General features: G+C 39.9%; 1 protein-coding gene and 1 long non-coding RNA gene across 2 annotated transcripts; both read left to right on the top strand.

Annotated features, from left to right (window-relative positions):
- The first annotated feature begins 30,664 nt into the window (after window positions 1-30,664).
- Window positions 30,665-132,286, top strand: LOC115502133. The gene is made up of 22 exons (XM_032591455.2): window positions 30,665-30,949; window positions 31,770-31,837; window positions 44,681-44,741; window positions 46,881-47,007; window positions 47,316-47,411; window positions 52,648-53,840; window positions 64,871-65,047; window positions 65,707-65,956; window positions 68,407-68,487; window positions 72,135-72,358; window positions 72,437-72,552; window positions 82,661-82,772; window positions 84,060-84,307; window positions 84,905-85,079; window positions 85,293-85,489; window positions 94,949-94,985; window positions 104,712-105,027; window positions 105,348-105,494; window positions 105,889-105,977; window positions 118,404-118,530; window positions 119,211-119,306; window positions 128,246-132,286. Exons 3-22 carry the CDS (start codon window positions 44,733-44,735, stop codon window positions 130,006-130,008), a joined length of 5,580 nt encoding a protein of 1,859 aa, XP_032447346.2. The 5' UTR covers window positions 30,665-30,949; window positions 31,770-31,837; window positions 44,681-44,732; the 3' UTR covers window positions 130,009-132,286.
- On the top strand, window positions 61,013-77,559 carry LOC115502528. Its single transcript, XR_003965116.1, has 3 exons — window positions 61,013-61,127; window positions 65,043-65,047; window positions 77,549-77,559. It is a non-coding gene; the product is annotated as an uncharacterized LOC115502528 (long non-coding RNA).
- Window positions 132,287-144,179: the final 11,893 nt, after the last annotated feature.

Here is a 144,179-nt window from a genome sequence, read left to right as displayed (position 1 = left end):
TTCAACTTATAAGAGAAAAACAACCAATAGATGGGAATGTTAAAATGAAACAGATGGTTAAAATTATCAATTACTTTAAAGAAGCTTTTATGACTCTGCTGTACCAAGCAAGAGTGAACATTATTGAAATGAAGAAATAGAGAAGACCTCAGATTATGGGAAGATGGTGGTGTTGGAAGGACCAGAATCTGTCTCCCCACCTAGACGACAATTTTGCTTGGCAGAATCTGCCTGATGTAACTGTTTTTAGAATCCCGGAGTCTGTTGAAGGCTTGCAAGGAAAGAATTGGATAGTAAATTCAGTCAATTTTAGCCAATTTCAGCTCTTGGAAAAGTAGCAGATATCCATCCCCAGACAAGTGGCAGTCACCTGTGCACTTCCTTGGAGCTGCTTGCACATAGCTTACAAGAGCTAGGGTGAAAGAAAAGGATGCTGTCCTCCAGATGTCAGGAATTTGTGCTCTGATTGCTGATTGTTGCTTCTGATCCAAAAGATGCAAAGAAGCAGGTTATTGTGGCTGCAATTCCTCTTTTGTTGCAAGCCCCTCCCTCTCCAGCTGAAAGGACTTCCAAGAGATTTAAAAGGCCAGTGTCCCTCTATTCGCCTCACATGTTTCACTTTTCTCCTTTGGAGAGTCAGACATTAAAGTCTGGTACATTAAAAAACAAATGTATCTCATGGGTTGGAAGAACAAATATCGTTAAAATGTCTACACTACCCAAAGCAATCTACAGATTTAATGTAATCCCTATCAAAATACCAATAGCATTTTTCAGAGAAGTAGAACAAGCATTCCTAAAATTTGTAGGGAACCACAAAAGATCCCAAATCTCCAAAGCAATCTTGAAAAGTAAAAACAAAACTGGAGGTATCATAATTCCAGACTTCAAGTAATATCACAAGTAACCAAAACAGTATAGTACTGGCATAAAAACAGACACATAGATTAATGGAACAGAATAGAAAACCCAGAAATAGACCCACAATTATATGATCAATTAACCTTAGACAAAGAAAGAACATGCAATGGAGAAAAGACAGTCTCTTCATCAAATGGTGTTGTGAAAACTGGACAGCAACATGCAAAAGAATGAAACCGGATCACTTTCTTACACCATGCACAAAAATAAACGCAAAATGAGTCAAAGCCCTAAATGTGAGACCTGAAGCCATAAAAATCCTAGGAGAGAGCACAAGCAATAACTTCTCTGATATCAGCTGTAGCAACGTTTTTCTAGATATGTGTCCTGAGATGAGGGTAATAAAAGCAAAAATAAACTGTTGGGACCACATCAAAATACAAACTTCTGCACAGCAAAGGAAAAAATCAACAAAGCTAGAAGACCTACTGAATGGGAGAAGATATTTGCAAATGACATATCCAATAAAGCGTTAATATTCAAACTACATAAAGACCTTATATAACTCAACAGCCAAAAAACAATCCAATTTTAAAATGGCAGAAGACATGAACAGAAATTTCTCCAAAGAAAACGTACAGATGGCCTACAGACAGATGAACAGGTTCTCAACATCACTTATCATCGGGGAAATGCAAATCACAACCAAAATTGAAAAATCACCTCACACCTGACAGAATGGCTTAAAATAGAAAACACAAGAAACAAGTGTTGGCAAGGATATGAGGAAAGGGGAACCTAACATACTGTTGGTGGGAATATAAACACTGTGGAAGACAGTATGCTGCAACGTTGCTAAATTCATGTATCAGTTCTAGCAGACTTTTGGTGGAGTCTATCGGATTTTCCATGTATAATGTCATGTCATCTGCAAAAAGTGAAAGCTTAACTTCATCTTTGCCAATTTTGATGCCTTTAATTTCCTTGTATTGTCTGATTGCTGATGCTAGAACTTCCAACACTATGTTAAACAACAGCAGTGAGAGTGGACATCCCTGTCGTGTTCCTGATCTCAGAGAAAAAGCTCTCAGTTTTCCCCATTGAGGATGATGTTAGCTGTGGGCTTTTCATAAATGGCTTTTATGATGTTTAGGTATGTTCCTTCTATCCCGACTTTCTCAAGGATTTTTATTAAGAAAGGTTGCTGAGTTTTGTCAATGCCTTTTCTGCATTGATTGACAGGATCATATGGTTCTTATCTTTTCTTTTACTAATGTGATGTATCACATTGATTGATTTGTGAATGTTGAACCAGCCCTGCATCCCAGGAATGAATCCCACTTGATCATGGTGAATAATTCTTTTTATATGCTGTTGAATTCGATTTGCTAGTATCTTATTGAGAATTTTTGCATCCATATTCAACAGGGATATTGGCCTGTAGTTCTCTTTTTTTACTGGGTCTCTGTCTGGTTTAGGAATCAAAGTAATACTGGCTTCATAGAATGAGTCTGGAAGTTTTCCTTCCCTTTCCATTTTTTGGAATAGCTTGAGAAGGATAGGTATTATCTCTGCTTTAAACGTCTGGTAGAACTCCCCTGGGAAGCCATCTGGTCCTGGACTCTTATTTGTTGGGAGATTTTTGATAACTGGTTCAATTTCTTCGCTGGTTATGGGTCTGTTCAAGCTTTCTATTTCCTCCTGATTGAGTTTCGGAAGTGTGTGGGTGTTTAGGAATTTGACCATTTCTTCCAGGTTGTCCAGTTTGTTGGCATATAATTTTTCATAGTATTCCCTGATAATTGCTTGTATCTCTGAGGGATTGGTTGTAATAATTCCATTTTCATTCATGGTTTTATCTATTTGGGTCATCTCCCTTTTCTTTTTGAGAAGTCTGGCTAGAGGTTTATCAATTTTGTTTATTTTTTCAAAAAACCAACTCTTGGTTTCATTGATCTGCTCTACAGTTTTTTTAGATTCTATATTGTTTATTTCTACTTTGATCTTTATTATTTCTCTTCTTCTGCTGGGTTTAGGCTGTCTTTGCTGTTCTGCTTCTATTTCCTTTTGTGGAAGACAGTATGGAGGTTCTTTCAAAACTTAAAAATAGAACTACACTATTATCGAGCAATCACACAACTGGGTATTTACCCCAAGAATACAAAACACTAATTCAAAGGGATATATGCACCCGTATGTTTATTGCAGCATTATTTACAATAGCCAAATTATGGAAGTAACCTAACTGTCCATCAATAGATGAATGGATAAAGAAGATGCAGGGTGTGTGTGTGTGTGTGTGTGTGTGTGTGTGTGTGTATGTATCTACACATACATATATACAATGGAACATTATTCAGCCTTAAAAAGAATGAAATCTTGCCATTTGCAATGACATGGATAGGGCTGCAGAGTATAACGCTAAGCAAAATAAGTCAGCCAGAGAAAGACAAATATACCATAAGCTTTCACTTATATGTGAAATTTAAGAAACAAAACAAATGAGCAAAGGGGGGAAAAAAGACAAACCAAGGAACCGTGTCTTAACTATAGAGAACACACGGATGCTTACCAGAAGGGAGATGAGTGGGCAGATGGGTGAAATAGGTGATGGGGATTAAACAATATCCTTATCATCATGAGCACTGAGTAATGTACGGAATTGCTGAATCACTACATTGTACACCTGAAACTAATACTACACTGTATGTTAACTATGCTGGAATTAAAATTAAAAATTTAATTTAAAAAACAAAAGAAAATAGCTGCATATACAGGAAAAATTAGAAAGTTACTGTGCATGCCTAAAGAAAGGCTCAGAAAAAACATAAGAAGGCTTTAAGTTTACACACCCAGCTTATCTTTGGCACAGAAATGGCCTACAATCAACCAACCAATCAATCAATCAATACAACAACAACAACAAAGTCCAGCAAACCCTGGAGGAGAGAAGAAAATCTGATTTCCAGAGTTACCACATTATTAGATTCAAACGTCCAGTGTTCACCAAAAAAATCACAAGGCATACAAAAACAAAGGAAAGTATATCCCATTCAAAGGAAAAAAATAATTCATCAGAATCTGTCCCTAAAAAAGATCTCATGGCAGATATATTAGACAGCATTTGAAATAATGGCCTTAGACTGTTCAAAGAACTAAAGATTTGAAGAAAGTCAATTAAACAATATGTAAACAAAATGAAAATATCAAGAAAAAGATAGAAAACCTAAAAAGAAAACAAAAAGAAATTCTGGAGCCAAAAAGCATAACAGAAAAGAAAATTTCAATAGAGAGATTCAAAGGCAGATTAAGCAAGCAGGATAATCAATGAACTTGAAGATAAGACAATGGAAATTATCAACTCTGAGGAACAGAAAGAAAAAAAGATTTAAGTAAAGCAAATGGAGTCTCAGGGACCTATGGGACACCATCAAAAAGACCAACATACAAGTCATGTGAGTCCCAGAAGGAGAACAGAGACAGGGGCAGAGAGAACATATTAGAAATGATGGCTGAAAACTTCCCAAATATGATGAAAAAAATGAATATAAATATGCAGGTACCTCAATGAACTACAAACAAGATGAACTCAAGACCTACAATGAGACACACTGTAATCAAACTTTCAAAAGATTAAGACAAAGAATGAATCTTCAGAGTAGAGAGAGAGAAGTGAATCATCACATACAAGGGATCCTCAATAGGATTATTCAACAGAAGGCCAGAAGACAATGGGAAGATATATTCAAAGTGTTCAATGGAAAAACAACAACAACAACAATCCTGTCAACCAAGAATCCTATACCCAGCAAAACTGTCCTTCAAAAGTGAAGGAGAAATCAAATCATTCCCAGATAAATAAAAGCTGATGGAACTTGTGACCACTAGACAAGCCATCCAAGAACTGTTCAAGGGAGTTCTTCAAGGTGAAAAGAAAAGAGAGAGAGAGAGAGAGGCAAACCATAAAACAGACTCTTAAGTATAGAGAACAAACTGAAGATTGCTGGAGGGGAAGTGGGCAGGGGGATGGGTTAAATGGGTGATGGATATTAAGAAGGGCACTTGTGGTGAGCACTGAGTGTTGTATGTAAGTGATGAATCACTAAATTCTACGTCTGAAACTAACATTACACTGTATGCTAACTCAAATTTAAACAAATATTTGCATAAAGAAAAAAAAAAGGACACTAGGCAGTACCCCTTGAATGTCTATGGAGAAATAAAGATCTTAAAGGTTCTTGTTTTGTTTTAAGTAGGCTCCACACCCAATGCGGGGCTTGAACTCATGACCCTGAGATCAAGACCTGAGTTGAGATGAAGAGTCAGATGCCTGACTGAGCCACCCAGGTGTCCCCAAATAAGGATCTTAATAAAGGTAAATAAATGAGAAATTATAAAAGCTAGTATTATTGTAACAATGGCTTGTAACTTTTTTGTTTTTTGTTTTTTGTTTTTTTCTTTTTTTTTAATTAAAAAATTTTTAATGTTTATTTATTTATATATATATATATATATATATATATATATATATTAAATTTATTGACAAATTGGTTTCCATACAACACCCAGTGCTCATCCCAAAAGGTGCCCTCCTCAATACCCATCACCCACCCTCCCCTCCCTCCCACCCCCCATCAACCCTCAGTTTGTTCTCAGATTTTAACAGTCTCTTATGCTTTGGCTCTCTCCCACTCTAACGTCTTTTTTTTTTTGTTCCTTCCCCTCCCCCATGGGTTCCTGTTGAGTTTCTCAGGATTCACATAAGAGTGAAACCATATGGTATCTGTCTTTCTCTGTATGGCTTATTTCACTTAGCATTACACTCTCCAGTTCCATCCACGTTGCTACAAAAGGCCATATTTCATTTTTTCTCATTGCTACGTAGTATTCCATTGTGTATATAAACCACAATTTCTTTATCAATTCATCAGTTGATGGACATTTAGGCTCTTTCCATAATTTGGCTATTGTTGAGAGTGCTGCTATGAACATTGGGGTACAAGTGCCCCTATGCATCAGTACTCCTGTATCCCTTGGGTAAATTCCTAGCAGTGCTATTGCTGGGTCATAGGGTAGGTCTATTTTTAATTTTCTGAGGAACCTCCACACTGTTTTCCAGAGCGGCTGCACCAATTTGCATTCCCACCAACAGTGCAAGAGGGTTCCCGTTTCTCCACATCCTCTCCAGCATCTATAGTCTCCTGATTTGTTCATTTTGGCCACTCTGACTGGTGTGAGGTGATACCTGAGTGTGGTTTTGATTTGTATTTCCCTGATAAGGAGCGACGCTGAACATCTTTTCATGTGCCTGTTGGCCATCCGGATGTCTTCTTTAGAGAAGTGTCTATTCATGTCTTCTGCCCATTTCTTCAATGGGTTATTTGTTTTTTGGGTGTGGAGTTTGGTGAGCTCTTTATAGATTTTGGATACTAGCCCTTTGTCCGATATGTCATTTGCAAATATCTTTTCCCATTCCGTTGGTTGCCTTTTAGTTTTGTTGGTTGTTTCCTTTGCTGTGCAGAAGCTTTTTATCTTCATAAGGTCCCAGTAATTCACTTTTTCTTTTAATTCCCTTGCCTTTGGGGATGTGTCGAGTAAGAGATTGCTACGGCTAAGGTCAGAGAGGTCTTTTCCTGCTTTCTCCTCTAAGGTTTTGATGGTTTCCTGTCTCACATACAGGTCCTTTATCCATTTTGAGTTTATTTTTGTGAATGGTGTGAGAAAGTGGTCTAGTTTCAACCTTCTGCATGTTGCTGTCCAGTTCTCCCAGCACCATTTGTTAAAGAGGCTGTCTTTTTTCCATTGGATGTTCTTTCCTGCTTTGTCAAAGATGAGTTGGCCATACGTTTGTGGGTCTAGTTCTGGGGTTTCTATTCTATTCCATTGGTCTGTGTGTCTGTTTTTGTGCCAACTTTTTTGTTTTCTACACAATTTAAGAGACTAATACATTTATAGAAAAAAGCAATTATTACTGTAATAGCTAGTATTACTGTGACCTTAGTGTGTATCTCTACACTAGGTTAATTAGGAGATTAATGCATTTAAAGGAATTAGCAGTTTATGGTTGGGGGCACACAATGTATAAAGATGTAATTCTGTGACATCAACAACCAAAAGGGGTGGGGATAGAGATATAAAGGAGAAAAGCTTTTGTATGTCATTGAAGTTAAGCTGCTATAAATTCAAATTAGAATATTGTAACTGTGGGATGTTAAATATAACAAAGAAAATAGCTGGAGAATATACACAAAAGAAAATTAAGAAGGAATTTAAACTTTTCACTACCAAAAAAATCAACTAAACACAAAAGGAGACAGGAATTCAGGGAATGAGGGACAAAAAAAGCTACAGAGCTTATAAAAACAATTAGCACAATGATAGAAGTAAGTCCCTCCTTTTCAGTGATTACAGGTAAATGGATTAAAATCTCCAATCAAATGACAGAGATCAACATGATGGAGAAAAACATGATCCAAATATAAGCTGTCTACAAGAGACTCATTTGAGATCCAAAGTCACAAACCAGTTGAAAGTGAGTGGAAGGTAACAGATATTCCATGCAAATAGTAACCAAAAGAAATCAGAACTGGGTATACTAGTATCAGACAAAATAGACTTTAATTCAAAAAAGGTACAAGAGACAAAGGACATTGTATATTAATAAAAGGCTCAATACACCAAGAAGATATAACAATTATAAACATTTATAAACCTAATGACAGACCATCAAAATATATGAAACTAAAGCTGACAGAACTAAAGGGCAAAATAGTTCTACAATAATAATTGGAGACTCATTACTTCACTCACAATAATGGATAGAACACGACAAAACATAAGTAAGGAAATAGAGACCATTAACAAGGTAAACCAATTAGAACTAACAGACATATACAGAACATTCCACCCAATAACAACAGCATATACATTCTTCTTCTCAATGCACGTGAAATATTCTCCAGGATAAACCACACGTTAGGACACAGATTAGATCTCAATAGATTTATTTATTTTTTTTTATTTTATATATGAAATTTATTGTCAAATTGGTTTCCATACAACACCCAGTGCTCATCCCAAAAGGTGCCCTCTTCAATACCCATCACCCACCCTCCCCTCCCTCCCACCCCCCATCAACCCTCAGTTTGTTCTCAGTTTTTAACAGTCTCTTATGCTTTGGCTCTCTCCCACTCTAACGTCTTTTTTTTTTGTTCCTTCCCCTCCCCCATGGGTTCCTGTTAAGTTTCTCAGGATCCACATAAGAGTGAAACCATATGGTATCTGTCTTTCTCTGTATGGCTTATTTCACTTAGCATTACACTCTCCAGTTCCATCCACGTTGCTACAAAAGGCCATATTTCATTTTTTCTCATTGCCACGTAGTATTCCATTGTGTATATAAACCACAATTTCTTTATCCATTCATCAGTTGATGGACATTTAGGCTCTTTCCATAATTTAGCTATTGTTGAGAGTGCTGCTATGAACATTGGGGTACAAGTGCCCCTATGCATCAGTACTCCTGTATCCCTTGGATAAATTCCTAGCAGTGCTATTGCTGGGTCATAGGGTAGGTCTATTCTTAATTTTCTGAGGAACCTCCACACTGCTTTCCAGAGCGGCTGCACCAATTTGCATTCCCACCAACAGTGCAAGAGGGTTCCCGTTTCTCCACATCCTCTCCAGCATCTATAGTCTCCTGATTTGTTCATTTTGGCCACTCTGACTGGCGTGAGGTGATATCTGAGTGTGGTTTTGATTTGTATTTCCCTGATAAGGAGCGACGCTGAACATCTTTTCATGTGCCTGTTGGCCATCCGGATGTCTTCTTTAGAGAAGTGTCTATTCATGTCTTCTGCCCATTTCTTCAATGGGTTATTTGTTTTTTGGGTGTGGAGTTTGGTGAGCTCTTTATAGATTTTGGATACTAGCCCTTTGTCCGATATGTCATTTGCAAATATCTTTTCCCATTCCGTTGGTTGCCTTTTAGTTTTGTTGGTTGTTTCCTTTGCTGTGCAGAAGCTTTTTATCTTCATAAGGTCCCAGTAGTTCACTTTTTCTTTTAATTCCCTTGCCTTTGGGGATGTGTCGAGTAAGAGATTGCTACGGCTGAGGTCAGAGAGGTCTTTTCCTGCTTTCTCCTCTAAGGTTTTGATGGTTTCCTGTCTCACATACAGGTCCTTTATCCATTTTGAGTTTATTTTTGTGAATGGTGTGAGAAAGTGGTCTAGTTTCAACCTTCTGCATGTTGCTGTCCAGTTCTCCCAGCACCATTTGTTAAAGAGACTGTCTTTTTTCCATTGGATGTTCTTTCCTGCTTTGTCAAAGATGAGTTGGCCATACGTTTGTGGGTCTAGTTCTGGGGTTTCTATTCTATTCCATTGGTCTATGTGTCTGTTTTTGTGCCATCAATAGATTTAAAAGATAGACCATATAAAGTATCTTCTCTGACCACACTGTGATGATGTCAGAAATCTATAACATGAAAACTAGAAAATTCGCAAAATTGTGAAAACTAACAACACAATTTTAAACAATCAATGTATGAAAGAAGAAATCACAAGGGAAATTAGAAAATACTCAGAGGTGGAAAAAAGAAAATACTGAGAGATGCATGAAAACAAAAATATAGTTTACCAAAACTTACAGGACACAGCAAAACAGTGCTAAGGGAGAAACTTGTAGCTATAAATACTTATATTAAAAAGCAAGAAAGAACAGGGTGCCTGGGTGGCTCAGTTGGTCGAGCGTCCGACTTCAGCTTATGTCATGATCTAGTTTGTGAGTTCGAGCCCTGCATTGGGCTCTGTCCTGACAGCTCAGAGCCTGGAGCCTGCTTCAGATTCTGTGTCTCCCTCTCTCTGCCCCTCCCCTGCTCATGCTCTGTCTCTGTCTCTCTCAAAAATAAACATTTAAAAAAAAGAGAGAGAGAAATATTTGAGATCAACAACCTACCTTTATAACTTAAGGAACTAGAAAAAGAACAAACTAAACCCAAAGCTAGCAGAAAGAAGGAAATAGTAAAAATCAGAGCAAATATAAATGAAATAGAGAATAGAGAAAAACAGTGAAACCAAAAGTTGGTTCTTCAAAATGACCAACAAAATTGACAAACTTTTAGTTACATAGACTACGAAAAAAAGAAGACTCAAATTGCTAAAATCATAAATGAAAGTGGGGACATTTACCACCAATTCTACAGGGGGGAAAAGAGATTATAAGTATACTAAGAACAATTACATGCCAACAAAATGGATAACCTAGATGAAATGGGCAAATTCCTAAAACCACAAAACTTACCAAGACTAAATCACAAGAAATAGACATAATTAGTAAGGCTATGGAATAATTAATCAAAAATCTTCCAACAAATAAAAGACCTGGAACAGATGGCTTCACTAGTAAATTCTACCAAACATTTAAGAAATAATGCCAATCATTTTCAAACTTTTCCAAAAAATTAAGAGGAGGGACTACTTCCTAACTTATTCTATGAAGCCAGCATAATTCTAATATAAAAGCGAGAAAAAGACACTACAAGAAAGAAAAGTACAGACCAATATCCATTATGAACATTTAGGAAAAAGCCTCAACAAAATACCAGTAAACATAATTCAGCAGCATATTAAAAGGATTACACACCATGACCAAGTGGGATTTATTTCTCAAGAAATAACACAAAATTCAAATGCAAGGATGGTGTGACATAAGAAAATGAATCAATGTAATATACTACATCAACAATATAAAGGGGAAAAAACACAGGATCATCTTAATTGATGCAGAAAAAGCAATTGACAAAATTTAATACCCTGTCATGACAAAACACTTAATGTAATAGGAATAAAAAGAAACTGTCTCAACATTAACAAAAGCTATACATGAAAAGCTCATAATGAATACCATACAAAATAGTGAAAAGCTGAAAGCTTGTCCTCTAAGATCAGGATCAAGGCAAGCATGCCCTCTTTTCTTTTATCTTTTTTTCTTTTCTTTTCTTTTCTTTTCTTTTCTTTTCTTTTCTTTCTTTCTTTTTTTTTTTAGAGAGAGAAAGAGAGAGAGCAAGAGAGCATGCAAGCTGGGGAGAGGGACAGGAGGAGAAAGAGAGAATATCTTAAGTAGTCTCCGTGCTCAGTGTGGAGCCCAATGTGGGGCTCCATCCCACGACCCTGGGATCATGACCTGAGCAGAAATCAAGAGTCAAATGCTCAACTGACTGAGCCACCCAGGCACCCCAAGGACGTCCACTCTTACCACTGCTATTTAACATAGTACTGAACGTTCTAACCAGAGGACTAGGCAAGAAAAAGAAATAAAAAGTACATCCAAATTGTAAAGGAACAAGTAAAATTATCTCTGTTTGCAGACCATATGATCTTATATGTAGAAAATCTAAAGACTCCATAAAAAAAAAACCCTATTAGCATAAATGAATTTAGCAAAATTGCAGGACATAAAGTCAACACACAAAAATCAGTTGCATTTCTATACACAAAACAATGAAGAATCTGAGAAGAAAATTACAAAAACAATTCCATTTACAATAGCATCAAAAAGAATAAAATACTTAGGAATTAACCAAGAAGGAAAAGACTTGTAGAAAGCAACTAAAAAATATTGCTGAAAGAAATTAAAGAAGGCATAAATAATTGAAACAGCCTATGTCCATGGATTGGGAGGCTTAACTTTTTTTTTTTCTTTTTGGGGGGGGGGTCTTTTTTTTAACTTATTTTTTTAAATTTACATCCAAGTTAGTTAGCATATAGTGCAATAATGATTTCAGGGATAGATTCTTTAATGCCCCTTACCCATTTAGCCCTTCCCCCCTCCCACAACCCCTCCAATAACCCTCTGTTTGTTCTTCATATTTAAGACTCTCTTATGTTTGTCCCCTTCCCTGTTTTTATCTTATTTTTGCTTCCCTTCCCTTGTGTTCATCTGTTCTGTGTCTTAAAGTCCTCATATGAGTGAAGTCATTTGATATTTGTCTTTCTCTGACTAATTTCGCTTAGCATAATACCCTCTAGTTCCATCCACGTAAGAGACTTAACATTTTTTAAATGTTTATTTATTTATTTTTGAGAAAGAGAGAAGTGGGTAAAGGGACAGAGAAAGGGAGAGAGAATCCCAAGCAGTCTCCATGCTGTCAGTGTAGAGCCTGATGAGGCCTCCAACTCATAAACCGTGAGATCATGACCTGAGCCAATACCAAGAGTCAGCCACTTAACTGACAGAGCCACCCAGGCACCCTGGGAGACTTAACATATTAAGAATGTTAAGGGGCGACTGGGTGGCGCAGTCAGTTAAGCGTCTGACTTCAGCCAGGTCACGATCTCGCGGTCCGTGAGTTTGAGCCCCGCGTCAGGCTCTGGGCTGATGGCTCAGAGCCTGGAGCCTGTTTCCGATTCTGTGTCTCCCTCTCTCTCTGCCCCTCCCCCGTTCATGCTCTGTCTCTCTCTGTCCCAAAAATAAATAAACGTTGAAAAAAAAAATTCTTAAAAAAAAATGTTAATAGTACCCAAATAAACCTTTTCCACAACGATACTGGGAAAACTGTATATCCATATACAGAAGAACAAAGTTGTGCCCTCACCCAACACCATTAAAATATTAACATCAAAAATTAATCCAAAATAGATCAAAGAACTAAACATAAGACCTAACAATTAATCTTCAACAAAGCAGGAAGAATACCCAATAGGAAAAAGGATATCTCTTCAACAAATAGTGTTGGGAAAACCGGACAGCTACACGTAACAGAATGAAACTAGACCACTTTCTTACACCATACAGAAAAATAAATTCAAAATGGATTAAAGATCTAAATGTGAGACCTGAAATCATAAAAAAATCCTAGGAAAAAGGGGCACCTGGGAGGCTCAGCAGATTAAGTGTCTGACTCTTGGTTTTAGCTCAGGTCATTATCTCACGGTTCATGAGTTCGAGCCCCACGTCCGGCTCTGCACTGACAGCGTGGAATTCCTGCTTGGAATTCTCTTTCCTCCTTTCTCTCTGCCCCTCCCCTGCTCTCTCTCTCTCTCAAAATAAATAAATAAACATTAAAAATTTTTTCAAAAATCCTAGAAAAGAACACAGGCAGTAATTTCTTTGACATCGGCCACAGTACATCTCCTGAGGCAAGGGAAACAAAAGCAAAAATAAACTGTTAGGACTACATCAAAATAAAAAGATGCTGCACAGCAGATTGTTAAGGAAACAATCAACAAATTGAAAGGCAGCCTACAGAATGGGAGAAGATATTTGCAAATTACATATATGATAAAGGGTTAGTATCCAAAATATATAAAGAACTTATAAAACTCAGCTAATCTAATCTCCACTAATCTAATTAAATCTAATTAAAAATGGGTAGAAGACATGAGTAGACATTTTCCCAAAGAAGATGTACAGATGGCCAACAGACACATGAAAATATGCTCATCATCACTTATCATCAGGGAGATGCAATCCAAACTACAATGAAGTATCACCTCACACTTGTCAGAATGGCTAAAATCAACAACACAAGAAACAACAGGTGTTGGCAAGGATATGGAGAAAAAGGAACACTCCTGCACTGTTGGGAATGAAAACTGGTGCAGCCACTCTGGAAAATAGTATGGAGGTTCCTCAAAAAGTTAAAAATAAAACAACCCTATGATCCAGCAATCGCACAACTAGGTATATACCCAAAGACTACAAAAACACTAATTTGAAAGGATACATGCACCCTGATGTCTATAGCAGCATTATCTACAATAGCCAAATTATGGAAAGAGCTCAAGTGTCCATCAACTAATGAATGGATAAAGATGTGATGTATATATACAACGGAATATTACTCAGCCATAAAAAGAATGAAATCTTGCCATGTGCAACAACATGGATAGAGCTAGAGAGTATAATGCTAAGCGAAATAAGTCAGTCAGAGAAAGACAAGTATCATATGGTTTACTCATATGTGGAATTTAAGAATCAAAACAAACAAGCAAAGGGGAAAAAGATAGAGAGAGAAACAAATCCAGAAACAGACTCTCAACCATAGAGAACAAACTGATGGTTAACAGAGAGGAGGTGCGTGGGGGATGGGTTCTATAGGTGATGAGGATTAAGAAGTGTACTTGTGATGACTACCAGGTAATGTATGGAAGTGCTGAATCACTGTATTGTATACCTGAAATTAGTATTACACTGTATGTTAACTAACTGGGATTTAAATAAAAACTGTAAGATAAATCCATCCATCCACCCATACATACATAAAAGACCTAAATCAGTGAAAGTCTTGGAAGAAAACACGGTACAAAAGCTTCACAATATCAGAGATGGCAATGATTTCTTGGATATGACATGAAAGACAGAGGCAACAAAAGGAAAATGTTGACAAATTGTATTTCATAAAACTTGAAAATTTCTGTGCATCAAAAGATACTCTCAACAGAATAAAAAGGCAACCCACAAAATGGAAGCATATACTTTCAAATCACATATAAGAGATTAAGATCCAGGATATATAGAGAACTCCTAAAACTCAACAACAAAAATACAAACAACCTGATTCAAAACTGAGCAAAAAAATTGAATAAACATTTCTCCAAAGATGTACAAATAGCCAATAAGCACATGAAAAGATGTTCAATCATTAGGGAAATGCAAGGCAAAACTACAATGTGATACCTCTTCACACTCATTTAGGATAAAAAACAAAAAACAAACAAAACAGAGAACAACAAATGTTGTTGAGAATATGGATAGAATGGTTGGATTTATGCCTGCCATCAATATCAATAATTACATTAAGTGTGAATTGATTCAACAATGCAATTGAAAGGCTGAGACTGTCAGACTTGATTAAAAAAAAAAAAACACAAACAGATCCAACTCCAAGGTGTCTGCAGGAGACAGTTCAGATTCAAAGCTACAAACAGACTGCAAGCGTAAGGATGTAAAAAGATATACCAAACAAAGAGAAACTATAAGAAAACTGGTGTTCTTATACAAATATCAGACAAAATAAGCTTTAAAACAAAGTAACTAGAGGAAAGGAAATTTTAAAGTGACAAAGTCAGTCCCTCAGGAGGATATAAAAATTATACATGAACCTAGCAACAGACCCAAACATACATGAGGCAAACATTGACGTATTTGAAGGGAGAAATGGATAGTTCAACAAAAATCATTGGAGGATTTAATACCCCACATTTAATAGTGGATAGAACAACAATGCAGTGAAACAAGGAAAGGGAAGACTAGAACAACATATAAACTAATTAGACCTAAATACATCTACACCACCATGTTCATACAACAACAGCGGAATATACATTCTCTGCAAGTACACATAGGACAGTCTCTAGCACATGCTAGGTCATAAAAGAAATCTCAATAAATTAAAAAGAAATGAAATCATATATGTTCTCCAGCCACAATGGAATGAAACTATAAATCAATGACTCTAATACACCTGCAAATTAATAATATGTAGAAATTAAACAATTCATTCTTTTTTTAAATGTTTTTAATGTTTATTTATATCTGAAGGAGAGAGATACAGAGCCTGAGTGGGGAGGGGCAAAGAGAGAGAGGGAGACACAGAATCCAAAGTAGGCTCTGTCAGCACAGAGCCCAACACAGGGCTTGAATCCATAAACTATGAGATCATGACCTGAGCCGAAGTCAGATGCCCAATCGACTGAGCCACCCAGGCGCCCAAACAACTCATTTTCAATCAATGGGTCAAAGATGAAATTATATGTAAAGTTAGAAAATATTTTGAGATGAATGAAAACAAAAATTCAACATGCCAAAGCCTATAGGAAAAAGCAAAAACAGTGCCCAGGAAAAAAGTTATAGCTATAAATGCCTATCCTAAACAAAAAGAAAGGTCCGCAAACAATAACTTAACTTACAGTGTATTATGAAAACCATGCCCCTCCCCAAGTACTAGAACAGGGTTTTACCTGTTGCAAAATTCCAAATTCTAAGTAACAATCCTAAAGAAATAATTATGAATGAACACAAAATTATATTTATAAGAATGTTTGACAGGGAAAAATTTACTGGAAATACAGACTTCAATTAGGCAACTAGTCAAATAAATTATGGTACATTAAGATAACAATTCAACACAATTATTAATTATGATAGTGCTTATTCACAAAGAGGATAAGGTCTCTCTTCTGTATTATTGAGAGGGGAAAGCAAGTAACAGAAGATAAGTGTATTGTAATCTCACCCTATTAAATTATAAGGCCATGCAAGTAAAAATTTGGAAATACATTCTTGAAAATAATGATTACTTCTGGATGATGTGTAATTATAGGTAATTTAACTCTGATTCTTTATAATCTCAAGTTTCTTATTTTTTTCATTAATTCTGTAATACTTTCATCAGAAAACAGACTACAAAGTCATTTTTATGTTGTGGGGGAAAAAACCACCAGAGACAGGGTAGATGCATCCTAAATGGTAAGAAAATTATGAATAGGCTATAAACACGTGCCAGGGACAGGAATATGGGCCATTAAGAAAATCAATTTGACTGAAGCAAATAACATGGCATGTTTTAGAACATTAAAAAAATTACACAAACTCTGAAAACTATGTATTAGTTGTAAAAAATTATATTACATGGATATAGCCTGGATTAATGTAACCACATCTCCACTGTTGGGATATTATCATCTTAAAAGTTATTCCAACACTTTGATTTTAGGTCTGGTCTTTTACTTTAAAATTTTTATTATTATACAGGGGCGCCTGGGTGGCTAGGTAGGTTGAGTACGGACTTCGGGTCAGGTCATGGTCTCACCGTTGGTGGGGTCTGGCAGATCTGATGGTTCATGGGTTCTAGCCCGGCATGAGGCTCTGTGCTGACAGCTCAGAGCCTGGAGCCTGCTTGGGATTCTGTCTCCATCTTTCTCTGCCGCTCCCCCACTCACGCTGTCTCTGTCTCTCTCTCAAAAATAAATACATATTTTAAAAATTATTATTATTATTATTATTATTATTATTATTATTATTATTTTGGCATGGGGGTCCAGTCTTGGGATTCTGTGTTTCCATCTCTCTCTGCCCCTCCCCCACTCATATTCTGTCTCTGTCTCTCTCTCAAAAATAAACATTAAAAATTTTTTTTTATTATTATTTTGGTATGGGGGTCACCTCCCTCCTTGTGATTCTCAGGAAAGTAGAGGGGTGGGGGGGAAGCACAGAATCAAGTAGCTGCAAAATTTGTGGTTATAGTTTGAATTGAAGGGAATTTTCATCCCCTGTAAACTACTCTAAGCTTAATAATTACTGCTCTAGTTCACTTCAATACACTGATCATCCTCTTATTTGCAAGCGCCATCACAATCTACTTCGTATTTTTACTCCTCCTGATCTACAGAATCAAGTAGATGTAGCCCGAGACAAGGCTGCCCGATCTCAAGCCAGAACTGGCTGCCGCTAAGAGGGTCTGTTAAAAAATTTCCAACAAAAACCGTGCCCAAGCTCTGTCTCAGCCCCATTCCTCCCATCAAGAGAGGTGGGAGGTCCCATGAAGCTGTCTCAGGGAAGGAGTGGCTAGAATCCGGGGACAGAGCACTGGAGTCACAAGGGCAGCCAAAGGTAATCCATAACCATACACGCAATGCCACAGTCACACGGTAACAATCGCACACTCACCTCACACACACGACACCTGCACGGTCATAGGCACCACACGCTCGTACATGCGGTTTCTCGGACACGAACCAAACCAGGGATACACGGTTACACCTGCTGAGTCACGGGCTCCCCGCACCTACGCGCGCGCGCGCGCACACACACACACACACACACACACACACACACAGCCACACAACGCGTCACAATCTTACACCCATCACGGGGACATCGTGATTGTCAAACCCAGCGTCACAGGCACCGCACACCGTCACACAGTCACTGACACCACCCCCATCCGCAACTGCTATCCCTCAGCCCGCTGTGTTCTTAGCCGCCGGAAGCTGTGGATCAGCTTTGCTTCCACCCAGGCACAGGCTGCCTGCCTCACCTCAAGCCACTCCAGGGTTAGCTCCAAACAAGCCAAGCTGAGCCAAGACTACCGCAGTTTCCTGCGGCTCTCGGCGAGGGGTTAAAGTCCGGCCACCGTGGGAAGAGACCCAGAGATGTCACGGAAAGTGCAGTAGGGCCAGCAGGACCTCTGGAAAATGTAGACTGGAGCCAGACTGCGCGAAGAAAATGGCGCCGGGCTGGGATCCCCGCTGAATCCCCGTCCCCAAGCTTCGGGAATCCCGGTCTAGAATCCCAGCGACGGCCCCCCAGGCGTGGCCCACCGGCCTGAGTGTGGGCTGCACCAGGAAGCAGGAAAGAACTCCAAGTTTCTGAAAGAACTTTATGTGGGAAGTTGCAGAGCTATCTGAAAACTGTAGCCTGGAGATGAAAACACCTGGAATCTGGTGGAAGGGACTTTGTAGTCCACGAATCCGGGCTTGGGACTTGTCCTTACTAGGGGTATTCATAGGCTGACTTTGGTAGGCATTTTTTTTGGTGCCTTGAGATGTGTGCTTAGCCAAGTGGGTGATAAACACTGGGCTTCTCAGACCCTGTTAAAAAAACAAAATTCAACTGAGTAAATGTTAAGATTTGATTGGCTTTATTGAACAGTTATTTTACCACCAAAGATGGGCTTATTTAGGAATAAAAGATAATCACAAGCTGAGACAAAACCCTTAAGCAAGTCCAGGGAACAGAGGATATAGGTGGTGAGCTTTTTTTAAGGAGAAAGGGTAAATTGGGAAGACTGTGACAAAGGAAAAGTCCCTTGGATTAAAGAGGGAGTTCAAAGTATGGTGGCTTTTCAGTGGCTAAGCTGTTGCCATGGACATAAGGAAAAGTGTGTTCCTTACCTGGAATAGTAGTTTCCACTTGCAAGGTCAAGTTTGTCTCTTCTTGTTGGGTCTGCAGTTGACTAGCAATGGTAGGGCAATAGCACTCCTGCCCAAAACTCCTGAACTCCTTTTGGTTAGGTTTCCCATTACTAATTTTCACAGAATCATTCATGAGTTGGGCAGCATCCCATCTAACAAATAGGAGCTCAAAGGAGCTATGCAAAACAGAAAGTATTTCTGTGAAAGGGGAAAGGATAAAGAAAGGATTATCTCATCTTCCTTTGGTTTATGTGGCAGATGACCTCATTGGTGCTGACCAGAAAACCAGTTAAGACTACATTCCTGGGGGAGACTGTAACTGCAATTAGGTTAGGAATTAAGTCTCAGTGGACTTAGCACAAGTGATTCCATTTTGAACCAGTTGTTTCTTTTTTAGCAACCCAAAGGGCAGGGACTAGTGGGGAGTGTTAACAAAAAAGAAGAACCACAGATTAACCAAATCTAGAAAAAGGGGAGAAAGACAAGTACACAAACTGAGAAATAACAAGGAAGGAATAATCATTGGAAGAGAGAAATTGTTTTAGTCCTAAGAGACTACTTCATACAATTTTGTGTAAATAAATGTGAAAAATTTAGTTGAAATGGATAATTTTGTAGGAATATGTAATTTACCAAAGTTGATCCCAGCCAAGATAGAAAGTCCAAATAGACCACTATACGTAGAATAGAGAAAATTGTCAGATTTATCTTTGATAAATACACATACACACACAAGGTTTTGCACAGATTCTATTAAAAGATTAAAAGCCAAATGTCCCACTCAAAAAGTAAGGAGAAAGAAATAGAACTCTCACATGTGTTTCCTGTTTCAAAGTACTTTCAAATCTTGTTTATAATTGCATAAAAATTTATATAGGCTAATCATAGTAATGAATATTAACGAAAAATCTTTAAATCAAATAGTGGCAAGGAGAGTTAAATGGAATTTTGTTTAAATGCAATGAATGCCCAAGTGAGTTTTATTTTAAAAATGAAAGAATGACAACATCTGGAAAGAAACTTTCATATAATTTATCGTATTAATAGACCTAAGGAGAAAATTGTCCATATATCTTAAAAAGGCATTTGAAAAACTTCAAAACCTATTTCCTTTTTTAAAAATTTTTTTTTATTTATTTTTGAGAGAGAGAGCACACAGGCAGGGGAGGGGCAGAGAGAGAGAGAGAGGGAATCCCAAGCAGATTCTGCACTGTCAGCACACAGCCCAATGTGGGGTCTCAATGCACAAACCCTGATATGATGACCTGACCCGAAATCAAGAGTTGGACACTTAACTGACTGAGCCACCCAGGTGCCCCTTCAAAATCTAGTTTAAAAAAAAAGAAAAGGAAAAGAAGGGTAGGATTTTATGCTTTATTAATACTTACCAAATGTATATTCTCAATCTCAGCCCAAAAGTCAACGTCTTACCTTACTTAATAATTAATTTAAGGAAGCATTTCTGCTAAGTCAGAAACAAGGCAAGGATGCCTATTATTACCACACTACTTTAGCACTGTTTTATTAAAAACAATTTTTTTGGGGGGGCGCCTGGGTGGCGCAGTCGGTTAAGCGTCCGACTTCAGCCAGGTCACGATCTCGCGGTCCGTGAGTTCGAGCCCCGCGTCGGGCTCTGGGCTGATGGCTCAGAGCCTGGAGTCTGTTTCCGATTCTGTGTCTCCCTCTCTCTCTGCCCCTCCCCCGTTCATGCTCTGTCTCTCTCTGTCCCAAAAAAATAAATAAACGTTGAAAAAAAAAATTAAAAAAAAAACAATTTTTTTTAAATGTTTATTTTTGAGAGAGCGTGAGCAGGGGAGGGGGAGAGGGATGGAAACACAGAATCTGAGGCAGGCTTCAGACTCTGAGCTGTCAGCAGAGCCCAACGCGGGGCTTGAACTCACAAACTGTGAGATCATGACCCGAGCTGAAGTTGGACGCTTAACGGACTGAACCACCCAGGTGCCCCTAACATTGTTTTAAAGGGATTAGCCAATGCAATTGAAACAGAAAACAATCTGAGTTATAAAATTCCCCAGCAAAAATGGAGGGGTGCCTGGCTGGCTCAGTCAGAAGATCATGCAGTTCTTGATCTCAGGGTTGTGAGTTGGAGCCCCACATTGAGTGTAGAGATTACTTTAAATAAATAAATAAATTAATTAATTAATAAACAAACTAACTTTTTAAAAAAGTTAAAACTCTCTCTACTGGCAGACAGTAAGAAATTTAAGAATATCAATGGGAAAATCCTAAAATAAGAAAATGTAGTAACATAGCAAGATACAGTACACAGAACCCAATAGTCTTCTTATATATAAAAAACAACCAGTTAAGAAATATGATAGAAAAGAAACCACTTACAAAAGCACAAAATATGCTAGGAATTTACCCAAGGGATACAGGAGTACTAATGAATAGGGGCACTTGTACCCCAATGTTTATAGCAACACTCTCAACAATAGCCAAATTATGGAAAGAGCCTAAATGTCCATCAACTGATGAATGGATAAAGAAATTGTGGTTTATATACACAATGGAGTACTACGTGACAATGAGAAAGGATGAAATATGGCTCTCTGTAGCAACGTGGATGGAACTGGAGAGTGTGATGCTAAGTGAAATAAGCCATACAGAAAAAGACAGATACCATATGTTTTCACTCTTATGTGGATCCTGAGAAACTTAACAGAAACCCATGGGGGAGGGGAAGAAAAAAAAAAGAGGTTAGAGTGGGAGAGAGCCAAAGCATAAGAGACTGTTAAAAACTGAGAACAAACTGAGGGTTGATGGGGGGTGGGAGGGAGGGGAGGGTGGGTGATGGGTATTGAGGAGGGCACCTTTTGGGATGAGCACTGGGTGTTGTATGGAAACTAATTTGACAATAAATTTCATATATTGGAAAAAAATAAAAAATAAAATAAGCCATTAAAAAAAAGCACAAAATATAAAATATCTAGATACAAACTTAAGAAATGTACCTTCTGTAGGAGATAGGCCTTAAAACACTCTTGTAAGAAAAAAAGTTGACTTGAACAAATGGAAAGACTTTAATTTCTTTTTTTTAAAAATTCTCCCCAACTTATTTAGTTCAGCTTTGTGTTTTGAGATAATTAGAGATTCACACACAGTTGTAAGAGTAATACAGAGATCTTGTGTATGTTTAATGCAGTTTCTCTCAATAGTAACATCTTGCAAAACCATGGTATAATATCACAAGTTTTAAGTATACAGTCATGATACAGGATATGCCCATTACCATAAGGATCCTTTATGTTTTCCTAGTCACACTTATTTTCCTACCAACTTCACCCCCTTCTTAATCCCTGGTAACCACTACTCTGTTCTCTATTTCTACATTTTGTCATTTGAAGAATGTTATATAAAATGGAATTAATAGTAGATAATCTTTTACTGTTTTTTTTTTTTCACTCAGTACAATTCTCTATGTATTCAGATGGGTTATTGTGTGAATCAAAAGTTCATTTCTTTTTATTGGTGAGTAGTATTCCATGGTATGGATATACCACATTGTAACCATTTATCACTGGAGGATATCTGGATTGTTTCCAGATTTTGGTTATTATGAATAAAACTGCTATAAAATGCTATATTCATGTTCAGGGTTTTTAAAATTGTTATGAAGTATACATAATATTTATCATCTTAACTATCTTTAAGTGTACAGTTCAGTAGTGTTAAATACATCCACATTGTTGTACAACTAAGAGTTCTCCAGAACTCTTTTTGTCTTGCATGTTTAATGTCTACGCTCATTAAACAACAACTCTTTATTCCTCCTGCTACCCATCCGTCTCCTGGCATCCACTATCTACTTTCTGTCTCTATGGATTTGACTACTTTTAGTGCCTCATGTAAGTGAGATCATATATATTTGTCTTTTTGTGACCAGCTCATTCACTGATCATAATGTCCTTGAGGTACATCCATGTTGAGGGATATTACAGAATTTTCTTCCTTTTTAAGGCTGAATAATATTCCATTCTATGTAAACTTTGTGTAACCACATTCATCCATTAATGGACACTTGGGTTGCTTCTACCTTTTGGCTACTATGAATAATGCTGCTATGAACATGGGTGTACAAATATCTCTTAGGTATATACATAAAAGAATAGGCTTTCTAAGATTAGAATTGCTAGATCATATGGTAGGTAATTTTTGATGTTGGCAAATTGGACAGCCACATGCAAAAGAATTAAACTGGACCACTCTCTTACTACATACCTAAAAATTAACTCAAAATGGATTAACAACTTGAATGTAAAATGTGAAACTAAGTGCTGTCAAAACTCTGACTTTTAAATAAATGGAACATTAATGTATGAGAATATTTTCAACTTGCTTTGAAAACTATAAAATACTATAGATATAAGGAATAATGATGACGATGATGATGATGTTACTATGACTATATCAAATATTCTGATTTGGAAAGGTTAAAAAAAAAAACCTAAAACTATAAAACTCCTAGAAATAAACAGAGCTGTTAGCTCCTTGACATTGGTCTTGATGATGATTGTTTGTATTTGACACCAAAGGCAGAAACAAGTAGGACTACATCAAATGAAAAAAGCTTCTGCACAGCAAAGGAGACCATCAACAAAATGAAAAGGCAACTGAATGAATGAAAGAAAATTTTTACAAACCTTATATTTGATAAGGGATTAATATCTAAAATATATAAAGAAGCCATGCAACTCTATACCTAAGCAAACAAAAAAATTCAGTTAAAAAATAGGCAGAGGACCCAAGTAGATATTTTTCCAAAGAAGACATACATATGATCAATAATTACATAAAGATGTACTCACCATATCAAGGAAATGCAAATGAAAACCACAATGAGATATCACCTCATGCCTGTTAGAATGGCATTATCAAAAAGACAAGAAATATGTGTTTGGCAAGGAAGTGAAGAAAGGAGAAATTTTATGCACTGTTGGTGGGAATGTAAACTGGTGCAACCACTATGGAAAAAAGTATGGAATTTTTCTCAAATAATTAAAAGTAGAACTACCATATGATATATCAATTCTACTTCTGGGTATTTACCCAAAGGAAAAGAAAACACTAAGTCAAAAAGATGTATGAAAATGTGGTATATTTGGGAAGTGGAATACTATTCAGCCACAAAAGGAAGGAAATCTTGCCATTTGTAACTGCATGGATAGACCCTGAGGGCATTATGTAAGTGAGACAAGTCAGACAGAGAAAGAAAAATACTGTATGATCTCACTTACATGTAGAATCTAAAACAAAACAGGGGCGCCTGGGTGGCGCAGTCGGTTAAGCGTCCGACTTCAGCCAGGTCACGATCTCGCGGTCCGTGAGTTCGAGCCCCGCGTCGGGCTCTGGGCTGATGGCTCAGAGCCTGGAGCCTGTTTCTGATTCTGTGTCTCCCTCTCTCTCTGCCCCTCGCCCGTTCATGCTCTGTCTCTCTCTGTCCCAAAAATAAATAAACGTTGAAAAAAAAATTAAAAAAAAAAAAAGAATCTAAAACAAAACAAAATAAAACCCAAATTCACAGAGAACCGATTGGTGGTTTTCAGAAGTGAGGAGTGTGTGGGGTGGGTAAAATGGATGAAGTTGGTCAAAAGTCTAGTTATAAATAAGTTCTAAGGATATGATATACAGCATGATGGCAATAGTTAATACTACTGTATTGTATATTTGAAAGTTGCTAAGACGATATATCTAAAAATTCTTATCACAAGAAAAAAGTTGTAACTATGTTTAGTGATAGATGTTAACTGGACTTATTGTGTTCATTTCACAATATATACAAATATTGACTTGTTCTATTGTAGAAAAAAATCCGTTGTATTCATATACATTTGCAATGTACATCTGAAAATGAAATTAAAAACTAAAAAATTCCATTTACAATAGCATCAAAATAATATACTTAGGAATAAATTTAACAAAAGAAGTGTAAAACTTAGAAAACTATAGAACATTTGGTGAAATAAATTTTAAAAGACTTTAATAAATGGAAAGACATCCCAAGATTATAGATAGGAAGACTTAATATATTTTTTTCTTTTAAGTAGGCTTCATGCCCAGAGTGGAGCCCAATGCAGGGCTTGAACTCATGACCCTGAGATCAAGACCTGTACTGAGATCAAGAATCAGACGCTTGACTGACTGAGCCATCCAGGTGCCCCTCCTTTATTTTTTTTTAAGTAATCTCCACACCTGGTGTAGAGCTCAAATTTACAACCCCGAGATCAAGAGTCACATGCTCTACCAACTAAGCCAACCAGGTGCCCCTAGGAAAATTTAATATTGTTAAGATGGTAGTACTTCCCAAGTTGATCCACAGATTTGAAACAATTCTATAGAATCTCAGTTGACTTATTTGTAAAAACCGACAAGCTGATTCTAAAATTCATATGCAAATGCAAGACACCCAGAAGAACCAAAACATTCTTGAAAAAGAAAAACAAAGTAAGAGAACTCCTACGTCTCTATTTTATTTAAGTTTTGTTTAGGGCAAGAGAGAGTGTGAGCAGGGAAGAGGGGCAGAGGGAGGAAAAGAGAGACTCTTAAGCAGGCTCCAAGCTCAGCACAGAGCCTGACACAGAGCTTGATCCCACAACCCTGAGATCATGACCTGAGCTGAAATCAAGAGTCAGATGCTCAACTGACTGAGCCACCCAGGCGCCCCTTTACTTCTCTATTTAAAGTTACTGTAAGGACAATTACACACTATTATATTGGTACAAGGATGGGAATGTAGGTCAATGGAATAAAATTGAGAGTCCAGAAATAAACCCATGCATCTATAAGGTCAATCAATTTTGATGATTCAACTGAGAAAATCTGAGCAGGCTTTTAAAATAAATGTGATGTAACAACAGCATAGTTGCCTGCAAAGAATAAAGTGGGACCCTTATCTCTCATCATATACAAAAATTAACCCCAAATGGATCAAACTGATAAATTCAAGAGCTAAAACTTATATAAAACTCTCTGAAGGAAACACAGGGGCAAATCATCATGGTCTCAGATTGCCAAAGGATTCTTAGATATAACATCAAAAGCATGACCAACAAAAAAATTAGATAATTTTCATTTCAAGATAATTAAATATTTTGTGCTTCAAAGGACACCATGTAGGGGTGCCTGGGTGGTTCAGTTAGTTGAATGTCCGACTTTGACTCAGGTCATGATCTTACGGTTTGTGGTTTTGAGCCCCACATCAGGCTCTGTGCTGACAGCTCAGAGCCTGGAGTCTGCTTTGGATTCTGTGTCTTCCTCTCTCTCTGCCCCTCCCCCCACTCATGCTCTGTCTCTCTCTCAAAAATAAACATTAAAAAATAAAAAAAAAAAAAGGACACCATCTAAGAAGTGAAAAGACATCCCATCAAATGAAAGAAAATATTTGCAAATCATATATCTATTAAGGAACTTCTATCCAAAATATACTCTTACAACTCCATAATAGACAACTCAATTTTTAAATGGAAAAGGATCTGAATAGACATTTCTATGAAACTGACATTCAACATCATTAGTGATCAGGGAAATACATATTAAAACCACAATGATATGTCACTTCACACTCACTTAGAATGGCTATAATTTTAACAAATGGAAAAATGCAAGTGTTTTTAACATGTGGAAAAATGTAACCCTCAAACAATTGCCTGTGGGATTGTGAAACAGTGTAGCCAGTGTGCACTGTTTAGCCATTCTTCAAAAAGTTAAACATAGGGGCACCTGGGTGGCTCGGTTAAGCCTCAGACTTGGGCTCAGGTCCTGATCTTTTAGTCTATGAGCTCGAGCCGAACCCCATGTGGGGCTCTGTGCTGACAGCTTGGAGCCTGGAGCCTGCTTCAGATTATGTGTCTCCCTCTCTTTGTGCCCCTCCCCCGTTCATGCTCTGTCTCTCTCTGTCTCTCAAAAATAAATAAACATTAAAAAAGTGTGATAAAAAAAGTTAAACATAGAATTACCGTATGACTTAGCAATTCCACTCCTAGGTATATACACGAGAGAACTGAAAACATATATTCACACAAAAACTTGTACATGAATATTCATTGCAGCATTACTTATAATTTCCCAAAACTAGAAACAACTCAGAAGTTTATCAACTGATGAATGGATAAACAAAATGTATATGTTTGTGCAATAGAATATGATTCAGTAATAAAAAGGAATGAATACATCCTAGATTAATCTTGAAAACAGTATGCATCAGTAAATAAGCCAGACACAAATGGCTTCAAAATGTATAATTGTATTTATATGAAATGTCCAGAATAGGTAACACCATTCAAACAGAAAGTATATTTTTGGAAACTAGTGATGGAGGAAGGTGGGAATGGAGAGTGAGTGCTACAAGTACATGGTCTCTTTTTTCGATGATGAGAATATTCTGGAGTTAGATAACAGTGATGATGGCCCAACCTTGTGCATATAATAAAATCTGCTGAACTGTTAAATTTAAAATGAATTTCATGTTGTCTGTTATATCTCAATAAAAATTATTTACATTAATATTTGCTAAGAATAAACATAGAGATGATTCCAGAATTAGACCTACACATACATAATTATTTTTTTTTTTACAAAGTTGATGTATTAGTTTCCTATTGTTGTAACAATTTACCATAAACCTAGTGGCTCAAGACAACACATAGTTATCTCATACTTCTTTAGGTCAAAAGTCTGAAATGAGTTTCACTGCTTAAAGTCAACGGTTGACATGGCTGCATTCTTTTCTGGATGCTCTAGAAGAGAATCAGTTTCCTTCCTTTTCCAGCTTTGAGAAACTCTGCATTCCTCAGCTCATGGCCTCCTTTCATCTTCAAATCCAGTAATGACTGAGTCTTCCCTCACACCACTCTGACACTGACACTTATGCCTTCCTCTTCCCCCATTTAAGGACCCTGTGATTACACTCGGCCCAACCATATAATTCAGGACAACTCCCTATTTTAAAGTCAGCTAAATATCAACTTTTCATCCCCACTGCCATGTAACAACGGGTTCCAGGAATTCAAATGTGGACATTTTGGGGAGCCTAATATCTTGCTTACCATAGACATTAAGGTAATTCAACAAACTGTCAGCAAATAGCTTAGAACAACTGGATTTCCATATGGAAAAGTATTTTTTATTATCACCTCACGCCATACACAATAATGAACTTCAAGTGGACCATAGATCTAAAGATAAAAAATAAAACTATAAAACCTTTCGAACAAACGCAGGAGAATAACACTGGGATAGGCAACGTTTTCTTAGAAAGAACACAAAGAGCATAAAGCATTAAAGAAAAGAGGTGATAAGTTAGATTCTATCAAAAGTAAAATTACTTTTTGAAAGACACTATTAAGAAATTGAGAAAGGCAAGCCTTAGGCAGGGAGAAATATTTACAATATGTATGTCTGACAAAAGACTTTTATCAAAGTATGTAAAAACTACTACAACTCAATAATAAAAACACAACCAATTTTTAAATGGAAAAAAATTTAAGATGTCACAAAAGAAATAAAAGAACCGTTAATAAGTGTATGAATATGCTGAAATCCATAGTCATCAGAAAATGCAAATCAGGGGCGCCTGGGTGGCGCAGTCGGTTAAGCGTCCGACTTTAGCCAGGTCACGATCTCGCGGTCCGTGAGTTCGAGCCCCGCGTCGGGCTCTGGGCTGATGGCTCGGAGCCTGGAGCCTGTTTCCGATTCTGTGTCTCCCTCTCTCTCTGCCCCTCCTCCGTTCATGCTCTGTCTCTCTCTGTCCCAGAAATAAATAAACGTTGAAAATAAAAAAATTAAAAAAAAAAAAAAAAGAAAATGCAAATCAAACCACAATTTGATGCCACAATTTGAAACCCTCTCAAATGGTTACAATTAAAAAGACTGACAATAGCAAATATAAAAGGGATGTGAGATGTGAAACAACTGGAACTTTTCATATACTTCTGGTGAGAATGTAAAATGGTACAACTTTGTAAAACAACCTGGCAGTTTCTTTTAAAATTAAACATACACTAATCATATAATCCACCAATTCCACTCCTACATATTTCCCAATATAAATGAAAACATATGTTTACAAAAAGATTTGTACACAAATACTTCATAACAGATTTATTTATATTAGCCAATATGGAAACAACTCAAAAGTGCATAAACCCGTCAATGGTTACACAAATTCAGATATACGATGTCTACATTTGTTCAAACTCATCAAATTGTTCACTTACAATGAGTGCATGTTATTGCACCTAAATTGTAACTCAGTAAAGTTGATTTAAAAAAAAAATGCACATAGGGGAGCCTCGCTGGCTCAGTCAAAAGAGCATACAACTCTTGATCTCAGGGTCATGAGTTTGAGCCCCACATTGGATATAGAGATTACTAAAAACAAACTTTTTAAAAGTATGCACATAAATAAATATAATTAACAAACCATAAAATTAACTCTTAAGTTGTACAAGTTAGTCACTTTTAGCACATCCATAGAGTTTGTATGACTATCTTCATCATCTAATCCAAGAACATTTTATCACCCCAAAAAGAAACCCTACACCTATCAGCAATCACTCCCAATTCCTCTTAACCCTGCCAACCCTAAGTAACTTGAATTTACTCTTTGTATCTACAGATTTGCATATTCTAGGCATTTTTTATAAATGAAATGTGGTCTTCTGTGACTGGCTTCTTCACCTAGAATAATTTTTTCAAGGGCCATCTGTGTTGTGGCATGTTTTTTTATTGCCAAATAATACTGTGTTGTAAGGATATAACACACTTTCTTTATCCATTCATCTGTTTACAGGCATTTGGGTTGTTTCCACTTTTGGGTATTGTGAATAATGCTGCAATGAACAATTGTGTATAGGTTTTTGCATGAATGTACATTTCCAATTTTCTTGGATCTATGTATAGGACTGGAATTACTGGGTCATACAGTAACTCTATGTTTAATACTGGCCTCAAATAATGAGTTGGGGAGTGTTTAATGTAATAGCCTTTAAGAACTTATTTTGTGTAAGCTTTACACATGTTTTCTTAATCCATATGACACTCCTGAAAAAAAAAAATACTGTGTTCAAGATTTTTGATGATGTAGAATATGTTGTGCACACAGCACAAATCATTAGTTCAAGGTCATAGATGGTAATTTTCAGGACTAGGATTTGAATCTCAGGCTTGTCATGATCTGAAGCATACAATTTTCATAACAAGCCATTTTATTTCACTTTACTTTCTTCCTCATAGTTCTTTTCTACCCTCATCTCTGTAATAGCTGCACCCATACTCTCCGGTCCTACAGAATTCTCATGAAAACTCTGTTCCACCAAGTCCTACTTATTTTACTTTATTTCCTTCATCCTCTTCCACTCGTATCAGGCTCAGCCAAAACTTTAGTGTCTTTTTTTGATTTGGTTTGTTTTTAGCTATTTTTACATTTTAATAGCCATCCTCTTTTTTTTCTTTTTTCTATTAGGAATAAGTAGGTGGAAGAGGGACAGAGAGAGAGGGAAAGAGAGAATCCCAAGCTGGCTCCCTGCTATCAGCCTGGACCCCCACTTGGGCTCTACCTCACCAACAAGAGATCATGACCTGAGCTGAAATCCAGAGTTGGAGGCTTAACCCACTGAGCCACGCAGGCACCCCTGACAGTTTTGTTTTTAAGGTTAACATATACAAGTCCCAAAAAAGTCTTGGGTGAGGCTCCTCTCTTCACTGTGGTGAAGTTCAGTCATGTAAGACACTCTACATGGGAGGCAGTCTCACCCTTTCCACCTCTAGACTACATTTCCCAGAAGTTCTTTCGGCTCTAATCAACTTCCGTGGGAACCCAGCAACCTTTTTCTATTTTTAGGAAATATGTGGCTCCCAGGGACTGGCAAACTCCATGGAGGAAGCTTATCTCCAGGATATGTGGGCTGTGTCCTGTGGGAGCCTAACCTGGAGACTGAGCGTGGATCTGGACGGCCCCTTGATGCGATATGGAGAGGGGAGCAAGGATATTGGCTTCACCCAGGTTTTTGCGCCTGCAGGAAATCGAAACACCAGGCGCCATCTTGTCTGAGCCGACTCCTTCCGGACTACATTTCCCAGAGGCCTCGCAGGAGCAGGGCCGCTCCTTCACTCGCTTGCCCGACCGTCGGCCTCCCGGGAAGGGTAACTGCAAGGTGAGCGGCCTAAGTTTTGGGGGGCTCCACCAGGCTGCGCAGGTGCGTCCGTAGGTTGACCGGGGCAACCTGAAGGTGCGGTCTGGGCGGGTCCGTAGTCTCGGCAGGTGTGACTTGGTGGGACTGGGGGAAGGGGCAAGAGGAACAGGATTCCATGTGTACGACTGTGACCTTATGTGACTGTGCGGCGTTCTGTGTAGGGGTGTGATTGTCTCTGTGGTGGGTGTGTCATTGCGACTGACCATGCGCGGACCTCTGTTTGCAGGTGTAACTGGAGATGTCAGTTGTAAATGTGTGGTTCTGACTGTGCTGCTCTGTGTGTCGGTGTGGCTGTCCCCATGGTAGGTCTGTGATAGTGTGCGTTCGTTTTGTGTGACATTGTGTGTAGGAGGTGGGGAGTGTACAGAACTTGTGATCATGCGACTATGACTGTTGCCTGAGGGGTGTATGTGTATGTGTGGTTGTGGTTTATGAGCGTTAACAAAACTAAACCTACTGCATATCTGTGACTATGTGAGGATGTGTAAGTATGAGCATGTAATTTTTTGTGGCACTGTGTGTGCAGTTGGAGGGTGCCTGTCATTGTTGCCAGGGTGGCAGTGTGCGTTGTCCCAGTGGTTGTGTGAGGTCAAGACAAGATTTTGGTCTTGGACAGCAGAGGCTTCTCCCCTTCTGACATGCTCAGACTGGAATGCTCCCAACAGCATAGACTCTGATCTCTCTCCATGAGTGGTAGGTGTGAGTCCAGAGCTACTACTGCTCTGGTCGTTTGGGCCACAAGGAAGGCCTGGCATCTCATGATTCCTTTCTACTTCCTCAGCTCTGCTCTTCTCAGATAGGTCCCCAGAGGAAGAAGGAGGAATGGCTGTTGACCAAGCCAAATAAAAGGTGCGATGAGGTTTACTTTTTGCTTTTCTTCTGGTTGGCCTTGTTTAACATAGACTCATCAAGTGACCTGGTTCCTACAAATTCTCATTAAAGAAAATGATGAGATGCTGTAGGGTGGGCACACAATCCCAGTATTCTCTATCATTTCCGTCTACATAGTGTTCACATATTAATTTAGAAAATAGCTCCATTTCTCCTATGTATTAAGCTTTTGCTTCTTTTAAACACACACACACACACACACACACACACACACACACACCCCATGATTAAAGAATTTGGAAAATGGAAAGTTACAGAGAGCAAAAGTAAGCTCCTACTACCCAGATATAACCGCTGTCAATATTTTTGTCAATTTCCTCCTAATACATTTCCTTATGTACATACAGTATACATTATTTTCAAGATTGGAATCTCATAGCATTCATCATTTCATATCTTATGTTTTCAGGAAAAATTTATAGCTGTTATATAGTTAATTTTTCCTTTGTTAAAAATTCCTAAATATTAGATACACAAAAGTGCTTAAAATATAGACATTTTAAGAAGTAATTATAGGGGCGCCTGGGTGGCTCAGTCGGTTAAGCGTCTGACTTCGGCTCAGGTCATGATCTCGCGGTCTATGAGTTCGAGCCCCGCGTCGGGCTCTGTGCTGACAGCTCAGAGCCTGGAGCCTGTTTCAGAGTCTGTGTCTCCCACTCTCTGACCCTCCCCCGTTCATGCTCTGTCTCTCTCTGTCTCAAAAATAAATAAACATTAAAAAAAATTAAAAAAAAAAGAAGTAATTATAAAGGGCACCTCTAATATAACAGGAACCTGTGTCAGCCCTCCAGTAGCCTCTATTAGTCCTGCCCCAAGAATAAACTTCTTTTCACCTCTTTAAGTAAGTCTGACTTTGGTGATAATGTATTTTCTTGTTGATGTTTAAAAACAAAAAAAAAGTTTACCTCATATCTACACATCCTTAAGCAATATAGTCTAGGTTTTCCTTTTTAACTTTATAGAAATTAATTCTGCTGGGTAGTGTTGTTTTGAGTCTTGTTTTTCCTCACAATATTGTATTTCTTAGATTTACCCTTATTGTTATACCACAGCTATATGTTTAGATATTGGTTGTTTCCTGTTTGGGGTTGATTTGAAAGGGCTGCTCTACACATATTTTTATAAGTACTCTGGCGCACATATGCGTGCTTTCCTAGGGTATAAACATACAAATGGAATTGCTAAGCCAAAGGATATGTGTATATCTTCAAATTTACTGGATAATACTGAGCTGGTTTTCAATATGGTTGTACCAGTTAAATTCCTACCAGCAGTTTATAAACATAGTCATCTGTCTTCTCTCTAATACCTTGGCATTTTAATTTTTTTCTCTGCAGATACGAAGGTATATCATATTGTTTTTAAGGTATAAAATACATTACAAAAGTAGAGAAATCAAAGAATATTGACTTGATGAATTTTTTTAAGTAAGCATATTCATTTAACCAGATCCCAAATCAGATTAGGAAATAGAACGTTACCAGCATTCTAGAAGCCTGATTCTTGTCCCACCCATTCACTACTCACCTCTCTCAAATATAACCATTATTCTATCTTCTACAGCCATAGATTAATTTTCCCTGTTCTGGAATTTTATATAAATAGTACCACACAATTTGTGCTTGGCTTTTTTTGTTTAACATTTTATTTCACATGTAATATGAATGTAATATGTAATAATATTATGTAGTATGAATATGCAAGATTCATCCATGTTGCTTCATGTAGTTGTAGGTCATTCATTATTACTGCTGTTTAAAATTACATTGTATGAATAGAACACAATTTATCCATTCCATTATTGATTGGCATTTGAGTTATTTTCAAGATTTCAGATTGGGCCTATTATGAACAAGGCTACTCTGAATATTCTTGTACATGTCTTTTGGTACACATATGAATGCACTCTGTTGGGTATATCCATAAGAGTGCAATATTTGTGTTGTAGGTTATGCATATATTCAGCTTTAAAATACACTGATAGTTTTCCTAAAAGGTTTTTATCAATTTACACTCTCACTTCATTGTATGAGAACCGACTTTAGAACAGAAGCTTTGTTAGAAAGAAAAATAGTTTATAATAAAAAGGTCAGTCAACCAGTAAGATATTACACTCCTAAATGTACATACCATTGTAAAATGTTTCAAATATATTTGACAGAACTAAAAGATGTAGTTGGACAAATCACAATCATAGTAGGGGATATTTAGCACTTTTCTCACTTTTCACAGCACTTCTCACTGACAGAACAATCAATATAAAACCAGTAAAGTTGTATAATACTGGAACAGCGTAATTGACAAATGACCTACTTGACATATGTGGAACAGTGTACCTTACAACTGCAGTATACATTATTTTCAGATGCATGAGACATTTATCTAAACCGATCATATGCTGGACCATAAAGGGAATCTCAATAAATTTTAAAGGACTGAAATAATACTGTATGTTTTCTTTTTAAAATTTTTTAAAAAGTGTATTTACTTTTTTTTTTTTTTGAGACTGAGAGAGTGAGTGGGGGAAGGGCAGAGACAGAGAGGGAAACAGAAAATCTCAAGCAGGCTCTGTTCTGTCAGCCTATAGCCCAACATGGGGCTCAGTCCCACAAACCATGAAATCATGACCTGAGCTGAAACCAAGAGTCAGACGCTTAACCAACTGAGCCACTGAGGTGCCCCCATACTGTATGTTTTCTGATCACAGTGGAATTCGGCTAGATGTCAATAACAAAAAGATGCCTAGAAATATCCGCAATATTTGGGATTTAAGCAATGTATTTATAAATAACAAGTGACCCAAAGAAGAAATTGCAATGGAAATTAAAAAATATTGTTAACTGTACGACAATGAAAATATATCACAATGTGTGGTGTTGCTAAAGCTGAACCTGAGGAAAATATATAGATCTGCTAGTAAAGAACATTGAAAAATTAGTGATCTAACTCAAGATGTTAAGAAAAAGTATACTAAAACCCAAAGAAAGCAAAAAATGGGAAATAATAAGAATTAGAGCTCAAGTAAAAATTTATGTATATTGAAATACAAAATGAATGTACAATAGAGAAAATTAATAAAGCCAAAAATTTTGTTTTTGGAATTAATAAAACTGATAAACCTCTAGAAAAATGTAAAGAAAAAAAAAAAGAAATAAGACACAGATTACCAAGTCAGATGGGAGAAAGGCTGAGTTCTCACTTAATTCTTGGTTCATACCTGGGACTTAGTTGCACAATATAAGATGATTAGAACCTGAGCCTGGTGATCATCGTGCTGAGTCCCTTTTTATACTTCATCAGACATGTAAATTTCTGCTTTTAATACAGATTTCTATTGGATGTGGTGTGTGTTTAAAGTTTTGCATGGTCTGCAATGTCATCACAGCTCATTGTCCTGTCATGAAGATGTACTGGGCTAGGCTAGGTGTTCTTAAAAAGAACTAAATCTTCCTAATTAATATCACTATTTAATTATTCGGGGTTTAATTTTGTTAATAAAATGTTTATTTCATAGGTGATAATAAGAATTGAGTTTGCAGTGAGCTCACATTTGGGACATTCAGCTTATTATTTTATCATACCTTATTTCTACTTGGATTTGTGCGTGCCCACTTGTGCCGACTAACTGTGAAGTACCCTCTATCCAGGGTTATTGTGTGAGGCCACAGGTGTGATGGGTCCTTCCTGGTTTCAGTACAGTTTTTCCTATTTCGTTTTTTGGAAGGTGGGAGGGGCAGAGGGAGAAAGAGAGAGAATCTTAAGCAGGCTCCATGCCCAGCGTGGAGTGCGATATGGGGCTCCATCTCACAACTATGAAATCATGACCTGAGCCAGAATTATGAGTCAGTCACTCAACTGACTGAATCACCTAGGCACCCCAGTTTTTCCTATTTCTAAGGCTGTTTTTTTTTTCAAAGTTCCTTGAGTCTATACTTTTCAGATTATATAGGTGGAAACAAGCACTTATACCAGAAATATAAATAATAAGATGAGAAAGAATACACATACCTATAATCACTCACTAATTATGGCTAGTTAAAAATTTTTTTATTCACTCTCTTTTGTGCACTTTATATTTTTCTCTCACATGTTATTATGGACTTAAAGCATTTTTCAATGTTTTAATCAACTGTTGGTTGTAGTAGACTCCATCATAATACAAGGAGGAGTGGCAGGAGAGGTATTCATAGTATATTGTATAAATTTTCACTATGTGGCCAAAGAGGGCCCCCTTTAGGAGTCTTTTTTATTTAACTTTTATTTATTAAGTAATCTCTACCTGCAATGTAGGGTTTGAACCCCCAACCCTGAGATCAAGAGTTGCATGCTCTACTGATGGAGCCAGCCAGGCTCCCCTTAGGAGACTCTTAAAGGGAATCCTTTCAGCAGAGCACCTGATACTTTGAGAGTATCATCTTTTGGCAACAGCAGCAGCAGCAGCAGCAGCAGAACCTGCCAATTTTTTTCTGTTCTAAGACATGGAGTCAGCTACTATTCAGGAACCCTCTTTTCTTTTTTCTTCACTTCTCTCCTTTCCTACTTGGAATTGAATAAAAGACCAATGCAAAAGACTCTCTTATACCTGAGAGTTTATGTTGAGCAAAAGTGCTGCTATTGTTGGGCTACTTTAAGTGGCGCCAGAGCTCAAAAGTTTTTTTAAGGTTTAGTTAGTGTTCACATTGATTTTTTTTTTTTTTTTTGGCTTTCTTGTGGTAAGTCATTTTTTCAACCTTCAAAACTTTCTCATACTTTGATAGATTATTGGGGGCAAGGGGTTAGCAGTTAATTGAAGAAGTAATTAAATTTGAGATATTTCCCCAAGAAATGTCTATTATGGAATAGAATTTTTATTAAAAAATTTTTTTAAATGTTTATTTATTTTTGAAGGAGAGAGAGAGAGAGAGAGAGACACACAGTGTGATGGGGGAGGGGCAGAGAGAGAGGGACACACAGAATCTGAAGCAGGCTCCAGGCTCTGAGCTGTCAGCACAGAGCCTGACACGGGGCTTGAACTCACAAACTGCAAGATCATGACCTGAGCTGAAGTCGGATGCTTAACCGACTGAGCCACCCAGGTGCCCCAAAATTTGCTTTTTTAAAATGATCAAACAAGACTTAAATTTTATATTCGGGTGGGCACCTTCTTCCTCAGGAAAGGAGCTATGGGCACAACAGGTATGTGCCCCTGTTAAATATTAGCTTCATTACACAGTGATTGAAAACTCCAATGGTGACTCTGTGATTTCATAAGACTATTAACTTTCCTTATGACTCTATTTACCTAAAAATTAGCAGTCACAAGAGTAGGAGAGTTAGAATACAGATAGTATTTTTTCAAGATTAGCACTCAGTGTTTTGAGCAGGTTTACTCTGGATTAAAGTAATATGGGTTGTACAGGTGAAAAAATGAACTGAATGCCTGGAGTTTACTAAAGAGAATCGAGATTAGTGTCAGTCTCCCCAGTTTTATTGGGCCTATGCCCTTTCTGTCTCGATTACTTCCATCATCCCTTCTCCCAGCCAAAACCATGCAAAGATGTGCTGGTTCCCCTGTCCCATCAGCCATTCAGAATATTCATACCACCCTCAATTTCCTTGTCCTTAATAGGAAATAGAGTTATTGCCTCTTCCAACATGAATGGGAATGCCTTGGGGAAAGTAATGGACTGTTGTGGAAATTACATTAGGAAAGCATTCTAAAGAACTGGGTTCTTTTTTTTTTTTTTTTTCAATATATGAAATTTATTGTCAAATTGGTTTCCATACAACACCCAGTGCTCATCCCAAAAGGTGCCCTCCTCAATACCCATCACCCACCCTTCCCTCCCTCCCACCCCCCATCAACCCTCAGTTTGTTCTCAGTTTCAAGAACTGGGTTCTTAAAAGCTAACTTCACTCAGCATCTTTAGTCATAAGGAAAATGTAAATTAAAACCACAGTGAGATGCCACTTCATAGCTACAAGGATGCCTATGATGAAAAAGAGATAATAACAAGATGAAGATTTTGAGAAATTGCTGGTGGAATGCAACATGGTTCAACTTCTTTAGAAAACAGTTTGGCAGTTCTTCAAAAAGTTAAACAGTTGCCATATGATTTAGCAGTCCCATTTCTAGGTATATACTCAAGAGAACTGAAAACATTTATTCACACAAAAACTTGTCCATGAATGTTCATAGCAGCATTACTCACTATAGCCAAAAAGTGGAAATAATCCAAATGCCCATCAATTGATGAATTCATAAACAAAATGTGATATAGCCATACAATGGAATATTATTCAGCAATAAAAAGGCATGAAGTTCTGATAACATTCTATAACATGGATATAAAAACATGCTAAATGAAAGAATCGAGTCACAAGAGGCCACATATCATATGGTTCCATTTATATGAAATGTCTAGAATAGGCAAGTCCATTGAGGCAGAAAGTAGATTGGTGTTTGCTTAGGGCTGATGAAGGAGGGGAAAATGGAGACTGTAAATGGGGTTTCTTTTAGGGGAAATGAAGATGTTCTAAAATTAGATTGTGGTGATATACTAAAAGACATAGAATTTAAGTTTTTTAAATGATTGACTTAATACAGTATGTTGAAGATTATCTCAATAAAACTATTAAAACAAAAATCACAGCTAACCTGAAATTAGTGGAGGAGAGTCTGGATTGGCTATGACTTGATAATTATTGAAGCTAATGGGTATATGGAGGGTTTTCATACTATTTAAACTCTACTTTTGTGTATGTTTGGAAACTTCTGTATTAAAAAGTTAAAAAAAAAAAACCCTCCAGAAATCATTATTGTGCTATATGCTAACTTGGATTAAATTAAAAATTAAAGTTAAAAGAAAAAAAAAAAAGCAAAACTAACTTAAGGCCTAATGGTGAAATACCAGAAATATTCACAATAAAATCAGGGAGAAAGCAATTTCAGCAGTTATTATTTAACCTTTTTTGTTTTTTTCCTAAATCCATTAGAAAACTAGTACTCCATAGGAAATAACTAAAACACAATTGCTTTATTTTTTTCCTATAACTTCTAGTATCACGCTTCTCTAGGCCAGTTCATTTTCTGCCTATGGATAAGTGTTTCATTTATGGTTGGATAATAAACAGTCCTCTGGTTTCTTTCAGTCCAAAAATGGGTCTCATTTTAGTAATTAGAATGTTTATTTCACTCTACTAATCAATGCTGTGAACTTTTAAAAAAATTTAACCTCTTGGGGTGCCTGAGTAGCTTGGTTAAGCGTCTGACTCTTGATTTTGGCTCAAATCAAGATCTCATGGTTCATGAGATTGAGCCCTACCTCTTGGGGCTCCTCATGAGGCTCTGCGTGGAGTCTGCTTAAGATTCTCTCTCTCTCCCTTTCTTTCTTCCCCTCCCCTGCTAGCACATGTGCTCTCACTCTCTCTCTCAAAAAAAATAAAGATAAAACTTTAACCTCATGGCTCCTTGAACTGGAAGCTTCCAGTGAAAAAGCTTGATGATTGCTTCTCTTTTTCCTCTGTCACACTAGACAACTCCTTGAAGTAGGAAGCAGCAAAAAGAGAGGAAAAGAAAAATCTTAATTGTATGGATGCTTATTCTCTGTTGCTTTGGGCCATGATCAGATCTGCCTACTCCTTTTTTTTGTTTGTTTGTTTTATTTATTTGAGAGAGAGAACACAAGCAGGGGAGGGGCAGAGAGAGAGGGGGACAGAGGATCCAAAGTGGGCTCTGCCCTGACAGGGTGATAGCAGTGAGCCTGATGCAGGGCTTGAAGATCTCTCAAACCACGAGATTTTGACTTGAGCCGAAGTCAGACGCTCAAACAACTGAGCCACCCAGGCACCCCACATCTGTCTACTTCTAAGGAGAGGGCAATGGCTCTACTCCAGGTAGCTGCTTACAGTTCCTACATTCAGGCTTTGGGCATCAGTCCTCCATGGAGCTCTTCTCTAGAGCTGGAAATCCTTTTGGTAGGTTTAGAATAAACCTAGACCTTTGCCCACTCCTACTGTGGGGCCCATATCTAGTCCCAAGAGGGTATCAGGCCCCACAGTCTTTGTGCTTTCTAAACTCTGGAACATAAGGAAAGTTTTCCCAAGAACTCCTGTCACATTCTTCTTGGAACCCTGGTGGCACTTGGGTCCTACTTTTCTGTCCTTGTGAGGTAGGAGAAATAACAGAGCACAGCAGTGCTTTCCAGAAATAGATCTTTCTCTCAAAGACAGCCTTCTCTCATACATGCTCCAATCTCCAAAATACCTTTAGAATAGATGTTGAATGGAACCAAAGGCACACAATCAGTTTGCAGCCAGCTTCTTTTGCAGGACACATAAGATGGCCAGGGTTCTCACTGTGGAATGGAGAGTTTCATGGTCCCTGTTGTCTTGTTCTTCTCCAGGGCTTCTCCTAAACTGGGAATGAGAGAGGCATAGTTTAACGTCCTATTACAGACTGAAAACTAGTACAAACAATAAGAGAATTCAAAAAGGTACACAGTCAATATCCAGAAATGAATAGAACTCTGTATACTTAAAAATAGATGGAAGATACATTGGAAAAAGTATAACAATAAGTAAATAATAATGTATATGTACAACATATTTATATATAACAATAAATATAGGGGTGCCTATAACATAATAAATATAGGGGCTCAGTTGGTTAAGCATCTGACTTCAGCTGAGGTCATGATCTCGCAGTCCGTGAGTTCGAGCCCTGCGTCAGGCTTTGTGCTGACAGCTCAGAGCCTGGAGCCTGCTTCAGATTCCGTGTCTCCCTCTCTCTCTGACCCTCCCCCATTCATGCTGTGTCTCTCTCTGTCTCAAAAATAAATGAACGTTAAAAAAATCCATAAAAGACAGATTCTATGTGACCCCTGGGTGTCTCAACCGGTTAAGCATCCAACTTTGGCTCAGGTCATAATCTCACGGTTGATGGGTTTGAGTCCCACGCTGGGCTCTGTGCTGACAGCTCAGAGCCTGGAGCCTACTTCAAATACTGTGTCTCCCTCTCTCCTGCCCCTTCCCTGCTTGTGCTCTCTCTTTCTCAAAAATAAATAAACTTATAAAAAAAAAAGATTCTCTCTCTGCCCCTCTTCCCCACCTGCACACGTTCTCTAAAAAAATTAAAAAATAAATATAAATAGGGGCGCCTGGGTGGCTCAGTTGGTTGAGCGTCCGACTTTGGCTCAGGTCATGATCTTATGGTTCGTGAGTTCAAGCCCCACATCGGGCTCTGTGCTGATGGCTCAGAGCCTGGAGCCTGTTTGGGATTCTGTGTCTCCCTCTCTCTGCCCCTCCCCTGCTCCTGCTCTCTCTCTGTCTCTCAAAAATAAATAAATGTTAAAACATTAAAAAATAATAATAATAAATAAATATAAATAAAAATTTAAAAATAACCCCTCATTACTCATCTCTTACAAAAGTTTCGTGATATTCTGACTTACTTTCCCATATGAGCATAAATCATTTTAAAAAAAAGGTACTGGTATTTTTCTTGGGGCTGCATAAAATGAATACGTTAACTTTAAGGAGTTTTGACACCTTTATGATTTTGAGTCTTGCTATCCTAGAACACGGAATACTTTTCAGTTTATTCAAGTCAATGTTTGTGTCCTTCAGGAACAATGAAGTTTTCTCCATATGTATCATGCTCACTTCTTTTTCAGATATTCCTGGGTATTTTATACTATTTTTGTGCCTGCTATTAATTATATGTATACATTGTAAGTATAGTAATTAATGCACATGTAATATAATAATTATAAGTATATAAATTAACGAACACAATATTTATCTAAAATTACATATTTATAATGTTTATTTATTTTTGAGAGAGAGAGAGAGCGAGCGGCAGAGGGGCAGAGAGAGAGGGAGACATAGAATCTGAAGCAGGCTCCAGACTCCAAACCATCAGCACAGAGCCCGACATGGGGCTCAAACTCACAAACTGAGATCATGACCTGAGCCAAAGTTGGATGCTCAACTGACTGAGCCACCCAGGCGCCCTTTTTATGGATTTTTTTAAAAAAAGTTTATGTATTTTGAGAGAGAGAGCATGAGCTGAGGGCAGGCAGAGATAGAGGGAGAGAGAAAATCACAAACAGGCTCCATGCTATCAGTGCAGAGCTCGACATGGGGCTCAGTCTCACCAATTGTGAGATCATGACCTGAGCTGAAATCAAGAGTAGGATGCTTAACTTACTGAGGCACCCATATGCCCCCATTTATTTTTAATCTAGACAGTCTGGCTTCAGGGTGGCCAAGGTTTTTTGTTTTTTAAAGACTTTATTTTTTTAGAGCAGTTTTAGGCTTATAATAAAATCAAGAGGAAGGTACAGAGTTTTCCCACATATGCCCAAAGCCTCCTCGTTCATTATCAACATCCCCCACCAAGTACATTTAGTACAACTGACGAACCTACACTGACACCCCATGATCATCCAAAGTTCATAGTTCAGATTATGGTTCATTCTTATACTTCTGTGGGTTAGGACAAATGCATAATGACATGTATCCATCATTATAGTATCATACAGAGTGTTTCAGTGCCCTCCAAGTCTTCTGTGCTCTACTTATTCATCCCTCCCCCAGTCCCTGGAAACCACTGTTCTTTTTGCTATCTCCATAGTTTTGCTTTTTCCAGATTGTTATATAGTGTGAGTCATACTGTAGCAGGATTCTTGCACAGAGTCGTGACACTGAGGCTTTTCTTTCCAGGAAGCAACTTTACTACTGCAGGCACTGCTCAGTTGGGTTCATATCCAAAGAACTGAGCCCCAAATGCCACGTGCTGCAGTTGTTTAATATATTTTTACTTCTTTGTCTCCCATATATGGTAACACACAAACATGTAGTCTGATTAAGTGGTCTCATGTTACAAGGTCATTAGGGATGTTGTGAAGTACAGGAATAGCAAGATTGCCCTGAGGGTTTTTTTTTTCTTTCCTTAGGAAGGGGACCTACCACAATACAGTCTGAGCCATTTTTCATATTGGCTTCTTTTACTTAGTAATATGCATCTAAGCTGCCTTTATATCTTTTCATGGCTCTATAGCTCACTTCCTTTTATAACTGAATGATACTCTGTTGTCTGGATATGCCACAGTTTATTTAACCATTCACCTACTAAAGGTTCCAAGTTTTGGGAATTAGTAATCAAGCTGCTATAAATATCTGTGTGCAAGTCTTTGTGTGGACATAAGTTTTCAGCTCCTTTGGGTAAATATTATGAAGTGTGATTGCTGGATCATATGATAAGAGGATGTTTAGTTTTGTTAGAAACTGTCAAACTGTCTTACAAAGTGGCTGTACCATTTTACGTTCCCACCAGCAATGAATGAGAGTTCCTGTTGCTCCTCACCAGCATTTGGTGTTATCAGGGTTCTGGATTTGGCCATTCTAATAGGTATGTAATGGAAGCAGCCTTTTATTGAGACATATTTTTAAATTACACGACATAGTTTTTAAATTATAGTAAATAGAGAGTGTGATGCTGGCCAAAGAATAAGGATGGATCACTGAATCAAAATAGAACCACAAATAAATCCAAACGTGTCATCTATAATAATGGCATAGCATTTAAATCAATGCTGTAGTCACCTGCTGTAAGGCTCACTTTTCCCCCTCCTTGTTTCAACATATCTGAAGTCAGGATATATCTTATACAGTTTTTTTTTTTCTTTCTTAGTGGCATAGAAAATAATAGTGAATTTTAAGTCAGATATATTATTCACATGTGACTTTGATACACTTGGGTAGCCAGCCTCTTCTGTGAGAGAAATTAAGTAGGATTCTTAACTGATATATCATAAATTTATAATCTTATACTGTAGTCTTTTATTAAATAATATTATACCAAAATAAAATAATAGTTGATTAAAGACCTAAGTGTTGAAAAAGCGTTAAAAAAGAGGAGTTAAAAAAATTTTTTTTTATGTTTTCTTTTTGAGAGACAGAGAGACAGAGCACAAGTGGGGGCAGAGAGAGAGAAGGAGACACAGAATCTGAAGCAGGCTCTAGGCTCTGAGCTGTCAGCACAGAGCCCAATGAGGGGCTTGAACTCACGAACTGTGAGATCATGACCTGGGCCCAAGTCGGATGCTTAACTGGCTGAGCCACCCAGGTGCTCCTAAAAAAGAGAAGTTTATATAAATATGCATAAGTCAGAAAAATTTTCTTACCCAAAAGCTATGAAAGTTGACACTTTGACTGTTTTGCATGATAAAAACACATAAGCAAAATTAATTGTTTTTTTAAGAGCTATAGGGGAAGAATGAGGAGTGCCTTTGTGTATGGTGGGGGTGGGGGGTTGTCTTGGGGAGGTGGAAGTTGACAGACTATCTTGGGCTTGGGAAGTAAGAAGACTTGATTAGGTAAGTCTTAGTCCTTCTGATTGAAGCATGCTGTGTTCTTGGCCAAACAGTATCATTTGGGTAAATGTGCCTGGGGACCTGTGCTGCAGAGGAGGGATCTGCTCAGGCAGGTCACAGCAGCTGTGTCTTGGGTTCAGAGCAACATCACTGAGGTGGGACAAAGTCTGGCCTGAATCATGTGGCTGAGGCAAGAACCTGGGTTAATTGGATGAAGGAGAGGAAATCTCAGTCTATATTCCTTTGAACCCACTAGCCAGGATCTATCATACTGTAGCTAAAGCCTGGGGCTTCTGGGATTGAAGGAGTCGGATTTATCCCATACTCCCACTAACCACAGTTATAAGACCCAGAGTAGTCAACTGAAAGCTGGAAAGCCAGTGTGATTTCTACAGCATTCTTTGCTTCCCCAGCTCTGCTTTCTCAAAACACTATCCTTTCTCAGGAAAACAGCCCCAAGGAGAACTGATCCTCTCCTGCAATACTGAAAGAAAGCCATGGCCCAGGTAAGTTGATGCTTTTTCTTTCCTGACATTTAGTTTCAAATAAAAAAAGAATGTTTTAATGGTCATGTATTTGTTTTCCTACTCCTGACATTTCTAGCTATCAGGTTTGCCCTTCAGGATCCTTGGTCCCCTTTTCTCCTCAGTCTAACCAGATAATCCTTTACCATTCTTTATTTTTTTTTAATAATTTTTTTAACATTTATTTTTTGAGAGACAGACAGAGACAGCACGTAAGTAGGGGAGGGCAGAGAGAGAGGGAGACACAGAATCTGAAGCAGGCTTCAGGCTCTGAACTGTCAGCACAGAGACTGATGCAGGGCTCAAACCCACAAACCATGAGATCATGACCTAGGCTGAAGTCAGACGCTTAACCAACTGAGCCACCCAGGTGTCCCAGTCCTTTACCATTATTTTTTTTTTTAATTTTTTAAAATGTTTATTTATTTTTGAGAGAGAGAGAGACAGAGTGTGAACAGGGGAGGAGCAGAGAGAGAGGGAGACACAGAATCTGAAGCAGGCTCCAGGCTCTGAGCTGTCAGCACAGAGCCTAACGTGTGGCTCCAACTCAAAAACCGCGAGATCATGACCCCAGTCAAAGTCAGATGCTTAACCGACTGAGCCACCCAGGTGCCCCACCAATCCTTTACCATTCTTAAGTGCCCCCTATTTTTAATTTTTTGAGGAACTTCCATACTGTTTTCCACAGTGACTACACCAGTTTGCATTTCTACCAACAGTGCAAGAGAGTTCCTTGTTCTCCATATCCTTGTCAACACTTGTGATTTTTTTGTTTTTGATTATAGCCATTCTGACAGGTGTGAGGTGATATCTTATTGTAGTATTGATTTGCATTTCCTTGATGATGAGTGATGTTGAGCATCTCTTCAATGTGTCTGTTGGTCATTTGTATGTCATCTTTGGAGAAATGTCTGTTCATATCTTCTGCCCACTTTTTAACTGGATTATTTGTTTTTTGGGGTATTGAGTCAGATCAGTTCTTTATATATTTTGGATACTAACCCTTTATCAGATAGGTCATTTGCAAATATCTTTTCCCATTACATAGGTTGCCTTTTAGTTTTGCTGATTGTTTCCTTTGCCGTGCAGAAGATTTTTATCTTGATAAGGTCCCAATAGTTCATTTTTGCTTTTGTTTCCCTTGCCTCAGGAGACATATCTAAAAAGATGTTGTTTCAGCTGATGTTAGAGAAATTACTACTGTATTTTTTTCTAGGAATTTTATGGTTTCAGATCTCACATTTAAGTCTTTAATCCATTTTGAGTTTATTTTTGTGCATGGCGTAAGAAAGTGATCTAGTTTCATTCTTTTGCATGTTGCTGTCTAGTTTTCCCAGCACCATTTGTTGAAGAGACTGTCTTTTTCCCATTGGATATTCTTGCCTCCTTTGTCATAGATTAATTGACTATACAATTATTGGTTTATTTCTTGGCTTTCTGTTCTGTTCCATTAATCTATGTGTCTATTTTTGTGCCAGTACTATACTGTTTTGATTACTACAGTTCTGCAATATAACTTGAAGTCTGGAATTGTGATACCTGCATTTTTTTTCCTTTTCAAGATTGTTTTGGCTAGCTATTCAGGGTCTTTGGTGGTTCCATACACATTTTAGGAGTGTTCTAGTTCTGTGAAAAATGCTGTTGGTATTTTGATAGGGTTTGCATAAATCTGTAGATTGCTTTGGATATTATAGACATTTTAACAATATTTGTTCTTCCAGCCCATGAGCATGGAATGTCTTTTCCATTTGTTTTTATTTTCTTCGATTTCTTTCATTACTGTTTTATAGTTTTAGAGTATGGGTCTTTCACCTCTTGTTTATGCCTAGATTTTTTTTTTTTAAAGATTGTGTTTTTTTTTAAGTAATCTCTATGTGGAGCTCAAACTTACAACCCCGACATCAAGAGTCCCATGCTCTACTGACTGAGCCAGCCAGGCACCCCCAAATATTTTATTATAAAATAAACTGATTATTCTTGCATCTATTTTTAAGATCCTAAAAGATAATGATTGAGTGATACCAATGTAATTGCTCATTTTCTTTACCCCACAATACAAATGCAGTAGCCTCTGAATTGTCTCCCTTATTACACAAGTAATACATATGTTTATTGTTTCAGGGCTCAGTGGTGTTCAGTGATGTGTCTGTAGACTTCTCGCAGGAGGAGTGGGAGTGCCTGGACTCTGGTCAGAGGGACTTGTACAGAGATGTGATGTTGGAGAACTATAGCAATCTGCTGTCAATGGGTAAGGGCTCCTATACCAGTAATTTAGAGTTCTCCTCTGGAATGTTTCTTTTCCACAGTGAATTTCCCAGCTGCTTTTCAAGTTACCAGCTGAATTTCTGCTCCCTATCCCAAAAAAATGGTTTGAGCTGCAATGAAAAGGAAGAGTTGGAAGTGGGCAACTGCAGTGACTGTGGCTGAAGCGTCATCCTTTTTCTCTGGCTGTTCCTGTAGTGGCATCTCTTCTTTGGTCATCAAGGGACTGGATCTGATTTCTGGATCTGGTTTACCCACCGCATAACCATGTTCCATATCTTTTCTTGTGAGCAGGATTTTACATTCCTAAGCCTCAAGTCATCTCCTTATTGGAACAAGGGAAAGAGCCCTGGATGGTTGGCAGAGAGCTGACAAAAGGCCTATGTTCAGGTGAGTGAGAAATGATTGGGCAGGAGCAAGGCACTACAGCTGATCCGTAAAGGAATAGCACCCTTGGGTGTTATCTAGACTTGTGGGGAAAAAGTAAGTCCTTTTATCATGAGTTTACAAATGACCTGTTTCATTCCTTCTCTCACTTACTACTCTTTCTACTACTTTTTGCCGACACCCCTCGTAACTTCAGGTAGAAGGTGCCTTTTACTTCCCCTCCAGTAAAACTCTTACCTGTATTTTAGAATCAGTTTCTTGCTAGCTTTTCTTCCTCTTGGACTCCTCTAAATGTTTTCTGTTACCACCCCCCCAAAAAACATGTGTGTGTATGTGCACTGCCCCTCCTCCAAGTACTCGTCTTCATTAATATTACTTGTTAGTGACTTGTTTTATCAGTTTGTTGTGCGTTTTTCCTTTACCCAATGTTTTTCATTTATTAATTTGTGCAAGGGAGTCTGCCAGGTGCTGCAGTTTGCTAATCATGTATGTTACTAAGAAGTGGAGTCAAAAAAGTAGGGCTAGGGGCGCCTGGGTGGCGCAGTCGGTTAAGCGTCCGACTTCAGCCAGGTCACGATCTTGCGGTCCATGAGTTCGAGCCCCGCGTCAGGCTCTGGGCTGATGGCTCAGAGCCTGGAGCCTGTTTCCGATTCTGTGTCTCCCTCTCTCTCTGCCCCTCCCCCGTTCATGCTCTGTCTCTCTCTGTCCCAAAAATAAATAAACGTTGAAAAAAAAAATTTAAAAAAAAAAAAAAGTAGGGCTAAAATATATCCATATAAATCAGAATATCCATAAAAAAGTAGAATCTAGTAAAGAGAATCAGGAAGCTTAGCAGAAAGTCAGAGGCTAAATATGCAGAAGTAGAAAACCCATACTGAGGGGCACCTGCATGGCTCAGTCGGTTAAGCATCCAACTTCAGCTCAGGTCATGATCTCATGGTTGGTGGGTTCGAGCCCCACGTCAGGCTCTGTGCTGACAGCTTGGAGCCTGCAGCTTGCTTAGCTTGCTTCAGATTCTGTGTCTCCCTCTATATCTATCCCTCCCCAACTCCTGTTCTCTCTCTCTCGAAAATAAATAAACATTAGAAAAAATTAAAGAAAAAAAAAGAAAATCCATACTGAAGTAGTAGTTGAGAGTCTCGTATGTGATTGTAGTCACCATCTATGATGGACAGTATTGGGAAAAACAGAAAGGTCTGTGCCTATAATGGAAAGGGAGAGGTGGCAGAGGAAGAGAGATTTAGGATAAAGTGTTACCTTACCTTAAAGGCTCCAGGAGAGCATTACTGTCTCGTAAGCATTGGTCCTTGTGCTGGGATTACAGCACTGAACAAAAAATTCAGAGTTTTGCTCTTCCGAAGCCTATGTCCTATAAGGTGAGAGAGAAAAAAATAGATATATTCATAATGTCAGATGGTGGTAAGTGATATGAAGGGAGGGTAGAGAAGGCCTCTTTGATGAGGTAATATTTTAACCAGGGCCTGAAGAAAGTGAGCGAACAAGTAGTGTAAATATCTGGTAGAAGAGATTTAGGCAGAAGGAAAAGGAAGAACAAAGTCCCTGGGAGCTTTTTTGGCTCCTCCCGTTATGGTTGGAGCAGAATAAATAAGCAAAGAGGGACTTGTGTGAAAGGAGATCAGCAAAGTAGCAGGATGTACATGTGTTTGTGTTTGTGTATTAGGTGCAGGTGGGAAGTGGGTATACCTGCAGATGATTTGGGGTGTGGTGGGCCTTGGTACGGGCTTTGAATTCTATTCTGAATGAGATGATTTGAGCAGAGGAGTGACATCATGTTTTTAAAGGATCACTCTAACTCAGAGGTTGCTGATTTTGGATTCTTTTGGATAAAATTTAGGGAGTCCATGAACCTGGATGAAAAGAAAAAATGCATCTTTATATTTAGTATCCTCTAATTGAAATTTAGCATATCTTCCTATTATGGTGTATGAAACAAACCATAGCAGTATTAGGAGTTCCTATGATTTTGACATGAATGGAAATCACAGATATTTTCATATCATTTTACTGTTGTGGGTTTTTAAAAAATGTTTTTATTTATTTTTGAGACAGAGATAAAGCACAAGCTGGGGAGGGGCAGAGAGAGAGGGAGACAGGAAGCAAAGTATGCTCTGCACTGACAGCAGAGAGCCTGATGCAGGGCTTGAACCCATGAGCTGTGAGATCATGACCTGAGCTGAAGTCGGACACTTAGCTAACTAAGCCACCCAGGCGGCCCTGATTTTACTGTTAATGTAGACACAGTGAAAAATCATTTGTGCTTATCAATATTTCAGAATTACTGTAGTACTAGGCTCAGTGCTAGGTCTTACTATTTAAGATATAAAGAAAACTCCAGGCAGAGGGAAGAACCCCTGTGTGGCCCTGCTAGGAGGGGAAAGCTTGGTGTGTTTGAAGAACTGAAAGAAAGCCAGTGTTACTGGGCCCATGAGCAAGCGAGAGAGGAGTGTGAGTCAAGACTGGAGATCATTTAGCCTTTGCCAGTGAGTATGGGGAATTTGGTTTTGAGCAGTGGAAGGCCAGGCCACATTAATTTTGGTTGCTGAATAGATTAAAGAGTCTGAGAACTTGGTGAGGTGATGGGCTGGGAGGCTACTGCAGTGGTCTAAGTAGGAGGTGATTCTGGTTTGGAAGAGGCCATTCATTGGCAGTGGACATAGAAGAGGACAGTTTTAAAAATTACTTAGGAGTTTAACTAGGTGAAAGTCGCTGAAAGATCATATGGGGATAGAAGAAAAAGATTATGCTGGAATGGATTCCTTGTTTCTGGCTTGAGATGGTCCGTTAGGCTCCATTTTATTTGCCTAAAATCCCCATTTTGGGTAAAAAATTCTTTCATAATAATAGCTATCAAATACTGAGCACTTTACTCAAAGACATTTACACGCATTATTCCTTACCCTCCCAGTAATCATTAGGTAAGGATTATCTCCCATTTGTAGAAGAGGAGATGGGGACTTAGAAAGATGAAATAATTGCCCAGGAACATACAGTGAGTGGCTGTCAGAGTTGGAATTCCACTCCAGTCAGTTTGCTTCTGGTTCCTGTCATCTTTCCATGACAGTATTTTTTTTTTTAATTTTTAACCTTTATTTATTGTTGAGAAAGAGAGAGAGACAGAGTGTGAGTGGGGGAGGAACAGAGAGAGGGAGACACAGAATCCGAAGTAGGCTTTAGGCTCCAAGCTGTCAGCACAGAGCCCAATGCAGGGCTCAAACCCACGAATCGTGAGATCATGACCTGAGCTAAAGTCGGACGCTTAACCTACTGAGCCACCCAGGTGCCCCACCATGACAGTATTTTGCACTGTCTTCTTTTCTTTCTGTCTGCCTCAAACTTTAGCTGCCTCCTCTGTCAGTCACTGCAGTGGTACATGAGCAAGTCTCTCTCTTCTCACGAGATCAGCACCACAAAACTCCAAGGCAAGCAGTATTTTTACTGAATCACTAGAACATAACATATTCTGAGTCTTCCCTATAGGCTACTCACATCAGTTTAGTTCCAAACCTTAGACTTACTTTAGGTTCTTCTCCCTTGTGGCTAGCCCTCTCTCTTTCAAATTGCGGCCAATATATCCTTACTTTGGAACCTATTCTGTTTCCACCCCAACTGGGAGTGCTGCAGTTCTGATACTAAGTACCCAGAGTTAGCATAGACCCCACAACACAGTAGGGTTGTACTCAAGACTGCCCTCCCTCCCTTTCTTTTTTTTAAGTTTTTTTTTAAATGTTTATTTATTTATCTTAGAGAGAGAAAGAGCTAGAGCAGGGGAGGGACAGAGAAAGAAAGGGAGAGAGAAAGAATCCCAAGTAGGCTCCATGCTGTCAGTGCAGAGTGTGATGCAGGGCTCGAACTCATTCACTGTGAGATCATGACTTGAGCCAAAACCAAGAGTTGGACGCTTAACCAGCTGAGTCACCCAGGTGCCCCATATCTTTGTTAATTTATTAAAAAAAATTTTTTTATTATAGAGAGAGAGTGAAAGTATGAGCAGGGGAGGGAGAGAGAGAAAGAATCCCAAGCAGACTTCATGCTGAGAGTGGAGCCTGACACAGGGTTCGATCCCATGACCCTGGAATCATGACCTGAGCTGAAGTCAAGAGTTGGATGCTCAACCGGCTGAGCCACCCAGGCACCCAAAGACTGCCCTCACTTTAGATGCCAGCTGCAAGTCTTGGGGTTCTTAGAGGCCTACACTTGTGAGCAACTGGCTATAAATTTGGGGATTTCCACGAGTATAATAATTTCCTGCAAGTATAATAATTTGCTATAATGATTCACAGAACTCAGGAAAGCTCTATACTTATAACTGCAGTTTTACTCTGAAGGATATATATTAGGGCAAGGTCTAGTGGGCTTCCAGATGCAGAGGTTCTATGCCCTCTCCCCGTGCAATCAAAGTGTGTCACCTTCCCAGCACATCGAGTGTGTTCACCAACCAGAAAACTCCACTGAGCTTTGGTGTCCAGAGTGTTTTTTAGAGTTTAATTACTTCGGCATGATCGATTGAGTCACTGGCCACTCAGTCTCTGGCTCCTCTCTTATCCCCAGAGGTCAAGTAGCTGAAAGTCCCTACCCTCTAACAACATGCTCGATCCTTCTGGTGACCAGTCCCCATTCTGTAGCTATCTAGGGATCTGCCATGAATCACTTCATTAGCATAGCAAAAAAACCACTCCTATCAGGAAATTCCAAGAGTTTTTTAAGTTCTGGGACAAAGACCAAATTTATTCTTTATGATACCACAGAGCCCAAGAATCTTCCCCTATACGTATTTATTCCTCTTAGGAAATCTTTAATGGAGGTTAGAAAATTATTCACTTTTTGTAATACAGATAGTATGATGGTACACTGTGGTTTCTTATACACACATACATCCATGCTTATATAGATGTATATATAATTTGTAATCTCTTAATATGCCCAAGTATTGTATATTTATCATCCTTTCCTTATGATTCTGATCCATATCAATATTTGAGAATCATTGTGGTTTCCTGTTTCTGTAGTCTCTTCCCTCCACATTCTGCATTATATCTCATTAATTTCAATGCATTCTTTTGGTCCATTTTCAGATTAAACAGATATATTTGATAACTGTATGTCATTTACTACCAGATCTTATTTTCACGTTAACTTTTCCATTTCTATTATAAAATTTTAACTTTTCACAAATGGGGGGCAGGGGGAGGAGAATATTTATCATTTCATTTTCTTTCAGATCTGGAATCAATGTGTGAAAACAAGTTATTATCTCTGAAGAAGGAAGTTTATGAAATAGAATCATGCCAGAGGGAGATAATGGGACTTACAAAGCATGGCCTTGAGTACTCCAGTTTTAGAGACATTTTGGAATATAGAAGCCACTTTGAAAAACAACTGGGATATCAAAGTGGGCATTTAAGCCAAGAAATATTCACTCATGAATACATGCCCACATTTATTCAACAGACATTCTTTACTCTACATCAAATAATTAATAATGAAGAAAAGCCCTATGAATGTAAAAAATGTGGAAAGGTTTTTAGTCAGAATTCACAATTTATTCAACATCAGAGAATTCATATTGGTGAAAAATCTTATGAATGTAAGGAGTGTGGGAAATTCTTTAGTTGTGGCTCACATGTTACTCGACACCTGAAAATTCATACTGGTGAAAAACCCTTTGAATGTAAGGAATGTGGAAAGGCCTTCAGTTGTAGCTCATACCTTTCTCAACATCAGAGAATTCATACTGGTAAGAAACCCTATGAATGCAAGGAATGTGGGAAGGCCTTTAGCTATTGCTCAAATCTTATTGACCATCAGAGAATTCACACTGGTGAAAAACCCTATGAATGTAAAGTATGTGGGAAGGCCTTTACTAAGAGCTCACAACTTTTCCAACATGTGAGAATTCATACAGGTGAGAAACCCTATGAATGTAAGGAATGTGGCAAAGCTTTTACTCAGAGCTCAAAGCTTGTTCAGCATCAGAGAATTCACACTGGTGAAAAACCCTATGAATGCAAGGAATGTGGCAAAGCCTTTAGTAGTGGCTCAGCACTTACTAATCATCAGAGAATTCACACTGGGGAGAAACCCTATGATTGTAAGGAATGTGGGAAAGCTTTTACTCAGAGCTCACAACTTCGTCAACATCAGAGAATCCATGCTGGTGAGAAACCCTTTGAATGTCTTGAATGTGGGAAGGCCTTTACTCAGAACTCACAACTTTTTCAACATCAGAGAATTCATACAGATGAAAAACCATATGAATGTAATGAATGTGGAAAGGCCTTTAATAAATGCTCAAACCTTACACGACATCTGAGAATTCATAGTGGTGAAAAGCCCTATAACTGTAAGGAATGTGGGAAGGCATTTAGTAGTGGCTCAGATCTCATTCGTCATCAGGGAATTCACACTGATGAATAATAAAAGTTAAAGCTCTTGTCACTTTCCTCATATTTTAAACGAAAAGAAATTCATATTTGATAATTACCCTTTCACTATTTTTTATTTTTAAATTTTATTTTATATTTCTTTTTAATCCAGATATATTTCACTCTAAATTATGAATTAAGATTCTAAATTGACATTTGCATATTCTCTGTCCCCCAATCTGTACTAAGGGCAGTTTTTCAATAATTCTTTCCTTCCCCATTATTTTGTTCTGCCTTCTTGGTGACACATTATATTCTTGTTTATATTTGCTTGTAGTTTTTCTTCTCCGATCTATATATTTGTGCTTATACCAATATCACAGTGTTTAAAATTGTGTGACCTTGTTATTTTTTAATTGTGGAATTATATCCTTGGTTTTGAAGTCAGTATTAATCATTTGTTCATGTTACAAATTTATACTTTCTTACATAAAACAGAAAGACAGAAAAACAGAAACTAAAAAGCCAAGATTAATTGTAATCATACCAGTTATAGATGACTACTCTTAAGTTGGTAGAGCAAATCCTACCAGATTTTATTTTTAAAGAAGTCATGGTATACATGTTATCCCTTCACCTGTTTTGATCATGCCAAAAAAATATGGTTGCCATTTCAGTAAATATAGGTTTTTAAAATGATATATTTATACTTTATGACTTTTTAAAATGACTTTATTACTCATGTTTTGTTTGCATCTGAACATTTGCAGTTATGAAATCTGCCCTGATTCGTATGGCCAAAAATTTAACTTTGGATATTTCTTTCTTTTAAAATATGTTTTAATTTTATTTTTTTAAATGTTTATTTATTTTTGAGAAAGAGAGAGTTGGGGAGGGACAGAGAGAGGAGACACAGGATCTGAAGCAGTCTCCAGGCTCTGAGCTGTCAGCATAGAGCCTGATGTGGGGCTCAAACTCACGAACTGTGAGATTATCAACTGGGCTGAAGTTGGCCGTTTAACTGACTGAGCCACCCAGGTGCCCCAAAACATCTGTTTTAATTGTTGAAATTATCCACATTTTCTCTCCATAAACTGTTTTGCTCCTTTTCATCAACTCTAATCCCAATCTCATACTAGAAAGGTAATTAAACCACTGTTATCAAAGTGTTTATCCTTCTAGTTTTGTTTTGTTTTGGTTTTACTTTTTACTTATATATGTTAGTGAGTTTTTTTCTCATGTATTAGTAAAAATAATCATGCTATATGTATTGGTTTGTTGTGAAGATTCAATGAATTAATAAATGTAAAGTGCTTAGAACTATTCCTATCACATAGTAAATATTTAGTGAAAGTCCACTATCATCAATGATACACTCATTTTCATAGTTTTCTTCATTATTATTTGTGGAAAGGATTTTAACCATGTTCTTTACCTTTGTCTAAATCAAAGAATTCATAATGAAAAAAGAGAAATGAATGAAATAAGTATTGGAAAGCTTTTCTCATCACTCATTATCCCGCATGGAAATTTAAAAGGAAAAGAAAAAGAATGTATGAATAGTCTTCCTTCAGACTTCATCTTCTATGCTGCACAAAAATTAATGTCAGTCTGAAACCCTGTGGATATAATGATGAGTAGTTAAAAAGACAGCTGTCAAAAAACAAGAAGAGATAAGTATATTTTTCCTAGTAATTAGTTACCCCCAAAGCAGAAAACATACAAGCCACATTTTTTTTTTTTTTTACCAGAATCAGGGGAAGAAACAGTAACAATAGGATACCCATCAAATATCTGAATTTTAACTTAGTGCCCCCTATTGATTAACATGGGTTAAGGAACTAAGTCCTTAATATATGTATTATTTAAATGTGAATGAAAATGAGAACACGAATGAAAAACCTGTGAATGGCAGGTTGTATTGGAAGTTTTATAAACCAATATGCACGTATATCTCTTATAGAGACATCATTAATAAATTCAATATAGAACCCAAGGAGCTTAAACAAGCAAAAATAAGTCTAAAACGTGGGTAGAGAAAGGCATTGTTAGTTATGCAAAAATAAATGGAAGAAAGAAGTAAAAGATCTGAAACCAAAGCTCTGATTATTTGACAGAAAAAAGGTAGACATACTTTAGTCATTTGTGTGGGGAAGTAAGGATGATAAATGAACAGCAGTGTGAACTAGAGACTGAAATGACTACATATTTAATTTTGAAAGGACTATATATTTTCGGATAATGACAACGTTCTGAGATTACAGTGGGTTGCACAGCTTTGTGTATACACTAAAACCACTGAACAATATACTTTAAAAGGGTGAATATAATAGCATATGAGTTTTAATATCAATTAAAAAACTTAAAAGTACTATAGATATTTTTATACCATATCTGAAAATCTAGACGAAGTATGTGACTTTTATAAAGAAATTGAATTGACATCAGAATTGACTACAGAAAACGTATAAAATCTTAATAGATTCTCCTCCAAAAGGAACTTAAAAAAAAATTTTTTTTTAACGTTTATTTATTTTTGAGCGACAGAGACAGACCATGAGCAGGGGAGGGGCAGAGAGAGAGGGAGACACAGAATCCCAAGCAGGTTCCAGGTGCCGAGCCGTCAGTACAGAGCCTGATGTGGGGCTCGAACCCATGAACTGCGAGATCATGACCTGAACCGAAGTCTGATGCTTAACCAACTGAGCCACCCAGGCAGCCCAAAAGGAACATTTTAAAATTAGACCAAAATTAAATGTCACATAGCTATTACTAAGGAAGACACCAAATTAGATGTATTTAATAGATGAAATCTATGAAATGTTTTAGGAACTCTTTTAGGACACAGACTGAGATAGCAAGTTATCTGTTTTTCTGAACTTATAATCCTAGTGTTAAAACTTGCCACAAGAACATAAATAGACAATATGCCCAGAATTGGTAATTAAAATGTGCAGTGTTATACATTAGTAAATAAAATCTAGTAATCTATTGAAAGAAAACCAATATCTGTCATAATCTGGATTTAGGAACAAAATGTTTCTGATAAACCGTTATCCAAACTTCCTACTTGCTTTCTGAAACTTGAAAATCAAATTGATTTAGATAACATGGTATCCCTTAGTATCAGAAACTCAGGAACCAAATGGATTGGGAGAGCAAGGAATTCTTGGAATGCAATACAAGATAACTGACATGGAATTTCTAGAGTTCAAATAACTAAAGCACTTCAAGTGAAAATACACTATCAAGCCCCAATGCCTTCTAGATGCACTCTTCTTGTTTTTTCTTAGCAGTATTTGACAGAATGGGATTATTTTATAAATAAAGAGTTATCCTACTTGCTACAAAACCACAGCATTCATCCATTTATACCCTACTTCTCACTTGAAGTCTTTAAAACAGCCAATGAACGCAATCATTGCCATGTATGTTAGTACGAGGGTGAAGTGGGAGGTGGGAAAGAGATTATTAAACACAGAATGTCAACTTTCATTGCAATTAGAATGTAGAGGGGTACGAAAGGCCTTTACTTCCACAACAGCAAGAAAAACCTTGACAAGATAAAAGTAATAGTTTCCTATGGGACTAAGAGTGGCGGAGGCAAGGAAGTACTGAACTGAATTTCTGATAGAATAAGCCCTTTTTAGATGACCAGATTGCTATGTGACTTTCCATACCTGGGTGCGGTGCATGGGATGGGGATAGGAATGGATATGGGTAGATGGAGTACAGATAAAGAGATTGCAGGGATAAAGAGAAATTAGAGCCTACAATGATACTGAGGACTTTCTGGATGGATTAAAATCCAGATTAAACAACACTATTAACCAACTTTCCCTAACTGACTTAATGATACTCTGCACTCTGTACCACAGAATATACTTGCTTTTCAATTGTACAGGAAACACTCAGACCACATGTTGGGCCATAAAACATTCTGTAACTGTCAACAGACTAACATCATACAGATTATGTTCTTTAGTGCAGAACTAAACAGAGCTCAGTGATTAAAGATTATATAGAAAACCCTGTTTTCTTCCAGATGCTTGATAGTCTTAACTTTTAACTTTAGGTATATGATTCATTTAGAATTGATATTTGTGTATGGGATAAAGTACAGGTTGAGGTTCATTTTCCCCCCTCACATAGATACTCAGTTGTTCCAGTACTTTTTGTTAAAAGACTTTCATCTCCACTGAGGTGGTTTGGCACTGTTATCAAAAATCAATCGACCATAAATGTATACCTTTACATGAGCAATATACAAGTGTAAATGAAACAAAAAGCAAAATATAGTTTATTGAAGAAATAAGATACTTAGTTGAATAAGTGTAATAAAAGATATGAGAGACCTTTATATAGAAAAGTACAAAACATTGCTGAAAGAAGTAAGACAAGATCTAAATAAATGGAGATGCTATGGCTATGGCCGGAAAACTCAGTATCTTTCATCAAACTTCCCCAAATTTATCTGTAGATTTGATGCCATTCCAGTCAAAATACCAGCATGCTTTTTAAATTTTCATTGGTAAATCTATTCTAAGATGTGTACATTAGTTCCCCTTCCCTTATCTGTAAGGGATATGTTCCAAGACCCACAGTGAATGCCTGAAGCTGCAGCTAGTGCAGAATCTGATTTTTTTTCTTTCCTTATGAAGTCAAGAACTCGCACCTTTTCCCTTAAAGGAAGTAGTTTACAGCTTCTCTTTGACATTGTCAAATTGCCAGCATCACTACTCTTGTGCTTTGGGGCCATTAATTCAAATAAGGGTTACTTGAGTACAAGCACTGTGATACCACAAAAATTGATCTGATAACCTAGACAGCTAAGTGACTAACAGGCAGGTAGTATAGAAAGTGTGGATACACTGGACAAAGGGATACATCCTGGGTGGGGTGGAGCGGAATAACAGGAGATTTCATCACAGGACCCAGAATGGTGCACAAGTTAAAACATGAATTGTTTACTTCTGGAATTTTACATTTAACATTTTTGGACTGTGGTTGACTGTAACAGAGTAACTGAAACCTGGGAAACCGCGGATAAGTGGGGAGCTACGGTATAGAAACCCAAAGACCTAGAACAGTTAAAAATAAGCATTGAGAAAAAGCAAATTGGATGACTTATGGCATCTGATTTCAAGACTAGCTAGAAGACTATGATAAGGCAAGAAAGACTGTAGTGGCTGTCTAAGGATAGACAAACAGGTCAATGCAGTAGAATAGAGTCCAGAAATAGCAGTAAGCCCCAGAGTTCAACTTGTATATTCCAGCATGTCACAAATTAATTTGATGAAGGGGCGCCTGGGTGGCTCAGTGGGCTAAGTGTCTGACTTTGGCTCAGGTCATGATCTCACGGTTCATGAGTTCAAGCCCTGCATCAGGCTCTGTGCTGATAGCTCAGAGCCTGGAGCTGCTTCGGATTCTGTGTCTTCCTCTCTCTCTTCCCCTCCCCTGCTCACACACATACTCTCTCTCTCTCTCTCTCTCTCTCTCTCTCTCTCTCTCTCAAAAATAAATAAACATTAAAAAAATTAATTTGAGGGGCGCCTGGGTGGCTCAGTTGGTTAAGCGGCTGACTTCGGCTCAGGTCATGATCTCGCGGTCTGTGAGTTCGAGCCCCGCATCGGGCTCTGTGCTGACAGCTCAGAGCCTGGAGCCTGTTTCAATTCTGTGTCTCCCTCTCTCTGACCCTCCCCCGTTCATGCTCTGTCTCTCTCTGTGTCAAAAATAAACGTTAAAAAAAAAGTTTAAAAAAATAAAAAAAAATTAATTTGATGAAGAAAACCATTTTCCTCCTAATGGCCACTAACATTTGTGAGAAATAAACACAACTGGGAAGGATTTACTTGACTAAAATGCATAAATAGCAGGATAAAGTTTAGGAGACTGCTGTAGGTAGCTAGCTAAGTATCTGGCATTAGAGGTTTTTCCAGGGCTCTAATACCAGGCCCTGGTTTGTCCGAGAGACTGGTCCTGCTCTGCAAAAGGAAATGTCCCTCACCAAAGGTGTCATAAGTCTTTCCTTCCTCTATAACTTTCTGTCCAGCCAGATCCTGTGAGAGAGATATTCTTGAACATGATATTTGGGAATTATGGTAATTTCTACAGGAAAAATGATAATACATTAAATTGCATCGTTACAAATGTTTGAAAAAATCAGCAGTTATATTCTAAGGAAGAAAAACACCTGAAGACTTTAAAAAGACAGAAGTATCTGGAATTTCAGCTCTGGCTTTGTTTCTACTTCTACTTGAAAATTTGAATAGGAGCTATCCAAAATTGAACTTTTCTTTTCCTCGAATGTACATATTTTTAATATGTTTTTTATTATGTTCCTCTACCAAAATTACAGCAGTAACATATTTTCACAACTAGTAAACAACAATGAAAAGACATATAAATAAATATCATGCCCCGCTTCAATTCTTTCAGACCTATCTATAACTTCAACAAAGCTTATTTATCTTTTCATAACTTTTTCCTTGCTCATATCAACATTACATGTTAGATTTGATTTGTCCTTGTTCAAGTTTTTAAATGGCACCAAGCTAGGGGCACCTGGCTGGCTTAGTCAGTTAGAGCACTGGACTCTTGATCTCGGGGGTCATGAGTTTGAGCCCCACATTGGGTGTAGGGATTACTTAAATAAATAAATGGCACCAAGCTCTGCATTGGTTCTCTAACTTTCTTTGCTCAAGCAATAGCCTATCTTGTACATCCCTTAGATCAATAGGTATAGTCTTACTCTTTCTGAAATCTGTATTATATTGTGCATTCTACTCCTGCTCTTGGTTATTTGTGACTTGTCTTTTCCACTTGATTAGTTTTTGCAGTGGTTAATAAACCACTTTTGAAGTCTTTTGAAGGAATGACTTGTTTTTTTTTTTTTTTTTTTACAAGAGAACAAATCTACACCTTTATTTATTTACTTTTCAGTTAGTTTAAATCCTTGAGGGGTACAGCATCACAAGGATTCCGTGGCCAATGGCTTTAGCAGGAAGGTTGCTTCGGAATTTGGTGCAAACCATGCCACTGTTTCCATGAGCACAAGTTACTTTTCCCCAGATTACTCTGGTTTTATTCGGTTTGCCACCAGGAGTCACTGTGTTGTTCTTTGCTTTGTACACATAAGCACATCTCTTGCCTAGAAAGAATTCAGTTTCATCTCGAGCATAATAAACACCTTCAATTTTAAGAAGAGCTGTGTGCTCTCTCTGGTTCTGGAGACCCCGCTTATAGCCAGCAAAAATGGCTTTGGACCACAGCCTTCCAGACGTATTTGTCGTTTCAGGAGTCCTGTTCCCAGCAGGCTTCCACAAGTTCCAAGATAGTGGAAAGAGCTTGCTCTCTTGATAGGCTCTATTATGTGACTGTATTCTATTTTATTTAATCATTTATAATTTTCTTATTCATCTTTGGGTTTAATTTAATGTAATTTAAGGACTTGAGGTGAATGTCATTGATTTTCCCCATTTCTTCTTTTCTAATGTGTTTATTTGTGACTATAAATTTCCTATAAGTTTTACCTCATCTTGTTTCTTATGTTTTATTTTGATTATCATTTAATTCAAATAATTTTATAAGTTCAATGGTAATAATTTTCTTTATAATCGTAGAAGGAGGTCCCATGTACTTGGCACTCAGTTACCCTCAATGGTATATATTTTGCGTAACTATAGTACAATATCAAAAAAAGATTTCACCAGTTTTATACACAGTTATTTCTGTATGTAACTGTTCTATATGGTTTTGTCATGTGTAAGTTTCATGTAGCCACCACCACAATACACAAAACTGTTTCATCACCACAAGGCTACCTCATGTTACCACTTTATAGCCATGCCACCCCTTCCCACATTCTTAAGCTGTGGCAACTTATATTAATGTTTACCATTTTAATAATTTTTAAAATTTCAAGAATGCTATATAAATGGAGGCAAACATATGTAACCTCTCATGAGTGGATTTTCCCCCCTTTTTTCTCAGCCTAATTGCCTTGAAATCATCCAAGTTGTTGCATGTACCAGTGGTTTGTTCCTTTTTATTGTTGAGTAGTATTCCATGGTGTGAATGTGCCACAATTTTTTATTTGTTTTTATTTTAATGTGCCACAATTTTAAAAACTGAAAGGAATCTATTCAAAGCACCCCTCCCCCTGCAGCCATGCTTATAGGCAAAACTCACAGGTGTCTACACTTGGTCCTAACTCTGTTTTTCTATGTCACAGTCCGCTACACTCTTGGAAAGTTGACCCCAACTACTAAACATATTCTTCTCTAGGGACACCTTGGTGGCTCAGTCAGTTAAGCGTCTGACTTTGGCTCAGGTACGATCTCGCGATTCATGGGTTCAAGCCCCATGTCGAGCTCTGGGCTGACAGCTCGGAGACTGGAGCTTGCTTCAGATTCTGTGTCTCTCTCTGCCCTTCCCCCGCTCACTCTCTCTCTCTCTCTCTCTCTCTATAATAATAATAATTTATAATAAATAAATATTAAAAAAATAATAAACATACTCTTCTCTAGCCTGACCACAACCCACATCCCTAGCAGGCCTCAAACAGAGTCCCTCAAAAACCTGCCACCTTCTGCTCTACCAGTCGACCCACCTGCTCCCCACATCCTTCCATGGGCACAGCTTTAACCCTCTCACATCCTTCAAAACCCCTTCAAAGGCCCAGACTGACAGAAACTCAGGGCTGACATTTCTCTTGATGTCTGACCCCTCTCCTCCCTTGGACAGTGAATAAACTCCGTCCTGCTTTTTGCTCCACTCTTTGTGCAATTCTTTGCCACATGCATCACCAGCCAGCCTAACAAAACTATTCTTCCACTTAAGGATATTTGAATGATTTCCAAGTTGTGGATATAATGAATAAAGCTAATACGAACATTTGCGTACAGATTTTGTGTGAACACAGTTTTCATTTCTCTGGGATAAATGCACAAGAGTTCAACTGCTGAATCACATGGTAAGTGCATTTTGAGTTTTATAAGAAACTGCCAAACTATTTTCAACGGTGGATGTGCTTGCTGTATTACTATATTATATATACCACAATATATGGGTGATCCAGTTCTTCACATCCTCACCCCCATTTGCTGTTGTCACAATATTTTAGCCATCCTGGTAGGTGTGTGGCTCTCCCAGAAATGGAATCTTAAACCAGTTATTCAGGAATTGCCTGATCAGCACTAATTAGGTAATCTGCTCGATGGACTCCCGCTATGCCTTAAAGGAAAGTAACTTTGCAATAACTACTCTAATTTTTTTGCCAAGTACAACTTACCTGTTCCTGCTCCCTTCTGTCTATAAAATCTCTTGCTATGTATGGCTCGTTGGAGCCCCTTTTTACCTGCCAGGTTGAATGCTGCCCGATTAATGAATATTGAATAAAGCCAGTAAGGTCTTTTTTTTTTTTAAGTTTTTTTTTTTTAATTTTTTTTTCAACGTTTATTTATTTTTGGGACAGAGAGAGACAGAGCATGAACGGGGGAGGGACAGAGAGAGAGGGAGACACAGAATCGGAAACAGGCTCCGGGCTCTGAGCCATCAGCCCAGAGCCCGACGCGGGGCTTGAACCCATGGACCGCGAGATAGTGACCTGGCTGAAGTCGGACGCTTAACCGACTACGCCACCCAGGCGCCCCTTTTTTAAGTTTATTTATTTATTTTGAGAGAGAGAGAGAGAGAGAGAGCATGAGCAGGAGAGGGGCAGAGAGAGGGAGAGAGAATTCCAAGCAGGCTCCATACTGTCATTGGAGATCCTGACATGGGGCTCAAGCTCATGAACCGTGAGATCATGACCTGAGCTGAAACCAAGAGTCAGACACTTAACCGACTAAGCCACCTAGGTGCCCCAAGCCAGTAAGATCTTTAAATTTTACCCAGTTCAATTTTAACACAGCAGCAGTCTTTAGTTGCCTGGTACCTGGTCCTGGGATGATTTAGGTTAGAGGAAATATTGACTTCGTGTAGTTAGATAAGGAGATGGTTGGGATCTATAGACTCTGGTTTGGTTGGTTTGTATATACAAGACATGCTTCTGACTAAGCCCCTTGCTTTCTCTAAGAATTGGTTAGCCCTAGGAGGGAATCTCTCTCTAGGTCTATAAGGCTCCCAAATGCCAGACCATCAATAATATAGAAAATAAGAAAATATAGTTAATGCAATTAATCCTGTGAAGAATAGATGCCAAATAGACAAATACAGACTCTAAGAAAACACAGATCACATATATACAATAGAATAATACCCATTAATAAAAAGGAGTTAGCTATGGATATGTGCAACAACTTGGATGGGACTTAAGGACATCACGCTTAATGGAGGAAAAAAAAGCCAACACCAAAAGGTAAATTTTGTGTGCTTCCATTTGTCATCTTCAAAATGACAAAACTCTAGTGACAGAGAACAGATAAGCAGTTCTCAGGGGACAGGAACCTGGATGGGGTTGAATGGGTCTGGCTATTAAGGCTATTAAGGAGGGAGTCCCTTTGTGGCTATGGAACAGTTCTATCTCCTGATTGTGGTGGTGGTTACAGGAATCTGCAAACGCACACATACACACATGAGCAAATGTACAAATTGATGACAATGGGGAGTAGGGTGTGTGGCCTGGTTAACAGAATTGTACAAGATCAATTTCCTAGTTTTGATATCGTACCACAGTATCACTTCTGGGGAAGTTGGGTGAAAGGTTCAGGACTGAATGTACTATTTTTGCAACTTCCTGTGAGTCTATAATCATTATGAAATAAAAAGCTTAAAAATTATTTAAAAAGTAAAAAAAAAATTAAAAAAAGAAGAGTCAGTGCCAATCCCAGACCAATCTAAAAGTCTTATTTTTTAATTTTTTGTCCCCATTTATTACACTGATCACAACATGTGGTCATAAACTGCTGGTACCGGAAGCAAGAGTAATGCTGTCTTCAAAAACATACACCCAAGGGGGCCTCTCTCATGCAAACAAAACAAAGAAAAGCAAAACCAAACCAAACCAAAGGTTGCAAGCGGTAAGAGAGAGGATGGTCTCTCGATGTTTCATGTTCTTATACAAATACATTTTACCCCCAGTTTTCAGCCTTGGCGGAGCAGCTCTGGTCTCAGCCTTTCCATCCTCGCACAGGCAGCTGGGGCTCCTGCTCCCAGACAAGCGCCACCATCACTGGGGAGCTGAAGACTGTCAGGGCTGTTGCCTTGTGCACAGCCTCCCCTCAGGATGCTCTGGTCAGGATGTCCTCGCAAGCCGGAGTACGTGGCAGCCTCAGAGCAGGCTCCCCGGTGGACCCACTGACTTGTGCACGCATGTGGGCAGCCGGCACGCATGCACAGTGCTCTCACTGGGCTGGGTGGGCAGTGTCTGCGTGATGTCTACCTGGACAGGCTTGAAAGGTCCCTGGGTGGACTGATCCCCAAATTCTCTAGAAGTATCCTGATTAGCGTCAGAAGTTTGAACCCTAGATGTTGACAGAAGCTATGGGCGCGAACAAAATCATCCATGTTTTTTTAAAATATTTTTAAAAATATTCTTATTTATTTTTGAGACAGAGAGAGACAGAGCATAAGCAGGGGAGGGGCAGAGAGAGGGAGACACAGAATCCGAAGCAGGCTCCAGGCTCTGAGCTGTCAGCACAGAGCCCTACCCGGGGCTTGAACTCACAGACTGCGAGATCATGACCTGAACTGAAGTCGGACGCTTAACTGACTCACTACCCAGGCACCCTCGTCCACGTTTTGAGAGATGGAGCTTCGGTTGTTGTGAAGTCGTTTTAAACTCTTCTTGAGGGAGGTGATGGGATAGGAAACCCTTGGCACGAAGGATGAAAGACCCAAAAATGAACAGTGGAGAACACCTCTTGGGAAACAACAGCGTAAGTTACTCAGAAAGTGGACGTGCATGCTCCTTTTAGTTCCAGTCCAGGGAGTTGTACACATCAATCCCAGCCTCCGGGGAGTCACAGGATTCTGCTGTGTTGGGCTGGAGAGAACTGCAGTCTTGGTTTCCCCAAGGTTTATCACCGTGGCTTGAAGTCACTCAGGCCCAGAGAAGCTCCTGGCAACAGCCACAAATCCCCTTCGGGGAGGCTGATGGCTGTGACAGGCAGCTGGTGGGCTCTAGACTGGCAGAATGGAACCCCTTCTGCTCCATGCTACTTTCTAGTAGAAAGTCAGGGGAATGGAAATGGTACCAGGGCAACCTCAGAACTGTTGGGAGAATATTAACTGCAACCATCTGGGTAAATTTCTAGGACTCTTCTCTGTTCTTTTATTGAAAAAAAATCCCCCTTTGTTTGCCACTTGGGTCTCCTAAGGCCTACCCATCCAAGGTTATTGTATTAGAAACGGGAACATTTTCTTAATTGGCTCAGAGGCAGGGTATTGTAGAGATTAAGAACATGGGACACTGGAAAGGTGGGGAAAACAGGGAGATGTTGGTCAAAGGGTACAAACTTCCAGTTTTAAGAGGGATTAATTCTGGGGATCTGATGTATAGCATGGGACTATATGCTAAGACAGTAGATGTCAAATGTTCACACACACATACACACAAATGGTAATTACGTGATGAATGTGTTACCTAACCATATTGTGGTAATCGTTTTTTGCAATATATACATGTGTCTAATCACCACATTTTACACCTTAAGCTTACACAATGTTATATGTCAGTTATATCACAATAAAGCTGTGAGGAAAAACAATAACATGGACACTCACGTCAGAAATGTCTAGGTTCACATTCTTGCTTTACCACTTTGTAACTTTGTGGTTGGGCAAATTACCTATCTGTAACCTCAGTTTATTGATATTGAATATGAGGGTAATGATAGAATATACTTCATAGGGTTGTAGCAAGGATTAAAAGAGTTAATATACATGGAATACTTAGAAGAGTCCCTGACATTATTTATATTAGTGTTTTCTCTTGTTATTGTAAGATAACTAAATTAAGGCCATCCATTTGATTAAACTATTTTATTTTCTTGGTGAAACAGGGGTTTATTTATGAAACTAAGCATTTTTGCGACTGATGACTACTGACACTTTTTTTTTCTCCTATACAATGATTCGAAACAGTACATACTAAAGTAAAACATTCAGCATTTCAACCTAATCACCCCCATATGTACATTAAACTTATTCAATAACCATCACTTTTGGTGATGTGTCCTGAAGCATTTAAATATTGTTCTAAAGGTCTTATTTTCCTCATGAGTAAAAAGAGAATAAAAACATCCCATTTATGTTTGTCACCAAGAATTAGCTTAGGAGTGCCTAGAGAGCTCAGTCAGTTGAGCATCTGACTCTTGATTTCAGTTCAGGTTATGATCCCAGGGTCCTGGGATCAAGCCCCATGTTGGGCTCTGTGCTGAGCATGAAGCCTACTGAAGATTCTTTCTCTCCCCTGCTCACACCCCACACTGAGTATAGAGATTAATTAAATAAAAAACTAAAAAAAAAATAATAAAATAATTTATTTCCCAGGGTTACATACACCTACAGAGGTTCATTTAAACAAGGATAGGATAATCATGCCCTATACTACCAGTCTGAATTCTTGTCTGGTTCTCAGTTCTGCAAGTTTTTCAAAATAATGTTTTCCAGGATGTTCCAGGTACTAAGCAGCTAAATTAACAATGTGTATTGTCTTTGGCAAAATTAAACCTCTTTGGGCTTTTGTATATTCTGGCTTAAAGTGTATATAACATAGCCATACCTTCTGCCTCATAGAGTGGTCATGAAGATGGGTGAATCGATGTAACTAAAAATGTTGAGCAAATGGTAAAGGGATATGTTTTGTTATGAATTCAACAAAATTTACATTGAAGGCATAATAAAACTGCAGAGAATTGATTGGTGAAGTACCCACAATAAGGACAAAGAAAAATCTATGTTTGTAAGACTATTTTCTATCTCAAGAGTCCAAGCACTTTCCTAAGCAAGGAATTTCCTAAGCAAGGAATAAACACTGTCAATTTTTTTTTCAGTCAGCTACAAAACACTTCCAATTCTGCTTGTTACTAAACTCATTTTGTTATAGCAGTCCTTCTTCACACTCTCCTGTGTTCAACCGCTCATGTCTCCCTTGGACACCATCACTAGCACACGTTGTATTTATCCTCACTATGTGTTCATGGTTATTCATTTCCCTTTCCAAAGCTGTCCTTTCTACCAAGGAGGCGGCTCTTTATCACAGCATATTGATATTATCCCTCACTCCAATTAGAATGAAACACAGAAGACCAAGATCCCACCACATTGATTCTGATAACAGTTGGTGCAAGTCAGTATTATCAATGCATATCTGAATTGACTTGACTGCTTTAACCAGCTTTATCTCAAAGATGGTTCCTTCTGGGAGGGTTTCCTATCAAACCAAGGATTAATCTAGAGTGATCAACCCTGCTGGTTTTCCCAGGATGAGGGATTTCATGGAACACAAGACTTCCAGATAAACCAGGATGACTTTGCCCTAAACTAAATATACTTTTCTCCCTCTGAGCTTCATAGAGCCCTCTGCTTTGGGCATGCTACCACTGCTCATAGTTCTCATATTTCTCTCTCAGGTGGACAAGGCAAAGGCCTGAATTTGTTCTTTCTTAATTTAGGAGACATGACAGAATGGGATGAGTTTGAATCACTCTGTACCATCTGGTGGAATGGTCTCAAGGAAGTGGTCACCATCAAATGTATGGTTACCCCACTATCCTAGGACAAGGACAGCTGCCTGTCAAGTCACCTCAGCTTAACCCAGCCTAGAAAAGCGGTCTCCCAACCAACCTCCACACGTGTGAATATAAATACTTGTTTTACACCAGAACTTAAGGGCGGATTATTATGTAGAAATGGCAGACTGACATAGGGAGGTAGAATCTTCCGGAACTGAAAAGTTGGGAAGTAGGAACTCATACATTTATACTGGTGGGAGTGTAAATCTGTGCAAGCACACTGGGAAGAAACTTCTCATTAATTAATAAAATTTTAAATTTTTGTACCCCAAAATATTCTATTTGTAGGAGCACAAAATGGAAAAATGTATATATATTCTGGTATCATAATGAACACATAAACTGAAATATATTGAGAAAATAGAATATTAAATTGAAGCTAAAAGAAATAAACTATGGGTTTCCAACTATTGCTCAACTATCAGACATGTATAAGTACTACTTGAAACATGTAATAATTTGCTTTAAGTACTTGCGGAGATTATACATGAAAATGATACCATTAAGTGGCTTGTAGTGCAATCAATGATATAAAACAAAAATATGCAGAAACAACTGTATCTAATGCAATGTATGGAAAATGTCACTAGAATACAGTAGTGATGGCTCGTGAGAATTCTGAAAAGAAAACCTCATTCTGCTTGCAAGTAAAACTACAACCTTGAGCACCTGGGTGGCTCAGTCAGTTAAGCATCTGAATTCAGCTCAGGTCATGATCTCACGGGTGAGTTCCAGCCTCTCATGGGGACTCTGCTGTCAGCACAGAGCCTGCTTCGGATCCTCTGTCTCCCTCTCTCTCTGCCCTTCCTCCACTCACGCTCTATCTCTCTCTCTTTCTCTCAAAATAAATAAACATTAAAGAAAGAAAAACTATAACCTTATAATTCTTGGGAACTATGCAGACAGTATTGGAATTTGTGGGGAAAAAAAAACTATTGCTATTGATATTGTCATATTTCTGATTATATTAGGTCCAAAGTGATAATTATCAACAAAGATTATTCTTCACAATTAGGGTATTATGGCTAACTGGGCTCAATCAAAAGAAAAAAGAAGACCACCATAAAAAGAGATGTGAGAAAGTGACAACATGAACACCCAGCGCACCCACAACACAGTTTGAAGGACGTGGGAGTTAACTTTTAGACAGAATGGAAACACACACCCAAATGCTTAGAAACACAGTTTTTTTCAATATTGAGAACTAATGAGTACAATGAAAAACCATTCAAATTACAAAAGCTGCTTTTACTTATTTATTTAATTTGCAATGTTTATTTATTTTTGAGAGAGAGAGAGAGAGACAAAGCATGAGTGGAGGAGGGGCACAGAGGGAGACAGAGAATCGGAAGCAGGCTCCAGGCTCTAAGCTGTTAGCACAGAGCCTGAAGCAGGGCTTGAACCCACGAGCTGTGAGATCATGACCGGGGCCAAAGCTGGACGCTTTACTGACTGAGTGCCCCCCCGATACCCCATGAAAGCTGTTTTTAAGAATAGCAAGCTTTTACTTTTGCCCAAGGAAAAATAATTTTTAAGAATGAGCTACTTCAGGGACGCTGGATGGCTCAGTTGGTTAAGCATCTGGCTCTTGACTTCGGCTCAGGTCATGATCTTACAGTTCATGGGGTCTAGCCCCACATCAGGCTCCAAGTTGACAGTGCAGAGCCTGCTTGGGATTCTCTCTCCCTCTCTCTCTCTACCCCTCCCCCCTCTCAAAATCAATCAATCAATCAATCAATCAATCAATCAGTAAACATTTTTTAAAGACAGAATGAGCCACTTCTTCACCTCTTTAAATAAATGAATCTGGGAAGAGCTATTAACAACTAAAACAAAGCAAAATTATCTTTTATATGGATAGTACCAGAAGTAGTAACAAGCATGCTTAAGTGATGCATGCTTAGGCAAAAGGGAAAAACCCAAATCACTTGGTAATACTTTGGTTACAATTTTATAGGCTATTTATCATTTCTTTTTCTATCTCTTATGTATCAATGGATCTATTTTTATGTAATCATCAAGTTGATCAAGTAATACTCAAGGAGAGTAAAAAGAAAACAGCTTCATTTTTATCTCTCATTGTCACTTTAAATATGTTAGGTGGAGCTAGATTTTCCCTAATCCTGCTGAAAATTTTATTTAGAGGTCATGATTTTTTTTTTAATCACTCCTACCTACTACAAATGGTTTCAGCTCAGTAATATAAATAAATGTTCAGTCTTCAGTGAAAATTAAGACTTATTCCTCTGCTTCTATCTGTTTGTAGTTTATGGTAAATTGCATTTTCTTTCTTTTTCTTAATTTTTTTATGTTTATTTATTTTGAGGGAGAGAGAGGCAGAGCACGAGCCAGAGAAGGGCAGAGAGGGAGACACAGAATCCGAAGCAAGCCCCAGGCTCTGAGCTGTCAGCACAGAGCCCGACAAGGGCTCGAACCCACGAAGCACGAGATCATGACCTGGGCCAAAGTCGGACGCTTAACAGACTGAGCCACCCAGGCGCCTGGCAAACTGCATTTTCCAAAAATGACCACAACTATAGTTTTCGTGTCAGATGGTCTTCCAGAAGCTTGCCACTCTCCCGTAAGGAAGTGGAGGCACTTTCCCTTTCCACTGAATCTGGACAGGCCTTTTAAATCATGAGCACAGTGTTAATGATGCTATGTGATTTTGAGGCTAGGTGTAAAAAGTGATATAGCTTCCATCTGGATCTTTCTTGGGACTCTTGCCTTTAGAACCTTGAGGTGCAATGTAAGATGTCTAAGGCTACCATGCTGTTAAGAAACCCAAAGTAGCCCACACAGAAAGACCACATAGAAACCCAGAGATTACATGAAATAAGAGAGATGCCCAGCCAGCCCCCAGTGGCTCCCGGAACTGTGCACAGCTCTCATGAAAAATTCCAGCACAAACTGTCCAGCCAGATTGTTCTAGAATTTCTGATCGCGAGAAACCATGAAAGATAATAAATGAGTGCTGTTGTTTGGAACCATTAAACTTGACAGAGTGGATATATACAAACAGATCGTATATAAAATAGAATTCTGACCTACAAACTCTGCAGCAGCCAACCAGTTTCCAACAGGAAACTAACCTACGACCTTCGCAGCAATCAGCCCACAACATCCAGGATTTGGACAATGACTGCTAGCTTCCCTAATTTTTTTTTTCCCCTCTGTCTCTGCATCCAGTTCAGGACCAACCACAGAAAGCCAAATTCTATCTTCAAACCAGTCATATAAAATGGACTGCTTCTCATTAGTCACCTCCAGCTTCTCTATACCAATAACCAATCAATGTATTCCTGAAGGCTTCTCTTTTCAACTATAAAGTTTTCCCACTCCCGTGCCTGCCTTTGAGCTCTGCCAAACACACGTTATGGTGGCTGTAATACCGGTAATTTGAAAAAACCTAATGACAAGAAGATAAGACAATTACATAAGTGGCATGTAGAATTTACAAAATACTGCGGAAGAACACTTAATGTTCAATATATTTTTGATTTAAAAAGCAGGTTAAGATGACATAAATATTCATATAAAGGATATAAGCTTATATACAGCTATCTCTGGATAGAGGAATTACTGGTATTTTTTATACCTGATTGCAGACGGCGGAGGCACGTGTCCGTTTTTGTGTTTGCGGGTCCAGCCCTGCCAAAGGGGATGTCCCCGGCTGAGACTCTGGGTTCACCTGCACGGGTCTGCCCGGGTCTCCGGGAGGGGCTCCCTGCGCGCCCCCGGCCTGCGCGGGGGCTTCTGGGAGATGTGGTCCATCCGCCGGACCCGCGCACCTCCGTGCACCGCGGCACCAGCCGCTGGGTCTTATTCCGCGGTGCGTGTGGGCAGGGCTGGTTCCGGGGGACGCGCCCCGTGAAAGTCTAGTGGCGGTCTCCGTGCCCAAGACCTCCAGGCGGATACCTGGAGAGGTGAGTCCCCCAATCTTACGGGGGCGCTGATGGCGGCAGGAATAGCCGAGAGTACCCGGGTCGTGCGAAGGCCGAACGAAAAACGTTCGGCGCTCGCGAGGTCTGAGGGATGATATAGGATCTTCTTGGTTCTGTTGAGATGTGGAGGATGGCTATGACTTTGTGTTCCCAGGCTGGTGGGCTGGTGGGTTGGGGGGCAGAAGACAGGGGTCCTTGGATTTAAGGGACAAATCTCGCCGGGTATTTTGGTTTGGGGGCAGCTGCGACACGACAACCCCAGGTTGGGGGAGAGGACAGTGAGGTAGGTAGTACAGGGATTTGGGGGACCGTCTGGGGCTGTATGTTCTTAGGTGTTTGTGGTTCGTGGCTAGATCTGTGTACTTTGGGGTTTGGGAGATGAGGGAGGAGTTAGGAAGTGGATGCCCCTGGTTTGGGGATGTGGTGGGGTCTTCAGGGTGAGAATGTGTTCTGGCATCCCAGGATTTGGAGATGTGGCTTGGACTTTGAGGAGGGGGGTCAGAGTCCCCACTTTCCTTGTAGATGTTCCTTCCTATGAGACCACCTTCACCTCTGACTCAGAGGGCTTTTCCGAAAGTGGGCCAGGGGATGTGTTATCAGAGCGATGGGCAGGTTGTCCTGGACACCAGGGTGGGCTGTTCCTTTGGCCAGGCCCTCTGTGGGTTGCCAAAAGACTGCCCCTACTTTGCATCTGAGAAGCCCCAGAGCTCAAGGGGGTCAGCAGCTTTGCTACACACCCAGGTGCTATGGAGTTAAAAGACCTAATCTTGGGGACTTGTTTCTGGCGGTAGTGAAGCCAGGAGTATCACACCTTATAATCACCAGCACAGATATCTGCAAAAGAGAATTCCCCGTACTCTTGGCCACAAAGGCTGTAGAGATGTTGTTTTAACTTTGTTGTACCAGTGGAAGTTAAAGGTGGAGGTGTGAGTTTAGTAACAGATGAGCCCTGAGTCACAGCCTGGCTGTGCAGAGATTCTTTACATTCTTTATGGTCTTGCAGGTGGAGGTTGTTTTTGTTTTTTGGGTTTCTTTTAGTTTTTATTTTAATTCCAGTTAGTTAACATACAATATTATATTAGTTTCAGATGTACAATATAGTGATTCAGCACTTCCATACATCACCCAGTGCTCATTACAAGTGCACTCCTTAATCCTCATCACCTATTTAACCCATCCCCCAACCCTCTCCCCTCTGGTAACCATCAATTCTTTAAATTTTTTTTTTAATGTTTATTTATTTTTGAAACAGAGAGAGACAGAGCATGAACAGGGGAGGGGCAGAGAGAGAGGGAGACACAGAATCGGAAGCAGGCTCCAGGCTCTGAGCCATCAGCCCAGAGCCCGACGCGGGGCTCGAACTCAGGGACCATGAGATCGTGACCTGAGCTGAAGTCGGACACTTAACCGACTGAGCCACCCAGGCGCCCCAACCATTAATTCTTTATAATTAAGAGTCTGTTTCTTGATTTCTCTCTCTCTTTAATTTTCCCTTTGTTTTGTTTCCTAATTCCACATGAGTGAAATCATATGGTTTTTGTCTTTTTCTGATTTATTTTGCTTAGCATTATACTCTCTAGTTCCATCCATGTAATTACAATGCAAGATTTTATTCTTTTTTATGGCTGAATAATATTCCATTATAAATGTAAATATAAATCCCACATCTTTTTTATCCATCAATTGATGGACACTGGGCTGCTTCCATATCTTAGCTGTTGTAAATAATGCTGCTATAAATATTGGGTACATGTATCTCTTTGAATTAGTGTTCTTGTATTCTTTGTGTAAATACTCAGTAGTGTGATTGCACAAGGTAGTTCTATTTTTAACTTTTTGAGGCACTTCCATACTGTTTTCCACAGTGGCTGCACCAGTTTACATTCCCACCAATAGTGCAAGACGGTTCCTTTTTCGCCACATCCTTTCCAACACCTGTTGTTGTGTTGTTGATTTTTGCCATTCTGACAGGTATGAGGTGATCTCATTGTAGTTTTGTAGTTTTGATTTGCATTTCTCTAATGATAAGTGATGATGAGCATCTTTTCATGATGGCCACCTGTATGTCTTCTTTGGAGAAATATATGTTCTTGTCTAATGCCCATTTTTCAATTGGATTATTTGTGTTTAGGGTGTTGAGTTATATCAGTTCTTTATTTTGGATACTAACCCCTTATTGGATAGGTCATTTGCAAATATCTTCTCCCATTCTGTAGGTTGCCTTTTAGTTTTATTGATTGTTTTCTTTGCTGTGCAGAAGTTTTTTATTTTGATGTAGTTCCAATCATTTATTTTTGCTTTTGTTTCCCTTGCCTCAGGTAACTTATCTAGAAAGACGTTGCTATGGCTGATGTCAAAGAAGTTACTGCCTGTATTCTCTTCTAGGATTTTTATGGTTTCAGATCTTGCGTTTAGGTCTCTAATCCATTTTGAATTTTGTGTGTGATGAAAGTGGTCCAGTTTCATTATTTTGCATGCTGCTGTCCAGTTTTCCCAACACCATTTGTTGAAGAGACTGTCCTTTTCCCATTGGATATTCTTTCCTGCTTTGTCAAAGATTAATAGACCATATGATTGTGGGTTTATTTCTGGGCTTTATATTAATACTTTTATTTTCCTTTTAGGTAGAGTGGATCTGCAGAGACTGGGTATGAGGATTTCTGGCATGTGACTCAATCCTCACTGCTCCTACCTCCCTATTCTGCCCTCTTGGAATCTGCTGGCCCTGAGAGATCTGTGAAAAGAGGAGAAAATGGCCCCTAGGTTCCTGGCAGCGAGACCCCAGTGAGTGGGCTTTAACCTCTTTCATGCAGTAATCTCTTCCTCCTGTTAGATGACATGTGTTTATTTACTGCTTTGCAGAGCCCACTAAGTCTCTAAGACAAATATGAAACGTGGAACAGCTTTAAGAAAGTCCTTTTTCCCTCCTCAATGTACTCTCCCTACCTCACCACCATATCGGAACCCTGGCACACCTTAACCTTTGCCCCTACTTTCCATTAATTTAGTTCACAAATGATTCAGTATCTCTTCCACAAGCCCCAGTGTCTGCTGTGTACATTGAGAAGTGCTGTCTTTTCTTGAGGGCTTGTAGGCCTTGTTGAGGTTTTTGTTTTTGTTTTTGTTTTTTACTGCAGAAGATTTTAAAATTTAAATAGCATCAAGTTTATAGATGAATTGCAATAATAGTACAAGAACACCAACATTCCCTTTACTCACATTCATCAATTGCCAACTTTTGCCCAGTTTCTTTATCTTTGTATCTCTGTATATTTATAATTTTCAGAATCATTTGAGAGTAAGTTGCAGACATCATCATGTCTTTTATCCCTAATTACTTTGGTACACATCTTCTGATCTCTCCTCTCTCATTCATGGTTTTACCTATTTGGGTCCTCTGTCTTTTCTTTTTGAGAAGTCATATGTATATGTCATATGGAAGGTATATCAAAGCCTATGAGGACAGTAAAAAGATCAGCGGTTACCAGGGATTGATGGGAAGTGATGAATAGGTAGAGCACAGAAGGTTTTTAGGGTGGTGAGAATACTCTGTATGATACCATAATAATGGATACATAACATTATACATTTGCCCAAAGCCATAGAATGTGCAAAATCAAGAGTGAACTCTAATGGAAACTATGAACTTTGCGTGATTATGATGTGTCAATGTAGGTTCATCAATTGTACCAAATATATCCAGTGGGGATGCTGACAATGGAAGAGACCATGCATGTGTGGAAGCAGGGGATATTTGGGAAATCTTTGTACTTTCCCCTCAATTTTTCTGTGAACCTTAAACTGCTCTTAAAAGATAAAGCCTTAAAAAAACCTCACATAACACAAAATTAATCATTTTAACCGTTTTTCAGTGAACAGTAGTACAATAGTGTTAACTATATGCACTTTGTTGTGCAACTAATCTTCAGAAATATTTACTATTTATTTATTTATTTTTAAAAGTTTGTTTATATATTTTGAGGGGGGAGAGCTGCAGAGAGAGTAAGAAAGAGAATCCCAAGCAGGCTCTGCACTGTCAGCACAGGGCCCGACGCAGGGCTCAAACTCACAAACTGAGATCATGGCTGAATGGAAACCAAGAGTTGACTGATCAACTGAGCCACCCAGGAGCCCCTAGAGCTTTTTTTGTTTGTTTTTTGTTTTTTTAATGTTTATTTTTTTGAGAGAAAAAGAGAGAGAGTGAGGTGGGGAGGAGCAGAGAGACAGGGAGAGAGAATCCCAAGCAGGCTTCTCACTGTCAGCACAGAGCAAGATGCAGGGCTTGATCCCACAAACCATGAGATAGTGACCTGAGCTGAAGTCGCACACTCAACTGAGCTACCCAGGCAGCCTGAGAACTTTTTTATCTTGCAGAGTTGAAATTCTATACCCATTGAACTATAACTCCCTATTTCCCCCTCCACTCAGGCCTTTCCTTTACTTCTTTAATCATGGTTTCCCTTAGGTCTGTGAGCATATTTGTAATGGCTCTTTTGAAGTCTTTTTCTGATGAATCTGACAAGGCAGTTTCTCTTGCCTGCTTTTCCAGGGTATGGGTCATACTTTTCTGTTAATTTGCATGCCTCACAATTTTTGTTGGGAGATGGACATTTTAGATAATAGATTGTATTTAAAAATATTTTTAATATTTACTTACTTTTGAGAGAGAGAGAGTGTGTGTGAGTGGGCAAGGGGCAGAGAGAGGGAGCCACAGAATCCGAAGCAAAATCTGTCAGCTCAGAGCCCAATGCAGGCTTGAACCCACCAACGGTGAAATCATGACCTGAGCCGAAGTTGGACACTCAACCGACTAAAGCTACCCTGTTGTCACCCTCCCCCCCCTTTTTTTAAATCATAGCTGTGTTGGTGGCTGTTGATATTTTATTGTGGTTTTCATTTACATTTCTATAATTACTAATGATGTTGAGTTTCTTTTCATGTGTTTATTGTCTATTTGAGTATCTTCTTTAGAGAAATGTTTATTCAAGTCCTTTGCCCTTTTATTTTATTTTATTTTATTTTATTTAAGTTTATTTAAGTTTATTTACTTTGAGAGAGAGAGAGACAGAGACAGAGAGAGAGCACATGTGCATGCAAGTGGGGGAGGGGCAGAGAGAGGGAGAAAAAGAATCCAAAGCTGGCTCCATTCTCTGAGCTGTCTGCACAGAACCTGACAAGGGCTCGATCTCATGAACCATGAGATCATGACCTGAGCTGAAATCAAGAGTCAGAGTTGGACACCCAACTGACCGAGCCACCCAGGTGCCTGAAGTGTTCTTTATTTCTTCATGTGGATTGAGTTATTGTGTAGTGACATTTTGGTTAAGCCTAAAGGACTTCTCCCTTTATAATTTTTCGTTAAAAACCAGAACTCCTGACTATTATGACAACTCTGGAGATTATATTTGCCCTGTTCCCTAGGTTTACTTTGGTTGCTTGTTATAGTTGTTGATATTTGTTCATTTACTGGCTTTTCTGAACTAATTTTGTAAAGTCTAAATTCATTGTTGTATGTGGCCATAGAAGTCTCTTGTTCTACTGGTGAACTAGTGATTCAATAGAAATTTTCTTTCCCTGGAACCAGAAATAATGCCCTAGTCTTTGCAGATGGGGTGTGTGTGTGTGTGTGTGTGTGTGTGTGTGTGTGTTGTGGCACACTTTCAACACTTAGGCATTTGGCAACTATGCCTTGATTTTCACTTCCTGGTTGGATAGAGCCTGAAGGTAAATCAGAGGTGAATCTTAGGGCCTTCTCTAGTAAACACTCATAAAGGGGCGCCTTGGTGGCTCAGTCGGTTAAGCGTCTGATTTCGGCTCAGGTCATGATCTCACAGTTTGTGGGTTTGAGCCCCACATTGGCTCTGTGCTGACAGCTCAGAGCCTGGAGCCTGCTTTGGATTCTGTGTCTCCCTCTCTCTCTGCCCCTCCCTCACTCACGCTCTGTCTCTCTCTGCCTCTCAAAAATAAAGAAACGTAATAAAAATTAAAAAAAACCAAAACTCATTAAGATACAAGTAAAAATAATTTATTGAAGCTACAGTTTTAGTGACAAAAGTATTTCAACATCTTAAATTATTATTATCCTATTATAGCCTATCATATAATGGAGGATACTTTAACTCTTACAAGGGATGAGTTTGCTCATTATCTACTGTTCTTTTTGTTTGTTTTATCTACTGTTCTGAAGTGATAGCCATGGTAAATTATTATATGAAAAAACTGAAATCATTTATAATAAAATAATGAAAACACAAAACTTTATGTATACTTTTGAATGTTTTCAAATACTTATATGAATCCTGGAGAACATTGTGGAAAGATGTTCATCATCTTGTTAACATTGGAATTGAGTTAGAGGATGAAGTGGAGGGGAAATACTGACTTTTCCGTATATAATTAAACAGGGAAAGGTGAAAAAAACTGATTAAAAATGCCCAAAGGGAGAGGGAAAAATACAGCAAAATTTTAAAAAGAGTATAAAAGTAGCAGTATAGGGGCACCTGGGTGGCTCAGTCATTTAAGCAGCTGACTCTTTATTTCAGCTCAGGTCATGATCTCAACGGTTCATGAGTTCAAGCCCCACATCAGACTCTGTGCTGACAGTGCTGAGCCTGCTTGGGATTCCCTCTCCTCTCTCTCTGCCGCTCCTCCTGCTTGCACGCGTGCTCTCTCTCTCAAATAAATAAACTTAAAAAAAATTAAAAATGTAGCAGTATATCATGGTGACCAAGCTTGTGGACTCAGAAGCCAGTCTTTGTGGGTACAAATCCATTCTTTCCATTTGTTGTGTTACATGAGGTAAATTCTTCTAATGCCTTTTCTGGTCTTATTTTATACATTTAAATAATAGGAGTAATTGTATCTCTCTCTCTCTCTCTCTCTCTCTATATATATATATATACACACATATATATATATATGTATATATAGAACATATATGTTCTCTCTCTCATATATATATATGTTTATTTATTTATTTAAGTGATCTCTACACCCAACATGGGGCTCAAACTTACGACCCTGAGATCAGGAGTCACACACCCTTCTGACTGAGCCGGCCAGGTGCTCCTATATATATATTTTAGCATGGAATGGCATAGTCCTTTTTTTTTTGTTACAATCCATGTAAAATCTGTACATGAGCCTGCTGTGTAGTAATAGCTTAACATTGCTTTTAAAAAAACTATTACTTTTGATTCCTTAGAAGAATGTTGAATTATTGGATGCAAAGAGAAAGACTCTAACATTGGAAAAGAAATTTCCAGCTACATGGTGTTTATAAGAGACAGCCAAAACAGATTCATACACGCTAAAAATAAAAAGACGTTTTAAAATGGTATCACAAGAAAGTGTTAACAAAATAGTTTCAAGTGTAGCAATAATATCAGACAAATAGGAAGCAAGGAATAATATTAAATAAGGCAAAGGGATTAAAATTCTGTATCACTATATGGGAAGAAACTAAAATGAGTGGAACAAAAGTCAGGAATAAAAGAACAAGAAAGCAAAATAAATAGGATTTCTTGAATATGAAGGGAGCAGTGAGTTTAAATATTAAGCATACAAATATGTTAAACATAAATACCCTAATAGGAAAAAGCTACTTATTGTTGTACAATGTTAATTTTTTGGTTTTGATAATTATACCGAGATTCTATAAGATGTTAATATTTAGGGGAAGATGTTAACACACAGAAGGTCTCTATACTATTTTTGCATCTAATATGGTAGGTTGTAGTTAAAAAGTTAAGCACTTACAGAACCAAGGCAGATGGCTAATAAAGAAAACAGGGCAGAATATTAGAATGAGTCTAATTACTCTGATCAGTGAAATATGAGAAGTTACTACTTTATTTTTTTTTTATTTTTATTTTTTTATTTTTTTTTTCAACGTTTATTCATTTTTGGGACAGAGAGAGACAGAGCATGAACGGGGGAGGGGCAGAGAGAGAGGGAGACACAGAATCGGAAACAGGCTCCAGGCTCCAGGCTCCGAGCCATCAGCCCAGAGCCCGACGCGGGGCTCGAACTCCGGACCGGGAGATCGTGACCTGGCCGAAGTCGGACGTTTAACCGACTGCGCCACCCAGGCGCCCCTAGAAGTTACTACTTTAAAATAACTTGGGGGGCGCCTGGGTGGCGCAGTCGGTTAAGCGTCCGACTTCAGCCAGGTCACGATCTCGCGGTCCGGGAGTTCGAGCCCCGCGTCGGGCTCTGGGCTGATGGCTCGGAGCCTGGAGCCTGTTTCCGATTCTGTGTCTCCCTCTCTCTCTGCCCCTCCCCCGTTCATGCTCTGTCTCTCTCTGTCCCAAAAATGAATAAACGTTGAAAAAAAAAATTAAAAAAAAAATAACTTGGAAAATAAAAATGAACTTGTTGAAATTAAAAGCGTAATAAATGGGCTGGATGGAAGAATGAATACAGTTTATTTAAAAAAATTTTTTTAATGTTTATTTATTTTTGAGAGAGAGACAGAATGCAAGCGGGGGAAGGGCAGAGAGAGAGGGAGACACAGAATCTGAAGCAGGCTCCAGTCTCTGAGCTGTCAACACAGAGCCCCATGAGGGATTTGAACCCATGGACCACGAACCCATGGACTGCGAGTCCATGAACCCATGGACTGCGAGCCTAGATCGTGACCTGAGCTGAAGTAAGCTGCTTAACAGACTGAGGCACCCAGGCTCCCCAAAATGAATACAGTTTAAATGCATATGTTGAACAGGAAGATAGATCTGAGGAATTTTTCTGGATTCAGTGCAATTGACAGCTATGAAGCAACAAATGAAGGGCATGGAGGATTCTGAAGGTCTACTATGTTCTCATCTTAGGGAAATTCCAGAAGGAAAGAGCAGCCAACACAAGGGGAGGAAAACACAGAAGCCTATTCTTCATCCCCCACCCCCCACCTCTGTCCCCAGCTACAGACCAATGGGAGTCCACTAGTCCAAGGGGCCACAAATGGTCCTGAGTGGTCATGTTGGCAGCTGTGGTAGAAACAGACACCCTAATAGGTGGCTTCTGGGAAAGAATATTTGACCAGACAGTCTCACAGTGCCTATGAAAAGTCAAAATGCACAGACTCTTTGGTGAGCAATTCCAACCTAAAGCAAAAGTCACATCACATAAATGAAAAAAGGTAACACTTTAAAAATAGTCATTGCAGTGTTGCAGTGAAATCAAAACACTGAAAAGAATTTAAATATCCACCAGTAGGGAATGGGTAAATAACCATGGCTCATCTTTACTGTGAAACTAAGCAGTTTAAAACAAATTTTTTAATGTTTATGAGAGAGAGAAAGCGCGTGCAGGTGGGGGAGGGGCAGATAGAGGGGGGAGACAGAATCTGAAGCAGGCTCCAGGCTCCTGAGCTGTGAGCACAGAGCCCCACACGGGCTCAAATTCACAAACTGCAAGATCATGACCTGAGACCAAGTCGGATGCTTAACCAACTGAACCACCCAGGCGCCCCCAAACTAACCAGTTTAAAAAAAAACTGAAATACTTGTATGTACTGAGATGGAAAAATTCCCAAGAAATAATGTTAACTAACTAAAACAAGTACAAAACAGTATGTGTAATTTATTTAAGCAAAGCAAAACTACGTATTTCATTTATTTATTTATTTATTTCCTTTATTTATTTTAGAGAGTGAGAGTGTGGGAGCAGGGGAGAGGGGCAGAGGGAGGGAGAGAGAGAGAGAGAGAGAGAGAGAGAGAGAGAGAGAGAGAGAATCTTAAGCAGGCCTCACACTCAACACAGAGCCTGACATAGAGCTCAGTCCCACAACCCTGGGATCATGACCTGAGCCAAAATCAAGAGTCAGGCGCTCAACTGCCTGAGCCACCCAGGCCACCCCCAAAACTACCTATTTCTACATGTTTTATACTCAATATAAATAAGTTCAACTCTTAAAAATGTACACACTAGTAACAATCACTTAGAAAATGTAGTATATAATCACAATATAAACTATCGTACAAATAAGACCTTAGACAGGTCTAAAAATAAGTCTTGGAATAAAGCCTGAGAGAAGTCTAAAAAGAATAATGGTAGATCTGTATAAATAAAAGTATAAAATTTTACTGAAGGACATAAAAGACCTGAATATAGGGAAAGAGATATCACAATTCTAGATAGGTAGGTTTAGTGTTAAAATGTCAGTTCTTTCTAAGGTAATCTTTAAATTCTAGGCCATCGCAATCAGAATGCCAGCATCAATTTTCAAAAATAGAATTCACTAGCTCATACCAGTTCTCAGTTGGAAGACAAAATAGGCCCGAAGAGCCAGAGAAGTTTTGGAAGGTAATTACATTAATGGAAAGACTTGCCCTATCAGGAGCCAAATATTCCATAGAGCTTCAGAGTGGTATTGGGATAGGAACACAAATGTAAAGAGGGCTGGAAAGAATGGCTGTTCTGTAAATGGTGTGTGGACAGTTGTTTATCTGGGAAAAAAAGTTACATCTCTACCTCACACTGTGCTCACTTCAGCAGCACATAACTAAAATTGGAATGACAGGCTCCGTAGCTCAGGAGTTAGAGCACTGGTCTCATAAAATTGGAATGACAGAGATTAGCATGGCCCCTGCTCAAGGATGACACCCAATTTCATCTCTACCTCACATGGTACCCCAAAATCAACTCCAAAAGAAATTTAAGAATCAGAACGCTAACATAATTAGAAGAAAATAAAGGGTTTTAAAAAAATTTTATTTAATGTTTATTTATTTTTGAGAGAGAGGGAGATACAGAATCTGAAGCAGGCTCCAGGCTCTGAGCTGTCAGCACAGAGACCAACAGGGGGCTAGAACTCATGAACGGGGAGGGGCTCATGACTATGAGCCACCCAGGCGCCCCTAAAGGTGTTTTTTTTTTTTTAAAACGGATGAAAATACCTTTGCATGTAAGAAGTGAAATTCAGAATCCATAAAGGAAGAGAGTGATAAATATAACAGCAAAAACTGAATATTTTAAAAGTTTAAAGACGCCACCCCTTCCACCCAAGATGTGTAAATTGAGATTGAAACCTCTGGGATCAATTCCAATCCAGTCAAGGGAGGAGAGACTGGGGACTAATATCCCCCTCAGATCCCCGTAGAAGAGAGAGGTGTGCCTAGTACAGACTGGGAAACCTGACTAGGCAAAGGTATGGTGTAAAATAAAGATAGCGGAATAAAGACACCGCCTTAGTTGGCGCATCTCCCACCCTTCCATGCTCCCTCCTCCCCAGCTCCTACCAGGCTCCAATTCTGCCCTCTCCCCAGGTATCTCATATTTAAAACCTTCCGGAAAAGACAATGATTCTTCTGTCACAGCCTGGGGATCCTGCGTGGGCATGTGGAGAAGCCCGTCCCCTCTCCTCCCCTCCTACCCCACAACAGGTACCCCGGACCTGCCCCCTCTTCCAAAATCCCAAATGCCCTCTGAGAAGCGAGCGAAACAGCCAATCTAGCTGGGACAAGAGCCAGCGCGCGACAAATACTTGCGGTAATCAGAGGCAGACGAGTGAGATTAGCGCAGTGATTTAGGAAATAGTCCCGAGACTAGAGAAAACTCCACTGCGGAAATCGGCACACTGGGACCTCATAGGGAGATGAGCCAGTAACAGAAAAATTCTGGGAGAAAGGATCGAATCAAGACCTGAAAGGCCCTTGCTTCCCAAAGCAACGCTTCAGCGTCCCTTGGTGCGGTGGATTCCCTCCCAGGGACCTTTTACTGTTGCGAGGACCTGCCCCCACCGGTCACTCACAGCCTGATTGGCCCGGCTTCGCAGGCCTCCCCTTAGCGCCTTTGCTGTTGGAAGGTCCAGCTTTAGGAGCGCTGGTCTGTCAATCATGGTCTGTTTCCGTCCTCCTGTTCCTCAAAACCACTGTCCACGTGCATGGCACTGTCTGGGCTTGAACGCAAATGCCCAGATCAGAACCAGAGAGCCAGTCTGCATAATACCGTTCCCTCTATTTGGAAAACAGTCGCGGAGCAGAATAGGGCTCTGAATTCTGTGGGTGGAGATTGGAGTCAACTGGCTCGCGGGTCCCAGGGGAGGAAACAAACAAACGCAAGAAGGCCACAGACCCTTCGAAATGGAAATTTTAAACGGTTCCCTTCAAAGAGAGTTCCAGATACCTACATAAGAGGAGTTTGCTGAAATTAAACCCGTTGGTCATGGCTTCCTATAAGCGAAGCGCTGCGCCCAGAACTGAGGCAAACTGGAGAACATTAAAATGGCTGCAAACCCTGGGACTTTACTGACAAGTTATTTGAATCAAATGCAAAGCCCTGCTACCTGCGCCCTCTGTACTCTGATTGCTGGTTAGAAACCTGCAACTTGCCCCTGGATTTGGTTTTTGCAGAGAAGGGGCCCTTCACCGCAAGCGTCTGATTTTATTCATTAATATCTTCTCTGTTCATTTCCTTTATTATTTATGATTTATTAGTCCATTGGTAAAGAGACCTGCCGTGTACCAAGTCGAGTCTCGGAGTTTACGGGTCGTAACAAGGCCTGAGGGTCTCCTGCGCCGAGTGCAAATCTCCGAGATGAAGCCAAAAGCGCGAAACATGATTGCAAGCCGAGATGCTGTGCCCAGGGCAAGCGTTCTTGCCCAGGGTCCCGCAAGAAACTTTTGTTATTGTTTGTAGGTGGGTGTCCGCAAACGCTTTTTATTTGTCAAGAAGAGGAGAACCCCTCTTCCCTTGCACATCCATTGGCTAAGGACTCTATGTTTGAGATACCTTCATTCTTCCCTTCTTCTTCGGTGTTGCCTTGAAACCGAGTACAGTTATTAACATTTAATCGGGTTTCCCTTTGACCACCGTTTCCGAAAGCCCGTCCCCACGCGAAGGCACAGGCGAGCACGGGGCCGGAAGAAGCCGTACTGGCAGATGGCGCTGAGCGTTGTTCAACATTTTTGCGTTGTCCCGGCAAGAGACCGCCCGACGAGGGACGCAGCCACCCTGAAGTCCTCCGGGTGCGTAGTGCGTGCCTGGGATTTCAGCAGTCGCGAGGGTTCCAAATCCCAGAGGTAAACCTTCAGCTCTGCCCGCTCTAACCGGATTTGGGCGCCGTCGCAGGGACTGCTCCACGTGGTTTCCCGACCACCGACTGGCAGGGTCTTGATATTAAAGGTAAAAGCGAGCGTTTTTCAGTCCACCCGGGTAAAACATCCTTTTATTTTTCGGCAGCTGTTTTTTGCAGGACGCCCTTCAGGAACAGTTGGCCAGTGGTGTCAAGTTTATTAAATAAATTCCTGGTTTAGAATGTATTGATACTATAGCGCCCAACCTTTAAAAAAATTCCATTCTCGTTAGCTCTATTATTTAGTGGAATGTCTGTGATAAGGACAGCCAGTTATAGCGGCTTGGGGGATTTTATGTTAAAACCAACTCTTAGTTTTGGGGCGCCGGGGTGGCTCCTTCGGTTAAGCGTCCACCTTTGGCTCAGGTCATGATCTCCAGGTTTTGTGAGTTCGAGCCCCGCGTCCAGCTCTGTGCTGACAGTTCAAAGCCTGGAGCCTGCTTCCGATTCTGTGTCTCCCCATCTCCCCGTCTCTCGGCCCTTCCCCTGCTCGTGCTCTGTCTCTCTCTGTCTTTCAATAATAAATAAATGTCAAAAAAATTTTTTTAACCCAACTTTTAGTTTTGATTGTCCTAGGCTTCATAACATTTATTTTGAGAAATTGCTGTGAAAGGCACAGCAAGTTACTTTGGAATTTTGTTTGTTTGTTTTAAGGGAAAATAAGTTACTGATTTTTATATTTTAGTAATAATTCCCCAATTTCTTTAAAATCTTATTTTTTGGGAAGAGATATATAGAGAGTGGTTTTTGTAAAAGGAACAGCTAGTTAAGGAGGTTTAGAGATTTTTGTTTTGTTTAAAAAACAAAAACAAAAACCCCTGGTTTGACTCTTTTAATAATAGGTAATAGCACTACCTTCCCAAATTGACCTTCCCACTACCTTCCTTTAAAATATTACTCAGTGGATCTCTTATTTTGGTAGGATTTATTTCATGACTTTGGGTGAGAAACCTCATATAGGCTTAGGTCCCTATGCCAAATGAAATTTTTTCCTTGGGAATATTGCATTTTCTTCTTTGACCATGCATCAGTTTAGAAATGTGTTTACTGAGTTTTCATTTTCTCCTTTTTCTTCTGCCTTGTCTAGCTCACAAAGCAAATACTAACCAAAAAGAATAACTTGATGGATTTGGAGAGATATTTTGACTGTACTTATCACTATGAGAGGTTGATTTTTACTCATTGAGCATCGGGCACAGTCCTGGGAGGCCAACAGCCTCATTCAGATCACATATCCAGCCTTTATTACCTGTCTGACCTTGAACCTACCAATGAACCTCTCTGTGGCTTTGATTTGTCATAGGGAAAATGGTAGCATTCAGAGTGACTGGCTGCCAGGTTCACACTGATGATCCAGGGGAAGTGCCTGCTCCTTGCTGCCCCAACCTTTGCCCTGTTAATTGAAGAAATACTGCTATAAACACTTCCTGGAGGTGCATTTACTCTCCTAATGGCTTATGGAGAAACCCCTTCACATTTTCAGTTGCTTCCTCTGCTTTTTGTCATTCTTAACCCACCTCACTTGACCTCGTGTGATCTTAATTGTGTGTGTTTGCACTGATAGAATTTTGGCTTACCTTTCTCTTCAAAGCCTGATTGCCCACCTCCTACCTCTGCCAGAATGTGGAATTTCTCAGGACCCACTTGCAGCCCATCCCTAGAGTCTTGTATGACTCCTCCCCCATCCCCATCACTGCAACTTTATTGATTTAATATTTCATGGTGGGCATCCCTTCCTGACTTTGTATTATGTTAAATTATATTGAGTTTCTGTGCTGTGTTACAGTTCATGGAGGCAGGTGGGCCTGGGTAAGATTTTGCCTTCTGCTCCTGAAGGAGGGTCACAAGAGTTGTTGAGAGAGATGGGAAGACACTGGACTGATATTTATTTATTTAAATTCCAGTTAGTTAACATATAGTGTAGTTGGTTTCAGGAATAGAACCCAGTGACTCATCACTAGCATATAACACCCAGGGCTCATCCCAAAAAGTGCCCTCCTTAATGCCCATCACCCATTTAGCCCATCCTCCCACCAACATCCCCTCCAGCAACCCTCAGTTTGTTCTCTATTTAAGAGTCTCTTATGGTTTGCCCTCTTCTCTGTTTTTATCTTATTTTTCCTTCCTTCCCCTATGTTCATCTATTGTGTTTCTTAAATTCCACATATGAGTGAAATCATCTGATACTTGTCTTTCTCTGACTGACTTATTTCACTTAGCATAATACACTCTAGCTCCATCCACATTATTGCAAATGGCAAGATTTCATTCTTTTTGATGACTGAGTGGTATTCCATTCTATATATATACATCTTCTTTATCCATTCATAGTCGATGGACATTTGGGCTCTTTCCATAGTTTAGCTATTTTTGATAGTGCTGCTATAAACATTGGGGTGTATATGCCCCTTTGAATAAGCATTTTTGTATCCTTTGAATAAATACCTAGTAATGCAATTGCTGGATCGTAGGGTAGTTCTATTTTTACATTTTTGAGGAACCTCCATATTGTTTTCCAGAGTGGCTGCATCAGTTTGCCTTCCTACCAGCGGTGCAAAAGAGATCCTCTTTTTCCACATTGTCACCAACATCTGTTGTTGTCTGAGTTGTTAATGTTAGCCATTCTGACAGGTGTGAGGTGGTATCTCATTGTGGTTTTGATTTGTATTTCTCTGATGATGGGTGATGTTGAACATCTTTTCATGTGTCCATAAGTCATCTGGTTATCTTCTTTGGAAAAGTGTTTATTTGTGTCCTCTGCCCATTTCTTCACTGGATTGTTTGTTTTTGGGGTGTTGACTTTGGTAAGTTATTTATAGATTTCGGATAACCCTTTATCCGATATATTATTTGCTAATATCTTCTCCCATTCCGTCAGTTGGCTTTTAGTTTTGTTGTTTACTTTGCAGTGCAGAAGCTTTTTATCTTGATGAGCTCCCAATAGTTCTTTGCTTTTGTTTCCCTTGCCTCTGGAGACATGCCTTGTAAGAAGTTGCTGCAGCTGAGGTCAAAGAGGTTGTTGCCTGTTTTCTCCTCTAGGATTTTGATGGTTTCCTGTCTTACATTTAGGTTTTTCATTCATTTTGAATTTGTTTTTGTGCATTGTGTAAGAAAGTGGTTCAGTTTCATTCTTCTCTATGTCACCATCCAGTTGTCCCAGCACCATTTGCTGAAGAGACTGTCTTTTTTCCATTGGATACTCTTTCCTGCTTTGTCAAAGATTAGTTGGCCATACGTTTGTGGGTCCGTTTCTGGGTTCTGTATTCTACTCCGTAGATCTATGTGTCTGTTTTTGTGCCAGTACCATCCTGTCTTGATGATTATAGCTTTGTAGTACAGCTTTAAAGTCCAGAATGTGATGCCTCCAGCTTTGGTTTTCTTTTTACTTTGGCTATTCGGGGTCTTTCCTGGTTCCATACTAATTTTAGGATTGTTTGTTCTGGCTCTGTAAAGAATCCTAGTATTATTTTTTAAATTTTTTTTAATGTTTATTTATTTTTGAGAGAGAGAGACAGAGCGTGAACAGGGGGAGGAGCAGAGAGATAAGGAGGCAGAATCAGAAGCAGGCTCCAGGCTCTGAGCTGTCAGCACAGAGCCTGATGTGGGGCTTGAACTCACAAACTGTGAGATCATGACCTGAGCTGAAGTCGGACGCTTAACCGACTAAGCCACCCCACCTAGGTGCCCTTTGAATGCTAGTATTATTTTGATAGGGATTGCATTAAATGTGTAGATTGCTTTGGATAATATAGACATTTTAACAATATTTGTTCTTCCAGTCCATGAGCATGGGATGCTTTTCCATTTCTTTGTGTTTTCTTTCATTTCTTTCATAAGCTTTCTATTGTTTTCAGCGTACAGATCTTTTACCTCTTTGGTTAGGTTTATTCCTAGGTATCTTATGATTTTTGGTACATTTGTAAATGGGATTGATTCCTCAATTTCTCTTCCTGTTGCTTCATTATTGGTGTATAGAAAATAATCTGGTTTCTGTACATTGATATTGTATCCTGTGACTTTGCTGAATTTATGTATCAGTTCTAGCAGTTTTTTGGTGGAGTGTTTCAGGTTTTCCATGTAGAGTATCATGTGACCTGCAAAGAGTGAAAGTTTGACTTATTTGCCAATTTGTATGCCTTGTATTTCTTTTTGTTGTCTGATTGCTGAGATTAGGACTTCCAGTACTACGTTGAACTAAGTGGTGAGAGTGGACATCCCTGTCGTGTTCTTGACCTTAGGGGGAAAGCTCTCAGTTTTTCCCCATTGAGGATGATATTAGTTGTAGGCCTTTCATATATGATTTTTATGAAGTTGATGTATGTTCCTTCTATCCCTACCTTCTTGAGGGTTTTTAATTAAGAAAGGATGCTGTATTTTGTCAAATACTTTTTCTGCATCTATTGAAAGGATCATATGGTTCTTATCCTTTCTTTTATTAATGTGGTTTATCATATTGATTGATTTGTGAATATTGAACCAGCCCTGCAGCCCAGGGCATGATCAGGATCCCACTTAATCATGGTGAATAATTATTTTAATGTACTGTTGAATTCAATTTGCTAGTATCTTGTTGAGAATTTTGCATCCAGGTTCATCAGGGACTATAATTCTCCTTTTTGGTGGGGTCTTTGATTTTGGAATCAAGATAATTCTGGCTTCATAGTATGAGTTTGGAAGCTTTCCATCCATTTTTATTTTTTTAGAACAGTTTGAGAAGAATAGGTATTAACTCTTCTTTAAATAGCTGGTAGAATCCCCCTGGGAAGCCATCTGGCCCAGGACTCCTATTTGCTGGGAGATTTTTGATAACTGATTCAATTTCTTTGTTGGTTATGGGCCTGTTCAAATTTTCTATTTCTTCCTGTTTGTGTTTTGGTAGTGTGTGAGTTTCTAGGAATTGTCTATTTCTCCCAGATTCTCCAGTTTGTTGGCATATAATTTTTCATACAATTGTTTGTATTTTTGTGGTGTTGGTTGTGATCTCTTTCATTGTGATTTTTATCTATTTGGGTCCTCTCTTTTCTTTTTGAGAAGTCTGGCTAGGGGGTTATCATTTTATTTATTCTTTAAAAAACCCAGCATTTAGTTTCATTGATCTGTGGTATTTTTTGTTTGTTTGTTTCTATATTGTTTATTTTTTGCTCTAATCTTTATCATTTCCCTTCTTCTGCTGGCCTTGGGCTTTATTTGCTGCTCCTTTTCTAGCTCCTTTAAGTGTAAGGTTAGGTTGTGTATTTGGAGCCTTTCTTGCTTCATGAGATAGACCTGAGTTGCAATGTACTTTCCTCTTAGGACTGTCTTTGCTGCATCCTAAAGGGTTTGGACTGTCATGTTTTCATCTTCTTTTGCTTCCATGTGTTTTTAAATTTCTTCCTTAATTTCCTGGCTAACCCATTCATTCTTTATTAGGATGTTCTTTAACCTCCATGTATTTGGTGGCTTTCCAAATTTTTTTGTGTAATTGATTTCAAGTTTCATAGTGTTGTGATCTGAAAATGTGCATGATATGATCTCGATCTTTTTGTACCTGTTGAGGGCTGATTTGTGACCCAGTATGTGATCTGCTCTGGAGAATAATCCATATACACTCGAGAAGAATGTGTATACTACTGCTTTAGGATGAAATATTCTGAATATATCTGTTAAGTCCATCTAGTCCAGTGTGTCATTCAAAGCCATTGTTTCCTTGTTGATTTTCTGCTTAGATGATCTGTCCATTGTTGTAAGTGGGGTATTAAAGTCTTCTACTATTATGGTATTATTATCAATGAGTTTCTTTGTGATTAATTGATTTATATATTGGGTTCTTCCAAGTTGGGAGCATAAATATTTACAATTTTTAGCTCTTCTGGATGGATAGACCACTTAATTATGATATAATGCCCTTCTTCATCTCTTGTCACTGCCTTTGTTTTAAAATCTAGTTTGCCTGATATAAATATAGCTACTCCCATCTGTCTTTTGACCTCCATTACCATGATAGATGGTTCTCCATCTCCTCATTTTCAATCTGCAGGTGCCCTTAGGTCTAAAACAAGTCTCTTGTAGGTGGCATATAAATGAATCTTACTTTTTATCCATTCTGATACCCTATGTCTTTTTTTTTTTATTTTTTTTCAACGTTTTTTATTTATTTTTGGGACAGAGAGAGACAGAGCATGAACGGCGGAGGGGCAGAGAGAGAGGGAGACACAGAATCGGAAACAGGCTCCAGGCTCTGAGCCATCAGCCCAGAGCCCGACGCGGGGCTCGAACTCACGGAGCGCGAGATCATGACCTGGCTGAAGTCGGACGCTCAACCGACTGTGCCACCCAGGCGCCCCAACCTATGTCTTTTTTTTTAACGTTTATTTATTTTTGAGAGAGAGGCAGAGTGTGAGTGGGGGAGGGGCAGTGAGAGAGAGGGAGACAGAATCTGAAGCAGGCTCCAGGCTCCGAGCTGTCAGCACAGAGCCCGACACAGGGCTCAAACTCACACACTGCAAGATCAGGACCTGAGCCAAAGTCAGCCGCTCAACCAATTGAGCCACCCAGGTGCCTCCCCTCCCCCCCCCCCCGCCCCGGTCTTTCGATTGGAGCATTTAGTCCATTTACATTCAGAGTGGTTATTGACAGATATGAATTTAGTGCCATTGTGTTACCCATGGAGTTGGTGTTTGAGGTGGTGTTCTCTGGTCCTTTGTATTCTTTCATTGCCTTAGTCTTCTTTTTTTTCCCTCCACTCAGTCCCCCTTAAAATTTCTTACAGGGCTGACTTAATGGTCATTAATTACTTTAGTTTTTGTTTGGGAAAGTCTATATCTCTCCTTCTATTCTGAACGATAGCCTTGCTGGATAAAGCGGTCTTGGCTACATATTTTTCGTATTCAGCACATTGAGTCTTTCCTGCCACTTCCTTCTGGCCTGCCAAGTTTTCAGTGGACAGGTCTGCTGCTACCCTTATGTGTCTACCCTTCTAGGTTAAGGACCTTTTGTCCCTAGCTGCTTTCAGAATTCTCTCTTTATCTTTGTATTTTGAGGGGAGTTGATTTTGAAGAGAGTTCTCTGTGCCTCTTGGACTTGAATGACTGTTTCTTTCCCCAGATTAGGGAAGTTCTCTGCTATAATTTGTTCCAATAAACCTTCTTCCCCCATTTCCTGCCCTTCTTCTGGAATTCCTATGATACGGATATTATTTTGTTTCATGGAATCACTTAGTTCTCTAAGTCTCCCCTCATGATCTAATAATCTGCTTTCCCTCTTTTTTCAGCTTCATTATTTTCCATAATTTTATCTTATTTCACACATTCTCTCCTCTGTTTCTTCAGTCCTTGTTGTCAACTGTGTCCAGTTTATTTTGCATCACAGTTACAGCATTTTTTAATTCATTCTGACTAGTTCTTAGGTCTTTGATCTCTGCATCACGGGTGTCTTCTATGCTTTTTCCAAGCCCAGCTAGTAGTGTTATGACTATTGTTCTAAATTCTTGTTCAGATATATTGCTTATATCTGCTTTGAGCAAGTCCCTGTCTGTGATTTCTTCTTGACTTTTCTTCTGGGGAGAAGTTTCTGTCTTTTGCATATTTTAAAGGTTTGTTATGTGTCCTGCACCTGAGAGTACTACCATATTAAAAAGCGGTCATACACTGTCCAGGGCCTGGCACTTCAAGAAGGGTTTCTGGTGTATGTTGCATGCACTCTGCTGTTGCATTTTTGGCTTCTCTTTCCCACTGGTCAGTCCCCTGCAGAACTCCTCCTTGCTTGTAGTGATGGAATGTTTGGACCCTCAACCAGGTGTGCTTCGATTTGTTTGTTGAAATAACCCTGGAAACAAAGGAAAAAGGGGGGCAGGGAGCCTGATCCCATATAAAGAGAAAAATGAAAGGGGAGAAAAGAAGACCAAACAGAATCAAAAAACTATAAAACTGATTCCAAAAAAACAGAAAGGGAAAAAAAGTACAAGAAAAGAAAAAGAAGGAAAAATAAAAGAATAAAAAAGACTGATCCCCCCCCCAAAAAAAAAGAGAAAAGAAAAATGAAAAAAAGAAAAAAACAGATAAGAAACTATGAGCCTGAAACCAAAAGAAAAAAAGGAGGAGGAGAGAAAAAAAGAGTTGTCTTTTGGCGCATGTGGAGTGCTGGCTGTGATGGTCTGTAGGAGAGGCTGCCTGTGTTGGCTCAGAGTCAGTCTTGCCCCAGTAAATAAACAGTTGCCAGGCACAGAGTGGCAGGGTTTGGTGTTAAGCGATCCCGCCTCCACTGGGGGCTTCTGTGTTGCTCTCTGAGGTCCCACAGTGTTGATTTTGGGGGGGAAATGGCACCACCCAATGTCTCGTCCCTGCCCAGGGATCTCAACCCCTGCTTATTCATACAGCCCTAACAGAATAGCAAGGGCAGTTTGCTTGCCCTGCACCACAGTTCTCCTGCATTTTTTTATTTGGTGTGTGGCTGGGATTCAAAACCCAAAGTGTTTTTTTTTTTAATTTTTAATGTTTATTTATTTATTTTGAGAGGGGGGTGCAGGCAGAAAGAGAGAGAGAGAGAGGGAGGGAGGGAGAATCCCAAGCAGGTTCTGCACTGTTGTGTAGAGCCTGACACAGGGTTCGATCCCATGAACCATGAGATCATGACCTGAGCCAAAACCAAGATCTGGAGGCTTAACTGACTGAGTCACCCAGGCACCACCAAAGCCCAAAGTCTTAAAGGACCCAGCAAGGCACGGATCTGCTCCCCTTATCTGGAGTAGAGCCTCTCCACCCTGCTCATGAAAGGCCTTTGGCTGGCACCTCCAGGGTCTCTTGTCCTTGGGGAGGCAATATAACCTTTTCCAAAAATGCTCCAGGAAGGGGACTGTTCTCTCCCAGTGCACCCTGGAGATCTCTACACCACACTATGCACTGTGGGGGCAGCTCCCTCCTCCCCAGGAGCACCCACCACAGCTCTGCTCTGGAGAAAGTCATGCACTTTCAAAACCCCAGAGTTTGAGCTCCAAAAGCTGTTTGTAAAAAAGATCTGGGACACTCAGTACTTCTTTCTCCCCAGTCTGTGGTCCAGAAAAGTTTGCCTGTTGTGCTAACTTGATGCCACAGTAACTCAACTCTTTCTCTCTTTTTTGACTTTCCACGGAAAGGGTTCCTTCCCCCTCTGTGGCACTGCCATTTTTTTCTCCCAGTTCACATCCACGTACTTCACATCTGCCAAGCTGTCTCCCTCCAACTGTGGAGATCTTTCTGCCACTTTCAGTTCAATTTCTTGGGTGTTCCAAGTGATCTGACCTCAATAGAGCTATGTCTGAGAGACAAGGAAAGCCTAGAGTGCCCCTACTACTGCACCATGTCAACTCCTTGGACTAATAGTTCTTTATAGGTTCCTCTAAGAAGGAAGAGACTGAACCTTCTCAAGCAAATCTTGTTTTTTATTCTTTCAGGTCTGAATTTTGGGCAAATCTTGTAGAGATTGAAGAGGTAAGGCTAAGCTTTCATCATTCACACCCGAAAGGCCCAGGAGATGACTTGGGCTGTAGTTCGGGGTGGCAAAATGGTAGATGAGTGGACAACAGGAGGACTGAAACATAACCCAGAGGGAGAAGAGAAAATGCCCTTCAGAAATCAGGGCAAAATTCCAAAGTATCTCTTTCCCCATGGTATTGCTAGGATGTGGGTTTCCCTCCCAGCTCCACCCTTGCAGTGCCAGTGAGGGACAGAGGAGCTGTGGGGTGAGAGTTTGATCCCTCTGTTCAAATGCACACCTAGATGCATGTGTGGCACCTCCTGGTGTGCTGCCCCAGTGGATGAGTTCAGTTGCCTCATCAGGCACAGCATATATTTATTTCAGTTGAGACATCCAGGTTATATGGCACCTGCTGATTTGGTTTTGATCTCATGTCATGGTGATAATCGAGACAATGACCCTACCAGTTTAAAATTCTTCAGCTTGTGGGTAGGTGAGTGGGAGATAATTTTTATGTCTTAGTCACCTGTGATAGTTGTTGTTTTTTACACAAACTATTGAGAATGTTTTTATAACTATAGATAATAAAGAAAGCACTAATCATGTTAAAATTCTCCCATTTTTTGGTCCAGAGCTGGGACTGGACCCCTCATCAGTGAGGAGCCCTGAAAGTTGGAGTAAAAAAGCAAGTGTTCCTTTAAACCTCTCATCTGTCTTTCTCTCCCAATGCCTTCTTTAATTTTATTCACATCATTTTAAGGGGTTATATTTGGCTTGTTTAGACTCCAGGATAGAAAATGTCCCAGCTGAAGACTTCATTTTTTTTTTAAGTTTATTTATTTATTTTGAGAGAAAGAGAGCAGGGGAGGGCCAGAGAGATAGGGAGAGAGAAAATCCCAAGCATTCATAGTGGAGAGCCATAATGGGGCTTGAACTCATGAACTGAGATCATGACCAGAGCCAATCAGACGCTCAACAGATTGAGCCACCCAGGCACCTCTGAAGACCTCAGATTCTTTTTTTTTTTTTTTTAATGTTTATTTATTTTTGAGACAGAGAGAGACAGAGCATGAACGGGGGAGGGTCAGAGAGAGAGGGAGACACAGAATCTGAAACAGGCTCCAGGCTCTGAGCTGTCAGCACAGAGCCCGACATGGGGCTCGAACTCATGGACCGTGAGATCATGACCTGAGCTGAAGTCGGACGCTTAACTGACTGAGCCACCCAGGCGCCCCTGAAGACCTCAGATTCTAACCATATTACAAGAGTTGTCTGGTTTTGTTTTGTTTTGTTTTATTGTTATTGCTAGGTTCCCATTGTGGGTATGCCATGAAGGAGCAATCCAGATTCCTTGAGTAGTTTCCAGATCTGTAGGCCTCTTCTGTTCTCAGGAGCAGTTCTATCAGAGTAGGAAAACCTGATCTTGGATATTTAGTTTCAATCTTTTGTGAGAAGTTATAAAGATAATTTTCCACCTCTAGCTGTAAAGTGCTCTTGGTGCATAGGAAATTAAGTCCTTCAGGGGGATTAAAATCTCATCTGGGTTACCCTAATTCCAAAAGTTTCGGTTGTTAGAATTTTCTTGAATTTTCATGAAGAAGTATTTCATATTTCCCAGGAAGATTCATTCTCCTTAGCAGTGAATTTTGAACTTTGTTTTCTTAAACATCCAAATTAGGTTTTCCCCTAGTTTTTCTGATTTCTAACTCAACATTAGCGGTAACTTAGTCAAAAGGGCACAGTGCAGAGATAACAGTAGAAGGCACCTTCAACCCCACTGGGGAAGTGAGATTCCTGCTCCAAACAGAAACATTCTCACAATCTCAGCTTATTGGTTTGGAGCTTCTATTCTTTTATAATTTGTACTCTAATGGAATTGGAGGGGGGCAGTGTGGAGAAGTGGGACTCTGTTTTTAGCCAGATAGTTTTTTTTTTTTTTAATGTTTATTTATTTTTGAGACAGAGAGAGACAGAGCATGAATGGGGAAGGTCAGAGAGAGAGGGAGACACAGAATCCAAAGCAGGCTCCAGGCTCTGAGCCGTCAGCACAGAGCCCAACGCGGGGCTCGAACTCACAGACTGTGAGATCATGACTTGAGCTGAAGTTGGATGCTTAACCGACTGAGCCACCCAGGCGCCCCTTTAGCCAGATAGTTTTGATGCTGTGTATGTATATATTATTTGTCCTAAGTATTTCTTGTTTCAATTATAATTTTTTTCTGTGGGCTGTCATTGATATAACAGTATTTTTTTAAAAGTTTTGTAAAACTAGGTAGTTTCGTATGTCAGCCTAGCACCCATAGGTGTCACCCATGCTAACCCTGCTGCTGTGCATAAATGAGGCATGTCCACACCTGAATCGCCAGTGTCCCTCAGTGCCAGCAAGTGAAGCTGCTTACCAGGGGTGTCTCTGTCACTTCCCTCCACCCACCTCTCCTATGTCCCTATGGCCCTACCCTGCTAGAGACCATTTCTCTCCAGAACAGTGCTTTTAAATAGATATATAATGCAAGCTGCATATGTATTTTTTTTTTAATTTATTTTTGGGACAGAGAGAGACAGAGCATGAACGGCGGAGGGGCAGAGAGAGAGGGAGACACAGAATCGGAAACAGGCTCCAGGCTCTGAGCCATCAGCCCAGAGCCCGACGCGGGGCTCGAACTCACGGACCGCGAGATCGTGACCTGGCTGAAGTCGGACGCGTAACCGACTGCGCCACCCAGGCGCCCCAAGCTGCATATGTATTTTTAAATTTTCTAGTAGCTACTTTTGGGAGATTAAGAAGAAACAGGTGAAATTAATTTTAACATTTGAATAACCCAATATTTCCAAAGTAGTATGGTCTCAACATTTAATTGATATAAAACTTATTAATGAGTTAATTGACTTTTTTTTTGAGATTTTATTTTTAAGTAACACGCAACGTGGGCTCAAACTCACAACTCCAAGATCAAGAGTTGCACACTCCACAGACTGAGCCAGCCACGTGCCCCTTAATTAGCATCCTTTTGTGTCTTCAACATCTGGAGTGTATTTTGTACCTATACCATTTCTCAATTCGGCCTAGCCATGTTCAAGTGCTCAGTAGCCACGTGTGATGAGTGGCTACATTATTGGACAGCACAGCTCTAGAGAATGATTCTATGTACACACTCCACCTCTCTTGCAGTGAGGTGTGTCCGTTATTCTCATGGACCTCTACATCCCTGGAGTCTGTGAGCAACATCCCTGTTGCTCCCTCTTTTCTCTCTTTTCATTTGTCGTGTTTCTTTTCTGATCTGGAGACTCATTTCCAGTTCCTTAACATTTTGGCCTGATTTATTCTTCTTGCTTTTCTTTGAGGGTCATAGTTTTTTCCTGTAACCCTCATTTCAGCCTTTTCCCATAGGAGGTGACATGCTTTTTTGTCTTGGTTGGGTATTTATTTGCAGTTACTTACTAATGATTATTTCCTTTGCCCCATTAGTTGAGTTAGACACTTTCCCCATTTTTTTTCAATATATGAAGCTTATTGTCAAATTGGTTTCCATATAACACCCAGCGCTCATCCCAAAAGGTGCCCTCCTCAATACCCATCACCCACCCTCCCCTCCCTCCCACCCCCCATCAACCCTCAGTTTGTTCTCAGTTTTTAAGAGTCTCTTATGCTTTGGCTCTCTCCCACTCTAACCTCCTTTTTTTTTTTTCCTTCCCCTCCCCCATGGGTTCCTGTTAAGTTTCTCAGGATCCACATAAGAGTGAACACATATGGTATCTGTCTTTCTCTGTATGGCTTATTTCACTTAGCATCACACTCTCCAGTTCCATCCACGTTGCTACAAAGGGCCATATTTCATTCTTTCTCGTTGCCACGTAGTACTCCATTGTGTATATAAACCACAATTTCTTTATCCATTCATCAGTTGATGGACATTTAGGCTCTTTCCATAATTTGGCTATTGTTGAGAGTGCTGCTATAAACATTGGGGTACAAGTGCCCCTATGCATCAGTACTCCTGTATCCCTTGGGTAAATTCCTAGCAGTGCTACTGCTGGGTCATAGGGTAGGTCTATTTTTAATTTTTTGAGGAACCTCCACACTGTTTTCCAGAGTGGCTGCACCAATTTGCATTCCCACCAACAGTGCAAGAGGGTTCCCATTTCCCCATTTTTTTTAATGTATCTTTCTTGACAGATCTCCAAATTAACTAGCGTTAAACTAGACAACTGGAATGCATAAATTTAGAGGTGTGTAGCACCCCTTATGTTTTTGCCTTGATTAAAAAAATTTTCTTTAATGTTTATTTATTTTTGAGAGAGAGAGAGACAGAGACACAGAATGCGAGTGGGTTAGGGGCAGAGAAAGAGGGAGACACAGAATCTGAAGCAGGTTCCAGGCTCTGAGCTGTCAGCACAGAGCCCAACATGGGGCTTGAACTCACAAGCCGTGAGATCGTGCCCTGAGCCGAAGTCAGATGCTTAACCGACTGAGCCACCCAGGCGCCCCTGCCTTGATTTTTTAAATATCATATGTAGCTATATATAATTTAGGATGTATAAGACCTCACTCTTAAGTACTGCTTTGCCTCGTTGAGTATTTTTGATAATCATTTTTATATCTTTTCTATGTATTTTAGGATTTCCATTAAACTGGTATGAAATTTTATGTTCTTTTATATGAAAAAGAAAAATTTATTTTTAAAAATTTCTACATGAGTGGTATTTTTACCTAAGAAAGTCCATAAATACCATAAAATGGGCATATCAATGATGTTCTTTCCTGTGCTGTGATGGGATGTTATCAGCGAACAGAGTGTCCGATCTCAATGAGAGAGGGTGGAAAGTAGGATTTCTCAGAGCACCAGGGTCACAGGTTTTGGGGAAGGTTTACATAGGTACATTGCTTGGGCCTGTCACTCTACCTGACAGAGCACTCCCTCCATGGTACCTTTTATTGTAGACATGATGCTGTAAATGTTCTTTCAGCGTCTTGAAGGTTTTTACGTTTGAGGAGTTTACAGAGAAGCCCCTCCACGTAGTCTTTAAGTCCCTTCTGTTGCTTCTTTGCTCTTTAGTGCCTCCTCCTGACCTGGTGTTAGACTAGATCTATTTTTTTTTAATGTTTATTTATTTATTTTTGAAAGAGAGAGAGAGAGAGAGAGAGAGAGAGAGAGAGAGAGCAGTAGCGGGGATGGGGCAGACAGAGATAGAAAGAGGGAGATACAGAATCCGAAGCAGGCTGCAGGCTCTGAGCTGTCAGCATAGATCCAGATTTGGGGCTCAAACTCACAAACCGTGAGATCATGACTTGAGCTGAAGTCGGACACTTAACCGACCAACTGAGCCACTCAGGTGCCCCTTGTGTTAGACTAGATCTTAGTATGGTCCTTGGACCAGCAACATCAGTGTCACCTGGAAACATGTTAGAAAAGCAGATTTTTAGGCCCCACACAGACCAGTGAATTAGAGACTCCGGGTGAGGCCCAGCAATCTGTGTTTAACAAGCCCTCCGGGTGGATCTGTTGCACCAACATTTGAGAAGCACTATAATTAGATGATGTTTGAGTTCATGCTAACTTAGTACTAGTCACATGTGTCTGCTCACTGCTTGGCCCTTGCACAGGCATCTGGATCCTCTTGGAATCACTACTCCCCAGTGCCTTCTCCTGGACTTTGTAGTCCCTCTTACTTGAAGTCTGTCTTCCGCAGTCTCTGCACTTCCTGGCTTTAGTTTCTAGTGAGGTCTGTGGTATGTATATCCATGTTTATGACATTGTAGAAGTAGCCCGGGCTGGAATTGGCCTCTACTGCTGCAGGCAGTAGTGGTGTTCAGAAGGGAGGTGAGAAGCTGTGTTTGTGTGTGTCTCACAAAATGGACTGATGCTCTCTAACCGCTTTGTTTTTACTTCATCTTCTGTTGACTTCACAGTGTGAGTGCAGTTTGTGTGAACATCTCTACTGGTTTATGCATCTCTATGGTGCCTAAATATAAGTATTTATGAACATATAAAGCCTGCATATGTGGATAAACTCTCCTTACATATAATTTATTTATCCATCATTACACATCTGTGGTGTCTAGCTGATTCCTCTGTCTTATTTTCTGCCACTGTACCCACCTCTACTTGAATGTATATGAAATATTTTATTATAAAAATATACAAATTCTGTGTTTACTTTGTGTTTTTTCTCTCACTGTGGAGCCTCCTCCCCGCTGGGGAGTCACTGTGGCACCAGCAGGTCTCCAGGCCCTTTGGGAGGCCCTGGCTTCTCCCTGACTTCTGCTCTAACGGCCTTCTCTGGCCAACTCTGTTGGAACAGAAGGTGTTGCCTGCTAGCCTATGGCTGCAGGGACATAGCAGAGGTGTGGGCAGCCATCTCTTACCCTCGAACCCCAGAGTTCCCACATGAGTATTTTACTGGTGTTTCTTTCCGAGGACAGGATTGTGCACATTTTCCTCATCTCACTCTTTCTTTTTAAGAGTTTATTTATTTATTTTGAGAGAGACGGAGATGGTACAAATGGGGGAGGGGCAGAGAAAGAGAATCCCAAGCAGGCTCCTCGCCATCAATGCAGAGCCCGACATAGGGCTTGAACCCATGAAGAAGCTGTGAGGTCATGCCCTGAGCTGAAACCAAGAGTTGGACGTTTAACCCACTGAGCCACTCAGGTGCCCCCCTCGTCTCACTCTTGAGGGCTGTTGCCTCTACTTATTTATTTACCCCATTTGGCCATCATGTGCTGATGTCACTCATGCCGCCCTCCCATCTGTGCATAGGATGGGAAAGGCTCTACACTTGACTCCTTCGTGTTTTTTTTTTTTTTTTTTTTTTAAACAATCTGATATCAACCCCTGAATATACCTTCCAGGGGTAACTGTCATCTTCCACATCTAGTATGATCCTTTGTGTACCCCCCTCCCCAAGGACTGTCTCTGTAATGACTTTCCGCACAAACTGCACTTCTGCCTCCTACGTTCCCATAAGTGCCCCCACCCACCCTCATCTGATTATTTCTTCACTCTCTCATATCCTTGTTTTCCTGTTCATTTTCTGACCTAAGAGGTGATTGCTAGCTCCTTAGTTTTCTGCCTCTGCCTTAATGTCTAAGTCATAGATTACTTTCAGGCTAAAAACTTCCCTCTAACCATCATTTTTACTCATGATCATTCACTGGAAATTAATTTTTAATGATTTGACTTTTTGGTAATTTAGACTCACCTACACCCCCTCACTGTCCAGTTACAGAGTTTTGTCCTTCCCTTTTTGTGATCAGTTTTATTTAAACTTTCTGAGTTTATTCCAACTAGAAATTCCTCCTATAGTGCTTTTGGGGAGGCACTGTTTTTAAGATCTCTGGGTACCAAAGTAGCCTTATTCTAGTATTTTCACCATTGTTTCTTCCACTGATTTAATAGATTGCAGGTCAATTTCTTCTTTGTCATCAGTGACACAGTAGTTTGTCTGGCTTTTAATTTCAAAGAATATTTCTTCAATTTTTTTCTTCTTAATTGATTTTCCTAGATGGGCACGACTAGTTTTTTTTTTCCCCCACTGTGTTTATAATTTAAATGGATTTTCACATCTCTGAGCCTCAGAGTGCAATTAGGAGTATGGGAAATAGGACTCCTCAAAGCACAGAGATTAAATCTCAAAGCTCTGAGATTTATTAAGGAAACTCAGGTTCAAGATAAAGGGGTTCTGCAAACTGAGGGTTGATGGGGGGGTGGGAGGGAGGGGAGGGTGGGTGATGGGTATTGAGGAGGGCACCTTTTGGGATGAGCACTGGGTGTTGTATGGAAACCAATTTGACAACAAATTTCATATATTGAAAAAAATAAAAAAATTAAAAATTAAAAAAAAAAGATAAAGGGGTTCTGCACCTTAATTCCAACTGTGGGTTTCCCCCCTCCCCCCCTCCCCCACACACATTCAAGCAAGTCTCAGACACCAGCTCGGTGTCCTACATTTCAACTCCATTCTGACATTGCCTTCCTGGAGACAGTATCACATGGCACAGGTTGAGGGCTCAGTCCTACAAGACTCCCTCCCATCCCCCCATTTAAGATGCCAATTACAAGTCCAGGTTGTCACCTGGGCTTTGACCAACTGGCTATAGATTGGAGGCTCCCACAACTCCCTCTTCAGGTTTATTTAATTTGATAGAAGGCTCACAGATTTCAGAGAAACATTTTACTTACTGGATTACCAGTTCATTATAGAAGGATATAGCTCAAGAACAGCTAGATGGAAGAGCCATAGGGCAAGGTATGGATAAGGGTCACAGAGCTTTCATGCTCTGAGTGACCACTCTTCCCGAATCTCCACCAACCTGGAAGCTCTCTGAACTCTGTCTTTTTGGGTTTTTATGAAGGCTTTTTGGGTTTTTGCACAGGCAGGCATGATTGATTAAGTCATTGGCCACTGGCGATTGATTCAACCTCCAACCCCTTTCCCCTCCCTGAAGGAGAGAAAGGAGTATGAGTAAGTTTGCAGAGTCACATCATCACCTGACCTGCTTTTTTTTTTTTTAATGTTTATTTATTTTGACAGAGAGAGAGAGAAGAGAGAGCAGTGTTCATCTGATCAGGGGAGGGGCAGAGAGAGGAAGAGATAATCCCAAACAGGCTCCACACTGTCATCGCAGAGCCCAACAGGGGGGTTCAAACTCATGCATCGTGAGATCATGACCTGAGTAAAATCAAGAGTCAGATCCTTAACTGACTGAGCCACCCAAGAGCCCCTCACCTGACCTGCTGTGTTATATTATGTTTGACTTATTATAGGTAGCCTATCAGCCTAGGTCTCTCTTCACTGATTGTGTACACACATGTCTACACATAGGGATCTGGATAATCTCAGAATCTTACCTCCAGTCACCTCCCCCCACCAGTACCCCAATCCTTTCTCTAAAGCTTTCAGTCCCTCTATTTCATGTATGCTCTTCACAGCCCCATGCCTGATTTTGGTTCGTAATGAGTTGTTAACAAGCATTTCACATTCATGGATATGAAACTCTTTGTGAGGTATGCCAACAGGACTGGAATAGGTCACTGGGCCGATCCTCATTCCTAAACACCATCCAATGGGGAAGGCTGATACTAACATGCAAACTTTGTTTTTTTACTCCTTCAGGTAAAGAGATACTGGAAGATATTCTGGAGTAGGGTGTGAAGATTCAAGAGTAGTCTTCGAATATGTGCACCATGATAGGTCTTGGAGGTGTTTTGTGGGTGGGGCTTTGGAAGGTTCAGTTATCAGGAAATTGTAGATACTAAGGAAATCAGGAAAGAAAAGATAACCCAATTCAACTATTCAGGGTAAGCTCCCAAAGGGCTCTTTCTGGCTACTTAATGCCCAGAAGCCAGGCCTTCATCTCCTATCAACTCTACAAACCAGTAGGTGCCAATGAGGTTCATATAGTGTCAGATCTATTCATGCCTTTCCCTACAGCCAGGACTTTGGGGGCAAAATATAAGGGGCACCATAAAAGTTCAGTATTCAAGATAAATATTTTAAGGTAGTATCTTTGAAAATCAGAATTCATGCAAAAAAATCATGATGAACAAAACTGTCAAATTATGCTTCCTCTTCACTCCTCATCCCCCTCGACCTCCCAACCACAACCCCGGTAAATTTATTCTAAGTGGCACCTAGCTACCAATTAAAAAACAAACAAACAAGCTACCAATTAAAAAACAAAAACAAAAAACCCAAGGACTACGTCTACCACCAGGGGGCCTTGTGCTCTTGGCCTCAAGTCCAGCCTCCCTATCTACCAAAACCCCGGGGACACAAGACCAAAGCTTGGAGTTAGCCCAGCCAATCCCGCTCTCCTAAAAAATAGCCTTGGCGTTCCCTGTCCATACTGGCGCCCCTCCTACCTCCGGGGACCAAGGCCGGTGTCGCTCTTATCCCCGAGTCCCAACAAAGCATCACTCCACTGCTTCATCCCTCAAGTGCTCTGCCGTGACCGGCGCCCACTCGCGCCAATCCGGACCCTGGTTTCTGCTACGGGAAGGGCACACGGGGCGGCGCCTTGGCATGAGTTACCCCAGTTCGTCCGCGCCGCTGACCGTCAGTGCACAGCCTGGCCACCCGCCTCCGTAACACCGGCGGGAAGCCAGGATCACATATCCTAAAATCCTCGGGCACTTCTGCGACTCTCTCGTGGTCCGCAAGATCTCACTGCCTTTCAGAGGAGAAATATGTGCACCTTGCGGTCTGGGCATCTTAACAGTGGGCTCCTAAACTTGGTTGTATGAGAGGTGCAGAAGTCAAAGTCACCTTGCAGTTAGCAAGCCTACTCACCCACCACCTCTCTGTCTCAAAGACTACACAGTCCAGAAGCCCGTGCGGCCACTTCCGCCGTCCCTTCCGCTCCCCCTGTTGTTGAGTTGACGTAGCAGGAGCATTTCCGGTCCGTGGGATCCGCCACTCGCTGTTTGGAAGTGGCGTCGGCACTTCATTCGGGATTTTCCCGTACTTCTGCACTTCGTTCCCGAGTCTCAGCCTCAGGATCGGCAACGTGCACCCCACGTTCCGTGAGTGCCCTATAACCATTGCCTCGTCCAGTCAGCACATCCCTCTGCTTGTCCCTGTTTTACTCGTGGGGGAACAGGCTGCCTCTGTACTCGGGCGTTCTTCTGTAGGCACCTCCAGGCCTTTATATTTTCATTCCAGCCCATAAGGTTAGAGACGGCCCCCCCACGCCTCTGCAGGGGGCCATGGGCTCCACTCCCTGGCCAGAGCTTGGGGCTGAACGTGAGGGTGCTCAGTCACCCTGGACCCTTTTCCCAGGGCTCTGGATGGGAATTGGGTTGTGCTGGTGATTTCTGGACACTCTCAACCCGCAGTTGTGGGGCTCCAGGGCCGACCCCCCCCCCCGACTCTTGGGGAGGGGCTTCTCCATAGGGGCATTTCTCTTCACATCCCCAGATCTGTCTTCTGAGACTTTGCCCTTCTCCAGAGAGAGCATTCAGGAGACCAGGAAAATGGCCACGGGGCTCCTGAAAGCCAAAAAAGAGGTGAGAATTTTCATCAAATTCCATGCTGGCTGCCAACAGAATGGCTCTGTTCCTTTTTCTTGCACTGCAGACTGCCTTGTTGGTATTGGGCCAAGTTCGCTCCTGTTCGTGGAGGCGTGGTGGCTCATCTTACATAGAATCCCCCCTTCACCATTCCTTTCTGTTTCTTCCATACCTCGGCCATCCTCGAAATGGTCAGTTTGAACAGCACACGTAGAACAGTTTAAATAAAAATACCGGAACATCCCAGCTTAATTGTCCAGTGATAAGGATGAAGGGTAGGGACAGCAGAGATGCTTGTGACCTGAGGTGGTTAGGGAGGGCTTCCAGAAGAAGGGCTGTCAGAACTGCCCCTGAGGGTTTGGCAAGTTGGAGAGTTGGCAGAGCAGGGAGGAGAGCCGGAAGCATGGTTAGTCTGAGGCAGGGCACACTGCCCTCGCCACAGTGTGGCAAGGTTGTAGTGGTTAACGGAATGCTTTCAGGTTGATTTTTATGTGCTGGTGAAGATACAGACGCATGGAACAGAGAGGAGTTTGATGGTCTGACCTGAATTTTACATTGAGAGCCTTTTCAGCATTTGGAGATTTCACCAAAAATTCTGGATTGCCTGCTTCTCTGAAAATAAACTGCACTTAACTCTGGTGTCAGGTAATTCACACTGAACAGTGTCTTCATCATTTGGACAGGTCCTGCCGAGTTTATTTGCTGCACTTTTCACAATATCTTCCAAACTGAGGTTGAAACTATTGACCAGCTATCATTTTGCCTGCCTCTCTCATTTATTACCTATCTTGCCCCTGAAGGATTTTCATTTTTCACCTCTGAGTCTGGGTGGCTAGGTTGAGTGCCAGACTGAGGCGTGTAGATTTTGTCTTTGAGTAAGCTAGGTTTTGAAGGATGTTGAGAAGGAATTTGACATAAGGAAATCAAAGGCATGGATGTATAGGGATTTAAGGGGAAACTTTCTAACCCCTGTCAATGGTAGCTATGATGACCTTCCCTTAATTGAATGTGATTAACATTTATCGAGCACCAACACAGTTGCCAGGCTGGTTTACTATGATTTTTGACATGCATTACTTGGTTATTTCAGATCTGCTTTGACTATCCGTATAAAAACAAATCAGGAAAATTTAAACAGAAAATGAGACGTTGATTTAATCCTGAGCTTCTGTGGTAGTGATTTACAATTTCCTGGATGTTATCAGAACAACTATGAGAATTCTGTGTTTCTCATTTGTAAAATATTTCATTCATTTGAAAGTGTTAGTACCAAGAATGCATAATAAATCAAATCGAGGACATTACCTAACGTAACATTGAGTTTTTTGTGTGTATTTTCTTCACCACTCGTAATGTTAATAGGAAAGCGTTATGATTTCTGGGAAAAGCTAGATATTTGTGTGGGCTGATTTTTCCTGCCCCTAATACTTAAAAAAAAAAAAAAGTATTAGGAAAAATTGATCAAAGGGTACAAGCATTTGAATGGATAAGTTGTTTAAGATGAAACTTCTGTGCCTAGAGGAGTATCTGACACATACTAAATGTTTGGTGCATAGAGGAACCACAAATTTAAATAAATTTATTTGAAGGAACTAAGTAACAAAGGAGTTTCTGTTGTTTGTATTGTTATGTTATTTGGGGCGCATAATTAACTACATGTTTCAGGGGGTTTGCGTAGACCATGCAGGTACTCCGATATGCATGACAGCTGAATTATGCAAACCAATTTAAACAAATATGCAGTAGGATATTAGGTGTCACTGCCAGGGACCTTTGCCTGAGAGAACAAATGAGAATTTGTAACAAATGAGATGGGCTGGCAGGCACAGGGTATTGCTAAGCTTCAGCATTTTTTCGTTGATTTCATTGAACAAATTTGCTGAATGTCTGCTGTGTGCAGAGTACTTGGTGGACAACATTCAGTAATGTGGAGGGGCACAGCCTGCACACTTATGAGTCTTCCATTTTGTTTTGGGATTCTGTTACCATTGGGGTTTTTGTTTAATTTTACACACACACACACACACACACACACACGCTCGCACATACACATTTTGATAGACCTTAATGATAAAATCACTATATTAAAGCTAGTACAGTGTATCTATCCAGACGAATTTTTCATACGTGGAGGGTTAGGGTTACCAACACTTATCCCACTGGATGTGATTTATATAATAGTGCAATGAGTGGATGAACCCATCCACTATTAACCAAGTTGGGGGAATGTTTTTATTATTTTTTTTAATTGCAGTATAGTTAACATACAGTGTTACCTTAGTTTCAGGTGTACAATATAGAGGTTTAACAATTCCATACATCACCCAGTGCTCATCACCAGTGCAGTCCTTAATCTCCATCACCTAGTTTACCCATCCTGCCACCCACCTCCCCTTTGGTAATTATCAGTCTGTTCTCAGTAGTTAAGATTCTGTTTCTCGGTTTCTCTCTCTCTCTCTCTCTCTCTCTCTCTCTCTCTCTCTCTCCTTTGCTTGTTTGTTTAGTTTCTTAAATTCCACATATGAGTGAATCATACAGTATTTGTCTTTCTCTGACTGACTTATTTTGCTTAGCATTATACGCTCTAGTTCCATCCATGTTGTTGCAAATGGTGCGATTTCATTCTTTTTTATGGCTGAATAATATTCCATTATATATTTATACCACATTTTCTTTATCCATTCATCTATGATGGATACTTGGGCTGCTTCCATTATTTGGCTCTTGTAAATAATGCTGCTATAAACATAGGAGTGTTTGTATTCCTTTGAGTTCATGTTTTTGTTTTGTTTTATTTTGTTTTGTTTTGTTTTGGGTAAATACCCAGTAGTGTGATTACTGGATGGCATGATAGTTCCTATTTTAACTTTTTGAGGAACCTCCATATTGTCTTCCACAATGGCTGCACCAGCTTGCTTTCCCACCAACAGTATAAGAGGGTTCCGTCCACTTTGGGGGAACATTTAACTTGTTCGCAGTTATTTTAATTATTGTAAATTTTGCTTCTATGATCAATCTTGTGCATGCAATTCTTTTTATAGATTTGTATTTACTCTCATAACAGGAATATGATAAGGTAAATGGAAATGACTGTTTTGAAGCAGTGGGGACTCACACCAGTTGGAGCTTTGGAACTTTGCCTGTTCTAAAACATTTGATACTGTGGATTATTTCTTCCATTTTTGAGGCCCCCTTCTTCCATCACGATGTCTGCTTCATGTTGTGCAGTTTTCTTGTTTTTGTTTTTATTGTTATACTGTGTAGTTTTACATCCCCAGGGTAGACCTGCCAGTGCAGATCTTTTTTCTAATGTGAATGTTCATAATCGTGTCCCAATTTGTTTCTGCGTGTTGATATAGTCCTTTGCTACCCACTACGTGTTTCTATGATTTTCATTTTCCCCAAACATTATGGTAACATCAGTTTTCTGTTCAGAAACCCTCCTTCAGTGGCTCATGACAGTGTCTTAGATATTCAGGACACTCTTCATTTCAAATGTGTGGTCCTTTTCTGACATGTTCTGATTATTCTGTAAGTGTGTTTATTGCCAACACAGTGGAGCCATCATATATACTTTTAACTTAGATTAATTCATTTTTTAGGCACTTGGCTGAAGAAAGGGAAAAAAATAACTGTTCAGGTCATTCAGATGAATCTGTCCTCTTTTCCAAGTAATGACTTCATGCTCCAGAGTGAGAGAAAAACAGGAGGACTGAATCTATTCCTTGCCAAATCTAAGGAGTTTCTGACAGCATTAGCATCACAGCAAGTCAAGGATGATATTAATTGTAAAGTATTTTTCATCTAACATGACATTCCTTTATCAGTTTATCAGTGAGCCTTTGCTGCCTAACAGACCACCCCAAAGCTTATGGACTTAAAACAAAATAATTTATTCGCACACAGTTTTCTAGGTCAGCATTTTGAACTGGACACAGATGGGTGTTTTGCAGGTTTCACCTGGGCTTGCTCATGTTGCTGCAGTCAGGGGGCAGTTTGGGACTGGAGACCATCCATGCATGACCATTACCAGGCTAGTTGATTAGGGTGCTCAGCTTGTTTTTTCCCCACGGGTCTGTATTTTCTCTGTGTTAACTTGTAAACTGCTTAGTTGCTTCATTAGCTCTTCTCTTTCTATAGGTTATCGTATGTAGCTAGGAGCATCCAACGGAAGCCTTTAACGGGGTTCCCAGAGATCTCTTTAGCCAGATCTGAAAATCATGAAGTGTTTTCTTCTATTTTCCAAACTAGCACAGGTAACATTTTTGCCAGCATGTAGAATGCATTCCCTTTCTCAAGCCGCCATAGTGGTTTCCTCGCCACGTTTCTAGTCTGCACTAACAGTTTGTTTACTACTTTTCCAACTTTTGCTAATAGCCTGTTTTTTTATATTAAAATTTTTTTTTTAATTTTATTTTTTTAATTTACATCCAAATTAGTTAGCATAGAGTGCAACAATGATTTCAGTAGATTCCTTAATGCCCCTTACCCATTTAGCCCATCCCCCCTCCCACAACCCCTCCAGTAACCCTGTTTGTTCTCCATATTTAAGAGTCTTATGTTTTGTCCCCCTCCCTGTTTTTATATTATTTTTGCTTCCCTTCTGTTCAGCTGTTCTGTGTCTTAAAGTCCTCATATGAGTGAAGTCATATGATATTTGTCTTTCTCTAATTTCACTTAGCATAATACCCTCTAGTTCCATCCACATAGTTGCAAATGGCAAGATTTCATTCCTTTTGATTGCCAAGTAATACTCCATTGTGTGTATATATACCACATCTTCTTTATCCATTCATCCATCTATGGCCATTTGGGCCCTTTCCATACTTTGGCTATTGTTGACAGTGCTGCTATAAACATTGGGGCACATGTGCCCCTTCGAAACAGCATACCTGTATCCCTTGGATAAATGCCTAGTAGTGCAATTGCTGGGTCGTAGGGTAGTTCTATTTTTAGTTTTTTGAGGAGCCTCCATACTGTTTTCCAGAGTGGCTGCACCAGCTTGCATTCCCACCAGCAGTGCAAAAGAGATCCTCTTTCTCCGCATCCTCGCCAACATCTGTTGTTGCCTGAGTTGTTAATGTTAGCCATTCTGACAGGTGTGAGGTGGTATCTGTGGTTTTGATTTGTATTTCCCAGATGATGAGTGATGTTGAGCATTTTTTCACGTGTCGGTTGGCCATCTGGATGTCTTCTTTGGAGAAGTGTCTATTCGTGTCTTTTGCCCATTTCTTCACTGGATTATTTGTTTTTTGGGTGTTGAGTTTGAGAAGTTCTTTATAGATTTTGGGTACTAACCCTTTATCTGATATGTCATTTGCAAATATCTTCTCCTATTCTGTCAGTTGCCTTTTAGTTTTGCTGATTGTTTCCTTTGCTGTGCAGAAGCTTTAAAAACAATTTTTTTTAATGTTTATTTATTTTTTGAAAGAGAGAGACAGAGCATGAGCGGGGGAGGGGCAGAGAGAGAGGGAGTCACAGATTCCGAAGTGGGCTCCAGGCTCCGAGCTGTCAGCACAGATCCTGACACGGGGCTCTCAAACTCAGGAACCATGAGATCATGACCTGAGCTGAAGTCAGATGCTTAACCAACTGAGCCACCCAGGTGGCCCTACTAATAGCCTCTGTTGTTCCTGTTCCCAAACCTAATGCCATGTGTTTTCGGTATTTGTTATGGTAGTTCGTTTCTATCTATTGGTTCTTCATTTCTTCATTTCTGTCGGGCTTAAAAGAAAAAATCATTTGTTAGCTCACAATTCTGTGGGTCAGCCATTAGGCTTGGCACAGATGAGTGGCTCTTCTATTGATTTACCTGGCCTTACTTATGTGGCTGTGGTCAGCCGGCTGCTCAGCTAGAGCTGAATAGCCTTCCAGTCTGGTGGTTGACAAGCTGAGGTACCTGAGTTCTTGGTTCTCTCTATGGTCTCATTAGCAGGCAAGCTCAGTTTATTTACATGGTAGCCTCAAGGTTTACTGCAGAGAGAGAAACAAAGCCAACCCTGAACCCAGATGTTTTTCAAACCTCTACTTACATCGTGTTTGCTAATGTCTCATTGGCTAAAGCATGTCACATGGCCAAGCCTAGAACTAGTTCAGGCGGAAAATGCATAAAGGGTAGAAAAAGAGAGGTATGAGTGAGTAGGGGGCCATCCATACAAGATAAGATGTTATACCTTTTTGGCTCTAGGCAACAGGAAACCCTACTTAGCTATTCTAAACAGTAACTGAGCCCACCTAAAATAAAACCCAGGGGTAGGGGCGCCTGGGTGGCTCAGTCAGTTAAGTGTCCGAATTTGGCTCAGGTCATGATCTCACAGTCTGTGAGTTCAAGCCCTGTGTCAGGCTCTGTGCTGACAGCTCAGAGCCTGGAGCCTGCTTCAGATTCTGTGTCTCCCTCCCTCTCTCTGCCCTCTCCCACTCGTGCTCTGTCTGTCTCTCTCTTTCTCTCCCTCAAAAATAAATAAACATTAGAAAAAAAAAAAAAAGAAAGAAAGTCCAGGGGCGCCTGGGTGGCTCAATTGTTTGAACCTCTGACACTTGATTTTGGCTCAGGTCCTGATCCCAGGGTTGTGCAATCCAGCCCCATCGGGCTCTGCACTGAGCATGGAGCCTGCTTAAGGTTGTCTCTCTCACCCTGTCTCTCTCTGCTCCTCCCCCGCTCATGCACTTGCACACACTCTCTCTCTCCCTCTCTCTCTCAAAATAAAAAATAAAAAGAAAGTTCAGAGCCAGGGTACACTTGGAGGGGTTGGTTCTCTTGGTTCATAAGCTTATCAAGGACTAGGAGTCTTTCATTCCTCTCATCGACTCTGCTCACAGTGTCAGCCTCATCCAGGCTGGTTCCCCTCACAGTCATAGGCTGTTTATTAATAGCAACTTTAAACTTCACAACAACCCTAAAAGTAATATTATTCAAATACCCATTTTTAGAAAATTGAGACACAGAAATGTCATGTTGCTGGTACAAAGTCATGGGAGAAGGAGGGCTGTCATTTAAACATGGTTGTCTCCAAAGTGTGCTTGTAGCTACTATTTCTCAAACTTTTCTGTGAATCAGAATCACTGAAAAGACTTGTGAAAGCAGATTGCTGGGCCCCACACCCTAGAATTTTTTGATTCAGTGGTTCTGATGGGGCCTAGGAATTTGTATTTCTAACAACTTCCTCAGGGGTGCTGGTGCTGTGGGTTCAGGGACCACACTTAAAGCCAGTGCACTTATCTTTACTGCCTCAGTTGGGTCATCTGTGCCCACCTTTGTGAGCATCACAAAAAGGATGGACTCCCTGTCACTCCATCTGAAAAATGAAGTCTTCTGCTAGGATCCAGCAGCAGGCTACTTGTGTCTTGTCAGGTAGCATCAGCCTCAGATCCATTTTCCAGCTGACAAAGGGACAGATTGCTTTTACACCAGTCTGGCCTCCCCTTGATTTGGCTTTAGTGCCCCACGCTGCCCACTGGTTGCTAGCCAGTGAGAGAGGTTTGGAATAGGTCATGGAATGTCATCCATTTAGAGTTAGCACACTCCCTATGTGTATGGTTCTCCGACAGAGAAACCATGAATTTTTCCAGGGTTGCAGGAATACCAGTTGTGTTAAACTTGTTGAAAAAAATGTGAGTTGGTCTCCAGTGTAGCTACTTTGTCAGAGATTTCAAAGTATTTGTGTGTGTATGTGCGTGTGTGTATGTGTGTGTGTGTGTGTGTTCATTCTAAGAAGGGGTTGTAAAATCGAATCACCAGAAGGACTAGGCAGGTATCTGAAGGAGTGAGTAGTCTTTTTCTTTCCAATATTTAATTATGAAAAGTTTCAAATCTACAGAAAAAATACAAAGACTTTAACATTGACTCACACACCCACCACCTACATTCAATAGTATTTTTTTTTAACGTTTCATTTTTGAGAGACACAGAAAGACAGAGCGTGAATGGGGGAAGGGCAGAGAGAGAGGGAGACACAGAATCCCAAGCAGGATCCAGGTTCTGAGCTTTCAGCACAGAGCCTGACATGGGGCTCGAACTCATGAACCATGAGATCGTGACCTGAGCCGAAGTTGGATGCTTAACCGACTGAGCCACCTAGGCACCTCTAGATTCAATAGTATTTTGCTAAATGTACGTTACCACCTGTCTATCCACATGTACACTCCTCTACCATCAGTTCAAGGGTGTTACTCAAATACTACCTTAAATGCACAGTACAGGATAGGATTTTACATTCCTTTGGCCTTTCAAACCCTCTGTAGTCTGTTACAAACTACCTACTGTCTTTTCCAGCTAGCCACTTTTCTTTTTTTTCTTTAATTTTTGTTTTAAATTTATTTTTGAGAGAGAGACAGAGACAGAGCGTGAGCAGGTGAGGGGCAGAGAGAGAGACAGAAACACAGGATCCGAAGCAGGCTCCAGGCTCTGCGCTGTCAGCACAGAGCCCAATGTGGGGCTCGAACTCGTGAACTGCGAGATCATGACCTCATCCGAAGTCAGATGCTTAACTGACTGAGCCACCCAGGAGCCCCATAGCTAGTCACTTTTCATTCTTTTTTCCTCCCATCCTATATGTCTTTTCTGGAGTGCCCACCTCTGTTCTTTCTCTTTGACCCTTCAAAATACTGTGTGCCCTTTAAGACCAAAATCATACCTTCCTCTCATAAAACCTGGTCTCATCTCTCTATCCTGAGATTCCTCTGACCCAGTGATTTTAAGCCATGGCTGTACTTAGGATCCTTTATTCATTCATTCATTCATTCATTCATTCATTTTTAAGTTTATCCATTTGAGAGAGAGAGAGAGAGCAGGGGAGGAGCTGAGAGAGATGATCCTAAGCAGGCTCCATAACACCAGCACAGAGCCTGACAGTGAAACTCGAACTCATGAACCTTGAGATCATGAGACCTGAGCCAAAACCAAGAGTCAGACACTTAACTGACTGAGCCACCCAGGTGCCCTTACTTAGGCACCCCTATGGAACTGGGTGAGTCAATCGGTTGAGGGTCTGACTCTTGATTTGGGCTCAGTTCATGGTCCCAGGGTCTTGGGATCAAGTCCCACATTGGGCTCCATGCTGAGCATGGAGCCTGCTTAAGATTCTCTCTCTCTTTCCCTCTGCCACCCTCCCCTTACTCACACTCTGAAGGAAGGAAGGAAGGAAGGAAGGAAGGAAGGAAGGAAGGAAGGAAGGGCAAGGAAAGGAGGGAGCGAAGGAGAGAGAGGGAGAAAGGGAGGAAGGAGGGAAGAAAGGAAGAAGGGAGGGAGGGAATGAAGGAAGGAAGAGCTAGGGATGAGGGGTAAGAACCATAGCTCTCATTCATCCTGTGTTTTATTTATAATCATTAGTTTGGTGGAGGGCTGGTTCTGGGATTACTGTAGGCGGGGGACAAAGTGGGATCCTGTCTTAAAGCCATTCTACAACCAGTATAGAACAGTTGCACTGATAGGGGACAGGAAATTTGGGGAAGGGTCCCCTGAGAGGGGAGAGACACAGCATCATCCCTCAAGGAGTGATGATGTTCTGAGAAAGGATGCAAAGTCAAATCACCAAAGGGAACAAGCAGGTAGCTAAATGAAACAGATAAGGTAGGAGTTGCAGCAACCTGCCAATAACATGCCTAGGGTAATGGACCCCCAGTGTGAGTCACGTTCAGCCAACTGTGGCCCTGCAGCAGTGCAAAGCCCAGAGTAGTCAGATTTATGGATTTTTTTTAACAGGACTCATAAGTTGATATTTTCATGTGAAATCATCCATTATGTAAGTGATATAAATAAAACTTTTAATGCTTTGTATGGCTCAAACTAACCCTATCTATGGACTGCAGGTTTTGCCCTCTTTTAAATATTTATTTTAGGGGCGCCTGGGTGGCTCAGTTGATAAAGCATCTGACTTCAGCTCGGGTCAGGATCTTGTGGTCTATGGGCTCAAGCCCCATGTCGGGCTCTGTGCTGACAGCTCTGAGCCTGGAGCCTGCTTCGGATTCTATGTCTCCCTTTCTCTATGCCCCTCCTCTGCTTGTGCTTGGTTTCTCTCTCTCAAAAATGAATAAACATTTTTAAAATTTTTAAATAATAATAATAAATAAATATTTATTTTAGAGAGAGAGCGTGAGCGCTGATGGGGGTGGGGCAGAGAGAGAGGGAGACAAAGGATCCAAAGCCAGCTTGAGCTGACAACAGAGAGCCTGATGGGAGACTCATGCCCCGAGCCAAAGTTGGATGCTTAACTCACTGAGCCACTCAGGCATCCCTTGCCATTTTTTAAAAGACAGAAAAACTGATGGGGTAGGAAGAATCTCAGAACTGGATACCTAGGCTCCTTGGAGCTTGGTTTCTGCACACCTCCAAGCCAAGACACCTCACCAGTACTTTCATGCCAAGGGCCATTATATATTCCCACCTTCCAAAGTACAGCGTTCTAGGTAGTAGAAGGCCATTTGAAACTTTGTTCAGGGAATAATAATAATAAATGCACATTCAGTCATCTAAAAATATTTGACTGCTTAGTGTTTGCAGGCTCTGTTCTGGGCACCAGGGCAATAGCCCTGTGAACAATGCATATGGAACTTAGAGTCTAGCACAGAGTCAGAAAATAAATATGAGTAACATGTGCATTATCTAGAGTGAAGGGGATACATTAAAGCAGGAGAGGGGGATAAGAACCTGAATGAGAAGGAAGAATTTTCATAGAATGGCCAGGGAATTCCACTCTGAGCACTCACTGTGTGCAGCAGACATTTGTCTTGAATCCTTACATTTACCAACTTCTCTGATCCTCAGCATAATCCAGTAAGATAAATGCTGTTTTTCTTAGTTCACAGAGGAAACGGAAGTGCTGATAGGTTAACTAATTGGCTGAAGAGTACTCTAGTTGGGGACAGGTGAGTTCCAAATCTAGTTGGGGACAGTGTGATCTGAGTCCACAGTCTTCCCAACCACCCACTTGCACTCTTCAGGCCGCATCAGGGCAGTGGCAGTGTGAGGGAGAGGGAGGGATGGGTCCTGCTACAAATACCCAACCAATACCCCTGTTGGTTGGTATTCACCCCCTCAAGACACTCAGCTGCTTCAAGCAGGTAGAACATAAATGCTTAGATCAAGTAGTCTCTAATATCCTTCAAACTCAGTAAGATGATTATTTTTTATTGTTTAAGTTTGTGCCTGTGATGGCTTCCTCTTCTTTCTACCTAGATTTAAAAGCTCCCAATGTGAAGGACTTGTGTTTTGCTTTTATTCCCCATAGCAGCTAGTCTAAGATGTTGGCAGTAATAGGTGCACAAATGGTGCCTGCTGGATAAAGATAGGAGAATAATGGTCTTTTATTTATTTATTTTGAGAGAGAGCACAAGCAGGCGAGGAACAGAGAAAGAGGGAGAGAGAGAGAATCCCAAGCAGGCTCCACACTGTTAGTGCAGAGCCTGATGTGGAGCTCGAATTCACAAACCGTGAGATCATGACCTGAGCCAAAATCTAGAGTCAGAAGCTTAACTGAGCCACCCAGGTGTCCCCAGAATAATGGTCTTTTAACCCTTGGCACTAAGGTCATATAGGGGAAGAAAAAAAAAAATCAGTTTTCCTCTACCTGTTTTGAGTTCATCGGCCAGGGCCTTGTAAATTACACTGACAAAAAGATTAACAAGAGAAAAACAGAAGTTTATTAATATGTACCTCATACCTACACATGGGAATTTCAGTGTTGAGTAACTCAAAGGGGTGGTTAGAACTTGGGCTCATATAGCATCTTAACAAAAGAACAGTAACTTTTTAGAGATGTGACAAGACAAAGGAAAAGGATTTTGAGTTTCCAAGGTGGCAAGTTGTGGGGAGGTAAATACATGGGAGAACTGATGGAAGGTAGGGGCTAGTTAGTAAGGTTTGTTGTATAAATTCCTCTGGTGCCATCTCCTGGTTGATAAATTGTTTCCAGTGACTAACTTCTATTCTTCCTGGTTGAGGGGAGGGAGGGGAATACCCTCACAAATTTATGTTCTTCTTTTAGGCAGATAGGAGGAGTGCAGAGAGCTTTTCTTGTATCTGCTTCTGCTCAGTTTCCTTCAGCTCAAAATAATACTTATTTCAGGGGCTCCTGGGTGGCTCAGTCAGTTGAGCACCCGACTTCGGCTCAAGTCACGATCTCACAGTGGGTTTGAGCCATGCATCCGGCTCTGTGCTGACAGCTTGGAGTCTGGAGCCTGCTTCGGATTCTGTCTCCTTCTCTCTCTGCCCCTCTGCTCACATTCTGTCTCCCTGTCTCTCAAAAATAAACATTAATAAAAAATAATACTTACGTCAAAATGGCGTAGTGGCATATCCTGTTACCCTTCATTTACAAAGTAGGGTTTAGAAATCTCTGCCTCCCACAGGGAAGCCTTTTCATTCCTCATCCTGAGTTGTGAGCAAGGCGAACTCCTGGATGAGCAGCAGTGTGTTTTGTGTTAAAGGCATTCGTGGCATTCAGGGATGTGGCTGTGGACTTCACCCGAGAGGAATGGAGTTTGCTGAGCCCTGCCCAGAGGACCCTGCACAGGGAAGTGATGCTGGAGACCTACAACCACCTGGTCTCACTAGGTAAGGACGGCTTCCCTTAGCACTTAAAATCTGTCCCACAGAGTATTTTCTACACACCATGAGGAAAGCCTACCGTGAAGCAACTGGCCTAGGGTTGGGCTTAAAAACAATAATTTACATTTTCCCTCAGGGTAAATCTGGATTTATTAGAATTAGAAATAGGCGGATTTACTCATGTTGCATATAATACTGTGTTTCCAGTCCTCTTTCTCAAGTCTGGGGGCTCTCCTCTCTTTTTACTTTACCTTGTTTGAAATCTAGGAGATTTTCATTCACCAAGTATTAATATGCTGATTTTCTGATTAGAGTCACCTTTACTTACTCAACTCTTCTTCTGTAGAGAGTTCACTATTTTTTTAATGGGTTTTTTTAATGTTTGTTTATTTTTGAGAGAGGGGGAGCAGGGGAGGGGCAGAGAGAGAGGGAGACAGAGAATCCCAACCAGGCTGTCAGTGCAAAGCCCAATGTGGGGCTTGAACTCACGAACCGTGAGATCGTGACCTGAGCTGAAGTTCGATGCTCAAACAACTGAGCCACCCAGGCACCCTGAGAGTTCACTGTTATAGGTCCTTTGTACCACCCTTTGGGTTTCCCTCCCCATTTTGGCTCTGAGTTCTGGAATGGCCCCTTGAGCCCATAACCAAAAATCTCCTTGTTTGTTTTTTTCCCCCTATGAACAGAAATTCCATTTTCCAAACCAAAACTCATTTCTCAGCTGGAGCAAGGAGAAGAGCCCTGGATTGAGGAGAAACGATGTCCGCTGGTCCTCTGTCCAGGTAAGTATGACACAGGGAAGATGGGACCATCTGCAGCTTGACAGATAGGGAAGGAGGACGCATCTCTCAGGTACAGGAAAGAAGCTCTTCTCGGGTCTCCTAGGTCGTTGGTAAGTCTGCCTGGCATGAGTTCCCTTCCAGAATATCATTTTCAGTTGAGGGAGGGACTTTCTTGGTTTCCTTGTCTCTTTCCTCTACCAGGAAGCCTCCCTTCCTCTTACTTGGCTTGCCTTCTTCATCATGTTTAGTCTTTCCTCATGCGTGGGCTTCTTTCTCTCATCGTGATCTTAAAAACTGTACCTGCCCCATGGATATGAAGTCTGCTACTCTTCAGATACTTTCCAGTTTCTCTTAGGTGAAACATAATCGATTATCTCTACATGTCCAATTCCCATAGTTTAAAAAATGCATTACTCAGTAATGAAGATTAAGTTCCCATGAGCCAACATCCTCGCTTAAAAAATAAAACATTACCTAAACAATTGAAGTTCCTATTTCCCTTTCCCAGATTCTACCCTATACCTTCCCACACCTCTGCCCAAAGAGTAGTGTTTTTTCAAAATTAGGGATTTATAATTTTATGCATGGCTTTTTGTTTTGCTTCATAAATATGAATCCCTCAGCTATCTATAGTTGTTTGGCATATTTTTAAACTTTACATTAACGTCATCATAATATGTATATCCTTCTGTAGTTTGCTCTCTTCACTGACACTGAGTTTATAAGATTCATCCATGTTGATATAGGTTGTTCTGGTTCATTCATTTGCACTACTATATCGTGTTTATTGTAGTCTATGCATAATTAAAATACAAAATTCATTTATCCATTTTCTTTTGTTGGACATCTGTGGTTTTACCAATTTTGGCTATTAAAGAATGCAACTATAAACATTATCATACAGGTGTCCTTGGGCATAGAAGCATTTGTGTCTTTAAGATATGTGCCCAGGAGTAGAGTAGCTGAGTCAAAGAGTGTGCACTTGTCCATCTGGCCTAGGCAATGCCAACTGGCCCTCAACAATTGTTTCATTAGTCTGCAGGGTTGCCATCACAAAAGGTTTTAGTTTTTGACCATCCTTTGGGTATGAAATGGCCTCTTACACTAGTTTTAATTTGCTTAGCATGGAGTTTGAGCATCTTTTCAAACGTTCATAGGTTGATTAGCATTGAATTCTGTGAATTGCCTGTTCAAATCTTTTGCCTGCTTTTCTCTTTCTTGTCCGTTGGCAAAAGTATTTAAATAAATCCTGGAAATGAATCCTTTGTTAAATGTATTATGTCCATCTTCTTCCAGTCTGTGGGCTGCCTATATACTTTTCAAAAAGCTGTTTAATTTTGAAATAATAGAAGTCTCAATCTAAAAATAATGCAGAAAGTTTCCATCTACTCTTCTCTCAGCTTTCTCCAATTTCAAAACCCAAGAAGTTGACATTGGTACAGTACTATTAAATAAACTGCAGACTTTAATCAGATTCAGATTTTGTCAGTTTTTACAGGTACTCTTTTTTTTTTTTAAGTTTATTTATTTATTTACTTAGAGAGTGTGCAGGGGAGAGGCAGAGAGAGAGAGGGAGAGAAAGAATCACGAGCAGGCTCTGTACTGTCACTGTCAGCCTGGAGTCCGACATGAGATCATGACCTGAGCCAAAATCAAGAGTCAAATGTTCAACCAACTCAGCCACCCAGGCGCCCCTCATTTCCTACAGCTTTACAGTAAGTCTTAGTGTTTGGTAGGTTAAGTCCTCCCATCTTATTCTTCACGTGTCTTTGTAGCTTTACCCATTGAACTTTTACAATCAACTTGTCAGATTTCATGAAGTATCCTGTCAGGATTTTGTTGTAGTTGCATTGAATTTATATATTAATTAATATACATGTATTAATATATTAATTTGGAGAAAATTGACCTCTTTTACAATATTAAATCTCTTAGTGTGGTGTATTCCTTCACTTATTTATTAATACATCTTTATTGCTACCTTTTGGTAGGTTTTATAACTTTCTGTAAATGTACATCTTTAAATTTATACATAGGCTTATTTTTTTGGAGAGTTATATTTTTACAAACTAAATTTGTATAATTTCTTTGTTAAAATATGTAACTAAAATTCATTTCATCATAATGATCATATACCCAGTGGCCTTGTTGAGTGGTTTAATTAATTCAATAATTTGTCCTGTGTATATTCTTTGGAGTTTCATATGTAGACAACTGTTTACCTGTTTATTTTGCCTTTTGTTGTTGTTGTTCTTTTTGTCTTTGTTGATCATGTCTATTGTATGTTTTATGTCTGAACTTCTGTTTAATATTTCCTTTCTCTTCTTACTTTGGGCTTATTTTATTATTCTTTTTCTGTTTTTGAGATAGATGCTTAACATTATTACGTTTCAGCCTTCCTTCTTGTCTAGTATAAGGATTTAAGACTATAGATGTCCTTGTATCCCTAACACATATTTGCAGCTTCTGTTCCACCTCTGAATCCTTACCTCTGGTACCTTGAGCCCATAAGGCTTTGGTGTTTCATCACTATTTCTCCACTGCTGTGGTTGTGTGTGTCAGGAGTGCTCTTTAGCAAGAAACTCACAAACGAAATTCTTACCCTTCCCTTTCCATTGCTTTTTTAGTGTAAACTCTCTCCTCCAACCAGTTTCTGGTTGCTTTTGAGTGTTTTCCAGTGACTTTAATTATTTCTTGTATTTATCCAGTTTCATCATTGTTTTCTGTAGGGGATTCTTGTGACCAATTCAATATATATATTTTGGACTTGAGATTTGGAAATTACTTCAAAATTACAGAAAATTTGCAAAAATAAAATTAGTACAGGGGCACCTGCGTGACTCAGTTGGCTAAGTATCCAACTCTTGATTTCGGCTCAAGTCATGGTCTCACAGCTTGTGAGATCGAGCCCCACATCGGGCTTGCTGATAGTGCAGAGCCTGCTTAGGATTCTTTGTTTCCCTCTCTCTCTGCCACTCTCTCTCTCTCTCTCTCTCAAAATTAAATAAAAATTAAAAAATAAAATTAGTACAAAGAATACCTTATATCCTCTACACACACATATGTGTAAATATATATGGCATATATGTTATTATAAAATAGCATCATAAAATTACCTATTAATATTTTACATTTGCTTGTGTGCTATCTTATGTACTTGTTCTCCCATCGCCTTCTCCCCTCTCCAGATGTATGTGGATATATTTATGTATATATATGTGTGCATGTAGGTTCATATGTGCATTTTGTTAAAAGATTTTTTTTTTTTTTTAATTTTTCAACGTTTATTTATTTTTGGGACAGAGAGAGACAGCGCATGAACGGGGGAGGGGCAGAGAGAGAGGGAGACACAGAATCGGAAACAGGCTCCAGGCTCTGAGCCATCAGCCCAGAGCCTGACGCAGGGCTCGAACTCATGGACCGCGAGATCGTGACCTGGCTGAAGTCGGACGCTTAACCGACTGCGCCACCCAGGCGCCCCTTGTTAAAAGATTTTTTTAAGGAGGGCAATGTTGTCATATAACCATGGTAGTTATCAACGTCAATAAATTTAACTTTGATACAGTAATGTTATCTAATATCTACTTCTCATATTATAATTTTGTCAGTAGACGCAGTAATATCTTTTTTTACTCTCCAGAACATCCAATCCAGGTTTAGGTAGCACATTGACATGTCATGTCTATTTAATCTCCCTTAATACAGATCATTTCAGTAACCTTTCCTGTCTTTTGGACACTGACATTTTAGAAATACACAGTCTTACAGTTCCTGTTTTTTTTAAACTTCATTGAGATATAATTTATATACCATAAAATCTACTTATTGTAAGTTGCATTATTTTTGGTAAATGTTTATTGTTGTATGATCATTTCTTCCATTTAACTTTAGAATAGTCCATTGTTCCAAAAAGTTCCTTTCTGCCCATTTGCATCTATTCTTCCAGTGGTTCCTCCTAGGGAACCACTGATATGCTGTCTCTCTAGATTTGCTGTTTCTGGACTTTTTCTATAAATGGTATCATAAAACATATAGCTTTTTGTATCTGGCATAATGTTTTTGAGTTCATCCGGGTTGTGGCATGTATCAGTAATCCATTCCTTTTTATTTCCATATAATATTCCATTGTGTGAATAGAGCAATTTTGTTTACCCATTCACAGGTTGATGGATATATAGGTGGTGTCTACTTCTGGCTATTGTGAATAGTGCTGCTAAGAACAATCATGTACCAGTCTCGATGTGGGCATACATTTTCATTTTGGGGTAGATAAGTAGCTATAAAATTTCTGGATTGTATGCTTTGTTCACATTTAACTTTTTTTTTTTTTAATTTTTTTTTCAACGTTTTTATTTATTTTTGGGACAGAGAGAGACAGAGCATGAACGGGGGAGGGGCAGAGAGAGAGGGAGACACAGAATCAGAAACAGGCTCCAGGCTCCGAGCCATAAGCCCAGAGCCCGACGCGGGGCTCGAACTCACGGACTGCGAGATCGTGACCTGGCTGAAGTCGGACGCTTAACCGACTGCGCCACCCAGGCGCCCCCACATTTAACTTTTTAAGAAGCTGCAAATTGTTTTCCAAAGTGGCTGTACATTTCTATTAGCATTTCTGTGTTACATTTCCGTTTTCTATTTTTACATTTTCTGTTAGCAGGATGTTAGAGTTTCACTTTCTCTGCATCCTTGTCAGCACTTGGAATTGTCTCTAATTGTGATTATAAACATTCTGGTGGATGTGTAGTGGTATTTCACTGTGGTTTTAATTTGCATTTCCCTAGTACTGATGATGTTGATCTTTTCATGTGCTTAGAACCATTACATATCTTGAAATAGCTATTCAGCTATTCAGCTAATAGCTATTCAGCTATCTTGAAATAGCTATTCAGTTCTTTTGCCCATTTTTCAATTGGATTGTTTTGTCTTTTTCACTTGTAAGAGTTGTTCATATATTTTAGACACAGTCCTATATCAGATATACGATTTTCACATACTTTCCACTCTATAAAATGAAGTTTCAGAAGACAAGTTTGTGGCTTGGCTTTTCACTCTCTTTAATGGTGTCTTTTCTTTCTTTTAAAAAAAAAATTTTTTTAATGTTTATTTATTTCTGAGACAGAGACAGAGCATGAGTGGGGGAGGGGCAGAGAGAGAGAGAGGGAGACACAGAATCCGAAGCAAGCTCCAGGCTCCGAGCTGTCAGCACAGAGCCCGACATGGGGCTCGAACTCACAAACCATGAGATCATGACCTGAGTCCAATCATGACTTGAGCAACCGACTGAGCCACCCAGGCACCCCAATGGTGTCTTTTCAAGCATAAGTTTTACACTTTAGTGATGTCCAGTTTTTAAATGGATTGTGCTTTTGGTGGTGTAACTAAGAACTTTTTTGCCTTTTGTTTGGAGTGTTCGGTTTGTTCATATTTAATACAATTATTGATTGCATTAAGTCTGCCATTTAGCTATTTGTTTTTTATATGTCTCATGGTTTTTTTTATTCTTCTCCCTTCCTTTTGGCACAAATATGGAGTTTTTGCAGTTATTTTCTTAGTGCAGCTCTAGGAATTAAAATATGCATCTAATTTATCACAATCTAGTTAATAGTTTCAGTAAAATAGATATTTTATAAAGCCCACAATATGGTGTTATAGGCCTTTTATGATAATCTTAGGCACTTTAGAGAAGTTAAGAGAAGAAAAGAGAAAAATATACAGACATAGTCTTTTATATTCACTTACATATTTACCAGTGTTGATGGTCCTCATTTGTTCCTGTGGATTTGAGTTAGTGTCTGGTGTCATTTCTTTTCAGCCTGGAGGACTTACTTAGTATTTCTTGTAAGGCACATTTGCCAGCAATAGATACTTTCTGAGTACTTTTTAATCTGTGAATATCTTTGTATCAATTTTTTTCTTCTTTTTTTTAAATTTAAATTTTATTTTTAAGAGAGAGAGAGAGCGAGCATGCACATGAGTGGGGGAGGGGCAGAGAGAGAGGGAGACACAGAATCCGAAGCAGGCTCCAGGCTCCCAGCTGTCAGCACAGAGTCCGATGCAGGAGTTGAACTCATGAACCGTGAAGTCATGACCTAAGCTGAAGTCGGACACTGAACCCACTGAGCCACCCAGGCACCCCTATCAATTTCATTTTTGAGGGATACTTTTGTAAGAATAGAATTCTCCCTGGCTAGCTTTTCTTTTCTTTCTTTTTTTTTTTTTTTTTATTTATTTTGATAGAGAGTGTGCACATACATGCACGTGGGGTAGGGGCAGAGAGAGAGGGAGAGAAAGAATCCCAAGCAGGCCCCTATACTGTTAGCTCAGAGCCCAATGCAGGCTCGAACTTATGAACCATGAGATCATGGCCTGAGCAGAAATTGGAAGCTTAACCAACTGAGCCACCCAGGTGTCCCCTTCCTTGTTAACTTTTTAACCTTTATTTCAGCACTTTGAATAAATCACTCCACTGCTTTTTGGTTTCCATTACTTCTGATGAGAAGTTAGCACTAATCATACTGTTTCTTCCTGTGCATGTTGAATCATTTTCCTTTTACTGGTTTTAAGATTTTCTCTTTGTCTTTTTTTTCTGATAGTCAACAATCTGGCTATGATGGTCTCTCTAGGACTTTATGTTTTTCTTGGGGTTTGTTGAGCTTCTTGGATTTGCAGATTAATGTTTTTCATCAAATTTCAGACTTTTTAGTTACTATTTCTTTGGACATTTTTTTCCTGTTCTTTCTCTCTGTTGTCTCCTTCATGTGTCCTTGTTGCGCATAGATTGGTTTATTCGATGGTGTCCCACAGGTTTCTGGGGCTCTTTGCTTTTCTTCGATCTTTCTTTCACCTGTTCTTCAGTTTAGGTAATTTCTATAGATTTATCTTCAACTTCATTGTTTCTGTTACCAACTCAAATATGCTGTTGGATCTCTCTAGTAATTTTGTAATTTCAGTTATTTGACTTTTTAATTCCAGAATTTCCTTTTACTCCTTTTTAATAGTTTTTATTCTTTATTGAGATTTTCTATTTCTTAAGTGGTCATACTTTCCTTTAAGTTTTTACACACTGTTTCTTTTAGTTCTTTAATTATATTCATAATACCAGCCTTGAATGCTCTTTTTCCCTCGTACATCAACATCTGGGCCACCCAGCAAAGTTTCTGTTGGCTACATTTTTTCCTCCACATAGGTCACTCTTTCCTGTTTCTTTGAAAACTGGATATTTTAGATACTGCATTGTATCCCTTCTGGTATCTCATGTTTCCTGCCTAGATGTTGTTGCTGTTTTTGGTTTAGAAACGTTTCTAACCTTAATACAGGGAATATGCTTTTTCTGTGAAGATGATGTTTCTGTGTGATTTGTTATTTTATTCTTGTGTTTATTTTTAATGCTGGCTTCCTGTTTTCAACCTTGTGTCTGCAGAGCTTAGTGAACTGTGACATTAGCAATAGGTTGTGTTCAAAGACTTTGGGCCAGTAAGGCTTCCTGCCTCTGCCACTGGATGAGTGTGTGGGGTGGGGAGCTCAAAGTTCAGATAGCTTTCAAGCCTTTTCTGGCCTTTTACTTTCCACTGACGCCTCTGATGTTTTCCTCTTTACTTGGTTGTAGCCTCTCTATCAGGAGGGTTATGTGCATCAATCACATCAATCTTCCCTGCTTTTGCAAACAGCCTTTCAGTCAGCCAGGATTGTGTGGAGAGTTTATCAAGCCCTTCCCTGGCTCTCTCACTTTCAGGTTTCCCTTGCTACATTTCTGGATGGTCTACCAGTCTTTTTTGTTGTTGTTCCCAACCAAGACTGAACCTCAGACAGCAGTCCCTGGTGGCCTTCCGTGTTCATTTACCACCTAGATCACATTTATGGACAGTTCCACTGGGCATTGGTTTTTCACCTCCCGCTCAAATCAAGTGACTGCCCCTCTGGCAGCAGCAGCACTGATCATTCTATGGCCTGTCCTAGTATAACGACCACACCAACCAAGCTGGGGGATTGGAAGGGTGAGAGCAGCTCCAGGCAACAATGCTGCAGATTCCCACTTTTCTTATCTGGAGTTCAGTATTTTTCGTGAATAAACACTTCTCAAGTTATTGTAGGTTTTTGATTGATTTCTGGAATTAAACTTTGTAGTCTGTCAGGTATTGTGAAAATAAGTTTTTAGTATGAGTTTTCCACATTGCCATAGAACAAGGGTCAAAAACTTTTTCTGTAAGGGGCTACATTAGTAAATATTTCAAGCTTTCCAAGTTATGTGCCCCATTGGTTGGTTGGTTGGCTTGCTTTTCTTTCTTTCCTTTCCTTTCCCCTTCCCTTTCCTCCTCTCTTCTCTCCTCTCCTCCCTTGCCCCTCCCCTTCCCCTCCCTTGCCCCTCCCCTTCCTTCTCTCTTCTTTCTTTCTTTTTTCTTTTCTTTCTTTCTTTCTTTCTTTCTTTCTTTCTTTCTTTCTTTCTTTCTTTTTTTCTTTTATCCTTCCTTCCTCTTTCTTTCTTTCTTTCTTTCCTTCTTTCCTTCCTTCTTTTTCTTCCTTTCTCCCTCCCTCTCTCTCTCTCCCTCCCTCCCTCACTCTCTCCCTCTTTCCCTCTCTCCCTCTCTCCCTCACTCCCTCTCTCCCTCTCTTTTACTTTCCCCTTCCTTCCTTCCTTCCTTCCTTCCTTCCTTCCTTCCTTCCTTCCCCTAGAAAGGTAAAATCCATTTTTAGCTGGTGGGTCATACCAAAACAGGTTGCAGGCTGAATCTGGCTTACTAGACAAGTTTGCTAACTCCTGTACTTAAAAATGTAATGTTTAAATTCAAATGAAAAATAGCCATTTTTTATGGATGCAAGGATGTCTGAGTGGGAGACATGCTGTGATATAAACATATTATGAATGACCAACAGGCAGAGTAAAATGGCCCAGGCAACCCTACCTATGGCTACTCTGACTAAATATATTCTTTTTTCACCAGGGTCAAAGCTAGAAATTCAACCTTATCCCCCCTGTCCGCTGGCATTCTCTAGTCAGCGAGGCCTCAGCCAACATGTGTGGCTCAGGCATCTTCCTCAGCTCTTCTCAAGTTACTGTGCAGGAAATCATCTCCGTCCGGGGAAACCCTATCCAGAAGATCAGAAACAGCAGCAGAAACAACTCTTTGATCAAGCCTGCTTGAGTGACAAAGCAGAAATTCAAGAGACAGAAGACTCCAAGCCCTTGTTCAGGAGAGTAAGCAGAAGAGGCACTTGGGAGGTGTTGTCCAGCCCACTGCAAGAACAGCCAGTCGGGTCCGGGGAAGACAACACGGTGCTGGATATAGGGCCCAGCCTAGGCCAGAGGACAGACCTTGAGGAATCAGACAAAGGATCGCGTGCTGTAGAAGTCTCAAGATTTGGGGCAGTCAAATGTGGGGAGTTTGGGCGAGGCTTTTTGAGGGAGTCAAACCTGCTCAGCCTCCAGAAGATGCATACAGGGGAGACACCTTACATGTACACTGAGTGGGGACAGGGCTTTAGCAACATGTCAATCCTCATCAAAAACCAGAAGAAACACTCTGGGGAAAAACCTTATGTGTGCAAGGAGTGTGGACGAGGCTTTACCTGGAGGTCAAACCTCATCACACACCAGAGGACACACTCAGGGGAGAAGCCTTATGTGTGCGAGGAGTGTGGACGAGGCTTCACCTGGAAGTCAAACCTCATCACACACCACAGGACACATTCAGGGGAGAAACCTTATGTGTGCGAGGAGTGTGGACGAGGCTTTACTTGGAAGTCAAACCTCTTCACACATCAAAGGACACATTCAGGGGTCAAGCCTTATATGTGCAAGGAATGTGGGCAGAGTTTTAGCCTGAAGTCAAACCTTATCACACACCAGAGGGCACACTCTGGGGAGAAGCCTTATATTTGCAAGGAATGTGGGCGCGGCTTTCGCCAGCATTCACATCTCATCAGACATAAGAGGACACATTCGGGAGAGAAGCCTTATGTGTGCAGGGAGTGTGAGCAGTGCTTTACCCAGAAGTCACATCTCAGTAGACACTTAAGGACACACACAGGAGAGAAGCCTTACGCATGCGCGGAATGTGGGCGCCGTTTTAGTTGGAAATCAAACCTCAAGACACACCAGAGGACTCACTCCGGGGTTAAACCTTATGTATGCCTGGAGTGTGGGCAGTGCTTTAGCCTGAAGTCAAACCTCAACAAACACCAGAGGTCACACACGGGGGAGAAGCCATTTGTGTGCAGAGAATGTGGGCGAGGCTTTACCCGGAAGTCAACCCTTATCACACACCAGAGGACACACTCAGGGGAAAAGCCATTTGCGTGCAGGGAGTGTGGACGAGGCTTCAACGATAAGTCAACCCTCATCTCACACCAGAGAACACATTCAGGGGAAAAGCCTTTTGTGTGCAGGGAGTGTGGTAGAAGGTTTAGCCAGAAGCCAAACCTCTTTAGGCACAGGAGGGCACACTCGGGTCATATGCCCTTTGTGTGCAAAGAGTGTGGGCAGGGCTTCTGTGATAAGTTAACTCTCGTCACACACCAGAAGGCACACTCCGGGGGAAAGCCTCACGTGTGCAGGGAGTGTGGGCAAGGCTTTAGCCGGCAGTCACACCTCGTTAGACATCAGAGGATACATTCAGGAGAGAAGCCTTACATTTGTAGGAAGTGTGGGCGAGGCTTTAGTCGGAAATCAAACCTCATCAGACATCAGAGGACACACTCAGGATAGACACCTTGTGTGTACAGCGAGTGTAGTGAAATCTTCAGTCAAGAGTCCTATTTCACAAGATGCCAGAAGTCACACCTAGTGGTTTTAGTAAGAAGTCAGCCATTACCAGACACCAAAGTGGAGACAGCTACTTACGTGTGACAGGAATGTTCACGAGCCCAATGGGAAGAGTCAACCTCTCCAGTCCGCCTGAAGGAGAACTACTGGCTCATTTTCAGGAGCTCTGGCTTCCCCTAGTGGGGATGGTGGGTTGTGGAAGATCAGGTAACTTGATGGAGGGAGCACTTAGAAGTAGATTGAAATAAAGGAATGGAGACTATTCTAATGTCATTTCCTGAGAATATTTAAACCCTCCTTACACAGTAGCCTGGATGTTAGAGATAACAGCAATAATAGAGCTCGCCCCTTAAAATCTGTCCGACTTTCTGAGAACAAGGGACTTGACAGAGACCATTGCTGATTTAATCTTGCTTTCCCAGAGCAGGACCCAGCAGCAGTCAGCTTCAGGGAAGTTTGGGAAATGATGAATTCATGGAGACAGAGGTAGTACGTGGGTAGAAGAAGGTTTTATTATGCAAAAGGGCTTACAAGTGAGGAAGACCATGACTGTCCTAGCTCTAGGTTTTGGGAGGAAGTATCCATTTTTGCTTGCTTCCAGGGGCTGTCTCTGGTTTCCAGGTTGAATCCATACTGAAGATATTCTTATTTACCGATGTATTTAGACTAGAAATGTATTATATGCTTTTATGAAGAAAACTGGTAGTAATTTTTGTGAATTTGACTTTCAAATCAAAAGTTAGAATATTGAAAAACAACTGTCGCCATGAACTTGACAGTTTTCCACTACTTGGTCTTTTGTGACAAGATTGCTGATGATATTAATGAATGTGATTTTGTAATACCATATAATGAAATACGTAAACATTTGGAAGATCTGCCTAACTCATTGAACAAGTATTTTCCAAATGATTAGTGTGTGATGCTACAAAATCATCCATGGTGATATTAAAGTATAAGATAGGCAAATGGATTTCAGTTTAAAAGATAAAGGTACCTGGCTGGCTCAGTCAGTAGAGCATGCAGCTCTTGATCTTGGAGTTGTGAGTTCGAGCCCCACCTTTAGGGATAGAGTTTACTTTAAAAAAGAAAAGAAAAACCAAAACCAAAAATTAAAATTAATACCAATCTTTAAAAAAAAGAGAGATAAAGGCCAGATTCCACATTACAGTAACCTTTAAAAAATTATCACTTGTTGACTTTTGGTATACTTTGGTATAGTCAAAGAATAATATTAACAAATATCTGAAAAGGTCATTAAGATACATCTCCATTTTTTAAATTTGTACATGTGAGGTCATATTATTTATCTCAGCAAATTAAATGCAAGAGCACATATAAAATACTAGCTATATTAAGATTAAAGAGATTTTCAAAAATACAAGATAATGCCACTCTTCTCACTGATCTATTTTTTTTTTAATTTTTTTGGTGGAAAATATTCAAACCCAAGTGAAAGTGAAGCACTTTACTTCTCATTTAAAGTGTGTTTATGGTTTTGGGGTACCTGGCTGGCTCAGTCGGTGGAGCATGTGATTCTTGATCTCAGGGTTGTGAGTTCAAACCCCACACTGGGTGTAGAGATTACTTAAAAATAAAGGTTTTTTAAAAAAACCAAACAGGTTTGGGGTTGCCTGGCTGGCTCAGTTGGTGGAGCATGCGACTCTTGATCTCAGGGTCATGAGTTCAAGTCCTGTGTTGGGTGTGGAGCTTAACAACAAAACGTTTGGATGTTTATGGTCTATATCTCACAGCAAAAAATACTTCACACACACTTAAACACCAAAAAAAAAAAAAAAGTTACCTAACATACTATTATACTTAATATAATTTAAACTAGGCATGGGGCACCTGGCTGGCTCAGTTGGTGGAGCATGAGAATATTCATCTCTGCATCATGATTTCGTCCCCATGTTGGGTGTAGAGATTACTAAAAAAAAAAAAATAAATAAACTTAAAAAAATTTAAACTAGACATAGAAGAAAATTACCAAATAACACAAATGCAAAGGAAATGCTTGTTAACACCCACTGGCAGATGTAAACCTACAATTGAAGTATGCTGCTCTATGTAGACAAAACACACAAATCTTGGGGAATGCTCATTGCTAGAACTAAATTATATAATTAGTTAATCTCTGTGCCTGTCGCTATGTCTCTTCCTGAATATTCTTGCCAATTTTTCTATTTTTTATTAAAATCTATTCTTTTAATCTTTTCAATGTGTTTTTAACTTATATTTTGTTAATTTTTGTTAATATTTACTAATATCTTGAAGCTAGTTTTTATTAATTGCTTTTTGAAGCTTATTTAATCATACTTCAGGTTTTTTTTTACCTTTTCCTTTTTATTTTCTTCTGAAAGTCAAATCAGTTATAATTTTTATCTTTATTTTCTCTTTTAGCCAAGAATTACTATTTCTACAAATGGCTAGATGGATGTATTCATTTTTACACTCTCCTAGTATTTAGTTTTTTTTAATGTTGTAGCATTATAGTCAATATATTTTTGTAGTTTCTTCCATTTTATTTTATTAAAAAATGTTAATGTATTTATTTAAATTCAAGTTAGTTAACATACGATGTAGTATTGGCTTCAGGAGTAGAACCCAGTGATTCATCACTTCATATGACACCTAGTGCTCATCCCAACAAATGCCCTCCTTAATGCCCATCACCCATTTAGCCCATCCTCAACCCACCTCCCCTCCAGCAACCCTGTTTGTTCTCTGTATTTAAAAGTCTCTTATGGTTTGCCTCCCTCTCTGTTTTTGTCTTATTTTTCCTTCCCTTCTCCTATGTTTATTTGTTTGGTTTCTTAAATTCCACATATGAGTGAAATCATATGGTATTTGTTTTTCTCTGACTTACTTTGCTTAGCATAATACACTCTAGTTCCATCCACATTGTTGCAAATGGCAAGATTTCATTCTTTTTGATCGCCAAGTAGTATTCCATTGTATGTATGTATGTATCTTCTCTATGCATTCATCTGTGGATGGACATTTGGGCTCTTTCCATACTTTGGCTATTGTGGATAGCGCTGCTTTATAAACATTGGGTGGGGTACGTGTGTCCCTTCAAATCAGCGTTTTTGATTCCTTTGGATAAATACCTAATAGTGCAATTGCTGGGTCATAGAGTAGTTCTATTTTTAATTTTTTGAGGAACCTCCATGCTGTTTTCCAGAGTGGACTTCCAGTTTAATTCATAAAGTTTAGTTTTGAATCTAATCAAGCTCTGAATTTTCATGTATATCTTTTTTTTTTTTTTTTTTTTAGTTTATTTATTTTGAGAGAGAATAGGGGAGGGTCAGAGAGACAGTGAGAGAGAGAATCCCAAGCAGGCTCCACACTGTCAGTGCAGAGCCCAATATAGGGCTTGAACTCACAAAATGAGATCATGACCTGAGCTGAAACTGAGAGTCAGATGCTTAACTGACTGAGCCACCCAGGCACCCCAGTTTTCATGAGTATCTTAAAAAGCAAGTATGTAACATGAGTATGTGTATTGTAACAATATTATACCAAAATTAACACAAAAGGTTATAAATGTTGATGTTTTCCTATATCGTTACCTTATTCTCCTGTTGTTTTGTATTAATTTCATATTTATTTCTATGTTAACATGTGAAATTAGATTTGTAATGTAAATATAGATACAAGTAATATTAACAGAATAAGCACCATTGTACTCACCCCAGAAGAAGTAGTAAGCCTTAATTATTTTTAAAAACTTAGCACTTCCATTTCTGTAAGTGAAATAGTCAATAAATTTATGATCATGTTAAGAAACATTTCTCCATGTATTGCCATCAAATTTTGCTTAATACATTTCAAGGCTATTTTATTTAGATCTATAGAAATTAATAAAATTTCTTCTTGATGGATTTTCTCTTTTAAAACCATTGAGCAACCCCAGGTCCCATTCAGTGCTTCTAATTAGTCCGTTCTCAATACTGTTTGCATTTGCCTTTTTTGGTAGTATTTGCTGTACTCACTTTTTCATTTTCATCTTGATATTCTTGTTTTGTGAATAGAGCATCCTATTCAAGTACTGGAAGCCACAGTCAGAACAATTAGGTAAGAAAGATAAATAAATACAAAGCATCTAAATTGGAAAGGAATAAGTGAAACCATCTCTATTTACAGACATCATTTTATATATAGAAAATCCAAGTGAACTCAAACTGATAAAGCTAATCAACAAATTGAGCAAAGTTATAGAGTACAAGATCAACAAACAAAAATCTGAGAAAATAGAGAATTCTGTTTTCTTTTAAAAAAATTTTTTTTTCAACGTTTATTTATTTTTGGGACAGAGAGAGACAGAGCATGAACGGGGGAGGGGCAGAGAGAGAGGGAGACACAGAATTGGAGGGAGACACAGAATCGGAAACAGGCTCCAGGCTCTGAGCCATCAGCCCAGAGCCCAACGCGGGGCTCGAACTCCTGGACCGCGAGATCGTGACCTGGCTGAAGTCCGACGCTTAACCAACTGCGCCACCCAGGCGACCCTGAGAATTCTGTTTTCTTGAGGGATCTTGGCTGATGGGTTGCCACTGAGTAATGAATTGGGTGACCATGGGGGTATGAGTACTATATACCCTTTAACTCAAAGTTTCTTAGATTTGGCCAATGGGAGCCCCTTCAAGCTGGCCTCTTGTGTCTTTCTGACATGTCTCCATCATTCATTAAGCATCTCCTTAATTTCTGACAGATAGTAAAGGCTCATTTTGTACTTTCTCAGCCCCGGCCCTGGAATTCACCATTTCTCTAAGAAATTATAGTTGCTTTCAGTGGAGAATGATATTTAGGAACCAAGACCTAGGTAATAGGTGTGCTCATTGGTCTTAGACCATCTCTGCTGACAGAGCTAGGAAATTTATGTGTGTGTGTGTGTGTGTGTGTGTACACAAATACCTGTTTATATCTGAAAAAAAAATCAGTTCATATGGATACTTCCAATTTCAATCCAACATCACAATGTTTATTCTAACCTTCCTTTCCACATCTGTAACTCCCTTTTCTTTCTTTTTTAACGTTTGTTTATTTTTGAGAGAGAGAGACAGCATGAGCGGGGGAGGGGTAGGGAGAGGGGGAGACACAGAATCTGAAGCAGGTTCCAGGGTCCTAGCTGTCAACACAGAGCCCAATGCGGGACTCAAACCCACAAACCATGAGATCATGACCTGAACCGAAGTTGGATCCTTAACCGACTGAGCCACCCAGGTGCCCCTGTAACTCCATTTTCTTATAGTGAAAAACCTGGTTCTCATTATCCATCATATATTTACTTATTTGCTCATTCTTGGAATACATATTAAGTAGTTTCAGAATTGCTAATGCATACAATTGTGATAAGCATACCTACTCATTGGAGTTCATTATTTTTGTAGATCTTTTTGTCTTTGGCCTGAGGACAAATTACTACATTTGAATTACTTGGGTTAGTTCTTTTTCCACCCTTCACTGTGGTTATGTTATTCATTTGATTTCTGTTTGTGTTTAGTTTTAGGGTTCTCTTCATCTTTGCTGTTGTGAACACATTTAGGGTGTCTCCCATGATTCTCACTCCTAATAACCACACTGTTGAGTAATCCCCTCCCCTTGAGTGTGGGTGGGACTATGAGCAGCTTCTAACCAACAGAATATGGTAAAGATTATGGGATATCACTCTTGTTTTTATGTTAAATTGTATGGCAAAAGTGAAGGGATTTTGCAAGTGTAATTAAGGTTCCTAATCAGTTGACTATGTAGGGGAAAGGGAAATTATACTAGGTGGCTCACCTAATCTGGTAAACACTTTAAGAGGGCCTCAGTCAGGGCACCTGGATGTCTCAATCAGTTAATCGTCCAACTTCTGGCTCAGGTCATAATCTCATTGTACATGAGTTCAAGCCCCACTTTGCTGACAATGCAGAGCCTGCTTGGGATTCTCCCCCTCTCTCTACCCCTTCCCCACTCACTCTTTCTCTCTTTCTTAATAAATAAAAACTTTAAAAAAAGAGCCCTGAGTTGGGCTCTGTGCTGACAGTGTGGAGCCTGCTTGGGATTCTCTCTCTCCCTTCTTTCTGTCCCTTCCCCGACTCTCTCTCAAAATAAATAACCATTTAAAAATTTTAAAAAAAGAGAGACTCTGAGAATCAAAGATTTTCTCTTTATTGCTAGCTCTGAAGAAACAAACTGCCAGAAATTATTTTTTCTTTCTATTCTTTTTAAAAGTAGGTTTCACATCCAGCACAGAGCCCAATGTGGGGCTTGAACTCACGACCCTGAGATCAACACCTGAGCTGAGATCGAGTCAGATGCTTAACCGACTGAGCCACACAGGCACTCCAAACAGACTGCCCTGAATTCTATAGTCACAAAGAAACTATTTCTGCCAACTACCTAAAAGAGCTTGGAAGCTAACCCTTTACTTGTCAAGCCTACTGATGAGACTGCAGCCCACCTGACAGCTTAACTTCAGCTTTGTAAGACCCTGAGTAGAAGAGCCAGCTAAGCCCAGATTCCTGACCCACAGAAATTGAGATAATAAATGGGTCTGTAGTAATTGGTTGTATAAGAACAGAAAACTAATATTTGTTAATTTTATCTACTCTTTTAATATGTGAAACACTAACATTTCTAAAAGTCTAAACTACACAAAACAGTTCACTCAGGGAAGTATAACTCCCTCAATCACTTCTATTCCCTCCCTTCCCCATATGCTCTTCCCCTTCTGGATTTGGACTCAAGGCATCAGAATGTCTGGCTGTGGGCTGATGTGCCAAAGCCAACAAGAAATAGATACTGCAAGAATTAGGTTCTCTCAGCCAACATGCAGAAGCTGCAATGAAAATTAGGTTAAAAAAAGCTGGAAGGCTCTTGAGAGAAGAAGAAAGTCATATAAATTCCTTGTGATACATCAAAATACAGGTAAATGAATATGCATTTAAATATTTTAGGATAGGGGCGCCTGGGTGGCACAGTCGGTTAAGCGTCCAACTTCGGCCAGGTCACGATCTTGCGGTCTGGGAGTTTGAGCCCCGCGTCAGGCTCTGGGCTGATGGCTCAGAGCCTGGAGCCTGTTTCCGATTCTGTGTCTCCCTCTCTCTCTGCCCCTCCCCCGTTCATGCTCTGTCTCTCTCTGTCCCAAAAATAAATAAATGTTGAAAAAAAAATTTAAATATTTTAGGATAAAACTCAAATGGTTTTGGCATGTATCATTTTTTCATGATTTCACACTAAAGCCAAATTTTTGCAATTACTCAACCAACTGCATTTGATAAAAGGTATCTACTATGAAAATAAAGGACATAAAATACTTTTGATATAATCATTCAGCTGCTAAGCCAACTGAACGTTTTGCCAAGTGGAGAAATAAATACCTTTATTGTAAAAGCCACTTCCACTTGGGCATTATATAACTTCCAGCTAAAAGCATCTTAATTGAAATTCCCACATTCTTACTCCAACTGCCAACCTTTCCACTGAGCTACATCCACGTCTAAATGCCTACTTGATATCACCTCTTTAACATTTAACAAGTATCTCAAACTTAACATGACCTCACCCTACATAGTCACTGTTTACCATCTTAGTAAATGAAACTACCGTTCATGTAGATGTTCAGGATGAAAATGTAAGCATTGTATTTAACTTCTTTCCTTCCTATTCACATCCAAGCATCAGCCAGCCACTCCTGTTACTTCTACACTCAAATTGTATCATTTTGACCATTTTTCATTGCCTCCAACATTTACTTCCCTAATTCAAAGCACCCTATCTTAACAAAATCAGTGGTGTCCAAACAGATTGTAGAGGAAGCAAACCTGCCACTGACATTTAGAGACCTGGGTCAACATACAAGTAGAAGTCGCCAGCCAGCTCCCTTCTCTTAACCATCTCCACTTTTGTTCCACACCAAAAAGGGGCCTCATGTTCACATTTGTGGGCACTCCAGATTGTATGTCTAAGCTGTCTAGTCTCACCATGTAGCTACCACTTGGCCACCTTGTGCACATAGGCAGCACATTGACCTTCCAGAGGACAGATGGAGGGAGGGAGCTTTGGACACAGAAGAGGCACAGACTCTGGTAGCAGCTTGAAGCTACTTGAGTGGAAAATTCGCAGATAGCCTGAGCATGGTCTAAAGGAGGTTTCACGCTCTGGACACGAATGTGTCTTTGCATCTCGATTTCTCACCAGGAAGGAAAGGGGCTTGGCCAAATGAGGGCCAAACTGTGACCCTTTGTATGTTTAATAATTATTAAAATGTAAAATATATTTGTTACTAGATACTGATAATTGTATTAACCGAAACTTTAAAAATCTTTTTGACACTTATAGAGTGTTTTGGTCACAGGGAAAAATTAAAATTTCATTTTTGCTGCAGAGAAGTAAATCAAGATGATTAGTAAAAGATTTTTAAGGATAGGCAATTATTGCATTAAGACAAAATTCAGTGATGAAAGTATAATGGAAATGATTTCAAGAAAAAGGCATAGTGCACACTTTCCAAACGTTAAAAAAGCTTATGTATGTTTAATTGATATTGGTATAGAAAATATGCTACAATGGTATCTTTGAATCATTTAAACTTATAAAGAAAATACTGTAGATGTCAATAATGTAAAAGGGGATACATTAGTTTTTGAAACTGTTGTAAGGGGAAGGTAGCAAAACATTTGAAAGACCACTACTCTGATAAAAGAAGATCAGGTTTAGTAAATGATGTATCAAGGTGTACCATCACAGACACGTGATGCTAAAGAGAAGTAAATGAGGTTGACTCCTATCTCATACCAGCTATCTCAACTTTTACAAGTTGTCACACTCCTGAGTCCCCCAACTGAAAAATTGGATGGGAATATTTGTACTATTGTGACGAATAAATGAAATAACATTTATAAAGGAAATTGCACAGTGTTTGGATCTTAGACATTCCCCAGAAGTCAGCCATGGGTTTTTTATTTATCTGGATTTGACATTCATGAATTATGGTGTGAGAAGATTCTTCACTAGCATTAATAGTAGGGTCTGGATTCTTTACAAATGCCCCAATAAGCAGTGCTAAGTAAGCCCTGGTAAAATTGTGCTTTATCCGTCCCTAGGCAGGATTAGAGAAAAACATTCTAGTGTAAAGAATATGGGTGGTCCCTCACACCAGTCAGAGTGGCCAAAATGAACAAATCAGGAGACTACAGATGCTGGCGAGGATGTGGAGAAACAGGAACCCTCTTGCACTGTTGGTGGGAATGCAAACTGGTGCAGCCACTCTGGAAAACAGTGTGGAGGTTCCTCAAAAAATTAAAAATAGACCTACCCTATGACCCAGCCGTAGCACTGCTAGGAATTTACCCAAGGGATACAGGAGTACTGATGCACAGGGGCACTTGTACCCCAATGTTTATAGCAGCACTCTCAACAATAGCCAAATTATGGAAAGAGCCTAAATGTCCATCAACTGATGAATGGATAAAGAAATTGTGGTTTATATACACAATGGAGTACTACAGGGCAATGAGAAAGAACGAAATATGGCCCTTTGTAGCAACGTGGATGGAACTGGAGAGTGTGATGCTAAGTGAAATAAGCTAAGTGAAATACAGAGAAAGATACCATATATGTTCACTCTTATGTGGATCCTAAGAAACTTAACAGGAACCCATGGGGGAGGGGAAGGAAAAAAAAAAAAGAGGTTAGAGTGGGAGAGAGCCAAAGCATAAGAGACTCTTAAAAACTGAGAACAAACTGAGGATTGGTGGGGGGTGGGAGGGAGAGGAGGGTGGGGGATGTGTATTGAGGAGGGCACCTTTTGGGATGAGCACTGGGTGTTGTATGGAAACCAATTTGACAATAAATTTCATATATTGAAAAAAAAACCAAAACTGAGAACAAACTGAGGGGTGATGGGGGGTGGGAGGGAGGGGAGGGTAGGTGATGGGTATTGAAGAGGGCATCTTTTGGGATGAGCACTGGATGTTGTATGGAAACCAATTTGGCAATAAATTTCATATATTAAAAAAAAAGAATATGGGTGGTCAATCAAAATAACTAACACAAGAAATCTTTCTTGGCTTCTTCATTCTAAATTTGATTTTATTCTCAATTCAGAATGACTGCCTTCAAATAAGAAAAAGCTAAAAAAAGAAAAAAACCTAAACACATCAAAGAGGGGCAGCTGGCTGGCTCAGTAGGTAGAGCATGCAACTCTTGATCTTGGGGTCATGAGTTCAAGCCTCACACTGGGGTTTAAAAAATTTTTTTTAATTAAAAAAAAAAAACAAACATGAATGATACAGAACAAATTGGTGGTTGCCAGAGGCAGGGTATGCAATCTAGGTGAAATGGGTGAAGGGGCACCTGGCTGGCTCAGTTGGAGAAGCACGCAGATCTGGATTCCGGGTCGTAAGTTAGAACCCCATGTGGTTTAGATATTACTTAAGTAAAACTTAAAAAGAAATAGGTGAAGGGGGTCAAAAGGTACAAACTTCCAATTATAAAATAAATAAATCATGGGGATGTAATGTACCGCATGGTGACTATAGTTAATACTGTATTGCATATTTGAAAGTTGCTAAGAGTTAAAAAGTTCTTATCACAAGAAAAAAAACTTTTGTAACTATGTATAGTGATGGATGTTGACTAGACTTATTGTGGTGATCATTTCACAATATATACAAATATTGAATCATTATGTTGTACACCTGAAAATGATATTATATATCAATTATATCTCAATTTAAAAAAGAAATAACTAATATAATCTAAGTTTATTTTTAAAAAATCACATACCATGAATTTCACACTTATTAGGATATTGTGAACTGTTTTTTTTTGTTTTTTTTTTTTTTAATTTTTTTTTCAACGTTTATTTATTTTTGGGACAGAGAGAGACAGAGCATGAATGGGGGAGGGGCAGAGAGAGAGGGAGACACAGAATCGGAAACAGGCTCCAGGCTCTGAGCCATCAGCCCAGAGCCTGACGCGGGGCTTGAACTCACGGACTGCGAGATCGTGACCTGGCTGAAGTCGGACGCTTAACCGACTGCGCCACCCAGGCGCCCCAGGATATTGTGAACTGTTAAGTCATGGGGGCAATTAGTGGTTCACCATGAAATATTTATATTAGATGACACAAAGTTAGAAAATGTATAAATCAATATTTATTATCAAAATTACAACAAAATAGGTAAAAACATGAGTTCATCAAAATAGCTACATGTTATATACTGATAGCTATTTCAGAATTTGAATTGCTTTGTTATTAAGATACTATTACTAAATATGCACCATTTTTTGTTATATAATAGGATTCCTTTATAAGGAAGTAGTGACAATGTTAAGAAAAGTTTCTAAGAAGAAAAAGTAACATGAAAAATTATATGAATTAATTTATTTTCCAGAAAATTTAAAAAGGATCATAGAGTGATCATTTCCCTGTCATAGTTTCGGCTTCAAGCATGCCTTTCTCTATTCTGAGATGCTGGAGCTGGGACTTTGACAAAGATGTCCCAGTCTCCCTTGCTACTGTTATAGTTTGCCAATGGAGGCATTAAAGGGAGACTGGAAGGCTCAGTAGGGAGAAGAAAAGGGGAAAGGGAGAAGGAACTCACTTCTGTTTTCCAGTTCTTTCAGTATCTCTAGCAGTAGAGGAGGGCTATAGCTTGCCTGCAAATTCTTTTTGCTTTCTCAGCACCAGACTGCTAAACCCAGTTAACAGCCATGTTAACAGACTCCTCTTCCAAACTCTTAGGTTCTGGTAAATCCTTCCTCTCTCCTTTGTTCCCTAAGCTCTATGGTGTTAGCTGTTTCTTGAAGTTACAAATCTGTCCCCTTTTTGCTCTTTCAGTCATCCAACATTGTATAATCAATTTCCTGTAATTAAATATTGTTTGAAATTACCAGTATAGTTCTGCTTTTTTTTTTTACTATATCCTGATGGACATAGTCCTAACCACAATTTGTTTTAGCAGTACAACCGCTTACTTGTGGGAATACTTTGAGGACCACTGTCCTACACTACTGGAGATGACTAGAGTCAAACCAGTGTTGGACTTGGTGGTATGACATAAGAAAAGTAAATAAGGGACAAAAAGTCTTCCTATGATCAATTACTGACATTTGAAGAGATAGTTGTACACAAACTTCCTCTTTTAAAAAAAATTTTTTTAATGCTTATTTTTTGAGACACACACACACACACACACACACACACACACACACAGAGTGTGAGTGGGGGAGGGGCTGAGACAGACTGGGAGACACAGAATCCAAAGCAGGCTCCAGGCTCTGAGATGTCAGCACAGAGGCCGACATGGGGCTTGAACTAAAGAACCGCGAGATCATGACCTAGGCCAAAGTCTGATGTTTAACCGACTGAGCCACCCAGGTGCCCTCAAAGTTTCTCTTGAAGGTATATTATGCCAGTCAGGAATGGAGTATCTTAAATTTCTAGCATTTAGTATGAAATGTCCAAGATGATCTCTATCCTGCACTGATAATCAGATCCAGGGAAGAGCTGTTTGATGTATTGGTCAAGTAGCCAATCACAGTTATCCAAAGAACACTTACCTAGTACATTTCCCCACTGAAGCAACCCAATTATTAAATGTTCTAGAGCCTTAAAAAAAAAAAAAAAGGTGCTTGACTTCTTCTGAAAGTAACAGTGCCCAATTTCACATTATAAACAGCAAATCGCTCAACCCTACTAGCCACACTCCTTTTGTCCAACTCTCCAGCCTTAGCTATTAGAGGTTTCTTGATGGGATGGGGATCAGAGGATTTATTCTCCAAAGATTGGTTCTCATTTCAAGAACTTCCCCCCTTGTTTCCACATACCTCTATTTACCAAGATCTTGACTTGGGTGCACCTTCCAGATCTTCCAGGGTCTGGGGGTGGGGAAGAATGCTGCTTTGTTCAGAATTTTGACTGTTGGAGCACCTGGGTGGCTCAGTTGCTGAAGCGTCTGACTTCGGCTCGGGTCGTGATCTCAGGGTTTGTGAGTTCAAGCCCCGCGTGGGGCTCTGTGCTGACAGCTCAGAGCCTGGAGCCTGCTTCGGATTCTATGTCTCCTTCTCTCTCTGCCCCTCCCCCACTTGTGCTCTGTCTCTGTCTCTTAAAAATAAGTAAATGTAAAAAAAATAAAAAAAGAAAGAAAAGAAAAAAATATATATTGACTGTCAAATACTCCCTCCTTGACTCAATTTTAGTTAGGCTCCTCTGGACTCTCTTCTCAACTAGGATTCAACTTTTGGCTTCAGTGTTTGTCTTTGCATTACCCGGTTTTAGCAAGAATTCTGTCAACTCAGTTTAGCCAGAGCTCTTGATATCTCATTACTCTTAATATCTAATTAAAGTCTTCATCCACCCAGGTGATATCTGATATCAAGAACTCTCTTGGTCAGTCCAGCAAGAATTTCCCCTTACCTTTGATGTCTCCTCTTAATTTTCCATCCACTGACTTCCCCCTACTCCCACCAACTTGCTATTACATATAAACCCTATTTGTTCTTTCTGTATTTGGAACTGAGCCTGGTTCTATGCTGAAGTTTCTTCTCCCCTATTGCAGTGTTCCTGAATAAAATCTATTTTTGAACTTCTTTAACTACTGTTCAGTTTTGGTTTTCTTTATCATCACTCAGGGCCTCGCTTTCTTGTCTTCCTGACTGTGGATAGTTTTCTTGAAGCTGGACCCTTATTGAAGTTGTAAGGTAAAAAGGTGGAAACAGCTTCAGGAGAACCCCCAGAGCTACTGGCTATCATACTATAAAAGGCTCTGGTGCAAATGAGCGTCTCCCCAACAAACGGAATGTAATCACCCTTCTGTGGTATCACATTAGGTCCTAGTAGAAAAGGGATATAAACATGAAGGTAGCAGTGACCCGGCCCATGGCCGGGGATCAGGGGTGGCGTGGGGGGCTGGGAGAACAGTTAGATCTGGAGACAGCCACACACAAAGGCACACAAAGAAACCTCTTCCACAGGCTCAACACTAAAAGCCAGCCCAGAAACGAATAAAGCTCCACCTCTGGTCACAGGTAAACTCCTTCGACCTCTGGGGTAAGAACACAAAGAAATGCTCGTCCATTTCAGGCACAGTCCCTCTCACAAACCCACAGGCACCCGC

This window comes from Lynx canadensis, chromosome E2 (assembly GCF_007474595.2).
Source record: "Lynx canadensis isolate LIC74 chromosome E2, mLynCan4.pri.v2, whole genome shotgun sequence".
NCBI lineage: Eukaryota > Metazoa > Chordata > Mammalia > Carnivora > Felidae > Lynx > Lynx canadensis.
This window is presented reverse-complemented; position numbering and strand designations above follow the sequence as displayed.

Bases quoted from the DNA above. Each gene is read 5' to 3' on its own strand.
- LOC115502133 (XM_032591455.2), top strand. The intron at 47,412-52,647 runs GTGAGTGAGAAA...ATTTTCTTTCAG, and splicing joins GACAAAAGGCCTATGTTCAG to ATCTGGAATCAATGTGTGAA. The intron at 68,488-72,134 runs GTATGGTTACCC...ACCTGATTGCAG, and splicing joins GGAAGTGGTCACCATCAAAT to ACGGCGGAGGCACGTGTCCG.